Source organism: Gadus chalcogrammus, chromosome 3 (genome assembly GCF_026213295.1).
Source record: "Gadus chalcogrammus isolate NIFS_2021 chromosome 3, NIFS_Gcha_1.0, whole genome shotgun sequence".
NCBI classification, from domain to species: domain Eukaryota; kingdom Metazoa; phylum Chordata; class Actinopteri; order Gadiformes; family Gadidae; genus Gadus; species Gadus chalcogrammus.
The window spans coordinates 23,213,969-23,346,818 of record NC_079414.1 but is presented as its reverse complement, the minus strand read 5'-3'; the positions used below and the strand labels follow the sequence as shown (position 1 = coordinate 23,346,818).

Sequence of the window (132,850 nt, the reverse complement as noted above, 5' to 3'; positions counted from 1 at the left end):
GAAAGAGCAAGGGTAAGAGAGAGCGATGGACAGAGAGAGTGATATAATAACCCTTAAAAGGCTGAATATGTATCCATGAAAGATTTCACTTTATTAATATATTTGATTAAAATCAAAGTGCAGGCTATTGAAGCATTTCGTAAAGGAGGGGTAAAGCAATTTCAGGGAAACAGCAACTGAAAATAACAATTTAGCTGTAAAAGGATTAATTTCAGACCATTTCGCTGAACACGAATGAACACAATTTAGAAATACTATTTTTAAAATCCATATGGATGAAAAATTCCATTACGACACGCACACATTCCCGAAGAGATTATGACAGCAGGGATTTGACTCACATCATCTTAAATTAATCCCGGGCCGGAAAAAGCATTCACATTTTGTATTATTAATATTTCATCCGTCCATCTGCAGAGCGACGGTATACACTGCTTGCGTCCTGCACTCTCCAGCCTGCTAGATTATTAACAGTGTTAGTATTCATGACCACACCAGCAGCAAAGCATGCGGTTGGGCGCTTACTTTAGAATAGGAAATAAAGGGTATTTCAGGCAAGAAGTACGGTCACATAAACCACCAACCAAACAAGCTCTAAGCAGTAGTCAAACCTGCAATTTGGTTTGACTAAATAAAACCCCCACTGATTACAGGAGGAACATTTGCGCTGGGAATACCTTTCTACTAAACTTAATTACTGTTGGTCTAAATCATTTATATCTCAATTCATTAATTTCTCAATGGTAATAATGTCATCTGTTTTGGTTATCAAAAAATGACTTGACTAACCAGGCTAGTAAAGGAAACTATAAAAACATCCCCTGGAAATATGACCATGATCTGTCATAGCTTACATGGCTGAGGGTTTAACCCTAAACAGATGAATACAAAAAATGGGTTTCCGTGAGCATTTTAAAAAAACGATGCACATTAATCTTCCATAACTCTCCCTCTCCATCTCTCCCTCATCCTCTCTTCCTCCCCTCTCTCTCTCCCCATCCCTCTCCCTCCCTCTCTCTCTCTCTCTCTCTCTCCCCCGCAATCTCCTTCCCTCCCTCCCTCTCCATCCCCCTCTCCCCCGTCCTCTTTTCCTCCCCTCCCTCCCTCTCCCTCTTCCCCTCTCTCCATCCCTCTTCCCTTCTCTCTCCTCACTCCCTCCCTCCCTCCCTCCTCCATTCCCCTCCCTTGCTCAGAGGAAGTGCGCCCGGACCCATGGCGTGGGAGTGCCGGGTCCTTGGAGCGGAGAGGGACCAGCGAGACAAAAGCCCCTGGCGGGGGAGTCGCGGCGGGCCAGAGACTCTGTTAAACGTGTCAGTGGACATGAAACACCCTGGTGTGATGGCGCCGGAACGCTGGACGACAGAACGCTTCCTACTCCACTGAGGAGCGTGGGCAGACAGACACATACGGTCAGCCCGACACCGCGGATGGAGAAGCATGCGACGGGGAACCCGGTTCATATGCACAAGCCGTGCACATGAATACCGATCATACGTTGGGCGCGTGGAGTGCTTTTTATTTTGTGTCTCAAAGACGCTCTACGTTGGTGGAGAACGAAGAGGCTGAAAATAAAGGCATGAGTGGAGACGACCAGAGGATGTTAATGAACAATATGGTGACACACTGATGGATTCTTAGAAGATGGCTATTGGTTTGTGGACAACAGCTATGCCGTCGGTGTTCACTCAACATATTCAATTTTTCAATAGAGTGTTTTACCAGCAGCTGTCTTCACCCAGACCATTTAAATACAAGCATCATCATCATCTTATCCTGCAATCCGAGACCTTAGAGATTTACAGAGATCTTAAGGGAATCTATTTAGTCCTCTGTATCAGTCACATGCTGTCTAAATGGTCATCCTGGCTCACGCAACGAGCAGTGTCATCATCGAGCATCCTGTGAGGTCATGGTAACCACGGCTCCGCTGAGGTTACCTGGACAGGTAAGAACCCCCCGGCTGTTAATGAAAAGCGTGGGAACGAAAACAAGCACTTATGAACGAGGTCACCGATGCACGTCCGGTCTTGTCGAAAGCCACGGTGGATCCAGTGACATGACATCATCCAGGAAGTGTGTGTCTCTCTCTCTTATTGTGTGTGTGTGTGTCTCTCTCTCTTTATGTGTGTGTGTGTGTCTCTCTCTCTTTATGTGTGTGCGCGTGTCTCTCGCTCTCTATGTGTTGTGCGCGTGTCTCTCTCTCTATGTGTGTGTGCGCGTGTGTCTCTCTCTCTATGTGTGTGTGCGCGTGTCTCTCTCTCTCTCTATGTGTGTGTGCGCGTGTCTCTCTCTCTCTATGTGTGTGTGCGCGTGTCTCTCTCTCTCTATGTGTGTGTGCGCGTCTCTCTCTCTCTCTCTCTCCCTCTCTCTCCCTCCCTCCCTCTCCCTCTCCCTCTGCTCTCCTCCCCCCCCCCCCCCCCCCACCTGGTCACTCTCACACATCCTTACGTGACACTGCTATTGTCTAACCCCTGGTGTAAGCGTGTGTCTCTTCTGTCAGTGACTCAGTCCTGCATTACAGCTGCACTGCTGTCTCCCTCGACTCTGAACAAACTCCCTGCACTGCATTCCTTAAGTAATGCACTGGATCGCCCCAATAAAAGTTCCAACTGAAAGGGACAGAGTTTTGGCTCGGGATTTTGTTCAATAAAACAGGGCTTTAATCTGGAAAAAGGATCCACAACAAAGGAATTACATTCAGGCCTCATTATGGTGTCAATCCCATAGTAAAACATATGAGGCAACTCAAAAGTCTTAGGAAAGACAGCCTTCTTTTGTTGAGGGGCTGTCCTGGCTAAATGAGACACGTCAACACTAGATCCACACAGCTGAACGATTTCACTGACTGAAGCAACAAGGATATGTTGTGAAGAGAAACAAATGGCCCTGAAGGCCTTGAAAAAGAAACAGAAAGACTCTCTGGGATGGGATCAACCACCAAATGTTCCAAAACAAAACCAAATCTAGAGCATGGCTTTGGCCTCACGAGAACAAAGTGGTGGTTTAACACATAAAAACCGATACTCGTGTAAGTGACTTCAAAAAGTCAAAATAAAGAGAGACTTCATCTTTCAAAGGGTAAAGTGGATTGTAGAACAGGAACTAGACGTGAGATACAGATGTCAAACTACTGGGGGCTTTTGTACTTGGATAATGAGAGCAGTTTATTAGTTTGCAGCATTCATGAGGATTAAATTGCGCTGTGGCCCAGAGAGAACATAACAAAGTAAGAAATGTACTCTGCACGGACGTAGAACAATGAATCCTGGACAGGCAGACAAATTATGCACAAATGTCACTTCCAGTTGGTCCAGGCTTGATCTGCTTCTTGGTTTGGATCCCTTGATTCAATTCTGTTTTGTTTTTTTCTGAATGAGAACTGAATGTTTTGTTCTTGTAAGTGTGGTTGTTATGCAGGCTCATCCTGGTCTATTTGGGAAGGTATTTAAATTTGGCAGACTAAACATATGATCCTTCCTTCCCTCTGTCTCTGAGGTCTAACATTAATCCACTAATTACAAGAATGGAGCCAAGAATGGATCCATTAGGTTTATTCTATTATCTGAAAATACAGATCAACAATAAGTTCAATTGTGCAGCTGAAACATCCCACAAACGCTAAATAAGAAGTGAGCCAAGCGTCTAACAAATACGCTAACCCAGCTGTTTATGAAAATGTTCAAACGTTCAATTAGCTATAAAAGGACTGTTTGTCTTTTTGCGGATGAAACCACCCAGACTATTACCCTGTGTGGCAGACCGCTTTCCTGTCTGCCTCAGAAAAAAGGGCAACTGTGACCTTGGCAGTCGTAAAAATAAGTAAATGATTACATCAAACCCCAGAGCCCAGTGAGCACAGGCTTCGATCGCGTCATTCGGTGCGGCTCCCCTCTGTTCAGGCTTAAGAACAGCCTTCAACGAGAGCGCTGAATGACGCCCGGGTTAGCTAGCTAGCTCCCAAACACTGGAGGCAAAACAACAACAATCGAGAAGACGTCAAGGCGGGAGAAGATAGAGAGAGGGTTAAGGAGAGATTACATTCGAGAGGAGCGCACACACACAGTGTCACACTTGTTGTTACTGTGTCGGATTTGGGGGTAGTTGGCCCATTAGATAGGGCAGTTAGGTGAACAACGCTCCCTTGGGCAGTGTTGTCATGAAGTGGTTCAAATCAAGTGGGCTCCTTGGTCATCTTAAGGTCGCAAGCCGTTCTTCTTTCCATAAACCGGCGCTTTGCCTTTTCAATTTCCGTTGACCAATGCACCGAAGAGCAGACACAACAACAGAGCAACACAAGGGAATTTCTGATGTATGACGGCGGGGTCTGATGTCACGGTCAATAAGACCGCCACCCTGCGGATAGACCCAGCCGTCTGAGACGAGAACTGGCTGGCGTTCAAAGCACCACATCAACTAACCCACGCGTCATCAACCTGACAGGAGCGCATCGGCCTTCACTGACTGACTCATCCACGCGTGTACTATGCACACACACACACACACACACACACACACACACACGTCGTGCAGAGACACATACACACACACACACACACACGTGCAGACACATTCATTAAAACGGCAGGTGTATGTGATTATATCCCCTCATACACACACACACAAACACACACAAGTGGATGCACATCATTGCACCACACACCACTCCCGCGTCCTTAGACAGCTGGTAGTATATCGCGCCAAGGAAACCACACTGGGCATGGGCAGAATGTGGATCACATTTAAAGCTTTAAAAAGACCATGCCAAAACCGCCATGGCCACGGCACAGTATCAATCTCACACACACACACACACACACACACACACACACACACACCCACACACACACACACACACACACACACACACACACACACACACACACACACACACACACACACAGGCTTGTGTTACTGTGCCGGTGGGGAACACTCGCAGACTGTACAATATGTAATCCACTACCGCGCAGCTCAATCAACCACTCTCCTGCCGTGCCGTGTGTCCTAACACTAGCAACTCAGGTTGCTAGAACCGAATGCCCAACATACTTCTGTGAGTGCTGTCGGACCCACCCACTCGAGATTCACACAGAACCGCGGCAGGACGCAGCAGCAAACAGCTTCGCCTCTATAGACAGCCCGACCTTTCAAATCAGCGCCAATTTCGCCTTGGACCTTAAACAATCGTAAACAAAGAGCGCCTACCTGTGTCTACAGGTCAACGTAAGGTTCAATATACAAGTGTAGGAGGGACACACACCTTGGTAAACACCTCAGCCGCCCACTCGTAAAGCGTGCTGTAAACACGAATCTGACCCGTTCAGGTCGGACCTTGGGTCAACACTGCACAGCAAACAGTGCTACAGGGTGGAGGGTGAACCAAAGTGGCCCGCTGATAGCCACCAGGAAGACAATGCAACCCAGCCTTTACTGCTTGATTAAGTGTTGAGTCCAACAAATACATAAATCATTCTTCAGCAATGCTCCACATTTCCTTGCATTACTTTTGCTCCATTTCAGGTCATTCTTCGAGTCGTTATTCGTAACTTCTGGGCTGTTTGTTAGAATCCAAGACCGTTTTGTTTGCTACGCGATTTGATATTTTTTAATGACGGATTAATTAAAAGTGAACCTTAAATTGGTAACTTAATGCCACGGCTCAGAGGGCACCCCACCGACATTAATCACAGAGGGGCTGGAACCCCACCCGGTTAAGCTGGTGGTTCCTGCGACAGGGTACCAACACGGAGCCCCCAGTGTTACACCATGACCTTCTTCCAGCCGTGCTTGCCATTTGAAGCCTTAGCTTTCTAGCGTCTTTGGAAAGCCAAGCCGACGTCAGAGGCTGAATTAAATGTCAGCTGCAAATTTCTTTAACGTGTACTGGTGGCTTAAAGAGTTGTTTATTTCAGCAAAACCTGAACCGACCTGGTAAGCCAGCGCCTGAGGCGAACTTTGAGGCACGGGTGCGCCTGCTTTGGTTATATTGGGATTTTAGTAGACTTCGGACCGCTATGACCCTCTCTCTCTCTCTCTCTCTCCGCCACTGTGTACATGTCTCTCTCTCTCAGACTTTCAGACACAAACAAACACAAGCGGTTTATCCTTTACACAAACAAACACCAGTGGTAAATGATCCTGTACACAGGACATCCGCTGTGCTCATTGGAGGGCAACATTAACGGTTTCTCCTTCTGCACTAAATGACCAACCCATGCTACCATACTCTCTGGTATGCCATTTAGTACGTCCCAATACATATTATGGAAAGGGCAGTAGGCCAAAGATACAAGGTTGTACCACATCTGGTCACGTTTCGCAGGATGCAAGCCAGCATGCTTTTTTTGTCTATTCTGCCCTACAAACCTCTGCGTAGCAAAAGATATGTCCTATCGACTCTCAGTCTATGGGGCACTACAGGTGTCCTGATCAGTCAATGTCCCAATCGTACGCATACCGTGTGCAACAGTACATGCTTTGTAATGGTAGCTGCAGTACGGACTAGGAGTAAAAAGAAAAATCTATATAATTTGGAACGCAGCCCAGAATGGTTACACACGTGTGTATCGATGCCCCACACACACAGACAGACAGACGCACAACAAAAACAACACAACCTACCGGGCTCTGCAGGATCTGCGTGACGCGCTTCTTCTGCTCCAGGACGTTGAAGTCCTGCCTCAGGTCGGGGGACATGTTGCGGGCCCTGATGTACTCGGGGTCGTTGACGTCCACGCGGTCGAAGTAGCGCTCCTTGGGACCCCCGCTGGGCGGGGGGGGTGGTCACCACCCCCTGATGGCCGTCTGTGCTCATGCCTGGGCCGCGTCCGTCGCTCGACCGATTATCCGCTCGCACTCACGCTCGGCACGCTCGCTCTCTCTCTCTCTCCGATTCTCACCTGGGCGGCGGGGGGGGGGGGGGAAGGAGAGGGGCAGGGTTAGGATGGGTGGAGGAGGTTGAAGGAAGCACAGTGTTTGGACGGTGTTCAAACCAACGGCGCCAATATGGGTGTGGCGTAATGTGAGCTCATACGGCTCTCCAGTGCAAGGCCACTGGGCAAGCCTTAACAAACGGATACACGCGGCAATCCTCCGTGGCCCCGTAAGAAGCAGCGCTCCGGTCGGGTTGAAGTGAGGGGAATGAGAGCCGCTCTCAGTGGGCAATGCGACAACCGGGTGAGGTGCGGCACCCATTTGGATGAGGCAAGCTTGTAAACACTGGAAACAGACCACTGCTGTCCTGAGAGCAACACACACACGTACACGTATACACACACACAAAGTCACACACACAAGTATGCGTGTGCAAACACACAGAAAGATAGTCGGAAAGACAAACAGATAAACGACACACCACACACACACACACACACACACACACAACACCACCCACACACACCACACACACACACACACACACACACCACACACACACACACACACACACACACACACACACACACACACAGTAACCAGAAACCACTTTTTTAAACAAGGACAAAACAAAGTGTTTTTCATTTTCTTCTTTTAAAGGAACAGCCCTTTAGCTGTGTTTGACCGAGCAGGTCGCGGCTGGGTGGGACGGAGCTAGTTCGCTGTGTTCGCTTCGTTCATCACCCCGGCCGCTTGGCACGACCACAAAGGCTTTGGTGAAACTGCTGCAACAGCTCCAGTAGGTTTCCGTGGAAACCGTGCCGACAGACTGTACATAAACAGTGGCCTGCCCCAACTGACCAATAGGAGAACGGAGCATAAACAAGGTGGCTGGACGGGAAACTGTATCGCTAAACAATATTGTACGAATAAAACGGCTTGCGTGGAAGTATTGGATAGGAATTGACAGAACCATAAGAAAAAAGGCAAAAGGAGAAAGAGAGCGAGGGATACAGAAAAGAGAGTAATGTTGTAAACTGCACTCCCAGCGTTCATTGCGGCATCTCGATAGATAGAAAAGGGGGTTTGGCTTAAAACACCTGGCAGGTTACGAGTGCTTTCAGAGCAGAAAAGGGAAGAGTGGGAGAGACCGAGAGGGGGATGGGGTTATCACCATCAATGATTTAGTCTGCCTTATGCGTGACAAATCCTCTGCTTGTGTTTTATTTCTAATCCGATCCTGAAATTTCCTTTTGGTGTTTCACAGTGAGAGAAATGTGTGTTAGTGCAGGGGACACTAAGCTGTTGATATGGGTGAAGCCGCAACACACACACACACACACACACACACACACACACACACCACACACACACACACACACACCTTTTGCCTTTCATTTAGGACAGTGCTGGTGCGTAGATTGAATTCATATGGAGGGAACTGGATAAGCCAATAAACAAACAAAGCAAATGTGAGGTAACATGCTTGACCAATAAATTCCAAAGCCAGAGGATGTTTTGTTTACAACATTACATAACCTTCAGAGCATGACTAAGCTTTCCTTTACCTTCAAAATCATGTGCAAGATTTATTTTCTATTTTAGGTTTTTTACGTATTTTACAAAATGTACCCTACTTGATGCCCTGGTGTAAGCCTTTTCTCCTGATGCGCTTTACATTTATAAGTACTGTGGAACTGCTGTTCTATCCATCTAATTTCTATCTCATTTTATTACACATCGGTGAAAGAAATTGGCTCTAATTCAGACCAGACTAGACAAGGGTATGTGTCCCAGCAGGCCAAGGTCTGCTGACCAATGAGCTTTCTATTTGAATTTGGGGGAGGGTGCGGCCTATGAACGAGGCACTGGTAAAACTCAAAAAGTCCAACGTGAACTTCAGGTTTAGCTATCAGATGAATCGTTTCGAATTGTTCAACAGATTGTAATAATTGCTCTCACAATTGCACACCATTTGTGTCAGAAAATTTTCTGATGTCGTTTTACTGTAGGACCATTTACTTCACTATGTAATTAAATTGACCTATTTTGCCGTTTGGCTTGTTCCACTTTGAGTCCAAGATGCATACCTATATAGACACTGTTAGCGAAGACACTGTCAGCAAGACACTGTTAGCGAAGACAGCATTAGACAGCTAGCTAATGAAAGGGGACGGGGTTAGGAAGCAAGACTTGTGATTAGAGACAACTTAAAACATGTAAGAGGGGCAAAGGAGTTGCCAACGCAGTTGTATGAGGCAACGGAGGACAGGCTAAGACAATAGCTTCATAGCAGTAGGGTGTAGGGCCGGATCTGTGGCAGAAGACCAAGGTATCCCTTTCTTTTGTTTGTGTGTAAATATGAACAAAAAAAAGTCTGTAAACCGACAAGTAATATTATGACGAGAGGGTACTATGGTTGCATAGTGTTTGCATACCACCATAACCCAAAAAATCTCTAATTCTCTTTTAAATTCAAACTGTCCAAGCCACGGCACAAACGAAAACAAAAACATTGAGCTATACATAGCGATGGGGGAACAGGCCCTGCCAGGGAGGGGAGCGTGGGGGTTTGCAATGAATCACAGATTGCTGTTTGGCCCTCAGGCCCAAAGCGTAAGACATGACAGCTGCGGCCCCCTCCAATGTAAAGCATCAGCTCCCTGGAGCCCCAAGCCCCTCACACACACACACACACACACACACACACACACACACCACACACACACACACACACACACACACACACACACACACACACACACACACACACACACACACGCAAACACATTTACAAAACAGACACACACACGCACACACATTTACAAAACATACACACAGCACACAGTTTTGTTGCATGTACACACAACTCAAGTCAGGGCAACTGCTGTTGCATCCCCAATTGCAGCATGATGATACGTCTGAACAACACACACATACACACTCACACACTCCCACCCAGTCCTACCATCCTGTCTACAGCCATTCTCATTTCCCCAAGCCTTTTGCGCGGCTGGCATCAACAATACTCCCATCCTAGCCTGCCACCGCAAACCAATACATTACAAACCACTGAAGACACCACCCCCCCCCCCCCCCCCCCCCCCCCCCGTATTAAACCAGTCTACTCCAGAGAGACGACATCTGACTGCAGTTTTGTTGCAGCTCTCATGAGTTTGATACTGGTGTGAGTGTCTCGCATTCCCCTCCACTTCAGTTATAGTCCGAGTGTCTCCCTCTTGAAATAACATGAGATCAACGCATCGACGGAAACTCAATTAAAAAGGGATCCGAGCACATAGCAGTTCAGAAATGTGTGCGTACCGTCTGCCCTCCCTCTGTCTGATACCAGCGATGTCAGACTGCTGCGGGCACTGGGGTCTGTTGTCGCTAGACTGAGCAGTCTGCCGGCCCTGGAAAGATCGACAGCGAGGCAGCCCGGGGCGAGGTCACCGTCACCTTTCACTCTCACGACCTCTTTTAATCAACAGCCTCTTCCTCTTCCTCTCTCACTCCCTCTCTCCCTCCCAGCCCCCTTATTAGTATTGCCTAGGGATGCAGACATCAGAAGGACCTTTATGCACAGGCAGCTCCATCTCATGTGATGTTGTTTAAAAGGGCAAGCCATGGTCTGGTGGACACGTCTTTGTTTGGTCTGATTGTCAGTCCATCACAGGCGACTCCTCAACTAACTAACCTTCACGTTTAGTCACCGATTAAAACCTGATCAAAACGTCAAAAATCTTTGATCGAAGACTGTATAAAACAAGCTTCTATCCTCAAACGTGTTGAGAGAACCAGAAAAAACACTTGGGAAGGCAAGCGAGTAAACATGAAATATGGCTAGTATTAAAGTAGATCATATGGAAACACAAATAAATAACTGAAAAATAGAAACGACTGTGGATGTTTTGGGAGCTGTCTCTGCGGATGACAGAGCGTCTCAAGGCCTTGCTGTGGTGAAACATGCCGGAACGATTCCATGGTACAGGCGCTGCAACAATAGTCAACTATATCCTAACCACCATTGATGCTAGTCCTTCCAATGGGCATGTTGTTGTTGTTGTTGTTGTTGTTGTTTCAAAGGGTAATCCTCACCTCCGCCTCCACTGTAATGGCAGGTAATAAGGCAAAACGTTTACCCAGAATGCCCCAGGACAGGTGTGACATCGACCTGACTCAGAGCCAGCGACCCGGATAGCCATTCAATTAACTGCACACACACACACACACACACACACACACACACACACACACACACACACACCACACACACACACACACACACCACACACACACACACACACACACACACACACCACACACACACCACACACACACGCCTCATCGTGCAAGGAGCGAAGATCAGACAGTTCTGAGTGTCTCTTCCACTGCCAACTGCTTCCTGTCGTCTTCCAGTTTCTTAATTACACAAACACGCAGACACTCTAATCTCTCCCCCCCCCACACACACACACACACACACACACACAATTTCAATACACATGCATACATTTGAAACTGTGGCTGCCACGCCTAAAAATAGACCCGCCGCTTTTTGGGTCACCTTCCAACGCCCCACTGCAACAATACCAGGAAAGAATGGTATTATGGTAGCTAATAATATCCACCACACACACACAGACACGTGCATGCAGGCGAGCACACACCCATTCACACTGCAGCTGGCACGCCTGTTAAAAATACAACAACAAACCAGCGACACCAGCCAGTGAGACCGGGCCGTACGGGTGTGGGATCTGCCCGTCGACACACAAGGGGGGGGGGGGGTCTTTGTAAGATGGCAGTGAAACAGGAGAGAGTGTGTAAGCCCAACGCTCAGCGGCTTACAGGCCCTCCAGAGGATTTACTTTGAGACGTTGGGTGATGGGGGGGGGGGGACTCTCCTGAGTCTGACAACAAGGCGGGCAGCCCAGTGAACGCCATCTCCTCCCAGCCAGAGGTACAGCGGCCGGAGATCCCCCAGGAGTCCCGCTCCAATCCTTTCAGTTTGGATGCAAACAAGCGGCAACATGGAGGGAACCAAAAGCACGGTTCTTATTTCCTGTTTGGTTAAACCGCACGGTGCATAACGGGTGCACGAGAGCGACCGGGCCAGGGCTTCAAGGAGAGGGGAGACACCCTGAGGGGACCTTTCTCCCGGAGACAGAGGGTGTGGGGTGTGGGTTCAGGTTGAATGGAGGTGTGTGAGAGGGGAAGTGGTGGTGGTGTTGCACCTTCTGCCCCGCGGTGTCCTACCGTCACCGGCCCTAATAACCAGGGCTAATCTTCTTGTCTCTAGCTTAGGCGAGGGCTTACTGTGGTGCTACCGGCAATCATGTCCGGCACCTCAGTATAATAACATGGGATCCCTGTGTGTGTGTGTGTGTGTGTGTGTGTGTGTGTGTGTGTGTGTGTGTGTGTGTGTGTGTGTGTGTGTGTGTGTGTGTGTGTGTGTGTGTGTGTGTGTCAAGCTTCAAGTGTGTGTGTTTTCCAAGCTTCAAGTGTGTGTGTGTGTACCAAGACCCAATCATTTGTGTGAGTCAAAGCATGCAAACATGGAATTCCCCCCTCAAAGTCTTCACAAGAGATAATAATCTTGCGTTCACACGCAGTTGCCTCAGTTGCACAGAGACATAAACACACACACACACACAAGCAAAACATTAACAAGTTCAACCCAATTGATAACACTTCCATTAAACACACGTCCATAAGGAACACAGTGGAACCACCCAATCAGCCGAGCCAACAACCCAAAAGGAAAAATATGTAAACATCTCTTCAAAACGAGATTAAAAAGCAGGCGAGCGCCTCAACCCACCTGGGACTTCCTCCTGGGTCAGTGGACGAGACCGAACGCGAAGTGGTAGTCCCCCTCAACAGAGTCAAAACACATGTCTCCCTGTCTCTCTCTACTTCCTCCCTACTGCCGTCTTTTTCTCTCCCTATCTCCCCCTCTCTCTCTCTCTCTCTCTCTCACTCCCTTCCGATGCTCCGCACGCACAAATCCTTGGACAGCCTTCCCCGCGTGGAGCCGGCGACGGAGAGGTGGGGCGAACGAATCAAACGTAGAGCAGCGCCGAGAGGATGATCCAGGCAGCCCACGGCAGAACAGGTTAGTCCGCTTGTGTCCTCTCCCTCCCTCCCTCCCTCTCTCTGTCTCTGTCTCTCTCTCACTCTCTCTCCCTCTCTCTCCCCCCCCCCGAGAAATCTCAACAGCTGTGAGTGTGCGTGTGTGTGTGTGCGTGCGTGTGTTTGTGTGGTGGTGTGTTCATGCGTCTTTGCATGTATGTGCGTGAGTGCGCTCTCAGGCAAATGTGAGCAGTGTGCGGTTGTGTGGAAAAGAGGCTAAAGGGATCACGTGACGGTGGTTTAATCCCCCCGCCCACTGGCAAACGTGTACATACACAAACACACACACACACACACTAAAGCAGACCAATCAGGGCACAGCAGCTGCCCCTCCTCCTCCTCCCTCTTACGCACCGTGTCCTCCCTCCGTCGCACTCCCATTCTCTCTCTCTCTCCTCCCTCTCTCTCTTTATGTGTGTGTGTGTGTGTGTGTGAGCTGCTTCTCTCCTATGTCATTTGGATTTTCTTTTCCCCATAACAACTCTCAGGCCAGCCTCCACACACACACACATGCATGCATACATCCACACATGTTTCCACTACGTTGTGGCGTTTCCTGCGGACACAAACATCACCCGTGCCAACAGGTGGATCAACCTTTGGATGACGGTGTGATTAGGCTTGTTCCGCGAAGCACTGCCCCCCACGAATCCCGAGAAAAACATGTTGTTTAATGACGGTGTAATATGGAGAGAGCACACACACACACACACACACACACACACACACACACACACACACACACACACACACACACACACACACACACACACACACACACACACACACACACAGGGAGACAGACAGAGAGAGACACGGAGAGAGACAAGTAGAGAATAAGAGGAAAGGGAAGCTCAGTATTATAGTTGCAATAGTCGTAGTAATAACAGAAGAACTTCAAACAGTTGAAGGATAGAACAAAAAAACTGTTAATTGTTCTGCTCATGTTCTCTTAGGGTTAAGTGCAGAGCTCCTGGGAATATGAAAAGCAATAGATCATATTTCATAGCCAGGGCCTAATAGCCTAGAGGATCAGGAAGTGATCCAGTAAAACTCAACTGAAATTGCAATTCAAATGAAAGAGTCCGATTTCCCATCTTACACAATGCAGGGAAATAAGAGAGGTGTGTTTGTGCATGTGCGTGCTTGTTGCCTAGCATCACTGAGTTCTCAGTCCCAGTGATTATGGGGAACATATCTGCAGCTCGTCTACCCAAACTCAAAGAACAAGGCTATGGTCTACCGAAGCACATTTGACGAATCAATATTTGTCAGGAAGACGTTTTAAGATCTGAAGTCTCCCCTCCTATGACAACGCTACCTCTACGTTGTGGCAATAGGTGAGCGAGCAACAAACAAGCATTCATCTTTGCAATCCACTTCAATCGGTTCATTCAGTTCAAAAGGGGTTACGGTCAACGATTAGTTTAGCATTCCCGCAGGGCCTAATTATCACAGAGCGGCAAAACACACAAGTATAAACCAGCACGAGAGCAGACGAATGCACATCTCAGACGGAGCCAATGCCGCTGAACTTCTAAGGAGGGCCGCCTGCAGAAAGCAGCCGTCCTCCAAAACTAATCACAAAAGGCTTGCATTGTCCTGGGGGAACTCCTTAATCGGCACGGCTCCTTCACACAGATCAGCATTATCAACGTACCCATCGTCTTTCAGAAGGCCCGCGGAGAACCCGGGTCTGAAGCATTTGCTCCGGTGACACACTGCGCGCTCTCTCTCTCTCTCTCTCTCTCTGTCTTCAGTGCTTCTCCGCAGTGAAGAGAATAAATCCTGAGCTTAGAGTAAACTAGCGGTGCAGTCTAGGCGGCTGCCGCGTCACTCAGCAGCTCGGCTCAGCTCATCGCCTAGCTCGGCTGGCAGTGTGAGCCCTGACTCATGGTGCACAGTGACGGGCGTCGATGTGGCCGGCTCCCCAACTGAGGGGCAACGAGCAGCGGCAGATATATAAAGGTGTTGTTCTGTCTAGGTTCTGTTGGGCAACAGGATATCTTGTTAATTAGACGTTAGTGACAGGAGGAGCGGCTTGTTGTGACGATTGGGGTCATTGGATTGAACTAGACGTATGACGCAAGGCATGATGTCTTGTAAGATTAACCCCGATGAGCGTGTTGTTTACAGACGTTGGCCTCAAAGAAGCGTCCGCAAGGGCCCCGGCATCCCATCTGGCCAAGCAGCCTATTGAACTCCATACGTTGGAACTATTCCAGAGTATGGAGAAAAAGGGGCTCGCGTAATGACGAACGTCTCGGTTGATACCGAGGGACAGAGACAGGGTTTTGAGAGGCTGCGAGGAGGACACGGCGGTGGGGGACACGTACCATCGTCTCAACCTCCTCACAGCCATCGACCGTCGCACCGGGGGTACTCCTCCCACCTCTGGGGAACTCTGTCCCCGTCAGCAGGGACCCGGAGCGAGGCACGGAGTACCCGGCCGGGCACTGCCGACTGCCCGCAGCACCGCAGAGCGAGATCAGCCCTCTGGAGTCTGGCCCGCCCGCAGTGACCCACTGACGGCGGCCCGGCTGAGCTCATGGGCCCCGGCTGCCCCCCCCCCCCAACGGGGTGCTCTCTGAGCCGGGGCCTTCCCAAACACCGCTCAGAGGACTCAGCGCTGCTGCCTGCAGGGGACCGTTCTGCCTGCAGGGGGACCGTTCTGCCTGCAGGACCAGTTGAAGGACTGTTTTGAGTGTGTGTGAATTAAACGTAGAAGTTGCTCCCGGTGGGGTTTTCCAAACAGCCGAAAATATGATTGATTCTGAGGTCGCTTGAAAATATTGCAGATGTATATATAACATTATGTAAGATGTATGGCATTATGTATGATTTTTTTGTCTTGAGTTTTGGAGTATTGAAATATGTTATAATATGTTTGTCTCTCTGGAGTCATTTAAAGCATGTGGTGAATAGGCATTTCAATGTTTTACATGGAGTCATTGTATAAAAGATGACTAAATGAATGGACATCTTGAATGAAGGCAGGTATGGAGGTTTGAATATGAGGGCGAGCTCTTCTTGCTGCAGTGCCCCCATGGTGCACCATCAGAGCACTGCAGCAGAGAAAGGTCCCAAGATGCACTCAGACATTTAGGATTTTACTAATGTTACTGTTCTTCCTTCACTCACTCTTTCTTAGAACACGATGGCCAAAGAACGTAGACCTCCGCGGCAGCATACTGCGTGGTGGCAGGACTTGAAGGTTTAGCTTTGTACTACTTGGGGTTTGTTTATTTCAACAGTTTATGTACTTGGAAGGAAACTGTTTCAATGTCATCATTTCCCTTTGAAGACTGTAATTACAAGTTGCCCTAGGGCTCGACAAGGAGTTAACACTGAGACAGAAACACCATCAGCATTAGCTACAATCCCCACCCTATCCTACCCGGTTTCCCCGGAAAGCCTTAGCCTTAAGAATGTCAAAAGGTAGGGGAGTGCCTTGACTCACACCCTTAAGGAATGCCCAAAAGCCCTTGACCTCTCTATTAGGACCCATCCATCATCCTCAACACTAGAATACAACAATGGCCTCCGGCAACGCATCTTAGAGGGACGGGGTGGGGCGGAGGGGGAAGAGAGAGAGAGATCCCGTTGGTGCTTTTTAAGAAAACAACACGCTCCGTTGTGAACGGCTGTGAGGCCACCCCGAGGCGTGTGGTTGTTTCTTTATCGTTTTTTTTGCATAACATGTTAGGACTTCAAACCACTTCAAACGAGCCGATACCCGCAAGGCCAACAGAGGTCCTGTCCGTCCCTGGGAAGCCGTCAGATCAATCCCGGTGGCGGCCTAAATCAACCTCGGGTCTCAGTTCCTGAAGGACCGCGGTGTGGGAAATCTGCACAGGATTTTACGATGTGACCTTTTTGGGGAGAAGGATTTAGGCGGAACGGCCCAGGAGCCCCCCTGCTGATTGGACGGAGGATTTATTGGAAGTTCAGTCAGGGAACACGCTCCGTGCACAAGTGCTACAGTGGAAGATAAGCAGCTGCTATCGGAGCCGTATTAAAGATAACACTGGGAAGACGAAATGAATGGAAAAAAGAACAGACAAAGCTGTGTTAATTTGCCTTAACAAACGGAGAGGGGAAATAAGAGTAATAATCATCATAGAATGTGCTGTCTTAACCACAATGTGAAGAGCAAAAACACTGCAACATAGTTGCCTGCATTATCACAGCTCACAAGGCAATAAACGTAGCATGTGTCAGATCCTCTGCCAAGGATAATGCTTTTTTAATTCTGCTTGTCTGCAAGCACCATATTGTGTATACAAAGTTCACTCACACTCACACACACACACACACACACAGCTAACCCCGTATAAGCTGTCACGCCGCTGTCTCGGCGGCTCTTAGCGGCCTGTGGTTCTATGTTTGAAGGAGGAGCGCTCCTCAGTGGTGGCTAATCCCTGTTTGAGGGCAGAAGGCATTCAGAGAAACAGCTAATGTTTAACACACTGGGACGCGTTGAAGGTTCACTTCACGGAGACATTGTGAACAATGTTGTCACTGTCATCCTGGCTGAGCTGGCTGTTACCCAACTGAGAAAAAAACACGCAGATTCAAACACACACACACACACATTTTATGTGTCCTTGCACACGGACTGCAAAATACGTTTACGACCGCGGTTTGAGATACCGTGTGAATTTTGAAATGTCGGAATGACTCAACAGAAACACACAATAAAACACTGGGATCAGGGTGCACGTCACGACACACACACACACACACACACACACACACACACACACACACACACACACACACACACACACACACACTGGAAGAACCCCTTTATACTTCTAAAAATGAGGATAAAGCCATGCGGATAAATAAAGGACAGGAACTATTTTTGCAAACTCCACCCAACGTCCTGAAGCCCTAAAATGAGTTCAACATGGTGCTTGGACCAGCTGGGATGACGGGCCCTTGCGGACGCTTCTTTGAGGCCAACGTCTGTAAACAAACGATCATCGGGGGGCGTTTTACAAGGCGTGCGTCATATCGTATGTTTCCACCGTCTCAGCAGCCAGGGTATATGCCTAGCCGTGGCCTCTGTATCTGCCGTTTTACAAGACTTAAGAGGCAAAGCTTGTGAGAGAGTATGGTATAGAATCCCAGAGACACTAGTGGTTTCCCAAGGAGTCAGGGAAGGCCTGTGAGGCCTCATAGTCTTAATGGACCTGTAGTTAGACCGAATATAAAATCCTGGCTTAGGGGCTGACCTACCCTAAGGATCTAGGTTCTTTATCTTGGGATTCCTCATGTGCACCAGGGCAAAGCTGTCCCCCCCCCCCCCCCCCCCCCCCCCCGCTGTCGTCCCCCCCCCCCCCCCAAGACCAAAGAGATGATGTGGTCGTCGTATCTTTAGTACAGATACTTATCAGAGAATTCCACACAGCGTATCAGATCAACACACACTCCACGAAGACAAACGGATAGACACACACATGAAAATGGATACACATGTCGAAGGGTGTTTCCACTCTACACAAAAGCCCTTCCATTCCTTTAAAGGGGCTCATTCCAGGAATCAAGATCAGGGGAAGCCGTACAGAACCTACCAAAGTTCCCTTTGGGTACGTGTTTCCCCCAGCACTGTATGGTTAAGGCGGCCGCCTTGACAACAGTATTTGACTTTTTTTCTTTATAAATATATTTTTATTATTATGCAATAACAAAGTACAAAACTCTCAGCAGGGAAAGAAAACATACTTCCATCAGTACAAAAAATAAAAATAATAATGCATCGGTAACACTGTTCAAAAACAATATGTCCGTGCCACAAAAGCTATTTGAAATGGAATTGAAACGGTGGCATCAGGTGGGTTGTATATATTATTGCGAACTGAAACCCTCCACCGAAGACCTTCCCTTCAACCTCGAAGGAAAGTGAACGGGAAGCGCCAGATTTGAAAATAATTGATTCTAATTTGAACAAGAGTTCAAGTTTATCCATAGTCGACATCATCATATTGAAGTCTAGATTCTCAGCACAGATTGCCGTTGTTTCTTCCACATTAAGCTGCATTTCACTGATAAACCCTTGAACAACAACTGTTGTGTGTGTGTGTTGTGTGTGTTCTGTGTACTGTGTCTGTGTGTGAATATGGTCGCGAGCACCACAGGACAAATAAGGGCACCTAACGGCGTGATTGATCAATGACATAATGCAGGTCAACGACCGTGAACGCACCATACGCAGGTTCATAGTGATCGCGCCGTATCCCAACCTGGTAAAGACATAACGCTTGAACACGCAGCATTGCCGAGATAGATCGACACATCGAGGGGCAACATTTTGTAGGGGATTATTTTGAATGTCACAATTAATAGATCCGACGCAAACAATCTGATGCGATCAATGAACAAAGACAAACTATTAAAAATCACATGTCCTTTTTGTATGAATTGTTTTTTTTGTATGAATTGAGTTTCTCAATAAAAACGACTGTGATTGTCGTATCAATCAGGGAGCATTAGCATAATTATATACCTCTACGAAACCTCACACAATAAGCAGAACAGCAGCGTGTGGGCACATAAACCCACTCCTACTTCACAGAAACGCATACAACAGGACCCACTGCAGGTCATTAACGACCGTAATTATGGTTAATGACAGAGCCTGCGACTCAGTGTTTAACAAGTCCCTCGGCCTCCCCCCAAGTAAACATAAATAATCTCTTGCTCATGGGCCCACTGTCCACTAACGGCTAACCGCATGGGCTCGACCCAACACACACTGTTTCAGCAGTGCACGAAGCCAGGCTAACTGTGTAGCTGACCAGTATGGATATAATACAATCATTGAAATGACACGGATTCAAGAGAGAGGAAAGTTGCTAGCCATCCCAAAGCCTCTATTGGAGAGACAAAGACGTCACAGCACTTGATAGCCAGGTGGCTACAGACTTAGGTCTTGAGTGATGGTCAGAAATGAGAAGAAATCCAGTAGCAATAACTTTAGGGTTGCAATCTTCCTGAGAGAGCAAGAATTGTGTGCTTTGGGTGTTGAACTGTGACACACTGGGATTCTGTGCCCTGGTTCAGAGCAGGATTACAAGGCAAATACTCTCGGCGCCCATCTGTAGTCGTGATGTTGGATGGTTTGCATGTTGGGTGTATACATGCAAATGTAAAAAAATCTTTGGTATGTTATAGAGATATTGCAAATTGATCAAGTTATCATAGGTTTATGTTAGTAAAGAGTGAGGACTTAACGAGGAAATGTAGGTGTGCATTTTAATATGGAGCAAGTATCCACTGGATTGATTCATTGTATCACTTTACCATCAACTTGGACAAAATAGATTTACAGTGGTTGAATTTCAGTGGTTCGATAATCTGTTTAGGGACACAATCTCACCATCAAGTCAACCGAGCTACACTAACTCAATTAAAGCGCCCATTGACCAAGCATCCACCACTGCCTTGAGTTTAGTCTCCTCCGAGTTAAATTACTTTAAAAACAGCAAGAACGTATTTCATGCAAAACCTAGAAACCACATGGGACCTTCAGAAGGTCTTTATTTAAAACACTTGACGTCCCTGTTAACAAGCATTATTTAGGCCCGTAGGCCTCCGAGCGAGTGGCGCAACTCAAACCACGGCTTTAGGAACGTGGTGACGTATCTTATTCCTTGAAAAAGGCCCGTCAGCAACAGTTTTAAGCTGCGTGTCATGAAACTCTAGATGCTGCCATCTCCTCCTATTATCTCATGCTTAAAAACCCCTGCGCCAGGGGAGGAGAGTGGGGGGTCACTTAGGGAGTATATTTTGTAGGGATAGGTGGAAGTACGCTCAGCTTGAGAAAACACAGAGACCCAGGAGCATCACGAAGCGTTTCCACGCCAAAACAGCTCTTTTATCATATAGCCGAGTAAGCAGAATTTGAAATGAGATTATCACACGGTGCCCTTCATTGGGAGGGCCAATGTTTGCTATGTGGGGAGGGGGGCCTAACCAGACTCAATGATGTCCACTGGTGTGACCTCGTCACATGCGAGCTGCACATGCACGTGTCTTCTGCCACATACACATGCGCACACCACACACACAGCACACACACACACACACACCACACACACACAATCTGAGTTATCACCTCATGAAGGTATCCATGGTAACTCAAAACAACAAATCAAAACAGACCAGGCTCAGTGTGACCCCCACCCCAGGGCGAGAGAGACACGAGAGACAAAGGGAGATAAACAGAGAGACAGCAAACAAGTGAGAGATACAGATAGAGATAGAGAGAGAGAGAGAGAGATAGATCAAGAGAGATACAGAGAGATGCAGAGAGATACAGAGAGATACAGAGAGATACAGAGAGAGACAGAGAGAGAGAGAGATACAGAGACAGAGAACAGAGACAGAGACAGAGAGAGAGGAGATGAGAGGATACTGAGAGAGAGATATTACAGAGGAGATACAAGATAGAGAGAGAGAGATGGAGAGATGAGAGAGAGATAGAACAGAGAGAGAGAGAGAGACAGAGAGACAGAGGAGACAGAGAGAGAGAGAGAGAGAGAAAGAGAAAGAGAGAAAGAGAGAGAGCAGATCGAAAAATCCCAATTGATTTCCACAGCAGCATATGGTTCACTTTAAACACTCCGAGGACCCCATTCATGGCGAATCCTTTAGAAGGATAAAAAAGAGGACAGAGAAGAGAGAGAGCAAAGGAGATAACAAGTGTGGAAGTACCACATGCAGAACATTTACCAGGCGCCCATACCCCAACTGATTAGGGCCCCGAGCTGACGTGTAGCGTTGGTTGTTGCCATGGCGTTCACAATTACTCAATTCATTGGAAAATTAGGTCCGAAGGTAAGCATGAAGCCCCCCCCCCCAAGACCATCTCAATGCCTTTGTAGAACCCAGCCCTAAAAGAGCCCACCTGGCCCAATAGCTGGTGAACCTGACCAACCGTCCACAACTGGGGGGGCCCCACCTTGTAGAAGGTCAGACTTCTGAAGGAATTTGCTTCTTTCCTAAAGGAAGCGAGGGAAATGTGTGAAAGGACCCAGCTTGAACTGCCTACAGGAGGGGCCATCCCAGGGTGGTGCCGTGTTGTGTCACGAACTCCGACATGGGCGAAACCACACACGACACAACCAAGTGGCCAAAGGGGCCGCATCTAATTCTGGCTCAGCTCGGCCCCGGTGCCGACAAAAACAGAGCCAAAGGAGGCAGTTGCTTTTCGAGAGCGGGCACTTTGAAGTTAAAGCAAGGTTGAAGAACATCAGAAGGAATACCGCGGCGTTGACTGTTGTACTCGTTTCACTTTTCTTCTGGAAAGCATGCACTAGGCCGGTCAGTACAAAGACTTGCTGCCCCACAGACTCTACGATGTGATTTAGGGATTTTTTTTACATTAAAGAGCAAACTGCGTGGCAACAGTCTTTGACTAACCATCACTTCAACAGCGCTGATGGCACAACATTTCTAACCTTTTTTACTATTGCAACATGCTTGAGCTGCGGGGGTCTACTTTCTGGTGTTAGAACCCTGAGGGGGGACGACCGGAATCCTCGTACAGGAACACACAGCTATCAATGAAGGACCGTTCTGTGACCCCCTGTCCCAAACACATCCCACCCTGCGCACTTACTGGCTGTCCCAACGCCGGGGGAAAAAAAAAAAAAAAAACGGGGGGCCCTGTGTGTGTGTGCGTGTGCGTGTGTGTGTGTGTGTTTGCTAAAGAACATGCATTTGTGCGTGTGTGTGTGCTTCTTTGCGTGTGGGCGGGCACGCTTGTGTGTGGGCGAGCATATCCGGCTGTATCCATGCATGCCGGGGACACGCATCGTTACAGAGCATCCATCAGGAGAACGAGAGCAGCGGAAACAGCGCTGGTTTGATTGGCGAGGTCACCACGGCAACTCGCTGCGACGTTCCTGGGGGTCCGTCCGGCTTCGCCCCCCCCCCCCCCCCCCTCTCCCCCACCGTCAACCAATCACGTGCCGACGTGCTGGTGCTGTTCTGGAAGCTGACGCACGTCAGGGGGGAAAGTACGCAGGAAGAGACCCAGAGAGTCAGCTGTGTGAGAGCGACTGATAGGGCCGAGGCATTGGCTTGGGTGGGCTTCTCCCTCCGTGAGCCTCCCTCGTTGGGGCCACATGTGTGGAGAGTAGATGCGTTTTATTGATGAAAAGAGGACCAGCCACGCGACGTCTGCAACACCAGGACTGCGGTGAAATATATTTCACTAAAGGGTCCTTCCAATAAAAAACGATCATCTATTTATGTTTCCCATTTGGGACCACCAGGATCTTAGGATAAACACGACTGGGGGATAATGTTGTCTTAGGAAGAGCCTTGGTGGAACATCACTCTGACCACCAGTAATGCCACATTGTGTGCGCGTGTGTGTGTGCGTGTGTGTGAAAGCATGAGGACAAGCTTCCTGTCAGGATGTGGGGTCCTACGGGGGGACACAGGCACACAGCCAGATGTCAAGATTTCTGCTGAGGATGGTGTGAGTGAGTGAGTGAGTGAGTGAGTGAGTGAGTGAGTGAGTGAGTGAGTGAGTGAGTGAGTGAGTGAGTGAGTGAGTGAGTGAGTGAGTGAGTGAAAGAGAGAGAGCGCGTGTGTGTGTGCAAAGTGCATATGCGTGTGTGCAGCTTGCATGTGTTTATTTGCACTTTAGTAATCTTCCAAAACTTCTATTTGCATGCAGGTTGGTGACTTTGATCTCTAGTAACCAAGTGAACATTATCCATTGATTTAAAGTTATGGACAACAGGATCAGAAACATACAATAACCATAACATATCAGAGGGATGAATCGACTTCCCACCTACCGAACCTCTTGCCAGGGAAAAGGTCAAAAAGTGTATTCATATTAAGCTCAATCTTTGGGAGACTCATAGGGGCGTGATCCGATGTCGTTTGCGCTCCCTAAAAGCCAGAGCCACCGCAGCTTTGTTCAACTGCGAAAGCGCTGTAATTTGATAGAGCGATAATTGGTCAGTGCCTCGGCCACGTGAGTGGACAGTAATGGGCCCCTCGCCTGGCAAAGCAACGCTGGACCTCATAGGAACTGACAGAAGGGACAACCGGGAATGACTGACAAAGTCTGACATGCCAGGAGGGGAGAAAGACTCCATCCATTAAGTCCGGCCTGAAGTCGAAGAAGGAAATCAATAGAATGGAATAACATGAGATTTAATAAGATGAGATAAAAGAAGATAGCACTTTAGCTAACCCACAGCGGGGGAATGTGCAATGTTACAAAAGCAAAACAGGAGAGCCGGAAAAACACAATTTCCTGATGCACGAGTTGAAAACCTCTGATCTTGGCAAGACAAGAGAAGACATTTGTTACAATACTGACCCCTTCCTGATGAGGGTCAAGCTCCACTTTCATGGCCGCAGTATTAGATATTGGCAGAACCACACATAAAACCTGACTATTTGCTTCCTCCTTACCCTTCCTGTTCCTAATATCTCATCTGAGGGAGTTAGGAATGAAATGTCATTCATAAGGGGTGTGTGTGTGTGTGTGTGTGTGCGTGTGCGTGTGTGCATGCGTGCGTAACAATAGGTACCACACACACCATCCATTCTGATCAGGAAGAGCTTAGGAGGATGTCCAAAGGGAAGGAGAGAATCGCCGTGGCAACTCATTGTTCCTGAAGACCAATGTGTCATGTGACTCATTGAGTCACTTAGGGCATGACTGAGCACTTTAGTAAACAAACCCATGGCTGTGGTGACCCTACTCTGGGAAGAGACTTCTAGGTTTTTGGGCAAATCATGTAGCACTGAAGACTTATAGAGCATTTTCTCGTGTGTTTAAACTTCAACATGTTGCTCTATTCTGCAGCTGAATAATAATGTCCTGCATGATTTGCCATTATTTGCTTGGATAGCCTCCAGCAGATGATCGCCAATGGGAAGAAGACAAAGAAGTTATTGTAGAACATAATACAAGAATAATAACACAAAAAACAAATGATGTTCCAATACCCCTATAGACCCCTACTTGGGCTTACGTCCAGGATAAATGTGTAGGATAAGCCCGTATCTGGTTTCGGCCATTATCTGTCCCAAAATAGCTACAGCCCTCTTTCATCTGTCGGCGGCCTTGTCAAGAAGCTACTCTGATGTTGCATACTTGACTCACAGCATACCTTGTGTCACAGTCACACGTGCATTTGTCACCTCAAGGGTCATGGGAGGCACATAACCCAGGCCTTAAGGCCATGCATACCGTCGAACCAGGTTTAGCCAGAGAGGACAGAACTGACAGGGTTGGATCCCAAAGCACAAAAGGATTATCTTTTTACATGAAAGATTATACGTCTGATCTTTTGGTGAAATGTAGCTGTCATAAGGCGCTCCAGGATATGGATATGAGAAACTGAGTGTGTCTCTTTGCAATGGTGTTAAAATCCAGTTTGGTGTATTCTGACCTATATCTGGCATAAGAAATGGATAATATATATATAGTCATTAGAAAAAAAGAATGAGGGTATAACAATTTGCTCAAATGTTTGTGGTTATCGTAAGTATTTCATGTGATTGAAGTATTTAATGTCATAAAACTTGATCTAAATGATTGGGGAAGAAAATCCAATTTAAAAAGGATTCCAACTGTTAATCCAGTCCCTCCATGACCGAGTATAATTCATCCTTTGATGTAAACAGTCGGCTCTTAGAAGTGGGCAAACCAGACGAAAGCTACAGTCACCCGTGGGTTTCCAAGCGTTGAGGTTGCGGGAGTCAATTCACTTCCAAGCAAATCTCCCACTAATGTAACCGCCACATTGGAGCAAATCCAAAACCAGAGTTACTAATATCGCAACGCTTTTTGCAGACATTAAGCAAAATGGCTGGAATTGGCTGCAGAATGGCTTCATCCAATCCTTGGGTCTAGGTCAACATAGGCAGGAAAATCATGATTTGAATGAAGAGGAAATCGAAATCCTCGGGTTACATCTCAGCTCACTATGTGGGTTGGGGAGAAACAGGTGGACAGCTTTTCAGCAATAACTGTTCAAAATAATCAATCAAACATAGAGAAATGCAGCCATAAAAGTGAAGACAAATATAAGAATGGTTGACCCCAATAAAGAGGATAATGGACAAAATCTTTGTCACTTGTATATCGGTAGTGTCGAGAGCCTGAAATATCTCCTTAATTGATTTTTCAGCTGTGCAAGTTGATACCTTAACTATGTGGCAAGCAAATCAAAGACACTTCTGCATTGTTCCTCTGTGAATCTTTCCATACGTTCAGGAAAAGCAGAGAGGGAATATGAGGCCTGGGCAGAGAGCTAAAGGTTCAAAGGTCAGCATATCCCAGAAAACAAGTATTACAACCTCTGACGGTTTTAGCATTTTAGTGGCGACTGCCTGTGCGTCAAGCCAGAATAGACAGGCACTAGGCAATGCCAAGACAAACACATCGACACACTCTATCACACACTCACACACACGTGTGCGCTCAACTTCTGACTTTTTCAAGTCCATTTCTGTTTAACTAATCAACCATAAACGCCCACTATCACGGCATGGATGTCTGGGAACCGGTGTCTTCGAGAGGAGATATTTCCACATTTAACTGATTATGAGGACATTGTTTAAGCATTCAGTGGGCGATATAAAGTACAGCCTTGAACCGAGGTGCTCAATCCATCAGAGAAAGTGAGACTCTGTGAGAGAGGATTTCAATAAAAATCCCTCAACCCCTGTATGGCTTTAACAGATGATACAGGTGTTGAGTGATCAATCCAGGAGCAAGATTGCATCATGGACAAGATCACATCTGCAGAAGCACCTCCTTCTTCAGGGAATCATGCATCAAAAATGCAGGCCATGTTCTGATTTGTACAAAAGCCTGACGAATTTAGATCCCTCATGACCCAATCAAGGTCACTGCGAACCCAGTCTCGCACCATTTTATCTTCCTGCTTTCCCTCTGTCATTTTTTCCCTGACACTCTCATCCTTCTCCCCCTTTGCTCCCCATCAATGCGTTCCTCTGTTCATCGCCCTGCCCCTCCGGCTGGGCCTGGGCATGTGGGTGTGAATCCAGGCGTCCCTAATCCCGGTGCTGCACGCCTGGCTGCAACCCCAACGCTCATTTGTCCGCCCTCTCGGTGACTCTCGCTGCATCTCGGAGGGTGGGCTGGGGTTACCGGCTGGTTTGTGTTGAGAGGCTCATCTCTCCATGCACGTTTTTCTCTTCCAGGTTAATGGCCTCTTTACCCTTTCCTCTTTATCCAGTTTCTCTCTAGTTGTTGTTAATTTACTCCAAACTTTCCATAACTCCTTATCCATCCCCTCCCCATCCTATCTCAATCTGTCTCTCTCTCTTTATTAGATCCTCTCTCTGTCGGCCCAACGTGGACTCTTCTTTTGCTATTTACTCTGTTGATGTATTCAAAACTTGCTTGACAATCCTTTTCTCTACAATGATGGGTGAACAGCATCATATCTGGGGTGGTGTCCTTTCCTGTCAAATGTTAGTTCTGTTGGTTCTGCTGTCTTGCATTTAGAAATCCCCAGATGTTTGTTGTCTGGCAACTCTCTAACGCCTAGTATCGCCTGAGTAGTCAGGGTATGGCTTTCACTGTGGAGCAGCGCAACTCTCAAAAGCGGAAGTAGACATGTGCATTGTTTCTCGGAAAGAGGTGAAAACCTCAACGCCCACAGAAATCTGGTCGGTGTGAGGTTCATCAGATAAAGCATGCAAAGTGTTTAACCACAGTGGCAGTCTTTCACTGAAAAAAATGTGGTGTGCCAAATAAAAGGTCATTAGATAGACATGCTGTTCAGTAGAGGTAGTATTTCACAAACACCTCAGTTTCAGCATGATCATGCGGGGACAGAGACTCATCATTGTGAGCGCTAGGTTTCTGATGATCCGGCTCCTGATGTACTCGTAGCCTTGTAGTCATGTTGTACAAGTAGGGAAGCCCTAACAAAGTTGACGAGAGAGCCTTTTCATGCCCTCACCACCACAGGTTCTGCCCATGTGTCCTTCTTGAGGGGATCCATAGCGTTGAGGGAGGTAATGATTGAATGGAGATATTTTGCAGCTTGCTGGCTCCACCCCCAAGCCTTATATGGACTTCCTCCTTAAACGGGGTAAGCCTCAGGCTCGTTAAGCAGGCAGGGCTTGGGGTTAAAAGGGAGAGCAGGCTGCTCCATGGGGAGCTAGCAACTACAGACAGCATCTGGGTGATCTTCTTGGAGTACTGTACCGCGGGCTAGAGAGAGACCGAATAGCATTGATTACCCGTTGTGCCCTGGACCATCTGATAACCCCCACCGTGTACCGACCCGCTTTGGATGAGAACTCTTCCTGCAACGACCCCCGGATACTGGACTGACGGACTGATTAAGGCTTATGCTTTGGATGAGGTAGTTGGACCCCCCCCCCCCTGCCTGGATGTACACGCCCCTAATAAATTACTGTTGACTTTGAACAGAACTCTGTGTATATGTGTATGGTGGTTATTATTCAACCTTTTGGCATGGTTACTCCACACCCACGAGCTGGCTACAGTACATCTGCATTTTATATCAAACTGGACACAGTAGGAAAAAAAGACCCACAAAAAGTGAAGAGAAAAGTTTCGGAAGAAAATAAAAGACACGAACATCTGCTCTTGTGCGTCGTGCGCTCGCTGCCCTAGCCTGGCCTTTTTGTTTGACTGTCATGCGCCGGGACAGTGTAACAATGAGACACTGCGGTGGTATGTGCTGCATTATACAGATGTTCTCAATGGTGGGGAACACCCAGGCCTCTGGCGCAAACGCTGTATAGGTTTCCAAACTCCTTGAACTATACGGTTCATTCCCTCCGAGTCCTCAACCAGCTGCGGAGGAAATTATAAAATACAACAGAAATGAACAACTTTCTCCACAGCATGCCTGCTTCCTCCCCTTGATCCATCTCAAACTGGGCGTTTGTCGTATACCCTCCTGGTCTCTTACTCTATCTCACTGTCTTTCCGGTGCTCAATGTCATTTCCTGGCTTACTTTCCAATTTGACTTGTCCCCGTTTTGTTGACGACACAGTTCAACTTTTTCCTCCCTATTTTCCGATAAAGAGCCCCTTATCTCATGCTGATGGAATCCAGTGTTTTCAGAGTCCAAAATGAGATGCAGACATTGGGGTGTGGGGTTTGTGGAAGTCCCCCAAAACCCCTTCTACACGATGCTTTGATGCTAACGCAGAGAAGGCTCCACCCCATCAAGTGGCCCCAAAGCATGAGCACAGCCTGGCTCCGGTCCCGGTCCTTGTCTTGGTCCATTTCTTTCTGTTTGTCTTGGTAAAACGCTCCCAAATAATAAGAATAATCTGGCAACACTTTGTCCTTATCCATGGTTTTAATTGTCATAATAGTCTGACCAAAGTTGAACTGATTTGTTTCATGATGACTACCTCATCGTCATCTCTCTCTGAACCCGACATGATCCAATAGAAAATACTAGAAAATATTACAAGCCATCAGCTGGTCCATAAAGTGTTGTCATGTATGTATTTTCAATCCCTGCAACTACAGGTTCTGACAGTAGGGCCCACACTGTTAAGAAACAATACATATTGTTCTGGATAATATTTTTTATATCAATAGAAACACCTGGTCTCATATGACACGGTTTAGATTAATTGCTATCACGGCCGCGCCTCCTTTTCGCTGAATACCATGAAAAGCGAATAACTTCTTACCCATAACCAACCCACCCACCAAATTATCAGGTGGGCAGGTTGAGCTCAACTTTTGGAGATTATAGACCAATGTCACACCCACTGCCAAGCCCACTTTTGGCAGATTCACATGAAAGGTTAATTACCACCTCCTTTGCCAATTACCAAGCTACACAACAAATGTGCTGCAAATCCACGATCAACCTTTGAATGTATCAGGTCAGACGGACAGATAGACAGACACGTGTTGAGAACATAACCCTCCTGGGCAGTTGTAACAAAAAGCTAAGAAATAAAAGGCATAGGGAATTCGGTCATAAAAGAAAACATTTTAGGTTTCCATGGGTGGCATATGGTCTCAATGTTAGTGTCATGTACACATACAAGTTCAAGGATGAGAGAATGAATTTATTTTTGTTCTCCCACTCGTAATACCTTCACTTGCCAACATTTTCCGGGAAAACAAGAATCTGTTCCGCTCAACTTATTCAGGTGTTGGCATATGTGCCGGTTTGGTAAGTCCTTTAACAGTGCAACTCCATTATTGTGAAATGTCTTGATCAAAAAGCAAAATGGATCACAACAGACTGGCTGGTTAGGCAAGAGACAAAACCTGTGTTCTATAATGACCACAATATAACAGCAGGCGCATAAATAGCTACTGTTCACATTTCATCCTTATGTGGATGAAATGTGTAAGCTTACTAGTTAAACAACTTTTGCGAACGTCAAAGAGTCACTTTTCTGTAGACTGTTACAAACAAGTAAAACCAACTCCAGTCCAGTCTAAGCTCATGCTTCACATTCTACCCGTGTAACCAAACATTCTTACAGAAACAAGCTATAACCATCAACAAGGCAATAAACAAGGAGCTTAATAAAACGAGATCGGTCAACCTTCATTAATTGCCCAAAGTTATCCTTCAAAAACTTCCATAATCTCCATTTGTGCTGTGCCAATTATGGCGTCATGCAACCAAAGTAACCTTCATTTCCAGTGCTGAGAGATTTCGTTCCACTTGGTCTACATCCTCCTTCCCCAGAGAGCCACTGTTAACACCCACACTCGGAGCAAATGAACCTGAACGAACCAATTACAACCAGCTCTTAGCAAGGCAGGAAGGAATAACGGGAGTATAGAGGATAGTTAACCTAATCAACCCGACAACTTTAACATTCATCCTCCATCTACCTTCCTGTACATTTAGTAGGATATTATATACGCTGGTGTTATATACGCTACTACAGAAAGACAGCTGAGCATGAAAGCATGTAAACTGATATAGCCACTCGGAGCAGACCGCTTCATTAAATATTTTCCCATGAACTTTGACCAGGCCCGGAGGATCTATAAAGAGGGTTGAGGCAGGTGTAAACCTGTGTTCCGTTCACAGTGAGCTTCTGGTGTCACAACTAAGAGTCAAAGGCCAGGAGGAAGTCGACAGCCTGGGTCGGACTACAACCTGGGCAACCCAGCAACCGACAACTCTGTGCCGAAGTGATACACTCTGGTCCCCAGGGGTGGCAACAACCTGGCATGTTTGAGCAAATACTGAAACCGCATTGGTTATTCCACTGCACCAAGAGCTGACTAACATCATCTCACTCAAGAGCATGTTCCTCTTCTGCTCCCAACGACGAAGGTTCAGGAGTTCCAAGTCCGACGGCACCACAACCTGTTAGGGCAAGACTACCGTCTCCGCCCGGCCACGTCAACGCGGTACTAGATTTCAATCCAAGGCACAAGGAAATTGAGGATTAGTGCCTGTAGCCACTCCGTGGGAATAGCAAACTTTAGAGCGATTCAGCGTTAACCGAAAAGGAAGGAAAAAACCAACACTGTGTACGGTAGGAGAGGTGTTTGACACGTCCGGTGGGTGAGGTGGATGAAGAGGCATGTCCTCATTTCACTTTCCGAGCACTGCGATGCTGTTCTCCCCCAGATTAAGTGTCAGGTATCCGGCCTGGCTGCTAATCCAGGCCTGCACCTGCACTACAGCTGCGCGGGGTTCAGGGCCATTGTCCTAGCTCACTCTCGTAAGCCTCTTGTTTGGACCCCGGCCCGAATGCATTCAAGACAGCTTAACGTGGAGTGCCCTATTATATTAGAGAGGACAAAGCATGCAAATCTCGGGTTTACCTGAGATTGGCAGAATTCAGGAGTTTATAATTTTTATTTAGGACTGCGTCCTCATTGAGTGTTTTTTTATAAGTCCAAAGATTTCCCTGAAATGCCTTCATTTAATTATGAACAACACGCATAGAGCACCATGTTTAGGGCTCACTTTCTGGGGAGGACTTAATGAAGTGCAGCTGTACAGACAGCTGGAAACCACAGTATATGACATAATCACAAGCAGACTAGCCAAACCAATCAACACACACACACACACACTCACCAACAATCCTATTACGTAAGCCCTTGATTTACGCCACAAGCCAGCATAACAGAGTAACACCCCTTCTCTTGGACGGTAAGCCATCACCTTTTCCCTTCCCAAGCTTTCAAAACCATCACAGAGACGCACAGCCCGGTCTCTTGTGGGGTTACTGGCTAAATGAAAAGCAGAAGGCCTGGGACATGGGGAACCATTGGGTCATCGGTGTTGAGGAGCGGTTCAGCAGGATCCGGATCCAGCCTTTTGTTTCACCAGGCAGTCTTAAAGAACCCTGCTTTTGGCGGAATGTTATTCAGGCCGGTGCCTTAGAGGGACGATATTGTACACGCATTCCAATAAGTCTTTTCTGATTTACCACAAAAGACATTTTACCAACAGGTGACCCACGAGAGCAGAACAGCAATGTAATTCAACTGGACACACTGGGTGTCTCCAATACCAGGAGAGGAAATCTTGTCTGGTAAACCCGGCAATCATCTAGACTTAAGAATCAACGTCTCTGTTAAAGCGCCTTCCTCAAGCTTTGACAGCAACTAGGGATGGGGAACTTAGGAACATCAGATATTGCCAGTGAAAGTTTGTCTTTGGTCAATACCGGCCAGGACAGAAAAGGCTGATAACAACCCTGCCACACACACCGACCTGGCCTTCGTCTGTACTTATAGTTACAGCAAATCTTAGAGCATTTGTTTACACATTCACATCTAAATCCAATTAACAATTATTATAAGGAGTAGACTATTGTTCACTTTATGTTAAGTCTATTAGGTTGAATTGTGCGAGTTTAAAACTGTCAGGCAGTGTTTGGATACGTGGGGATTTAAAAGGATTTTAAATTCCTTGTGGAATATCACCACCGACACCCTGGAATCACCACAGAACTCTTTGGCCCCTGAAACACCCTTCCTCTCCCCGGTGTAATCCAATCAACTTCCCATTTCAGCATCAGCTTCTGGGGCAACATGCTGCGTCACAAACCAAGTCAACCACTTGTGATTGGTTTAAGGGCTTCTATTGGTTTTTGGTCTCCCCATGTGTTCAATCCTAATCAGCATCAATTCGATTTTGCAGTGTTTATAACATTTTCTTGAAAAACTGTGGGGGAACCCAACGGCCCCGTCATGAGAAAGTCCTCAAGCGCTAACTGATAAGCAGCTGACCAACCGCAGTGGGGGGGGGGAAACTAAAGAGCCAACAAACTCCAAAAAAAAAAAAGACAAGATGGCACCAGCCCAACCGCAAAGTTCCCCATCATCGGTCAGCGATCCAGCCATGAATGAACGCCATTCAAAGTCCCAAAAAAACAACACCCAGAAATAGAAACTCACGTCGCTCTAACCAACAGACTCGACCAAAACAGACTGAAACATTGCTCGGGCAACGCTGAGGAAACGGACACCCTTGAAACGGAGTCCGATCCACTTTACAGTACATCTCCTCCACCAACTCGACCCCCCCAGGGAGGGCACACAGAGTAGGAACAGAGCAACAGGAAATAAAGGAGCCTTTGGAACGGGTTCTTGGAGGGACTTTTCAGGGGAACTTTGTATTATATGAAACGCATGTGAAGGGAAGAACGCAGGGGGAACTGGCTGCAACCAATTTGGGCCCCCCCCTAAACGCAAAAAATGAGGACAACTCGAGAGGACGTCCCATTAGCCCCCCCCCCATCACTAGCAGGCTGACACATGAGAAGGCGGCACCTCTGTTAAGCACACACCACAGACCCATCGCAAACCCATTCACCGCTCAAAGCCCCATTCTTTACCCTTTAAAGAAGAGCCCCCCCCCCACTGCGAAAAGCAGGGGAAGAACAGGGTGATGGGGGGGTGGAGGGGGAGAGGGTGGCGATGTCATGTCACATAGCATGCAGCAAGACCCGCAGAACTCGCCAGAAAAGCTCCTAAACTAAAACACAATGACCTTCCGACAATAGACACAGAGAGAGAGCGTGTTCAGAACGGGCGAGAAGATATCCAAAATAAATGCACATTGCGCTTTGATTCCGGCAACCGAACACCCGGGCAATTATCCCCATTCACAGCGCAGCCAGCGTAGTCAGTTTGAGTCCATCTCAAACCCACGATATGCGCACACACTTGCACAGCTGAGCACACACACACACACACCAACACACACACACACTCTGTTGCAACAATCGTCTGCCAGCATGCAGCCGCACAACTAACCTGAGCAGGGTCTGAAGAAGAAGTGCGAAATCCGCCGTAGTCTCCCACACACTGCACACACCACCACAGATTCACCTTCGCTACAGAGATTCCACAGGCTCTCTCTCTAGTTCCCTTTCAGCTCGCTCGCTCCCTCTCTCAACACGCCTCTCCCATTGTGGTGAAGCACAGTGCAGTGTGAAGCCGTGCAGGAGGTGGCCCTCCCTCCCTCCCTCTCTCTCTCTCTCTCCCTCCCACCGCCCCTTCCCCTCCAGCGAGTTCCAGGCTCCTCCTCTCTGCCTCCTCCTATCTTAACAGCTCCCTCTGCGCGACCAGCCACCCCGCACAGAAACCAGAGGCGGCCTCTGCTTCAGACGCCCCAAGCCCTCCACCTATCTGCAGCGGAGGCTGCCGGGAAGGGACGCCGTGCCACCGAGGGGGGTTGGAATACTTAACGTGAGGAGAGGGAGAGGTGTCATGATGAGTGTGTGTGTGTGAGTATCCAGTGGTAGACTAATCAGTGACCCCCCCCCCCCCCCAAACACTCTCTCACCAACACACACCCACGCATGTCTTTGTGAATATTAGTCTGAGTGCATCATACTTTCCCATCAACCAGCTTTTAAAGATAGGAGTGGAAAATGTGAGATAAACTTTTCTCTCTCAACTTGTTATTCAGACTCTCGTCTCTTTACCGTTATGTTAACTTGCATCGTTCACTGACTCCGCCTCCCCGGTTGTCGTCTAAGACCAGTATGGGCTTGGCCCCTCCCTATTTCCCCTCGATCTATAGCGTTATTAACCCGTACAAACAATGGGGGTCGCCACAGAGGGCAAAAAGGCCACAGCTGCTTTGCAGCGGGGTCGGACAATCAAGGCAAGGGGCCAAACCCTGCCCCTCTCTTCCCCGTTCCCCCCTCCCCCCCTCCCCCCCTCCCCACCCCACAACATACCAGCCCAATGCCCAGCAGCATCTCCAAACTCACCCTGAAGAGAAGTCTCCCTCTGGTAGCACCTGACACAACAGGGATTTGACAAAACTTAGGATTGCGCTGAACATCTGGACAACACAAAAACTAGGAAAAAAATCAACAATGATTCAAAATTCATCAATTTCCTTGATCAAATGGCACTGCGTCTAAGAAATGGGCTGACTTGAATCAGATTGTGGATGTTGAGAGTCTGTTGGGGTTTGGAGTGCATGGCTGAGGACGATATGTTCGCTAAGGGTGTTTCAGTGTGGTCACATGGTTGTGGTTAGGTCAATTTGTTGTTTAAGAGAGGCCAGTGAAATGGCTAAATGAGCATGTGGATGTGCCGTTCACTTAAGTCACACTGGGCAACAGGTAATGCAATCTCATCTGTGAAAGCGACTCTTTCAATAATGTTCCATCTTTCTACACTTCCAAACCCACATCCTCCCTATTTTACGGGTTGGGTGAAGTCTCTGCAGCTGAACGAGGCGCTGGCTTGAGACGTTGTTTGAAATGCTTTATCGAAGTCGGCTTCACTCAAGTGATCTTCTGAGGCTATGCATTAAAGATGTAGATGAATCATTCAATCATTTAAAATAAAGTGATAATGGTTCTGCCTAAAGGGAAATGACAAGTATTCCAATGCTTGTAAATGTTTAACAATTCATAACTCCTTGAAACCACTCAAGCATAAACAAGCATCAAAACAGTTCCAGCCTGTAGTTCAAGGTCTTCCCCATCGTGGACGTCTGTATCGAGGGTGAGAGCTCGGCTTTGGCATGGCACGGAAGGAAGGCAGACGATGATTACAGGAAGCAGAAATAAATGCGTCTTGTGCAAGCGTCCAACATCAACCGTTTGCTGGGGGAAGGCAGTCGGACCAGGGTCTCTCAGAGAACCGGGCCTTGGGCGAATCAGAATCAATTATTCAGGATATGTACTTAAAGCGCCGCAGAATGCCTCAGGTCTGGCCCGCTGCTGGGCCGAAACGGCAGGGATTCCCTGCGAAGCTGCGGCTTTTCAGGCAGCGTCTGGAAGGAGAGGCTTGATCCCTCTTCAAGGCTGACGCAGACCTGCTCTCCCACACCACCGTAAACTATTTACCGACGGTGTCCTCAAGCTGACCCGGGGTTACAGTCCCCTCTCCGTCTGGCGGCGAATAAGGGGGAGGCAGAGGGAGAGGTATGTAGAGGTATGTAGAGGTAGAGAGGCAGAGTTAGAGAGACAGAGTGTCACAGAGACAGTGAGTGAGAGAAAGACAGAGAGAGAGCTAGAAAGGGAGAATGTGAGAGGTAGAGAGACAGAGCAAGAGAGAGAGAGGCAGAGTTAGAGAGACAGAGTGTAAGAGAGACAGAGTGTGAGAGAGACAAAGAGAGAGAGAGCTAGAGAGGGAGAGTGTGAGAGGTAGAGAGAGAGTGAGAGAGAAGAGAGAGAGAGGTAGAGGTAGAGTCAGAGCGAGAGCGAGAAAGAGAGAGAGGTAAAGGTAGAGAGACGGAGCGAGAGAGAGCGAGAGGTAGAGAGACTGAGTGAGAAATACAAAGACAGGTAGAGACAGAGAGGGTCAGAGATCATGTGCCGCATCACTAAATAATCGCTTACATGTTCACTAAACCCTTTTAGATTCCATTGGTGATACCTCTTTGATTTGCCTTCTCCCTCATACAAAAGACCCACTTCAAATCCAAACACACAGCGTCTTTTTACCAGAAACCCCATCTTCCAGGAATCAGGGTAGCTAGAGTAACCCATTTCCTCGGACAAATTGACATTGATGTATGTGGCTGACCAATGCAGACTGCTGAAGTGGAACCCAACGCCATACCCTCCCTGCACCTCTCACACGCTCACCGAGGCTGGGTTCCCAACTCCCCACATACCGGGCCCCCAGAATAAACCTCTGCTGAGGCTATGTGTCCCTCCACTGCAAGATCAGGGCCTGTGGGGGCCCCAGTTAACATTAGCACATATTTGTGGAGATGCTCCAGGCTCCTGGCATTCTCGCCCAGCTTAAAAACAGACGCACATGCAGAGAATTATTTACGAGGGGCATTTCTACCCAGGGCAGCGCAGCGTGCCTCAGAGCAGAGAGAGGAAAGGAATAGAGAGGTTTTCTTGTGTGTCTGTGTAGCTCCCACCAAGTTAACAAGCGACTAATTATATTTGGTAATAATAGTTTGGTTTAAACAAAGCAGTATAATCCCACATCTGCATGTGGTGCTGTAAATGCCCACGGTCTGCATGCTTATAAAATGCTTCAGTCACACAGGTTCAACAATTATTATCCTTTCTATCCCTATAAAGATGTCTCATCAAGCTGCTGTAGCTTTATAGACACAATTTGTTGCTGCTGAACTGCGTATTTGGCTGAGACACTTATGGTCTGTTCACCAATGACTTAGCCTCTCATTTACCATTTAGTCAATACAATTTGTGACCACACAGGAAAACCAACACTTCAGCCCTTGAGGCTGCCACATAAATATTGTGCATCTCTCAAAAGTAGCACAGGTATGAATGTGGTTGTATGTTTGTGTGCATGTTTTATGACATGTGCAATGCTTTAAGCCTGAAAGAGGCATGTGATCGTTTACAGAACTGTGAATAATGCAAAAACCTTGCTTAGCTGTCTCCTAACCAAGCCGTATGGAACATTGGGGTTTCTCTGAGCAATCACTTTCACTAAACCAAAGCAAAGGAAGTTATTGTTACTCCACTCGTCTTTTAGCATTGGGAAGAGAGGTGGCACAAATGTTCACCGGGAAGAGGCTCTTCTGCAAGTCACACCTTAAACTGCTGCATACTCTGTTTGGAGCATTATGCAGTTTGAGTGTTAATGAAGTTTTAGGCTCCTAACAACTGTCTATCTTTCATGAAGAAATGCCTTCAAAACATGGTTGGTGCACCCTCTCATTGCTAGCCCTACCTAGTACCCCCATCACTGCATCGCTATGCAGAGATGTTCCACAGGTCGTGTTTCAATTTTTAGCTCCGTACATTGCAGTGAATCAGGACTCATACCGAGATACCGCACTCAGCAAACAAGCAGAACCTACTTATTTGCTGACGAAGACTCAAGTTCCCATAGGAGCCCTTTCAAGAAGTGTTAGTTTTCACCTGCAGTGGCTTGCACAATCCTGCTGGCCATCATCCAGCGTTGGAAATATGGGTGTGGAGTAGCCTCTCTGTGTTTCTTTTTGTGTGTCTCTGTGTTAGTATGCACCATAGAGTGCCGATACGTCAAAGGATATAAATAATGCACAATGTGTGAGTGCCAGCACCACTGGAGAGAGAGAAAAGTTGAAGTGTCAGAGTGAGTAATGACATTGGGAGCAGCTGGTCCAAACGCATCACTAACGGACATTCTACCTGAGCAGGCCACGTCAAAAAACTGAAACCAGTAAGGAGGAATTTCTCTCTGACAAAGGCTTGAATAAATCATCAATCTATGCACAAACATGCGTTCAGGTTTCACAGACAATTGTCGTAAATCTGTAAAACATGTACACACAGAAGATGAACAGCTTACGTGAGATGACACATTTGCGATTATTAAAGTCAAGGCTTCTGGGTAACTCAGTCCCGTCTGCCGTCCAGATTGACTTCTTCTGCCTTTTGATTTGACCCCCCACCGCCTCCCCGCCGCGACCAGTGTCCTGAGGCTATATCTAACCCCCATGTCGTGCTTGGGATGTCATGGAGGGTGTGGAGACGAGGGCGGCCGGCCCCCAGGAGCTCAGGTCAAGGCGTCTGCCTCGGTCCACTGAGTGTAACATCATGTGACAGACGGTAAACAGCGTTGCAGCTAATGAGAGCATGTCTGGGACGGGGGACGGACGGAGAGGTGCTCATTATGGAGACATGCTCCGCAGGGCAGATATTTTGGGTTAGCTGGATGCTACAGTGTAATGTCACCGCTAGCAGGCAGACGGTAACCCACAATAGTGCTAGTCATATCTGGATCGGGCTCAAGAGACGGCGTAGAGAAAAATAATGTGGTACATTATCTGTAATTAACTTAACGAGCCACCGCAACTTAATCAGTGACGGCAAAGCCCTTATCAATGAGGGCCTTGTCTGCAGCCACAGCAGGCCCAGAGTAGTTCATGGTGTTACAGCAGAGGTCAAGAGAGAGGCCGTTGAAGACATTCCAATCATGAGGAGATGGATACGAGGCAGATCCTGAGGGAGGGACTGGGATCATCCCAGTATCCACTGGCACAAACAGTGCAGCACATTTCCACTGACAGCTGCCAGATCCCATAATGATATAAGATCACAACATGAACCGGCGCCGCACCCCACAGTGTAAATAAAGTAGACTTGAAACGAGGTACTTGGGAGGGAAGGCTTTTGTTGGATGAGTTCTATGTCATGAAGGCTAATTCAGTCAGGTGGCTCACCCCGGCCACAGACTAGAACTGTCTAAATAATATATAGATGCATGCTTATTTATAGAAGAAACTGGGCGTTTTGTCCCCATTCACGCAGAAATAAACAACAAATTGGTCAGGTCTGTTACAGGGGATCCAGCAGCAGTTACTTGGGTCAAATGACTCAAAATGATGTGAAGAGGTACTAATATTTATTTTGAGGCCTGAGGCAATTTGATCTACCGTGATACTGTGAGACTTTGCCCTGTGCACGGGCCCACAAATGTTTTTCAGAGCGTCAGCATTATACAGTCATGGCTGTGTGCCATTCACGCCAACATCACACACCTAGGCAACACATCTCCCAACTACGACAAACCAAACAAAAACAAACGCTCATATCTAAGCTGTGGGCTTGTATCGCTCATGTCGTTGTGATGTTTTAGCATCATGTTAGCGGTCTCATTGTGCAGCATCGGAAGTCTGATCCCCTTCCCTCCAATCTAGGCCACTCTCTGCTCTGGTGTCATGTGGAGGCCCTGATGAATCAGCCCATTGAGCGGAACAGGACCATGGACTGGCCTGGCACTGCAAAAGTGTCTGTATCAATGTGTGCGTGTGTCACACAGTGTGCATTTCAAAATGTGTGTATGCTCGCATGCGTGTGTGTTTACGAGCACGTGCGTGCTTGTGTGTGTGCCTCAGTGTGTGTTTGTGTGTGCACGTGCATGCACGAGCGTGTGCGTGTGTGAACCCTAATTTCCCAGCCTCCCTGGAGACAAAGCAGTCATTTGTGATCATTCAATACAGGCCACCGCCACTGAAGAAGACTGGTGCATTTGCACGTACGTGTGTGCAGATGCATGCATGTGTGTTCACAAACCCCCGTGTTCGCTGAGTGTTTGTGTGGTATGTGCGTATGTCAGAGCAGATGTTCTGGGGCACAAACTGAGGATTATGTCACCGTATTTACAGGCTTTTTGATCGTCACACATGTTTGAGTGCACTGCCCAAATGTAACGAGCAGCTAACCCATTAGCTGGGCGGGGCTTCACAGCTGCATCAGGCATGACATGGCCTGAGAGACTCCACCACAAAGCCCTTATCAACGAAAAGCGTCCACACGTGCGTGCGTGTGTGCGTGAATGTTTGTGAGAAGCAGGGTGAAAAATCTGCAACAGAAATTATTTTGGTACAGAATTCAGTGCCTCCAATCCCTCTTCAGGCTCACCCTCCTAATATACTTCTCATTCATCCATACTGAAATGATATACAGACACACACATCTCTAAGGTTTAGGACTTGAACTTCTGACCCTGCTTCCCTGAGAGGGTTGGAGGGGCCTTTACAGTGGTGAGTTTTAGCTGAGTTCCTCTGGGCCATTTTAACAATAACAATGTCTGCTGGGGAAGCATCAGCATGAAGCACATGACTGAAACTCTAGACTCATGCTGATGCCTCTCGACAAATTTCGGCCAAGCAAGTTAAAAGGACAAACCCACATGAAGTCGACTCCGGGCAAAGGGAGCATTTGTGAATAAACAATATTTCCTAGAAACAGCAAACAACAGCAAACAAACGAAAATGTTACAAAAAATACTTTTTTTTTTCTTCATAGACCAAACCACTCATGATAGTTAACCATATTTAACAACGTCATCGTGCAGGAATATCCCGGCCAAATTTCTGAAGCATGTCAACCGATGATCTCTCACACTGCACACAGTCCATCATATCGAGATGTATCAAAACCATATTGTTGGCCCGCTTCCCACAGTCTTATTTATTTCCCTGCTTCTTCCCTAACAATAGCGGCGTGTTCTCTGAACATTCTTTACAGATTTAACCTCCTAGGTCCGGTTGAGTCAATCTTCCAGATCAATCTTCCTGCTCTACTAGGGGAACTAAACTCGAAGCAGCCTTTCTATCCTGCATGTGTAAAACCTAAATCATCCCGATCACGGAAGCACATGCACGGGTCAATCTCCGGTCTGGCGCTGGTGAAATCCTCAACCAGTGCTTGCGGACGTGTTACCGCGGTGACAGGGGGTGGCACGCGGCTGGGGAGCATGCCCAGTGAGGGCCGACGCAGGGAGACACGAACAGCTGATGGCGATATCATGCCCTCGATTAGATTAGCAGACACACACCGGTGGCACAGCCGAGAGTTACTCCAGCAGGGACCCCGGGAACACGGGAGGCCCTTACTGCCGTTGATAGACATGGGGTTAGCCTGAGCCGCGGAAGGGCTGGGATAAACCACAAACGGTTATAGGATAAACCGGCGAAACAGCCAACAGAGGCACACAGTGAACGACGTAGGGTTGTCACAGCCAAATGCTCCTGGCATATGGCATGGTTTGGTTTGTAAGTAGATCTAAATGCAGTGCAGTTCAGTGAAATACCTGTGGTGTTTCGACTGTGAAGGCCCCCAGATTGAGGTTTGAGTCGTATTTCCGCTATCCTGCTCTTCTCCATCCTCCTCCACACATTAGTCACATTAGGCTAGCTCGCTGGAATGAAGTGCAGGACGCCCCGGGGAGGAGGGAAAGAGCGGCGCTTATGACAGCGCCCTTCAGCTAATAGAGGAAGGATTCGATTTAAACAGAGCCCAATGAAAACGCAGGCCAATGCGGTTACTGGGAAATCCATTGAAAAACAAAGCAAAGGAAAACAGTTTGTCCGATTTTATTTTCGATGAAAGCAATTCCAGAATCACATTTCTCTCCATCAGCACAGTGTGTATCTTATCTAATACTGCAGTACATGACATAAAAGGAAATTATTAACTGGATTAGCCAGATGTTAATCCACTTTCCGTGTGGTGTAATTCATCAATAGAGTATTAAGAGCTTAGCCTAATTCTCTAATCACCATTAAGTCTCAAGCAAATCCTGTCAGAGATTGATGGATACAAAGTGACATGAAATAACAATCACTGACCAGGCAATAATCAAGGGAAATACTCGACACACGATTCCAAGTAACGAATCATTCCAACAAATGGCAAACAGCAGTACCTAAACTAACACACAGTGAGGCTGGAGGTTAGATAGACCGTGACAGAAACCATGACAAACTATTTACCTGAAAAAGACAAGGTGTTTATGAAGTCGATGGAGCGAGCGACCAAACCGGCATGGTTAATGTTCTCTGAATTCCCGCAATGCAAGATGTCTCAGCAGCAGCACTTCACACCTTCAACATCATGTGGGTAATGTTCCCGGGTAGTGCTCCGTCTACACTGGGCGACATCGGTGTAACGAGACTGACGTTTTAGAGCTCAATAACTGCAATGCTGCCATTGTTGTGCCAGTTGTGGCAACACGCACCCGGGGAGACATGGAAAAGACAACCCGTGCCTTGTATACATACGACATAAGAAATGTCTAAATATCCAGGCTACAACGCCCGCCACACCACAACCCACAGCCCTAAATCACCGACACAAACCCGAGTTTGCCTTTCCATCTCTCAGACGCACGACCACATGTCTAGCCTCGGAGGGAACGCAGGGGCCCCACATGACAGGGTGGAGCAGAGCGCCCTGTGTAGCTGTCTACAGTAAAGCAGGGACACGTCAGCAGCAGGCATGACCGCATTGTTCCAGTTCCACCCCCCCCCCCCCAAACCACACAAACACACACACACACCACCCCACCCCACTACCACGACAGCCACCAGCCCCCAGCCCCAGACCCGGGCCGGCTGCCAAACTAGGTCTGAGATAACGAGAGAGCCGGTGAGAGAGAGCGAGAGAGAGACCAGAAGTAGCGGTGAGAGATAGTGAGGGAGAGGGTACACACAGAGTGACTGTTATAGATTGAGAGTTTGGGGGGGTATGCCCCAGCGAGGGGAGAGAGAGTAGAGAGAACAAATAAAGATGAGATATGAAGACAGATAAAAGACACGGAAAGGAAAAAGCAACCGGAATCTGTCCTGTGTTGGCCAAAGCTTGTGACAGGTACCACTGAATCACAGGCTGGATTAACCTCCAGAGAGGCAACGTGTTGTGTTCCTCCACAGAAACACGCAGGCTTGGGCGTAAAGTCATGAAGTAGAGTGGATGTCATGGCGGCCACGGTTCTGTGATACCCTGCTGTGCCAAAGCCTTTAAAATCCCATGTGTTGGGCCATGCGCTGACCTTGAAGGTAGCGGGTGCTTTCTCACCCAGTATGTAGCATGTGTGACGCTAGGTTGGACTTGTGCGGTCTCTTGCCTGCTGAAGCTTGGCGTGAATATATCTGTGAGACCGTTCGACAGTGGTTAGAGAACTCAAAGGAAGGAGTACAATGTTTACTCAAAAGAACAAGGCTAGGTTCTTTGCTTTTTATAGTGGTGGACACCAATACAATTATATTGTCTTTTCTCCCTCTATAATTTTTTAGGGAAACTAGAGTAAATTGAATTAGAAATGAGGATGTCTGGTTAAATGTAGACTAGGATCCTGCTGAACAAAACTGTCTGGTCAACTGAAGATGGCCAAAAACGTAGTGTACAATACAATAGCGGCTTATAACATAATAATACAGCACAAGGCCAGGCAGTAAATCCAATCCTAGAAAATAGAGTATACTGACAGATTGTTTTTACTATGCAGTAAACTCGTGGACGTCTCCATCCTGGTTCCCTTGGCTTGAGGAACGTGGCTGAGCCGAGAGAACGATGCAGATGTTTAAATCATCAAAGGACCATCTGCATCACATGATTCCAGCATCGGCGTCATACAACTTCACCATCCGCATGACGCAACAGCTTCATCAAATCTGGGGATTTCTCCCGACCGCAAGACGAGATGAAGAGGAGAAAAAAATAAAAAAATAAAGAGGGAAACACAGAGAAATCGGTACACCGACCACATTTCTACTTGTTTCCTTCCTGAATATCTCCTAGCCCTGGTAGCCGTCTAGCCAGTGCAGTCCTGTTAGCATTCCAACCACCGGCAGCCTGAGTCATTTGTGGAGGTTCTTCCAGAGAAGTCGTCACCAAGTCTCTCAATTTATTTTTTTATGCCCCTGCAGGAGAAGGTGGGCTGCCGGGAGAGGCGTATGGAAGACACAACTCAAACTTTCCACTCCGATCCAAAGCTAAGGTCCCAATACGACAGGCCCGGTGCTTTTTGTCGTTGAAATCGATTGCGTCATGAATGAAATACTACTTGAGTTGAGCAATGTGGCGTGACATTCAACAGGTGGTTTAAAACTTAGGAGACACGTCAGAAAGACCCGACGGATATCGTAGATAGTCTTACCTCAGAGACTTAAGCCGCTAGCTGGTTGGCAGTTGGCCCCGTCTGGAAACAAAAAAGGAGAAAGGCAGTAAAAACACGGCAACCAACATTATAAACAATTTCTGCAACAATGTGCATTGCGGTTACAACCCAGTAGACCTGCAGGTCTGTATTACTGTACAGGTCTGAAACAGGCCTTTGAAATCAGTGACTGATCCAAAACACAACTATACTAAGAAGAGCTGTAATGAGGGTAAGAATAGCCTATTCGTTATCCTGGACAAAAGTGGGATTACACAGAATAATCCAGACCCAACTCAAAAAAAAAAAAAAGGTTAATACAAATGTTGCATTGTGCTGTTGTCTAGTGGGACAGGGATGGTTGACTCCATTGCATGTGTTATATTTAGGTGGCTTCATCCCCGTGCGATGGATTGAGGCTCTTTATGCTATGTGGGCCAAAGCAAACCTACTGATGATGGTTTCCTCACAGAGGACATTTTAAATGCTGTTCTTTCCCTGCTCATTACACCCCTCATTTCCAGGGTTGGAGACTCTACCGGGACCACAGGAAATGTACATTTTGTTTTCATATTCCATCCTCAAGCCTATCCCCTTACACCCAAGGTCTCCGGTGTACGGGAACATACCATCTTTGGGTGTGTGAGCGGGTGTACACATGTGTTGAGTGTGTCTGCACATGTGCACATATGCCCTAGTCTATTTTGTTATCCCAGAGGTGGAGTGTCACATGTGCATATTTGGCCCCTCGCCTAGATGTGCAAGTTCAACCTGCGTTCAACCCCCATGCCACAGTTTCCACTATATGGAGAGGGGGTGTAGGGAGGCTGTACTTGGCTGTGGGTGTGGCCTGTACTGGGCCAGCGGTCAGAGACTGATTGTCGCTTGAGTCATCTGCACGAACACCAACTGTATCAACAACATCCAATTCAAAGGTGGGAAGAGAGGAACATGATAACTGACTATATAATCATACCATCACCTGTGACGTTGCCAAGGGCCCCGTTTCTAAATTCCCAAGGAGGATATTTTGGGGGATTCAAGCCTGTTTAAAGAACATTGTTGTTTTCTTTTCCATTAATTGCGCAATAATTAGTAGAGACACATAATAGCCGTGATTAGCCTTTTCTTGGCCTGCGGGGTTCATGTTGTGTCTGCCTGGTTGTTGCGTGTTTGAATGTGGCTGCAATGTTGTAGTGTTCATATGGCCAGCACATGTAAGAGTTGGTACCGGCAAATCACCATAAAGAGAAAAACACAAAGTAATTTGTGTTCTACATAAACCACAGAGACGTTAAGGGGAATATTTTAGTGTCGCCCCCCTTCCCCCCACTTCAAACTACTTTCACACAGTTCCCCTCTGGCTTAAGAAAGAGATATTATGAAAGTTGTGGTGCAACATTCGTATGAAACCGAATATAAAGTTTGCGGACATTTGAAAGGACACACAAAGAACATAGAGATGTAGGGCTACAGACATTCAGCTGAGACATTGGGCTGGTTCTGGAAAAAAATAAAGATACAGAAACACGAGCATTGCAGCGAGAATTTGGCTTCATTGTCGCCGGGGACAGCTTCAAAACTAATCCAACACCAACATGTTCCCAGTATTTCCCTAAAAGTGGCAAGCATCAAGTCGAAAGCCTCCCTGTTATTAGTGCCACGTTCAAGAGGACCACATTTCCAGTTCACCCAAGGGCAGTCGGGTCATGGAGGAAAAGGCATCATCAAACCTCACTGTGGTATGGCCCTTATCTCCAGAAAAAACAACAGGGGCAACCACTGAGGCAACAACAACTCGTTGGCAAGCTGGCCAGGACAGAGAGAGAACCCAGTGCACGAGTTCCGGTCTGCAGGACAATCCTCTGCTGATGCTTCCAGATCCTTCCCTCGCTTCAGACAGACAAGAGGAACACAGACATCTAAGTGAGAGCTTACGTAACCACTTGTGATGTGAGCGTAACCAGGCAGATTGATGGGCACGGAGACACACCATGCACTTCCTCATGGTTGCCTGCTTACATAACTTACATAACCCCACAAGTAACTTTTGAAGCCCTGGAGGGCATAGAGGGGTCATGGGTCATGAAGAACACAGTCTAGCAGACCACCCCTGTGTTGAAGGTTTGGCCCAGGATGCATTTCCTTTCCACGAAAAAAAGGCCAGAGGATGAAGTTACTGAATATTTTGTTGATCTGACCAGGGGTCATGAGCTCTTGTGTCTAGAGCTGGAAAGTCAAGACACGATTTGTGTTGTGGTTCTTCAAGGCTACATCACATTACGGGCCTGTGGATTCAAAGTAAAATACAGCGGTAAATACAAAAGGCACTGATTTGTTGAGCATAATGGGTCCGCTGAGAAGGTAATAGATGTGTGTGCGGGAGCGCATGCGAGCGTTAGATGACTGTCAAAGTAGAATTTCAATGAAACCCATAGGAGATTTTTTTTCTGGCTTCAAATACGATATCCAAAGTCAAGCCAGCTGTGTGGGTTTTTTTTGCATTGGGCATCGGTGCCAGGCAGAAATGTATTAAAGAAAAATGTTTAAAGAAAAGATACAGCGACAATCATCCCCAGAACAGATGTCTGGTAAATATGTCAGGACCTGTGGTGAATCAACAGCAAACAGTTGGGTCATCATCATTGAAAAAGGCAGGAAAAAATGTTTCCATCATTTCTCATCCTGTAGTGGCTAGCCAGGCCCAGTGTTTGCCTGGACACGAGTGAATAATACAAAGTCCTGTTGTCGTGGTTGCAGAACTGTGTGTTTGAGACTGGGTGTTTTTGTCTGTTCTGCAGGTCTTCCAAATTAACCGTAATCTGACTGAAGTTGAGTTTTTTTTACATTAGAAGATGATTGCATGTGCATGTGTGTGCGACATGCAGGCTTTAAGTTCTACTTGAATGAAGGCACCATCATTCTGAATGAAGTGATCCAGTTGTACACTTTTGCAACATGCAGAAATGATAAAGAAGTAATTTTTTAAGTAGACTTTGAATTTAGTTAAGTGGCTCCAAGAGAACTAATTTGATAACGACTTAAAACGTGTTATCATTCCTTGCTCTTCTCTTGTTGAGGAGGACAGCTATCTTCTCAGATCATTCCGGGAGAAGTCATCCAGAGCACATGATGAGCATGGATCTCGTCCCATGATTCTCTCCACATAAATGTTTCAAGTAAACTCGACCGACACAAATGTTTCAATTTCTTAAACGGTTCCCTGAAGACAAGGTCCACTTTCCTCCCTCTTCCAGTTATAGAAAATGATGGAATTCACCGAAGCCAATTGTCGTGCTGGCTTTGTTGACCACCAGGTCCCACATCTGGGTAACAGGGAGATAATGAGCCTTTGAGCTAGCATTGATTTCATTAGAGTTGATTAACGAGTGGGTAGTCCTTGTTGTGTCTGGGAGGCATAATTGTACAACAAAATACATTGGTCTTATTCAGTGAGTAACCGCTGAATTATAACAAATATACACAAATAATAATCAATAGAATTAATAGGAATTGCATTCTAAATTATACAAATGGAAAAAAATGATAATTGGTTCTAATCAGATCCCCATGTTCAAATGTTAAGATTGCCTGAGCCAACATAGCTGTAATATCCCTCCACAGTGGATTGTGAAATCTCTCCTCTTCCCCTGATGTATAGCACCAATCAGTCAGCTGTCATGTATAATTGTGTATAGGCTATATCGCTAAGTTTGTGCCAATAAAAATAGCGGATAACAATTCAAAACATGGATCGCAAGACGCCAGCGACATTGACTTATTGCTGAAACTGAATGCCGAGGGGATGACAAATGTCAATGTCAAGAATGAAACCAGAAATAATGGGTTTCGGTTGAGAGGTCATGTTGTGTCAGACAGACCCATCTTCAACGATCTTCATTGGCAGTTATTATTTATCGTTTTAAGTATGATAAAGAGTAGTCTCAGAACTCAATACCACTTTAGATAACTACCGCAAGTCTGATGGAAGACAAGCTCAAATGTTGTTGAACGTTGCCTTTCACTTTCGAATCGGTTTCGACCAATGTCGGGGATCTGGAAGCTCTCATTAGTGAACACATACTCAGCCAGCAGTAGTAAACTGATAAAAAGTAACTGGTTGTTTCTTATCAGACCGTCTGGACTGGCTACTGTAGAAATACAATAATTCAAGCACCCTTCCGAAAGCTTTATCTCATGCAAACAAGTTTTCCACAACGAAACAGAAACAAGGTGTAACTCTTCCAATCGCAGTCACTGGAATGCGGCACAGGCTCTGTGCCGTCTGTCCCAATTCTTTAATATACTATCTAAAATAACTGCTGGACCTGAGGATATACACAGAGTAGAATCTGAGGTCAACGGAGAACCAGTGCATCGCTAGTGGAAAAGATTCTTGCTTCAGCGCTTGCGAGCATGAACCATGGCATTACTTTCCACTTTAATCGTGAGGCCAACATGTCATCCTTTCCAGGCTATTGTCCCATCCTAGAGGCCAGGTCACAGATATTTCCTGGCCAGAGCGACCTCAGAGGGCCCCTGCATTGTGGACTTTGTCCTTGAAGGCCTGGCAGGACCTCCTGGGGCCGCCAGAGGAATGACACAATCGCACCACATCCACAAAACAGAAACACACTGGAGCCTAACCCTGCACTAGGATAGTGCAGGGCGGCTAAGGCTGTTGGACTGGCCCTCCAGCTGTAGTGCTGTGGGGTTGAGCCTGCAGCGTTGTACATGTATATGGAGGCTATATTATAACCATGTCTAGCTAGAGCCTTCCTAGAGCGAGATGCGAGATGAATCTAAAACCAAACTCACTGAGATGGATTTGGATAATACCTAATTACATTCAATATGAAGATAGATCTAACTATTGCCCATTATGAGTCATTTGTTTTAAAGCAAACTGTTCAGTAGCAGTGTACATCCTGTAAGACCAAACCAGTGATGTCCTCACTGGTCGCTTCCATACCTGAGGAAAAAGGAAACTCAGCCCCTTTCTTACTTCTGTCATGCGACAGAGGTCTTTCACATGTGACGCAACACCAGAAGTAAGTTTTCGGTCATTGACCGTAAAACTTACTTCTGGTGTTGCGTCACATGTGAAAGACCTCTGTCGCATGACAGGAAGTTAAGAAAGGGGCTGAGTTTCCTTTTTCCTCAGGTATGGAAGCGACCAGTGAGGACATCACTGGTTTGGTCTTACAGGATGTACACTGCTACTGAACAGTTTGCTTTAAAACAAATGACTCATAATGGGCAATAGTTAGATCTATCTTCATATATTGAATGTAATTAGGTATTATCCAAATCCATCTCAGTGAGTTTGGTTTTAGATTCATCTCGCATCTCGCTCTAGGAAGGCTCTAGCTAGACATGGTTATAATATAGCCTCCATATACATGTACAAACGCTGCAGGCTCAACCCCACAGCACTACAGCTGGAGGGCCAGTCCAACAGCCTTAGCCGCCCTGCACTATCCTAGTGCAGGGTTAGGCTCCAGTGTGTTTCTGTTTTTGTGGATGTGGTGCGATTGTGTCATTCCTCTGGCGGCCCCAGGAGGTCCTGCCAGGCCTTCAAGGACAAAGTCCACAATGCAGGGGCCCTCTGAGGTCGCTCTGGCCAGGAAATATCTGTGACCTGGCCTCTAGGATGGGACAATAGCCTGGAAAGGATGACATGTTGGCCTCACGATTAAAGTGGAAAGTAATGCCATGGTTCATGCTCGCAAGCGCTGAAGCAAGAATCTTTTCCACTAGCGATGCACTGGTTCTCCGTTGACCTCAGATTCTACTCTGTGTATATCCTCAGGTCCAGCAGTTATTTTAGATAGTATATATAAAGAATTGGGACAGACGGCACAGAGCCTGTGCCGCATTCCAGTGACTGCGATTGGGAAGAGTTACACCTTGTTTTCTGTTTCGTTGTGGAAAACTTGTTTGCATGAGATAAAGCTTTCGGAAGGGTGCTTGAATTATTGTATTTCTACAGTAGCCAGTCCAGACGGTCTGATAAGAAAACAACCAGTTACTTTTTATCAGTTTACTACTGCTGGCTGAGTATGTGTTCACTAATGAGAGCTTCCAGATCCCCGACATTGGTCGAAACCGATTCGAAAGTGAAAGGCAACGTTCAACAACATTTGAGCTTGTCTTCCATCAGACTTGCGGTAGTTATCTAAAGTGGTATTGAGTTCTGAGACTACTCTTTATCATACTTAAAACGATAAATAATAACTGCCAATGAAGATCGTTGAAGATGGGTCTGTCTGACACAACATGACCTCTCAACCGAAACCCATTATTTCTGGTTTCATTCTTGACATTGACATTTGTCATCCCCTCGGCATTCAGTTTCAGCAATAAGTCAATGTCGCTGGCGTCTTGCGATCCATGTTTTGAATTGTTATCCGCTATTTTTATTGGCACAAACTTAGCGATATAGCCTATACACAATTATACATGACAGCTGACTGATTGGTGCTATACATCAGGGGAAGAGGAGAGATTTCACAATCCACTGTGGAGGGATATTACAGCTATGTTGGCTCAGGCAATCTTAACATTTGAACATGGGGATCTGATTAGAACCAATTATCATTTTTTTCCATTTGTATAATTTAGAATGCAATTCCTATTAATTCTATTGATTATTATTTGTGTATATTTGTTATAATTCAGCGGTTACTCACTGAATAAGAACCAATGTATTTTGTTGTACAATTATGCCTCCCAGACACAACAAGGACTACCCACTCGTTAATCAACTCTAATGAAATCAATGCTAGCTCAAAGGCTCATTATCTCCCTGTTACCCAGATGTGGGACCTGGTGGTCAACAAAGCCAGCACGACAATTGGCTTCGGTGAATTCCATTCATTTTCTATAACTGGAAGAGGGAGGAAAGTGGACCTTGTCTTCAGGGAACCGTTTAAGAAATTGAAACATTTGTGTCGGTCGAGTTTACTTGAAACATTTATGTGGAGAGAATCATGGGACGAGATCCATGCTCATCATGTGCTCTGGATGACTTCTCCCGGAATGATCTGAGAAGATAGCTGTCCTCCTCAACAAGAGAAGAGCAAGGAATGATAAACACGTTTTAAGTCGTTATCAAATTAGTTCTCTTGGAGCCACTTAACTAAATTCAAAGTCTACTTAAAAAATTACTTCTTTATCATTTCTGCATGTTGCAAAAGTGTACAACTGGATCACTTCATTCAGAATGATGGTGCCTTCATTCAAGTAGAACTTAAAGCCTGCATGTCGCACACACATGCACATGCAATCAATCTTCTAATGTAAAAAAAACTCAACTTCAGTCAGATTACGGTTAATTTGGAAGACCCTGCAGAACAGACAAAAACACCCAGTCTCAAACACACAGTTCTGCAACCACGACAACAGGACTTTGTATTATTCACTCGTGTCCAGGCAAACACTGGGCCTGGCTAGCCACTACAGGATGAGAAATGATGGAAACATTTTTTCCTGCCTTTTTCAATGATGATGACCCAACTGTTTGCTGTTGATTCACCACAGGTCCTGACATATTTACCAGACATCTGTTCTGGGGATGATTGTCGCTGTATCTTTTCTTTAAAACATTTTTCTTTAATACATTTCTGCCTGGCACCGATGCCCAATGCAAAAAAAACCCACACAGCTGGCTTGACTTTGGATATCGTATTTGAAGCCAGAAAAAAAATCTCCTATGGGTTTCATTGAAATTCTACTTTGACAGTCATCTAACGCTCGCATATGCGCTCCCGCACACACATCTATTACCTTCTCAGCGGACCCATTATGCTCAACAAATCAGTGCCTTTTGTATTTACCGCTGTATTTTACTTTGAATCCACAGGCCCGTAATGTGATGTAGCCTTGAAGAACCACAACACAAATCGTGTCTTGACTTTCCAGCTCTAGACACAAGAGCTCATGACCCCTGGTCAGATCAACAAAATATTCAGTAACTTCATCCTCTGGCCTTTTTTCGTGGAAAGGAAATGCATCCTTGGGCCAAACCTTCAACACAGGGGTGGTCTGCTAGACTGTGTTCTTCATGACCCATGACCCCTCTATGCCCTCCAGGGCTTCAAAAGTTACTTGTGGGGTTATGTAAGTTATGTAAGCAGGCAACCATGAGGAAGTGCCATGGTGTGTCTCCGTGCCCATCAATCTGCCTGGTTACGCTCACATCACAAGTGGTTACGTAAGCTCTCACTTAGATGTCTGTGTTCCTCTTGTCTGTCTGAAGCGAGGGAAGGATCTGGAAGCATCAGCAGAGGATTGTCCTGCAGACCGGAACTCGTGCACTGGTGTTCTCTCTCTGTCCTGGCCAGCTTGCCAACGAGTTGTTGTTGCCTCAGTGGTTGCCCCTGTTGTTTTTTCTGGAGATAAGGGCCATACCACAGTGAGGTTTGATGATGCCTTTTCCTCCATGACCCGACTGCCCTTGGGTGAACTGGAAATGTGGTCCTCTTGAACGTGGCACTAATAACAGGGAGGCTTTCGACTTGATGCTTGCCACTTTTAGGGAAATACTGGGAACATGTTGGTGTTGGATTAGTTTTGAAGCTGTCCCCGGCGACAATGAAGCCAAATTCTCGCTGCAATGCTCGTGTTTCTGTATCTTTATTTTTTTCCAGAACCAGCCCAATGTCTCAGCTGAATGTCTGTAGCCCTACATCTCTATGTTCTTTGTGTGTCCTTTCAAATGTCCGCAAACTTTATATTCGGTTTCATACGAATGTTGCACCACAACTTTCATAATATCTCTTTCTTAAGCCAGAGGGGAACTGTGTGAAAGTAGTTTGAAGTGGGGGGAAGGGGGGCGACACTAAAATATTCCCCTTAACGTCTCTGTGGTTTATGTAGAACACAAATTACTTTGTGTTTTTCTCTTTATGGTGATTTGCCGGTACCAACTCTTACATGTGCTGGCCATATGAACACTACAACATTGCAGCCACATTCAAACACGCAACAACCAGGCAGACACAACATGAACCCCGCAGGCCAAGAAAAGGCTAATCACGGCTATTATGTGTCTCTACTAATTATTGCGCAATTAATGGAAAAGAAAAACACTGAATGTTCTTTAAACAAGGCTTGAATCCCCCCAAAAATATCCTCCTTGGGGAATTTAGAAACGGGGCCCTTGGCAACGTCACAGGTGATGGTATGATTATATAAGTCAGTTATCATGTTCCTCTCTTCCCACCTTTGAATTGGATGTTGTTGATACAGTTGGTGTTCGTGCAGATGACTCAAGCGACAATCAGTCTCTGACCGCTGGCCCAGTACAGGCCACACCCCACAGCCAAGTACAGCCTCCCTACACCCCCTCTCCATATAGTGGAAACTGTGGCATGGGGGTTGAACGCAGGTTGAACTTGCACATCTAGGCGAGGGGCCAAATATGCACATGTGACACTCCACCTCTGGGATAACAAAATAGACTAGGGCATATGTGCACATGTGCAGACACACTCAACACATGTGTACACCCGCTCACACACCCAAAGATGGTATGTTCCCGTACACCGGAGACCTTGGGTGTAAGGGGATAGGCTTGAGGATGGAATATGAAAACAAAATGTACATTTCCTGTGGTCCCGGTAGAGTCTCCAACCCTGGAAATGAGGGGTGTAATGAGCAGGGAAAGAACAGCATTTAAAATGTCCTCTGTGAGGAAACCATCATCAGTAGGTTTGCTTTGGCCCACATAGCATAAAGAGCCTCAATCCATCGCACGGGGATGAAGCCACCTAAATATAACACATGCAATGGAGTCAACCATCCCTGTCCCACTAGACAACAGCACAATGCAACATTTGTATTAACCTTTTTTTTTTTTTTTGAGTTGGGTCTGGATTATTCTGTGTAATCCCACTTTTGTCCAGGATAACGAATAGGCTATTCTTACCCTCATTACAGCTCTTCTTAGTATAGTTGTGTTTTTGGATCAGTCACTGATTTCAAAGGCCTGTTTCAGACCTGTACAGTAATACAGACCTGCAGGTCTACTGGGTTGTAACCGCAATGCACATTGTTGCAGAAATTGTTTATAATGTTGGTTGCCGTGTTTTTACTGCCTTTCTCCTTTTTTGTTTCCAGACGGGGCCAACTGCCAACCAGCTAGCGGCTTAAGTCTCTGAGGTAAGACTATCTACGATATCCGTCGGGTCTTTCTGACGTGTCTCCTAAGTTTTAAACCACCTGTTGAATGTCACGCCACATTGCTCAACTCAAGTAGTATTTCATTCATGACGCAATCGATTTCAACGACAAAAAGCACCGGGCCTGTCGTATTGGGACCTTAGCTTTGGATCCGGAGTGGAAAGTTTGAGTTGTGTCTTCCATACGCCTCTCCCGGCAGCCCACCTTCTCCTGCAGGGGCATAAAAAAATAAATTGAGAGACTTGGTGACGACTTCTCTGGAAGAACCTCCACAAATGACTCAGGCTGCCGGTGGTTGGAATGCTAACAGGACTGCACTGGCTAGACGGCTACCAGGGCTAGGAGATATTCAGGAAGGAAACAAGTAGAAATGTGGTCGGTGTACCGATTTCTCTGTGTTTCCCTCTTTATTTTTTTATTTTTTTCTCCTCTTCATCTCGTCTTGCGGTCGGGAGAAATCCCCAGATTTGATGAAGCTGTTGCGTCATGCGGATGGTGAAGTTGTATGACGCCGATGCTGGAATCATGTGATGCAGATGGTCCTTTGATGATTTAAACATCTGCATCGTTCTCTCGGCTCAGCCACGTTCCTCAAGCCAAGGGAACCAGGATGGAGACGTCCACGAGTTTACTGCATAGTAAAAACAATCTGTCAGTATACTCTATTTTCTAGGATTGGATTTACTGCCTGGCCTTGTGCTGTATTATTATGTTATAAGCCGCTATTGTATTGTACACTACGTTTTTGGCCATCTTCAGTTGACCAGACAGTTTTGTTCAGCAGGATCCTAGTCTACATTTAACCAGACATCCTCATTTCTAATTCAATTTACTCTAGTTTCCCTAAAAAATTATAGAGGGAGAAAAGACAATATAATTGTATTGGTGTCCACCACTATAAAAAGCAAAGAACCTAGCCTTGTTCTTTTGAGTAAACATTGTACTCCTTCCTTTGAGTTCTCTAACCACTGTCGAACGGTCTCACAGATATATTCACGCCAAGCTTCAGCAGGCAAGAGACCGCACAAGTCCAACCTAGCGTCACACATGCTACATACTGGGGTGAGAAAGCACCCGCTACCTTCAAGGTCAGCGCATGGCCCAACACATGGGATTTTAAAGGCTTTGGCACAGCAGGGTATCACAGAACCGTGGCCGCCATGACATCCACTCTACTTCATGACTTTACGCCCAAGCCTGCGTGTTTCTGTGGAGGAACACAACACGTTGCCTCTCTGGAGGTTAATCCAGCCTGTGATTCAGTGGTACCTGTCACAAGCTTTGGCCAACACAGGACAGATTCCGGTTGCTTTTTCCTTTCCGTGTCTTTTATCTGTCTTCATATCTCATCTTTATTTGTTCTCTCTACTCTCTCTCCCCTCGCTGGGGCATACCCCCCCAAACTCTCAATCTATAACAGTCACTCTGTGTGTACCTCTCTCCCTCACTATCTCTCACCGCTACTTCTGGTCTCTCTCTCGCTCTCTCTCACCGGCTCTCTCGTTATCTCAGACCTAGTTTGGCAGCCGGCCCGGGTCTGGGGGCTGGGGGCTGGTGGCTGTCGTGGTAGTGGGGTGGGGTGTGTGTGTGTGTGTGTTTGTGTGGTTTGGGGGGGGGGGGGGTGGAACTGGAACAATGCGGTCATGCCTGCTGCTGACGTGTCCCTGCTTTACTGTAGACAGCTACACAGGGCGCTCTGCTCCACCCTGTCATGTGGGGCCCCTGCGTTCCCTCCGAGGCTAGACATGTGGTCGTGCGTCTGAGAGATGGAAAGGCAAACTCGGGTTTGTGTCGGTGATTTAGGGCTGTGGGTTGTGGTGTGGCGGGCGTTGTAGCCTGGATATTTAGACATTTCTTATGTCGTATGTATACAAGGCACGGGTTGTCTTTTCCATGTCTCCCCGGGTGCGTGTTGCCACAACTGGCACAACAATGGCAGCATTGCAGTTATTGAGCTCTAAAACGTCAGTCTCGTTACACCGATGTCGCCCAGTGTAGACGGAGCACTACCCGGGAACATTACCCACATGATGTTGAAGGTGTGAAGTGCTGCTGCTGAGACATCTTGCATTGCGGGAATTCAGAGAACATTAACCATGCCGGTTTGGTCGCTCGCTCCATCGACTTCATAAACACCTTGTCTTTTTCAGGTAAATAGTTTGTCATGGTTTCTGTCACGGTCTATCTAACCTCCAGCCTCACTGTGTGTTAGTTTAGGTACTGCTGTTTGCCATTTGTTGGAATGATTCGTTACTTGGAATCGTGTGTCGAGTATTTCCCTTGATTATTGCCTGGTCAGTGATTGTTATTTCATGTCACTTTGTATCCATCAATCTCTGACAGGATTTGCTTGAGACTTAATGGTGATTAGAGAATTAGGCTAAGCTCTTAATACTCTATTGATGAATTACACCACAACGGAAAGTGGATTAACATCTGGCTAATCCAGTTAATAATTTCCTTTTATGTCATGTACTGCAGTATTAGATAAGATACACACTGTGCTGATGGAGAGAACATGTGATTCTGGAATTGCTTTCATCGAAAATAAAATCGGACAAACTGTTTTCCTTTGCTTTGTTTTTCAATGGATTTCCAGTAACCGCATTGGCCTGCGTTTTCATTGGGCTCTGTTTAAATCGAATCCTTCCTCTATTAGCTGAAGGGCGCTGTCATAAGCGCCGCTCTTTCCCTCCTCCCCGGGGCGTCCTGCACTTCATTCCAGCGAGCTAGCCTAATGTGACTAATGTGTGGAGGAGGATGGAGAAGAGCAGGATAGCGGAAATACGACTCAAACCTCAATCTGGGGGCCTTCACAGTCGAAACACCACAGGTATTTCACTGAACTGCACTGCATTTAGATCTACTTACAAACCAAACCATGCCATATGCCAGGAGCATTTGGCTGTGACAACCCTACGTCGTTCACTGTGTGCCTCTGTTGGCTGTTTCGCCCGGTTTATCCTATAACCGTTTGTGGTTTATCCCAGCCCTTCCGCGGCTCAGGCTAACCCCATGTCTATCAACGGCAGTAAGGGCCTCCCGTGTTCCCGGGGTCCCTGCTGGAGTAACTCTCGGCTGTGCCACCGGTGTGTGTCTGCTAATCTAATCGAGGGCATGATATCGCCATCAGCTGTTCGTGTCTCCCTGCGTCGGCCCTCACTGGGCATGCTCCCCAGCCGCGTGCCACCCCCTGTCACCGCGGTAACACGTCCGCAAGCACTGGTTGAGGATTTCACCAGCGCCAGACCGGAGATTGACCCGTGCATGTGCTTCCGTGATCGGGATGATTTAGGTTTTACACATGCAGGATAGAAAGGCTGCTTCGAGTTTAGTTCCCCTAGTAGAGCAGGAAGATTGATCTGGAAGATTGACTCAACCGGACCTAGGAGGTTAAATCTGTAAAGAATGTTCAGAGAACACGCCGCTATTGTTAGGGAAGAAGCAGGGAAATAAATAAGACTGTGGGAAGCGGGCCAACAATATGGTTTTGATACATCTCGATATGATGGACTGTGTGCAGTGTGAGAGATCATCGGTTGACATGCTTCAGAAATTTGGCCGGGATATTCCTGCACGATGACGTTGTTAAATATGGTTAACTATCATGAGTGGTTTGGTCTATGAAGAAAAAAAAAAGTATTTTTTGTAACATTTTCGTTTGTTTGCTGTTGTTTGCTGTTTCTAGGAAATATTGTTTATTCACAAATGCTCCCTTTGCCCGGAGTCGACTTCATGTGGGTTTGTCCTTTTAACTTGCTTGGCCGAAATTTGTCGAGAGGCATCAGCATGAGTCTAGAGTTTCAGTCATGTGCTTCATGCTGATGCTTCCCCAGCAGACATTGTTATTGTTAAAATGGCCCAGAGGAACTCAGCTAAAACTCACCACTGTAAAGGCCCCTCCAACCCTCTCAGGGAAGCAGGGTCAGAAGTTCAAGTCCTAAACCTTAGAGATGTGTGTGTCTGTATATCATTTCAGTATGGATGAATGAGAAGTATATTAGGAGGGTGAGCCTGAAGAGGGATTGGAGGCACTGAATTCTGTACCAAAATAATTTCTGTTGCAGATTTTTCACCCTGCTTCTCACAAACATTCACGCACACACGCACGCACGTGTGGACGCTTTTCGTTGATAAGGGCTTTGTGGTGGAGTCTCTCAGGCCATGTCATGCCTGATGCAGCTGTGAAGCCCCGCCCAGCTAATGGGTTAGCTGCTCGTTACATTTGGGCAGTGCACTCAAACATGTGTGACGATCAAAAAGCCTGTAAATACGGTGACATAATCCTCAGTTTGTGCCCCAGAACATCTGCTCTGACATACGCACATACCACACAAACACTCAGCGAACACGGGGGTTTGTGAACACACATGCATGCATCTGCACACACGTACGTGCAAATGCACCAGTCTTCTTCAGTGGCGGTGGCCTGTATTGAATGATCACAAATGACTGCTTTGTCTCCAGGGAGGCTGGGAAATTAGGGTTCACACACGCACACGCTCGTGCATGCACGTGCACACACAAACACACACTGAGGCACACACACAAGCACGCACGTGCTCGTAAACACACACGCATGCGAGCATACACACATTTTGAAATGCACACTGTGTGACACACGCACACATTGATACAGACACTTTTGCAGTGCCAGGCCAGTCCATGGTCCTGTTCCGCTCAATGGGCTGATTCATCAGGGCCTCCACATGACACCAGAGCAGAGAGTGGCCTAGATTGGAGGGAAGGGGATCAGACTTCCGATGCTGCACAATGAGACCGCTAACATGATGCTAAAACATCACAACGACATGAGCGATACAAGCCCACAGCTTAGATATGAGCGTTTGGTTTTTGTTTGGTTTGTCGTAGTTGGGAGATGTGTTGCCTAGGTGAGTGATGTTGGCGTGAATGGCACACAGCCATGACTGTATAATGCTGACGCTCTGAAAAACATTTGTGGGCCCGTGCACAGGGCAAAGTCTCACAGTATCACGGTAGATCAAATTGCCTCAGGCCTCAAAATAAATATTAGTACCTCTTCACATCATTTTGAGTCATTTGACCCAAGTAACTGCTGCTGGATCCCCTGTAACAGACCTGACCAATTTGTTGTTTATTTTCTGCGTGAATGGGGACAAAACGCCCAGTTTCTTCTATAAATAAGCATGCATCTATATATTATTTAGACAGTTCTAGTCTGTGGCCGGGGTGAGCCACCTGACTGAATTAGCCTTCATGACATAGAACTCATCCAACAAAAGCCTTCCCTCCCAAGTACCTCGTTTCAAGTCTACTTTATTTACACTGTGGGGTGCGGCGCCGGTTCATGTTGTGATCTTATATCATTATGGGATCTGGCAGCTGTCAGTGGAAATGTGCTGCACTGTTTGTGCCAGTGGATACTGGGATGATCCCAGTCCCTCCCTCAGGATCTGCCTCGTATCCATCTCCTCATGATTGGAATGTCTTCAACGGCCTCTCTCTTGACCTCTGCTGTAACACCATGAACTACTCTGGGCCTGCTGTGGCTGCAGACAAGGCCCTCATTGATAAGGGCTTTGCCGTCACTGATTAAGTTGCGGTGGCTCGTTAAGTTAATTACAGATAATGTACCACATTATTTTTCTCTACGCCGTCTCTTGAGCCCGATCCAGATATGACTAGCACTATTGTGGGTTACCGTCTGCCTGCTAGCGGTGACATTACACTGTAGCATCCAGCTAACCCAAAATATCTGCCCTGCGGAGCATGTCTCCATAATGAGCACCTCTCCGTCCGTCCCCCGTCCCAGACATGCTCTCATTAGCTGCAACGCTGTTTACCGTCTGTCACATGATGTTACACTCAGTGGACCGAGGCAGACGCCTTGACCTGAGCTCCTGGGGGCCGGCCGCCCTCGTCTCCACACCCTCCATGACATCCCAAGCACGACATGGGGGTTAGATATAGCCTCAGGACACTGGTCGCGGCGGGGAGGCGGTGGGGGGTCAAATCAAAAGGCAGAAGAAGTCAATCTGGACGGCAGACGGGACTGAGTTACCCAGAAGCCTTGACTTTAATAATCGCAAATGTGTCATCTCACGTAAGCTGTTCATCTTCTGTGTGTACATGTTTTACAGATTTACGACAATTGTCTGTGAAACCTGAACGCATGTTTGTGCATAGATTGATGATTTATTCAAGCCTTTGTCAGAGAGAAATTCCTCCTTACTGGTTTCAGTTTTTTGACGTGGCCTGCTCAGGTAGAATGTCCGTTAGTGATGCGTTTGGACCAGCTGCTCCCAATGTCATTACTCACTCTGACACTTCAACTTTTCTCTCTCTCCAGTGGTGCTGGCACTCACACATTGTGCATTATTTATATCCTTTGACGTATCGGCACTCTATGGTGCATACTAACACAGAGACACACAAAAAGAAACACAGAGAGGCTACTCCACACCCATATTTCCAACGCTGGATGATGGCCAGCAGGATTGTGCAAGCCACTGCAGGTGAAAACTAACACTTCTTGAAAGGGCTCCTATGGGAACTTGAGTCTTCGTCAGCAAATAAGTAGGTTCTGCTTGTTTGCTGAGTGCGGTATCTCGGTATGAGTCCTGATTCACTGCAATGTACGGAGCTAAAAATTGAAACACGACCTGTGGAACATCTCTGCATAGCGATGCAGTGATGGGGGTACTAGGTAGGGCTAGCAATGAGAGGGTGCACCAACCATGTTTTGAAGGCATTTCTTCATGAAAGATAGACAGTTGTTAGGAGCCTAAAACTTCATTAACACTCAAACTGCATAATGCTCCAAACAGAGTATGCAGCAGTTTAAGGTGTGACTTGCAGAAGAGCCTCTTCCCGGTGAACATTTGTGCCACCTCTCTTCCCAATGCTAAAAGACGAGTGGAGTAACAATAACTTCCTTTGCTTTGGTTTAGTGAAAGTGATTGCTCAGAGAAACCCCAATGTTCCATACGGCTTGGTTAGGAGACAGCTAAGCAAGGTTTTTGCATTATTCACAGTTCTGTAAACGATCACATGCCTCTTTCAGGCTTAAAGCATTGCACATGTCATAAAACATGCACACAAACATACAACCACATTCATACCTGTGCTACTTTTGAGAGATGCACAATATTTATGTGGCAGCCTCAAGGGCTGAAGTGTTGGTTTTCCTGTGTGGTCACAAATTGTATTGACTAAATGGTAAATGAGAGGCTAAGTCATTGGTGAACAGACCATAAGTGTCTCAGCCAAATACGCAGTTCAGCAGCAACAAATTGTGTCTATAAAGCTACAGCAGCTTGATGAGACATCTTTATAGGGATAGAAAGGATAATAATTGTTGAACCTGTGTGACTGAAGCATTTTATAAGCATGCAGACCGTGGGCATTTACAGCACCACATGCAGATGTGGGATTATACTGCTTTGTTTAAACCAAACTATTATTACCAAATATAATTAGTCGCTTGTTAACTTGGTGGGAGCTACACAGACACACAAGAAAACCTCTCTATTCCTTTCCTCTCTCTGCTCTGAGGCACGCTGCGCTGCCCTGGGTAGAAATGCCCCTCGTAAATAATTCTCTGCATGTGCGTCTGTTTTTAAGCTGGGCGAGAATGCCAGGAGCCTGGAGCATCTCCACAAATATGTGCTAATGTTAACTGGGGCCCCCACAGGCCCTGATCTTGCAGTGGAGGGACACATAGCCTCAGCAGAGGTTTATTCTGGGGGCCCGGTATGTGGGGAGTTGGGAACCCAGCCTCGGTGAGCGTGTGAGAGGTGCAGGGAGGGTATGGCGTTGGGTTCCACTTCAGCAGTCTGCATTGGTCAGCCACATACATCAATGTCAATTTGTCCGAGGAAATGGGTTACTCTAGCTACCCTGATTCCTGGAAGATGGGGTTTCTGGTAAAAAGACGCTGTGTGTTTGGATTTGAAGTGGGTCTTTTGTATGAGGGAGAAGGCAAATCAAAGAGGTATCACCAATGGAATCTAAAAGGGTTTAGTGAACATGTAAGCGATTATTTAGTGATGCGGCACATGATCTCTGACCCTCTCTGTCTCTACCTGTCTTTGTATTTCTCACTCAGTCTCTCTACCTCTCGCTCTCTCTCGCTCCGTCTCTCTACCTTTACCTCTCTCTCTTTCTCGCTCTCGCTCTGACTCTCTACCTCTACCTCTCTCTCTCTTCTCTCTCACTCTCTCTCTACCTCTCACACTCTCCCTCTCTAGCTCTCTCTCTCTTTGTCTCTCTCACACTCTGTCTCTCTTACACTCTGTCTCTCTAACTCTGCCTCTCTCTCTCTCTTGCTCTGTCTCTCTACCTCTCACATTCTCCCTTTCTAGCTCTCTCTCTGTCTTTCTCTCACTCACTGTCTCTGTGACACTCTGTCTCTCTAACTCTGCCTCTCTACCTCTACATACCTCTACATACCTCTCCCTCTGCCTCCCCCTTATTCGCCGCCAGACGGAGAGGGGACTGTAACCCCGGGTCAGCTTGAGGACACCGTCGGTAAATAGTTTACGGTGGTGTGGGAGAGCAGGTCTGCGTCAGCCTTGAAGAGGGATCAAGCCTCTCCTTCCAGACGCTGCCTGAAAAGCCGCAGCTTCGCAGGGAATCCCTGCCGTTTCGGCCCAGCAGCGGGCCAGACCTGAGGCATTCTGCGGCGCTTTAAGTACATATCCTGAATAATTGATTCTGATTCGCCCAAGGCCCGGTTCTCTGAGAGACCCTGGTCCGACTGCCTTCCCCCAGCAAACGGTTGATGTTGGACGCTTGCACAAGACGCATTTATTTCTGCTTCCTGTAATCATCGTCTGCCTTCCTTCCGTGCCATGCCAAAGCCGAGCTCTCACCCTCGATACAGACGTCCACGATGGGGAAGACCTTGAACTACAGGCTGGAACTGTTTTGATGCTTGTTTATGCTTGAGTGGTTTCAAGGAGTTATGAATTGTTAAACATTTACAAGCATTGGAATACTTGTCATTTCCCTTTAGGCAGAACCATTATCACTTTATTTTAAATGATTGAATGATTCATCTACATCTTTAATGCATAGCCTCAGAAGATCACTTGAGTGAAGCCGACTTCGATAAAGCATTTCAAACAACGTCTCAAGCCAGCGCCTCGTTCAGCTGCAGAGACTTCACCCAACCCGTAAAATAGGGAGGATGTGGGTTTGGAAGTGTAGAAAGATGGAACATTATTGAAAGAGTCGCTTTCACAGATGAGATTGCATTACCTGTTGCCCAGTGTGACTTAAGTGAACGGCACATCCACATGCTCATTTAGCCATTTCACTGGCCTCTCTTAAACAACAAATTGACCTAACCACAACCATGTGACCACACTGAAACACCCTTAGCGAACATATCGTCCTCAGCCATGCACTCCAAACCCCAACAGACTCTCAACATCCACAATCTGATTCAAGTCAGCCCATTTCTTAGACGCAGTGCCATTTGATCAAGGAAATTGATGAATTTTGAATCATTGTTGATTTTTTTTCCTAGTTTTTGTGTTGTCCAGATGTTCAGCGCAATCCTAAGTTTTGTCAAATCCCTGTTGTGTCAGGTGCTACCAGAGGGAGACTTCTCTTCAGGGTGAGTTTGGAGATGCTGCTGGGCATTGGGCTGGTATGTTGTGGGGTGGGGAGGGGGGGAGGGGGGGGAGGGGGGAACGGGGAAGAGAGGGGCAGGGTTTGGCCCCTTGCCTTGATTGTCCGACCCCGCTGCAAAGCAGCTGTGGCCTTTTTGCCCTCTGTGGCGACCCCCATTGTTTGTACGGGTTAATAACGCTATAGATCGAGGGGAAATAGGGAGGGGCCAAGCCCATACTGGTCTTAGACGACAACCGGGGAGGCGGAGTCAGTGAACGATGCAAGTTAACATAACGGTAAAGAGACGAGAGTCTGAATAACAAGTTGAGAGAGAAAAGTTTATCTCACATTTTCCACTCCTATCTTTAAAAGCTGGTTGATGGGAAAGTATGATGCACTCAGACTAATATTCACAAAGACATGCGTGGGTGTGTGTTGGTGAGAGAGTGTTTGGGGGGGGGGGGGGGGTCACTGATTAGTCTACCACTGGATACTCACACACACACACACTCATCATGACACCTCTCCCTCTCCTCACGTTAAGTATTCCAACCCCCCTCGGTGGCACGGCGTCCCTTCCCGGCAGCCTCCGCTGCAGATAGGTGGAGGGCTTGGGGCCGTCTGAAGCAGAGGCCGCCTCTGGTTTCTGTGCGGGGTGGCTGGTCGCGCAGAGGGAGCTGTTAAGATAGGAGGAGGCAGAGAGGAGGAGCCTGGAACTCGCTGGAGGGGAAGGGGCGGTGGGAGGGAGAGAGAGAGAGAGAGAGGGAGGGAGGGAGGGCCACCTCCTGCACGGCTTCACACTGCACTGTGCTTCACCACAATGGGAGAGGCGTGTTGAGAGAGGGAGCGAGCGAGCTGAAAGGGAACTAGAGAGAGAGCCTGTGGAATCTCTGTAGCGAAGGTGAATCTGTGGTGGTGTGTGCAGTGTGTGGGAGACTACGGCGGATTTCGCACTTCTTCTTCAGACCCTGCTCAGGTTAGTTGTGCGGCTGCATGCTGGCAGACGATTGTTGCAACAGAGTGTGTGTGTGTGTTGGTGTGTGTGTGTGTGTGCTCAGCTGTGCAAGTGTGTGCGCATATCGTGGGTTTGAGATGGACTCAAACTGACTACGCTGGCTGCGCTGTGAATGGGGATAATTGCCCGGGTGTTCGGTTGCCGGAATCAAAGCGCAATGTGCATTTATTTTGGATATCTTCTCGCCCGTTCTGAACACGCTCTCTCTCTGTGTCTCTATTGTCGGAAGGTCATTGTGTTTTAGTTTAGGAGCTTTTCTGGCGAGTTCTGCGGGTCTTGCTGCATGCTATGTGACATGACATCGCCACCCTCTCCCCCTCCACCCCCCCATCACCCTGTTCTTCCCCTGCTTTTCGCAGTGGGGGGGGGGCTCTTCTTTAAAGGGTAAAGAATGGGGCTTTGAGCGGTGAATGGGTTTGCGATGGGTCTGTGGTGTGTGCTTAACAGAGGTGCCGCCTTCTCATGTGTCAGCCTGCTAGTGATGGGGGGGGGGCTAATGGGACGTCCTCTCGAGTTGTCCTCATTTTTTGCGTTTAGGGGGGGGCCCAAATTGGTTGCAGCCAGTTCCCCCTGCGTTCTTCCCTTCACATGCGTTTCATATAATACAAAGTTCCCCTGAAAAGTCCCTCCAAGAACCCGTTCCAAAGGCTCCTTTATTTCCTGTTGCTCTGTTCCTACTCTGTGTGCCCTCCCTGGGGGGGTCGAGTTGGTGGAGGAGATGTACTGTAAAGTGGATCGGACTCCGTTTCAAGGGTGTCCGTTTCCTCAGCGTTGCCCGAGCAATGTTTCAGTCTGTTTTGGTCGAGTCTGTTGGTTAGAGCGACGTGAGTTTCTATTTCTGGGTGTTGTTTTTTTGGGACTTTGAATGGCGTTCATTCATGGCTGGATCGCTGACCGATGATGGGGAACTTTGCGGTTGGGCTGGTGCCATCTTGTCTTTTTCTTTTTTTTGGAGTTTGTTGGCTCTTTAGTTTCCCCCCCCCCACTGCGGTTGGTCAGCTGCTTATCAGTTAGCGCTTGAGGACTTTCTCATGACGGGGCCGTTGGGTTCCCCCACAGTTTTTCAAGAAAATGTTATAAACACTGCAAAATCGAATTGATGCTGATTAGGATTGAACACATGGGGAGACCAAAAACCAATAGAAGCCCTTAAACCAATCACAAGTGGTTGACTTGGTTTGTGACGCAGCATGTTGCCCCAGAAGCTGATGCTGAAATGGGAAGTTGATTGGATTACACCGGGGAGAGGAAGGGTGTTTCAGGGGCCAAAGAGTTCTGTGGTGATTCCAGGGTGTCGGTGGTGATATTCCACAAGGAATTTAAAATCCTTTTAAATCCCCACGTATCCAAACACTGCCTGACAGTTTTAAACTCGCACAATTCAACCTAATAGACTTAACATAAAGTGAACAATAGTCTACTCCTTATAATAATTGTTAATTGGATTTAGATGTGAATGTGTAAACAAATGCTCTAAGATTTGCTGTAACTATAAGTACAGACGAAGGCCAGGTCGGTGTGTGTGGCAGGGTTGTTATCAGCCTTTTCTGTCCTGGCCGGTATTGACCAAAGACAAACTTTCACTGGCAATATCTGATGTTCCTAAGTTCCCCATCCCTAGTTGCTGTCAAAGCTTGAGGAAGGCGCTTTAACAGAGACGTTGATTCTTAAGTCTAGATGATTGCCGGGTTTACCAGACAAGATTTCCTCTCCTGGTATTGGAGACACCCAGTGTGTCCAGTTGAATTACATTGCTGTTCTGCTCTCGTGGGTCACCTGTTGGTAAAATGTCTTTTGTGGTAAATCAGAAAAGACTTATTGGAATGCGTGTACAATATCGTCCCTCTAAGGCACCGGCCTGAATAACATTCCGCCAAAAGCAGGGTTCTTTAAGACTGCCTGGTGAAACAAAAGGCTGGATCCGGATCCTGCTGAACCGCTCCTCAACACCGATGACCCAATGGTTCCCCATGTCCCAGGCCTTCTGCTTTTCATTTAGCCAGTAACCCCACAAGAGACCGGGCTGTGCGTCTCTGTGATGGTTTTGAAAGCTTGGGAAGGGAAAAGGTGATGGCTTACCGTCCAAGAGAAGGGGTGTTACTCTGTTATGCTGGCTTGTGGCGTAAATCAAGGGCTTACGTAATAGGATTGTTGGTGAGTGTGTGTGTGTGTGTGTGTTGATTGGTTTGGCTAGTCTGCTTGTGATTATGTCATATACTGTGGTTTCCAGCTGTCTGTACAGCTGCACTTCATTAAGTCCTCCCCAGAAAGTGAGCCCTAAACATGGTGCTCTATGCGTGTTGTTCATAATTAAATGAAGGCATTTCAGGGAAATCTTTGGACTTATAAAAAAACACTCAATGAGGACGCAGTCCTAAATAAAAATTATAAACTCCTGAATTCTGCCAATCTCAGGTAAACCCGAGATTTGCATGCTTTGTCCTCTCTAATATAATAGGGCACTCCACGTTAAGCTGTCTTGAATGCATTCGGGCCGGGGTCCAAACAAGAGGCTTACGAGTGAGCTAGGACAATGGCCCTGAACCCCGCGCAGCTGTAGTGCAGGTGCAGGCCTGGATTAGCAGCCAGGCCGGATACCTGACACTTAATCTGGGGGAGAACAGCATCGCAGTGCTCGGAAAGTGAAATGAGGACATGCCTCTTCATCCACCTCACCCACCGGACGTGTCAAACACCTCTCCTACCGTACACAGTGTTGGTTTTTTCCTTCCTTTTCGGTTAACGCTGAATCGCTCTAAAGTTTGCTATTCCCACGGAGTGGCTACAGGCACTAATCCTCAATTTCCTTGTGCCTTGGATTGAAATCTAGTACCGCGTTGACGTGGCCGGGCGGAGACGGTAGTCTTGCCCTAACAGGTTGTGGTGCCGTCGGACTTGGAACTCCTGAACCTTCGTCGTTGGGAGCAGAAGAGGAACATGCTCTTGAGTGAGATGATGTTAGTCAGCTCTTGGTGCAGTGGAATAACCAATGCGGTTTCAGTATTTGCTCAAACATGCCAGGTTGTTGCCACCCCCTGGGGACCAGAGTGTATCACTTCGGCACAGAGTTGTCGGTTGCTGGGTTGCCCAGGTTGTAGTCCGACCCAGGCTGTCGACTTCCTCCTGGCCTTTGACTCTTAGTTGTGACACCAGAAGCTCACTGTGAACGGAACACAGGTTTACACCTGCCTCAACCCTCTTTATAGATCCTCCGGGCCTGGTCAAAGTTCATGGGAAAATATTTAATGAAGCGGTCTGCTCCGAGTGGCTATATCAGTTTACATGCTTTCATGCTCAGCTGTCTTTCTGTAGTAGCGTATATAACACCAGCGTATATAATATCCTACTAAATGTACAGGAAGGTAGATGGAGGATGAATGTTAAAGTTGTCGGGTTGATTAGGTTAACTATCCTCTATACTCCCGTTATTCCTTCCTGCCTTGCTAAGAGCTGGTTGTAATTGGTTCGTTCAGGTTCATTTGCTCCGAGTGTGGGTGTTAACAGTGGCTCTCTGGGGAAGGAGGATGTAGACCAAGTGGAACGAAATCTCTCAGCACTGGAAATGAAGGTTACTTTGGTTGCATGACGCCATAATTGGCACAGCACAAATGGAGATTATGGAAGTTTTTGAAGGATAACTTTGGGCAATTAATGAAGGTTGACCGATCTCGTTTTATTAAGCTCCTTGTTTATTGCCTTGTTGATGGTTATAGCTTGTTTCTGTAAGAATGTTTGGTTACACGGGTAGAATGTGAAGCATGAGCTTAGACTGGACTGGAGTTGGTTTTACTTGTTTGTAACAGTCTACAGAAAAGTGACTCTTTGACGTTCGCAAAAGTTGTTTAACTAGTAAGCTTACACATTTCATCCACATAAGGATGAAATGTGAACAGTAGCTATTTATGCGCCTGCTGTTATATTGTGGTCATTATAGAACACAGGTTTTGTCTCTTGCCTAACCAGCCAGTCTGTTGTGATCCATTTTGCTTTTTGATCAAGACATTTCACAATAATGGAGTTGCACTGTTAAAGGACTTACCAAACCGGCACATATGCCAACACCTGAATAAGTTGAGCGGAACAGATTCTTGTTTTCCCGGAAAATGTTGGCAAGTGAAGGTATTACGAGTGGGAGAACAAAAATAAATTCATTCTCTCATCCTTGAACTTGTATGTGTACATGACACTAACATTGAGACCATATGCCACCCATGGAAACCTAAAATGTTTTCTTTTATGACCGAATTCCCTATGCCTTTTATTTCTTAGCTTTTTGTTACAACTGCCCAGGAGGGTTATGTTCTCAACACGTGTCTGTCTATCTGTCCGTCTGACCTGATACATTCAAAGGTTGATCGTGGATTTGCAGCACATTTGTTGTGTAGCTTGGTAATTGGCAAAGGAGGTGGTAATTAACCTTTCATGTGAATCTGCCAAAAGTGGGCTTGGCAGTGGGTGTGACATTGGTCTATAATCTCCAAAAGTTGAGCTCAACCTGCCCACCTGATAATTTGGTGGGTGGGTTGGTTATGGGTAAGAAGTTATTCGCTTTTCATGGTATTCAGCGAAAAGGAGGCGCGGCCGTGATAGCAATTAATCTAAACCGTGTCATATGAGACCAGGTGTTTCTATTGATATAAAAAATATTATCCAGAACAATATGTATTGTTTCTTAACAGTGTGGGCCCTACTGTCAGAACCTGTAGTTGCAGGGATTGAAAATACATACATGACAACACTTTATGGACCAGCTGATGGCTTGTAATATTTTCTAGTATTTTCTATTGGATCATGTCGGGTTCAGAGAGAGATGACGATGAGGTAGTCATCATGAAACAAATCAGTTCAACTTTGGTCAGACTATTATGACAATTAAAACCATGGATAAGGACAAAGTGTTGCCAGATTATTCTTATTATTTGGGAGCGTTTTACCAAGACAAACAGAAAGAAATGGACCAAGACAAGGACCGGGACCGGAGCCAGGCTGTGCTCATGCTTTGGGGCCACTTGATGGGGTGGAGCCTTCTCTGCGTTAGCATCAAAGCATCGTGTAGAAGGGGTTTTGGGGGACTTCCACAAACCCCACACCCCAATGTCTGCATCTCATTTTGGACTCTGAAAACACTGGATTCCATCAGCATGAGATAAGGGGCTCTTTATCGGAAAATAGGGAGGAAAAAGTTGAACTGTGTCGTCAACAAAACGGGGACAAGTCAAATTGGAAAGTAAGCCAGGAAATGACATTGAGCACCGGAAAGACAGTGAGATAGAGTAAGAGACCAGGAGGGTATACGACAAACGCCCAGTTTGAGATGGATCAAGGGGAGGAAGCAGGCATGCTGTGGAGAAAGTTGTTCATTTCTGTTGTATTTTATAATTTCCTCCGCAGCTGGTTGAGGACTCGGAGGGAATGAACCGTATAGTTCAAGGAGTTTGGAAACCTATACAGCGTTTGCGCCAGAGGCCTGGGTGTTCCCCACCATTGAGAACATCTGTATAATGCAGCACATACCACCGCAGTGTCTCATTGTTACACTGTCCCGGCGCATGACAGTCAAACAAAAAGGCCAGGCTAGGGCAGCGAGCGCACGACGCACAAGAGCAGATGTTCGTGTCTTTTATTTTCTTCCGAAACTTTTCTCTTCACTTTTTGTGGGTCTTTTTTTCCTACTGTGTCCAGTTTGATATAAAATGCAGATGTACTGTAGCCAGCTCGTGGGTGTGGAGTAACCATGCCAAAAGGTTGAATAATAACCACCATACACATATACACAGAGTTCTGTTCAAAGTCAACAGTAATTTATTAGGGGCGTGTACATCCAGGCAGGGGGGGGGGGGGTCCAACTACCTCATCCAAAGCATAAGCCTTAATCAGTCCGTCAGTCCAGTATCCGGGGGTCGTTGCAGGAAGAGTTCTCATCCAAAGCGGGTCGGTACACGGTGGGGGTTATCAGATGGTCCAGGGCACAACGGGTAATCAATGCTATTCGGTCTCTCTCTAGCCCGCGGTACAGTACTCCAAGAAGATCACCCAGATGCTGTCTGTAGTTGCTAGCTCCCCATGGAGCAGCCTGCTCTCCCTTTTAACCCCAAGCCCTGCCTGCTTAACGAGCCTGAGGCTTACCCCGTTTAAGGAGGAAGTCCATATAAGGCTTGGGGGTGGAGCCAGCAAGCTGCAAAATATCTCCATTCAATCATTACCTCCCTCAACGCTATGGATCCCCTCAAGAAGGACACATGGGCAGAACCTGTGGTGGTGAGGGCATGAAAAGGCTCTCTCGTCAACTTTGTTAGGGCTTCCCTACTTGTACAACATGACTACAAGGCTACGAGTACATCAGGAGCCGGATCATCAGAAACCTAGCGCTCACAATGATGAGTCTCTGTCCCCGCATGATCATGCTGAAACTGAGGTGTTTGTGAAATACTACCTCTACTGAACAGCATGTCTATCTAATGACCTTTTATTTGGCACACCACATTTTTTTCAGTGAAAGACTGCCACTGTGGTTAAACACTTTGCATGCTTTATCTGATGAACCTCACACCGACCAGATTTCTGTGGGCGTTGAGGTTTTCACCTCTTTCCGAGAAACAATGCACATGTCTACTTCCGCTTTTGAGAGTTGCGCTGCTCCACAGTGAAAGCCATACCCTGACTACTCAGGCGATACTAGGCGTTAGAGAGTTGCCAGACAACAAACATCTGGGGATTTCTAAATGCAAGACAGCAGAACCAACAGAACTAACATTTGACAGGAAAGGACACCACCCCAGATATGATGCTGTTCACCCATCATTGTAGAGAAAAGGATTGTCAAGCAAGTTTTGAATACATCAACAGAGTAAATAGCAAAAGAAGAGTCCACGTTGGGCCGACAGAGAGAGGATCTAATAAAGAGAGAGAGACAGATTGAGATAGGATGGGGAGGGGATGGATAAGGAGTTATGGAAAGTTTGGAGTAAATTAAACAACAACTAGAGAGAAACTGGATAAAGAGGAAAGGGTAAAGAGGCCATTAACCTGGAAGAGAAAAACGTGCATGGAGAGATGAGCCTCTCAACACAAACCAGCCGGTAACCCCAGCCCACCCTCCGAGATGCAGCGAGAGTCACCGAGAGGGCGGACAAATGAGCGTTGGGGTTGCAGCCAGGCGTGCAGCACCGGGATTAGGGACGCCTGGATTCACACCCACATGCCCAGGCCCAGCCGGAGGGGCAGGGCGATGAACAGAGGAACGCATTGATGGGGAGCAAAGGGGGAGAAGGATGAGAGTGTCAGGGAAAAAATGACAGAGGGAAAGCAGGAAGATAAAATGGTGCGAGACTGGGTTCGCAGTGACCTTGATTGGGTCATGAGGGATCTAAATTCGTCAGGCTTTTGTACAAATCAGAACATGGCCTGCATTTTTGATGCATGATTCCCTGAAGAAGGAGGTGCTTCTGCAGATGTGATCTTGTCCATGATGCAATCTTGCTCCTGGATTGATCACTCAACACCTGTATCATCTGTTAAAGCCATACAGGGGTTGAGGGATTTTTATTGAAATCCTCTCTCACAGAGTCTCACTTTCTCTGATGGATTGAGCACCTCGGTTCAAGGCTGTACTTTATATCGCCCACTGAATGCTTAAACAATGTCCTCATAATCAGTTAAATGTGGAAATATCTCCTCTCGAAGACACCGGTTCCCAGACATCCATGCCGTGATAGTGGGCGTTTATGGTTGATTAGTTAAACAGAAATGGACTTGAAAAAGTCAGAAGTTGAGCGCACACGTGTGTGTGAGTGTGTGATAGAGTGTGTCGATGTGTTTGTCTTGGCATTGCCTAGTGCCTGTCTATTCTGGCTTGACGCACAGGCAGTCGCCACTAAAATGCTAAAACCGTCAGAGGTTGTAATACTTGTTTTCTGGGATATGCTGACCTTTGAACCTTTAGCTCTCTGCCCAGGCCTCATATTCCCTCTCTGCTTTTCCTGAACGTATGGAAAGATTCACAGAGGAACAATGCAGAAGTGTCTTTGATTTGCTTGCCACATAGTTAAGGTATCAACTTGCACAGCTGAAAAATCAATTAAGGAGATATTTCAGGCTCTCGACACTACCGATATACAAGTGACAAAGATTTTGTCCATTATCCTCTTTATTGGGGTCAACCATTCTTATATTTGTCTTCACTTTTATGGCTGCATTTCTCTATGTTTGATTGATTATTTTGAACAGTTATTGCTGAAAAGCTGTCCACCTGTTTCTCCCCAACCCACATAGTGAGCTGAGATGTAACCCGAGGATTTCGATTTCCTCTTCATTCAAATCATGATTTTCCTGCCTATGTTGACCTAGACCCAAGGATTGGATGAAGCCATTCTGCAGCCAATTCCAGCCATTTTGCTTAATGTCTGCAAAAAGCGTTGCGATATTAGTAACTCTGGTTTTGGATTTGCTCCAATGTGGCGGTTACATTAGTGGGAGATTTGCTTGGAAGTGAATTGACTCCCGCAACCTCAACGCTTGGAAACCCACGGGTGACTGTAGCTTTCGTCTGGTTTGCCCACTTCTAAGAGCCGACTGTTTACATCAAAGGATGAATTATACTCGGTCATGGAGGGACTGGATTAACAGTTGGAATCCTTTTTAAATTGGATTTTCTTCCCCAATCATTTAGATCAAGTTTTATGACATTAAATACTTCAATCACATGAAATACTTACGATAACCACAAACATTTGAGCAAATTGTTATACCCTCATTCTTTTTTTCTAATGACTATATATATATTATCCATTTCTTATGCCAGATATAGGTCAGAATACACCAAACTGGATTTTAACACCATTGCAAAGAGACACACTCAGTTTCTCATATCCATATCCTGGAGCGCCTTATGACAGCTACATTTCACCAAAAGATCAGACGTATAATCTTTCATGTAAAAAGATAATCCTTTTGTGCTTTGGGATCCAACCCTGTCAGTTCTGTCCTCTCTGGCTAAACCTGGTTCGACGGTATGCATGGCCTTAAGGCCTGGGTTATGTGCCTCCCATGACCCTTGAGGTGACAAATGCACGTGTGACTGTGACACAAGGTATGCTGTGAGTCAAGTATGCAACATCAGAGTAGCTTCTTGACAAGGCCGCCGACAGATGAAAGAGGGCTGTAGCTATTTTGGGACAGATAATGGCCGAAACCAGATACGGGCTTATCCTACACATTTATCCTGGACGTAAGCCCAAGTAGGGGTCTATAGGGGTATTGGAACATCATTTGTTTTTTGTGTTTATTATTCTTGTATTATGTTCTACAATAACTTCTTTGTCTTCTTCCCATTGGCGATCATCTGCTGGAGGCTATCCAAGCAAATAATGGCAAATCATGCAGGACATTATTATTCAGCTGCAGAATAGAGCAACATGTTGAAGTTTAAACACACGAGAAAATGCTCTATAAGTCTTCAGTGCTACATGATTTGCCCAAAAACCTAGAAGTCTCTTCCCAGAGTAGGGTCACCACAGCCATGGGTTTGTTTACTAAAGTGCTCAGTCATGCCCTAAGTGACTCAATGAGTCACATGACACATTGGTCTTCAGGAACAATGAGTTGCCACGGCGATTCTCTCCTTCCCTTTGGACATCCTCCTAAGCTCTTCCTGATCAGAATGGATGGTGTGTGTGGTACCTATTGTTACGCACGCATGCACACACGCACACGCACACACACACACACACACACACACCCCTTATGAATGACATTTCATTCCTAACTCCCTCAGATGAGATATTAGGAACAGGAAGGGTAAGGAGGAAGCAAATAGTCAGGTTTTATGTGTGGTTCTGCCAATATCTAATACTGCGGCCATGAAAGTGGAGCTTGACCCTCATCAGGAAGGGGTCAGTATTGTAACAAATGTCTTCTCTTGTCTTGCCAAGATCAGAGGTTTTCAACTCGTGCATCAGGAAATTGTGTTTTTCCGGCTCTCCTGTTTTGCTTTTGTAACATTGCACATTCCCCCGCTGTGGGTTAGCTAAAGTGCTATCTTCTTTTATCTCATCTTATTAAATCTCATGTTATTCCATTCTATTGATTTCCTTCTTCGACTTCAGGCCGGACTTAATGGATGGAGTCTTTCTCCCCTCCTGGCTCATGTCAGACTTTGTCAGTCATTCCCGGTTGTCCCTTCTGTCAGTTCCTATGAGGTCCAGCGTTGCTTTGCCAGGCGAGGGGCCCATTACTGTCCACTCACGTGGCCGAGGCACTGACCAATTATCGCTCTATCAAATTACAGCGCTTTCGCAGTTGAACAAAGCTGCGGTGGCTCTGGCTTTTAGGGAGCGCAAACGACATCGGATCACGCCCCTATGAGTCTCCCAAAGATTGAGCTTAATATGAATACACTTTTTGACCTTTTCCCTGGCAAGAGGTTCGGTAGGTGGGAAGTCGATTCATCCCTCTGATATGTTATGGTTATTGTATGTTTCTGATCCTGTTGTCCATAACTTTAAATCAATGGATAATGTTCACTTGGTTACTAGAGATCAAAGTCACCAACCTGCATGCAAATAGAAGTTTTGGAAGATTACTAAAGTGCAAATAAACACATGCAAGCTGCACACACACGCATATGCACTTTGCACACACACACGCGCTCTCTCTCTTTCACTCACTCACTCACTCACTCACTCACTCACTCACTCACTCACTCACTCACTCACTCACTCACTCACTCACTCACTCACTCACTCACTCACTCACTCACACCATCCTCAGCAGAAATCTTGACATCTGGCTGTGTGCCTGTGTCCCCCCGTAGGACCCCACATCCTGACAGGAAGCTTGTCCTCATGCTTTCACACACACGCACACACACACGCGCACACAATGTGGCATTACTGGTGGTCAGAGTGATGTTCCACCAAGGCTCTTCCTAAGACAACATTATCCCCCAGTCGTGTTTATCCTAAGATCCTGGTGGTCCCAAATGGGAAACATAAATAGATGATCGTTTTTTATTGGAAGGACCCTTTAGTGAAATATATTTCACCGCAGTCCTGGTGTTGCAGACGTCGCGTGGCTGGTCCTCTTTTCATCAATAAAACGCATCTACTCTCCACACATGTGGCCCCAACGAGGGAGGCTCACGGAGGGAGAAGCCCACCCAAGCCAATGCCTCGGCCCTATCAGTCGCTCTCACACAGCTGACTCTCTGGGTCTCTTCCTGCGTACTTTCCCCCCTGACGTGCGTCAGCTTCCAGAACAGCACCAGCACGTCGGCACGTGATTGGTTGACGGTGGGGGAGAGGGGGGGGGGGGGGGGGGGGGCGAAGCCGGACGGACCCCGAGGAACGTCGCAGCGAGTTGCCGTGGTGACCTCGCCAATCAAACCAGCGCCTGTTTCCGCTGCTCTCGTTCTCCTGATGGATGCTCTGTAACGATGCGTGTCCCCGGCATGCATGGATACAGCCGGATATGCTCGCCCACACACAAGCGTGCCCGCCCACACGCAAAGAAGCACACACACACGCACAAATGCATGTTCTTTAGCAAACACACACACACACACACGCACACGCACACACACACAGGGCCCCCCGTTTCCCCCGCGTTGGGACAGCCAGTAAGTGAGCAGTGTGGGATGTGTTTGGGACAGGGGGTCACAGAACGGTCCTTCATTGATAGCTGTGTGTTTCCTGTCGAGGTCCGGTCGTCCCCTCTCAGGGTTTCTAACACCAGAAAGAGACCCCCGCAGCTCAATGTCATTGTTGCAATAGTAAAAAAGGTTAGAATGTTGTGCCATCAGCGCTGTTGAAGTGATGGTTAGTCAAAGACTGTTGCCACGCAGTTTGCTCTTTTAATGTAAAAAAAATCCCTAAATCACATCGTAGGAGTCTGTGGAGGCAGCACAGTCTTTGTACTGTAACGGCTAGTTGCATTCTTTTACAGAAGAAAAGTGAACGAAGTACTAAAGTCCACGCCGCGGTCTTCCTTCTGATGTTCTTCAACCTTGATTTAACTTCAAAGTGCCTCGCTCTCGAAAAGCAACCTGCCTCCTTGGCTCTGTTTTTGTCGGCACCGGGGCCGAGCTGAGCAGAATAGATGGGCCCCTTTGGCCATGGTTGTGTGTGTGTGGTCGCCCATGTCGGAGTCTCTGACAAAAAGACACCCTGGGAGGCCCCTCCTGTAGCAGTTCAAGCTGGGTCCTTTCACACATTTCCTCGCTTCCTTAGGAAAGAAAGAAATTCCTTCAGAAGTTTGACTTCTACAAGTGGGGCCCCCCAGTTGTGACGGGGTCAGGTTCACCATATTGGGCCCGGTGGGCTCTTTTAGGCTGGGTTCTTCAAAAGGATGAGAATGTCTTGGGGGGGGGGGCTTATGCTTACCTTCGACTAATTTTCCAATGAATTGAGTAATGTGAACGCATGGCACAACCACGCTACACAGTTCAGCTCGGGGCCTAATCAGTTGGGGTATGGGCGCTGGTAAATGTTTGCATGTGGTACTCCAACACTTGTTATCTCCTTTGCTCTCTCTCTCTCTGTCTCTCTTTTTTATCCTTCTAAAGGATTCGCCATGAATGGGGTCCTCGGAGTGTTTAAAGTGAACCATATGCTGCTGTGGAATCCATTGGGATTTTTCGATCTGCTCTCTCTCTTTCTCTCTTTCTCTTTCTCTCTCTCTCTCTCTCTCTGTCTCTCTGTCTCTCTGTCTCTCTCTCTCTCTCTGTCTCTCTCTCTCTCTCTCTCTCTCTCTCTCTCTCTCTCTCTCTCTGTATCTCTCTGTATCTCTCTCTCTCTGTATCTCTCTCTCTCTCTCTCTCTCTCTGTCTCTGTCTCTGTCTCTGTCTCTGTCTCTCTCTCTCTCTCTCTCTCTCTCTCTCTCTCTCTGTATCTCTCTGTATCTCTCTGTATCTCTCTGTATCTCTCTGTATCTCTCTGTATCTCTCTCTCTCTCTCTCTCTCTCTCTCTCTCTCTGTATCTCTCACTTGTTTGCTGTCTCTCTGTTTATCTCCCTTTGTCTCTCGTGTCTCTCTCGCCCTGGGGTGGGGGTCACACTGAGCCTGGTCTGTTTTGATTTGTTGTTTTGAGTTACCATGGATACCTTCATGAGGTGATAACTCAGATTTGTGTGTGTGTGTGTGTGTGTGTGTGTGTGTGTGTGTGTGTGTGTGCGCATGTGTATGTGGCAGAAGACACGTGCATGTGCAGCTGCATGTGACCGAGTCACACAGTGGACATCATTGAGTCTGGTTTAGCCCCCCTCCCCACAAGACAACATTGGCCCCTTCCCAATGAAGGGAGTGTGATAATCTCATTTCAAATTCTGTTATCGGCATGAAAAAGAGCTTGTTTGGCGTGGAACGCTTCGTGATGCTCCTGGGTCTCTGTGTTTTCTCAAGCTGAGCGTATTTCCACATATCCCTACAAAATATACTCCCCTAAGTGACCCCCCACTCTCCTCCCCCTGGCGCAGGGGTTTTAAGCATGAGATAATGGAGGAGGATGGCAGCACAGAGTTCATGACACGCAGCTTAAAACTGTTGCTGACGGGCCTTTTCAAGACTAAGATACGTCACCACGTTTCCTAAAGCCCGTGGTTTGAGTTGAGCCACTCGCTCGGAGGCTACGGGCCTAAATAATGCTTTGTTTAACAGGGACGTCAAGTGTTTTAATAAAGACCTTCTGAAGGTCCCATGTGGTTCTAGGTTTTGCATGAAATACGTCTTGCTGTTTTTAAAGTAATTTAACTCGGAGGAGACTAAACTCAAGGCATGTGGTGGATGTTGGTCAATGGGCGCTTTAATTGAGTTAGTGTAGCTCGGTTGATTGATGGGAGATTGTGTCCCTAAACAGATTATCGAACCACTGAAATTCAACCACTGTAAATCTATTTGTCCAAGTTGAGGGTAAAGTGATACAATGAATCAATCCAGTGATACTATGCTCCATTAAAATGCACACCTACATTATCCTCGTTAAGTCCTCACTCTTTACTAAAAATAACTATGATAACTTGATCAATTTGCAATATCCTTTATAACCATACCAAAGATTTTTTTTACATTTGCATGTATACACCCAACATGCAAACCATCCAACATCACGAATACAGATGGGCGCCGAGAGTATTTGCCTTGTAAATCCTGCTCTGAACCAGGGCACAGAATCCCAGTGTGTCACAGTTCAACAACCAAAGCACACAATTCTTGCTCTCTCAGGAATGATTTGCAACCCTAAAGTTATTGCTACTGGATTTCTTCTCATTTTCTGACCATCACTCAAGACCTAAGGTCTGTAGCCACCTGGCTATCAAGTGCTGTGACGTCTTTGTCTCTCCAATAGAGGCTTTGGGATGGCTAGCAACTTCCTCTTCTTCTGAATCCGTGTCATTTCAATGATTTGATTATATCCATACTGGTCAGCTACACAGTTAGCCTGGCTTCCGTGCACTGCTGAAACAGTGTGTGTTGGGTCGAGCCCATGCGGTAGCAGTTAGTGACAGTGGGCCCATGAGCAAGAGATTATTTATGTTTACTTGGGGGGAGGCAGGAGGGACTTGTTAAACACTGAGTCGCAGGCTCTGTCATTAACCATAATTACGGTCGTTACTGACCTGCAGTGGGTCTGTGTATGCGTTTCTGTGAATGTAGGAGTGGGTTTTATGTGCCCACACGCTGCTGTTCTGCTTATTTGTGTGAGGTTTCGTAGAGGGTATATAATTATGCTAAATGCTCCTGATTGATACGACAATCACAGTCGTTTTATTGAGAAACTCAATTCATACAAAAAAAACAATTCATACAAAAAGGAAATGTGATTTAATAGTTTGTCTTGTTCATTGATCGCATCAGATTGTTTGCGTCGGATCTATTAATTGTGACATTCAAAATAATTCCCCTACAAAATGTTGCCCCCTCGATGTGTCGATCTATATCGGCAATGCTGCGTGTTCAAGCGTTATGTCTTTACCAGGTTGGGATACGGCGCGATCACATGAACCTGAGTATGGTGCGTTCACGGTCGTTGACCTGCATTATGTTCATTGATCAATCACGCCGTTTAGGTGCCCTTATTTGTCCTGTGGTGCTCGCGACCATATTCACACACAGACACAGACACAGACACACACAAACACACACACACACACAGTTGTTGTTCAGGGTTTTATCAGTGAAATGAAGCTTTAATGTGGAAGAAACAACGGCAATCTGTGCTGAGAATCTAGACTTCAATATGAGAGGTCGACTTATGGATAAACTTTGAACTCTTGTTCAAATTAGAATCAATTATTTTCAATCTGGCGCTTCCCGTTCACTTTCCTTCGAGGTTGAAGGGAAGGTCTTCGGTGAGGGTTTCAGTTCGCAATAATATATACAACCACCTGATGCCACCGTTTCAATTCCATTCAAATAGCTTTGTGGCACGACTATTGTTTTGAACAGTGTTACCGATGCATTATTTATTTTTATTTTTTGTACTTGATGGAAGTATGTTTTCTTTCCCTGCGAGAGTTTTGTACTTTGTTATTGCATAATAATAAAAATATATTTATAAAGAAAAAAAGTCAAATACTGTTGTCAAGGCGGCCGCCTTAACCATACAGTGCTGGGGGAAACACTGTACCCAAAGGGATACTTTGGTAGGTTCTGTACGGCTTCCCCTGATCTTGATTCCTGGAATGAGCCCCTTTTAAAGGAATGGAAGGGCTTTTGTGTAGAGTGGAAACACCCTTCGACATGTGTATCCATTTTCATGTGTGTGTCTATCCGTTTGTCTTCGTGAGTGTGTGTTGATCTGATACGCGTGTGGAATTCTCTGATAAGTATCTGTACTAAAGATACGACGACCCCATCATCTCTTTGGTCTTGGGGGGGGGGGGGGGACGACAGCGGGGGGGGGGGGGGGGGGGGGGGGGGGGGGGGGGACAGCTTTGCCCTGGTGCACATGAGGAATCCCAAGATAAAGAACCTAGATCCTTAGGGTAGGTCAGCCTAAGCCAGGATGTTATATTCGGTCTAACTACAGGTACATTAAGACTATGAGGCCTCACAGGCTTCCTGACTCCTTGGAACCACTTGCTCTGGGATTTATACATACTCTCTCACAAGCTTTGCCTCTTAAGTCTTGTAAAAAAGGCAGATACAGAGGCCAGGCAGGCATCTACCCTGGCTGCTGAGACGTGGAACATACGATATGACGCAAGCCTTGTAAAACGCCCCCCGATGATCGTTTGTTTACAGACGTTTGGCCTCAAAGAAGCGTCCGCAAGGGCCCCGTCATCCCAGCTGGTCCAAGCACCATGTTGAACTCATTTTAAGGGCTTCAGGACGTTGGGTGGAGTTTGCAAAAATAGTTCCTGTCCTTTATTTATCCGCATGGCTTTATCCTCATTTTTAGAAGTATAAAGGGGTTCTTCCAGTGTGTGTGTGTGTGTGTGTGTGTGTGTGTGTGTGTGTGTGTGTGTGTGTGTGTGTGTGTGTGTGTGTGTCGTGACGTGCACCCTGATCCCAGTGTTTATATTGTGTGTTCTGTTGAGTCATTCCGACATTTCAAAATTCAAACGTATCTCAAACCGCGGTCGTAAACGTATTTGCAGTCCGTGTGCAAGACACATAAAATGTGTGTGTGTGTGTGTTTTGAATTCTTGCGTGTTTTTTCTCAGTTGGGTAACAGCCAGCTCAGCCAGGAGACAGTGACAACATTGTTCACATGTCTCCGTGAAGTGAACCTCAACGCGTCCCAGTGTGTTAAACATTAGCTGTTCTCTGAATGCCTTCTGCCCTTCAAACAGGGATTAGCCACCACTGAGGAGCGCTCTCCTTCAAACATAGAACCACAGGCCGCTAAGAGCCGCCGAGACAGCGGAGTGACAGCTTATACGGGGTTAGCTGTGTGTGTGTGTGTGTGTGTGAGTGTGAGTGAACTTTGTATACACAATATGGTGCTTGCAGACAAGCAGAATTAAAAAGCATTATCTTGGCAGAGGATCTGACACATGTCTACGTTTATTGCCTTGTGAGCTGTGATAAGGCAGGCAAATATGTTGCAGTGTTTTGCTCTTCACATTGTGGTTAAGACAGCACATTTCTATGAGATTATTACTCTTTATTTCCCCTCTCCCGTTTTTAAGGCAAATTAACACAGCTTTGTCTGTTTTTTTTCCATTCATTTCGTCTTCCCAGTGTTATCTTTTTAATACGGCTCCGATAGCAGCTGCTTTATCTTCCACTGTAGCACTTGTTGCACGGAGCTGTGTTCCCGACTGAACTTCCAATAAATCCTCCCGTCCAATCAGCAGGGCTCCTGGGCCGTTCCGTCCTAAATCCTTCTCCCCAAGGTCACATCGTTAAATCCTGTGCAGATTCCCACACCGCGGTACTTCAGGAAACTGAGACCCGAGGTTGATTTAGGCGCCACCGGGATTGCTCTGGACGGCTCCCCAGGGACGGACAGGACCTCTGTTGCCTTGCGGTGTAGCGGCTGTTTGAAGTGGTTGAAGTCTAAATATGTTTTATGCAAAAAAAACGAAAGAAAAAACCCACGCCATCGGGGTGGCCTCACAGCCGTTAACACGGAGCGTGTTTTGTTTTCTTAAAAAGCACCAACGGGATCTCTCTCTCTCTTCCCCCTCCGCCCACCCCCGTCCCTCTAAGATGCGTTGCCGGAGGCCATGTTGTTATTCTAGGTGTGAGATGATGGAGGGTCCTAATAGAGAGGTCAAGGGCTTTGTGGCATTCCTTAAGGGTGTGAGTCAAGGCACTCCCACCTTTTGACATTTCTTAAGGTAAGGCTTTCCGGGGAAACCGGGTAGGATAGGGTGGGGATTGTAGCTAATGCTGATGGTGTTCTTCTCAGTGTTAATCTTGTCGAGCTCTAGGGCAACTTGTAATTACAGTCTTCAAAGGGAAATGATGACATTGAACAGTTTTCCTTTCCAAGTACATAAACGTTGAAATAAACAAACCCAAGTAGTACAAAGCTAAACCTTCAAGTCCTGAACCACGCAGTACTGCTGCCGCGGAGTCTACGTTCTTTGGCACATCGTGTTCTAAGAAAGAGTGAGTGAAGAAGAACAGTAACATTAGTAAAATCCTAAAATGTCTGAGTGCATCTTGGGACCTTTCTCTGCTGCAGTGCTCTGATGGTTGCACCATGGGGGCACTGCAGCAAGAAGAGCTCGCCTCATATTCAAACATCCATACCTGCCTTCATTCAAGATGTCCATTCATTTAGTTCATATTTATACAAATGACTACATGTAAAACATTGAAATGACTATTCACCACATGCTTTAAATGACTCCAGAGAGACAAACATATTATAACATATTTCAATACTCCAAAATCAAGACAAAAAAATCATACATAATGCAATACATCTTACATAATGTATAATAATTACATCTGCATATATTTTCAAGCGACTCAGAATCAATCATATTTTCGGCTGTTTGGAAAACCCCACGGGAGCAACCTTCTACGTTTAATTCACACACACTCAAAACAGTCCTTTCAACGGTCCCTGCAGGCAGAACGGTCCCTGCAGGCAGAACGGTCCCTGCAGGCAGCAGCTCTGAGTCCTCTGAGCGGTGTTCTGGGAAGGCCCCGGCTCAGAGAGCACCCCGTTGGGGGGGGGGGGCAGGCCGGGGCCATGAGCTCAGCCGGGCCGGTCAGTGGGTCACTGCGGGCGGGCCAGACTCCAGAGGGCTGATCTCGCTCTGCGGTGCTGCGGGCGTCGGCAGTGCCCGGCCGGTACTCCGTGCCTCGCTCCGGGTCCCTGCTGACGGGGACAGAGTTCCCCAGAGGTGGGAGGAGTACCCCCGGTGCGCCGGTCGATGGCTGTGAGGAGGTTGAGACGATGGTACGTGTCCCCCCACCGCCGTGTCCTCCTCGCAGCCTCTCACAACCCTGTCTGTCCTCGGTATCAACCGAGACGTTCGTCATTAGCGAGCCCCTTTTTCTCCATACTCTGGAATAGTTCCAACGTATGGAGTTCAATAGGCTGCTTGGCCCAGCTGGGATGACGGGGCCCTTGCGGACGCTTCTTTGAGGCCAAACGTCTGTAAACAAACGCTCATCGGGGTTCATCTTACAAGACATCATGCCTTGCGTCATACGTCTAGTTCAATCCAATGACCCCAATCGTCAACAACAAGCCGCTCCTCCTGTCACCTAACGTCTAATTAACAAGATATCCTGTTGCCCAACAGAACCTAGACAGAACAACACCTTTATATATCTGCCGCTGCTCGTTGCCCCTCAGTTGGGGAGCCGGCCACATCGACGCCCGTCACTGTGCACCATGAGTCAGGGCTCACACTGCCAGCCGAGCTAGGCGATGAGCTGAGCCGAGCTGCTGAGTGACGCGGCAGCCGCCTAGACTGCACCGCTAGTTTACTCTAAGCTCAGGATTTATTCTCTTCACTGCGGAGAAGCACTGAAGACAGAGAGAGAGAGAGAGAGAGAGAGAGCGCGCAGTGTGTCACCGGAGCAAATGCTTCAGACCCGGGTTCTCCGCGGGCCTTCTGAAAGACGATGGGTACGTTGATAATGCTGATCTGTGTGAAGGAGCCGTGCCGATTAAGGAGTTCCCCCAGGACAATGCAAGCCTTTTGTGATTAGTTTTGGAGGACGGCTGCTTTCTGCAGGCGGCCCTCCTTAGAAGTTCAGCGGCATTGGCTCCGTCTGAGATGTGCATTCGTCTGCTCTCGTGCTGGTTTATACTTGTGTGTGTTTTGCCGCTCTGTGATAATTAGGCCCTGCGGGAATGCTAAACTAATCGTTGACCGTAACCCCTTTTGAACTGAATGAACCGATTGAAGTGGATTGCAAAGATGAATGCTTGTTTGTTGCTCGCTCACCTATTGCCACAACGTAGAGGTAGCGTTGTCATAGGAGGGGAGACTTCAGATCTTAAAACGTCTTCCTGACAAATATTGATTCGTCAAATGTGCTTCGGTAGACCATAGCCTTGTTCTTTGAGTTTGGGTAGACGAGCTGCAGATATGTTCCCCATAATCACTGGGACTGAGAACTCAGTGATGCTAGGCAACAAGCACGCACATGCACAAACACACTCTCTCTTATTTCCCTGCATTGTGTAAGATGGGAAATCGGACTCTTTCATTTGAATTGCAATTTCAGTTGAGTTTTACTGGATCACTTCCTGATCCTCTAGGCTATTAGGCCCTGGCTATGAAATATGATCTATTGCTTTTCATATTCCCAGGAGCTCTGCACTTAACCCTAAGAGAACATGAGCAGAACAATTAACAGTTTTTTTGTTCTATCCTTCAACTGTTTGAAGTTCTTCTGTTATTACTACGACTATTGCAACTATAATACTGAGCTTCCCTTTCCTCTTATTCTCTACTTGTCTCTCTCCGTGTCTCTCTCTGTCTGTCTCCCTGTGTGTGTGTGTGTGTGTGTGTGTGTGTGTGTGTGTGTGTGTGTGTGTGTGTGTGTGTGTGTGTGTGTGTGTGTGTGTGTGTGTGTGTGTGTGTGTGTGTCTCTCTCCATATTACACCGTCATTAAACAACATGTTTTTCTCGGGATTCGTGGGGGGCAGTGCTTCGCGGAACAAGCCTAATCACACCGTCATCCAAAGGTTGATCCACCTGTTGGCACGGGTGATGTTTGTGTCCGCAGGAAACGCCACAACGTAGTGGAAACATGTGTGGATGTATGCATGCATGTGTGTGTGTGTGTGGAGGCTGGCCTGAGAGTTGTTATGGGGAAAAGAAAATCCAAATGACATAGGAGAGAAGCAGCTCACACACACACACACACACACATAAAGAGAGAGAGGGAGAGAGAGAGAGAGAGAATGGGAGTGCGACGGAGGGAGGACACGGTGCGTAAGAGGGAGGAGGAGGAGGGGCAGCTGCTGTGCCCTGATTGGTCTGCTTTAGTGTGTGTGTGTGTGTGTGTTTGTGTATGTACACGTTTGCCAGTGGGCGGGGGGATTAAACCACCGTCACGTGATCCCTTTAGCCTCTTTTCCACACAACCGCACACTGCTCACATTTGCCTGAGAGCGCACTCACGCACATACATGCAAAGACGCATGAACACACCACCACACAAACACACGCACGCACACACACACACGCACACTCACAGCTGTTGAGATTTCTCGGGGGGGGGGAGAGAGAGGGAGAGAGAGTGAGAGAGAGACAGAGACAGAGAGAGGGAGGGAGGGAGGGAGAGGACACAAGCGGACTAACCTGTTCTGCCGTGGGCTGCCTGGATCATCCTCTCGGCGCTGCTCTACGTTTGATTCGTTCGCCCCACCTCTCCGTCGCCGGCTCCACGCGGGGAAGGCTGTCCAAGGATTTGTGCGTGCGGAGCATCGGAAGGAGAGTGAGAGAGAGAGAGAGAGAGAGAGGGGGAGATAGGGAGAGAAAAAGACGGCAGTAGGGAGGAAGTAGAGAGAGACAGGGAGACATGTGTTTTGACTCTGTTGAGGGCGACTACCACTTCGCGTTCGGTCTCGTCCACTGACCCAGGAGGAAGTCCCAGGTGGGTTGAGGCGCTCGCCTGCTTTTTAATCTCGTTTTGAAGAGATGTTTACATATTTTTCCTTTTGGGTTGTTGGCTCGGCTGATTGGGTGGTTCCACTGTGTTCCTTATGGACGTGTGTTTAATGGAAGTGTTATCAATTGGGTTGAACTTGTTAATGTTTTGCTTGTGTGTGTGTGTGTGTTTATGTCTCTGTGCAACTGAGGCAACTGCGTGTGAACGCAAGATTATTATCTCTTGTGAAGACTTTGAGGGGGGAATTCCATGTTGCATGCTTTGACTCACACAAATGATTGGGTCTTGGTACACACACACACACTTGAAGCTTGGAAAAACACACACACTTGAAGCTTGACACACACACACACACACACACACACACACACACACACACACACACACACACACACACACACACACACACACACACACACACACACACACACACACACACACACACAGGGATCCCATGTTATTATACTGAGGTGCCGGACATGATTGCCGGTAGCACCACAGTAAGCCCTCGCCTAAGCTAGAGACAAGAAGATTAGCCCTGGTTATTAGGGCCGGTGACGGTAGGACACCGCGGGGCAGAAGGTGCAACACCACCACCACTTCCCCTCTCACACAACCTCCATTCAACCTGAACCCACCACCCACCACCCTCTGTCTCCGGGAGAAAGGTCCCCTCAGGGTGTCTCCCCTCTCCTTGAAGCCCTGGCCCGGTCGCTCTCGTGCACCCGTTATGCACCGTGCGGTTTAACCAAACAGGAAATAAGAACCGTGCTTTTGGTTCCCTCCATGTTGCCGCTTGTTTGCATCCAAACTGAAAGGATTGGAGCGGGACTCCTGGGGGATCTCCGGCCGCTGTACCTCTGGCTGGGAGGAGATGGCGTTCACTGGGCTGCCCGCCTTGTTGTCAGACTCAGGAGAGTCCCCCCCCCCCCCATCACCCAACGTCTCAAAGTAAATCCTCTGGAGGGCCTGTAAGCCGCTGAGCGTTGGGCTTACACACTCTCTCCTGTTTCACTGCCATCTTACAAAGACCCCCCCCCCCCCCTTGTGTGTCGACGGGCAGATCCCACACCCGTACGGCCCGGTCTCACTGGCTGGTGTCGCTGGTTTGTTGTTGTATTTTTAACAGGCGTGCCAGCTGCAGTGTGAATGGGTGTGTGCTCGCCTGCATGCACGTGTCTGTGTGTGTGTGTGTGGATATTATTAGCTACCATAATACCATTCTTTCCTGGTATTGTTGCAGTGGGGCGTTGGAAGGTGACCCAAAAAGCGGCGGGTCTATTTTTAGGCGTGGCAGCCACAGTTTCAAATGTATGCATGTGTATTGAAATTGTGTGTGTGTGTGTGTGTGTGTGTGTGTGGGGGGGGGAGAGATTAGAGTGTCTGCGTGTTTGTGTAATTAAGAAACTGGAAGACGACAGGAAGCAGTTGGCAGTGGAAGAGACACTCAGAACTGTCTGATCTTCGCTCCTTGCACGATGAGGCGTGTGTGTGTGTGTGTGTGTGTGTGTGTGTGTGTGTGTGTGTGTGTGTGTGTGTGTGTGTGTGTGTGTGTGTGTGTGTGTGTGTGTGTGTGTGTGTGTGTGTGTGTGTGTGTGTGTGTGTGTGTGTGTGCAGTTAATTGAATGGCTATCCGGGTCTCTGGCTCTGAGTCAGGTCGATGTCACACCTGTCCTGGGGCATTCTGGGTAAACGTTTTGCCTTATTACCTGCCATTACAGTGGAGGCGGAGGTGAGGATTACCCTTTGAAACAACAACAACAACAACAACAACAACATGCCCATTGGAAGGACTAGCATCAATGGTGGTTAGGATATAGTTGACTATTGTTGCAGCGCCTGTACCATGGAATCGTTCCGGCATGTTTCACCACAGCAAGGCCTTGAGACGCTCTGTCATCCGCAGAGACAGCTCCCAAAACATCCACAGTCGTTTCTATTTTTCAGTTATTTATTTGTGTTTCCATATGATCTACTTTTAATACTAGCCATATTTCATGTTTACTCGCTTGCCTTCCCAAGTGTTTTTTCTGGTTCTCTCAACACGTTTGAGGATAGAAGCTTGTTTTATACAGTCTTCGATCAAAGATTTTTGACGTTTTGATCAGGTTTTAATCGGTGACTAAACGTGAAGGTTAGTTAGTTGAGGAGTCGCCTGTGATGGACTGACAATCAGACCAAACAAAGACGTGTCCACCAGACCATGGCTTGCCCTTTTAAACAACATCACATGAGATGGAGCTGCCTGTGCATAAAGGTCCTTCTGATGTCTGCATCCCTAGGCAATACTAATAAGGGGGCTGGGAGGGAGAGAGGGAGTGAGAGAGGAAGAGGAAGAGGCTGTTGATTAAAAGAGGTCGTGAGAGTGAAAGGTGACGGTGACCTCGCCCCGGGCTGCCTCGCTGTCGATCTTTCCAGGGCCGGCAGACTGCTCAGTCTAGCGACAACAGACCCCAGTGCCCGCAGCAGTCTGACATCGCTGGTATCAGACAGAGGGAGGGCAGACGGTACGCACACATTTCTGAACTGCTATGTGCTCGGATCCCTTTTTAATTGAGTTTCCGTCGATGCGTTGATCTCATGTTATTTCAAGAGGGAGGACACTCGGACTATAACTGAAGTGGAGGGGAATGCGAGACACTCACACCAGTATCAAACTCATGAGAGCTGCAACAAAACTGCAGTCAGATGTCGTCTCTCTGGAGTAGACTGGTTTAATACGGGGGGGGGGGGGGGGGGGGGGGGGGGGTGGTGTCTTCAGTGGTTTGTAATGTATTGGTTTGCGGTGGCAGGCTAGGATGGGAGTATTGTTGATGCCAGCCGCAAAAAGGCTTGGGGAAATGAGAATGGCTGTAGACAGGATGGTAGGACTGGGTGGGAGTGTGTGAGTGTGTATGTGTGTGTTGTTCAGACGTATCATCATGCTGCAATTGGGGATGCAACAGCAGTTGCCCTGACTTGAGTTGTGTGTACATGCAACAAAACTGTGTGCGTGTGTGTATGTTTTGTAAATGTGTGTGCGTGTGTGTGTCTGTTTTGTAAATGTGTTTGCGTGTGTGTGTGTGTGTGTGTGTGTGTGTGTGTGTGTGTGTGTGTGTGTGTGTGTGTGTGTGTGTGTGTGTGTGTGTGTGTGTGTGTGTGTGTGTGTGTGTGTGAGGGGCTTGGGGCTCCAGGGAGCTGATGCTTTACATTGGAGGGGGCCGCAGCTGTCATGTCTTACGCTTTGGGCCTGAGGGCCAAACAGCAATCTGTGATTCATTGCAAACCCCCACGCTCCCCTCCCTGGCAGGGCCTGTTCCCCCATCGCTATGTATAGCTCAATGTTTTTGTTTTCGTTTGTGCCGTGGCTTGGACAGTTTGAATTTAAAAGAGAATTAGAGATTTTTTTGGGTTATGGTGGTATGCAAACACTATGCAACCATAGTACCCTCTCGTCATAATATTACTTGTCGGTTTACAGACTTTTTTTTGTTCATATTTACACACAAACAAAAGAAAGGGATACCTTGGTCTTCTGCCACAGATCCGGCCCTACACCCTACTGCTATGAAGCTATTGTCTTAGCCTGTCCTCCGTTGCCTCATACAACTGCGTTGGCAACTCCTTTGCCCCTCTTACATGTTTTAAGTTGTCTCTAATCACAAGTCTTGCTTCCTAACCCCGTCCCCTTTCATTAGCTAGCTGTCTAATGCTGTCTTCGCTAACAGTGTCTTGCTGACAGTGTCTTCGCTAACAGTGTCTATATAGGTATGCATCTTGGACTCAAAGTGGAACAAGCCAAACGGCAAAATAGGTCAATTTAATTACATAGTGAAGTAAATGGTCCTACAGTAAAACGACATCAGAAAATTTTCTGACACAAATGGTGTGCAATTGTGAGAGCAATTATTACAATCTGTTGAACAATTCGAAACGATTCATCTGATAGCTAAACCTGAAGTTCACGTTGGACTTTTTGAGTTTTACCAGTGCCTCGTTCATAGGCCGCACCCTCCCCCAAATTCAAATAGAAAGCTCATTGGTCAGCAGACCTTGGCCTGCTGGGACACATACCCTTGTCTAGTCTGGTCTGAATTAGAGCCAATTTCTTTCACCGATGTGTAATAAAATGAGATAGAAATTAGATGGATAGAACAGCAGTTCCACAGTACTTATAAATGTAAAGCGCATCAGGAGAAAAGGCTTACACCAGGGCATCAAGTAGGGTACATTTTGTAAAATACGTAAAAAACCTAAAATAGAAAATAAATCTTGCACATGATTTTGAAGGTAAAGGAAAGCTTAGTCATGCTCTGAAGGTTATGTAATGTTGTAAACAAAACATCCTCTGGCTTTGGAATTTATTGGTCAAGCATGTTACCTCACATTTGCTTTGTTTGTTTATTGGCTTATCCAGTTCCCTCCATATGAATTCAATCTACGCACCAGCACTGTCCTAAATGAAAGGCAAAAGGTGTGTGTGTGTGTGTGTGTGTGTGTGTGTGTGTGTGTGTGTGTGTGTGTGTGTGTGTGTGTTGCGGCTTCACCCATATCAACAGCTTAGTGTCCCCTGCACTAACACACACATTTCTCTCACTGTGAAACACCAAAAGGAAATTTCAGGATCGGATTAGAAATAAAACACAAGCAGAGGATTTGTCACGCATAAGGCAGACTAAATCATTGATGGTGATAACCCCATCCCCCTCTCGGTCTCTCCCACTCTCTTCCCTTTTCTGCTCTGAAAGCACTCGTAACCTGCCAGGTGTTTTAAGCCAAACCCCCTTTTCTATCTATCGAGATGCCGCAATGAACGCTGGGAGTGCAGTTTACAACATTACTCTCTTTTTCTGTATCCCTCGCTCTCTTTCTCCTTTTGCCTTTTTTCTTATGGTTCTGTCAATTCCTATCCAATACTTCCACGCAAGCCGTTTTTATTCGTACAATATTGTTTAGCGATACAGTTTCCCGTCCAGCCACCTTGTTTATGCTCCGTTCTCCTATTGGTCAGTTGGGGCAGGCCACTGTTTATGTACAGTCTGTCGGCACGGTTTCCACGGAAACCTACTGGAGCTGTTGCAGCAGTTTCACCAAAGCCTTTGTGGTCGTGCCAAGCGGCCGGGGTGATGAACGAAGCGAACACAGCGAACTAGCTCCGTCCCACCCAGCCGCGACCTGCTCGGTCAAACACAGCTAAAGGGCTGTTCCTTTAAAAGAAGAAAATGAAAAACACTTTGTTTTGTCCTTGTTTAAAAAAGTGGTTTCTGGTTACTGTGTGTGTGTGTGTGTGTGTGTGTGTGTGTGTGTGTGTGTGTGTGTGTGTGTGTGTGTGTGTGTGTGTGTGTGTGTGTGTGTGTGTGTGTGTGTGTGTGTGTGTGTGTGTGTGTGTGTGTGTGTGTCGTTTATCTGTGTTTGTCTTTCCGACTATCTTTCTGTGTGTTTGCACACGCATACTTGTGTGTGTGACTTTGTGTGTGTGTATACGTGTACGTGTGTGTGTTGCTCTCAGGACAGCAGTGGTCTGTTTCCAGTGTTTACAAGCTTGCCTCATCCAAATGGGTGCCGCACCTCACCCGGTTGTCGCATTGCCCACTGAGAGCGGCTCTCATTCCCCTCACTTCAACCCGACCGGAGCGCTGCTTCTTACGGGGCCACGGAGGATTGCCGCGTGTATCCGTTTGTTAAGGCTTGCCCAGTGGCCTTGCACTGGAGAGCCGTATGAGCTCACATTACGCCACACCCATATTGGCGCCGTTGGTTTGAACACCGTCCAAACACTGTGCTTCCTTCAACCTCCTCCACCCATCCTAACCCCTGCCCCTCTCCTTCCCCCCCCCCCCCCCCGCCGCCCAGGTGAGAATCGGAGAGAGAGAGAGAGCGAGCGTGCCGAGCGTGAGTGCGAGCGGATAATCGGTCGAGCGACGGACGCGGCCCAGGCATGAGCACAGACGGCCATCAGGGGGTGGTGACCACCCCTCCCCCGCCCAGCGGGGGTCCCAAGGAGCGCTACTTCGACCGCGTGGACGTCAACGACCCCGAGTACATCAGGGCCCGCAACATGTCCCCCGACCTGAGGCAGGACTTCAACGTCCTGGAGCAGAAGAAGCGCGTCACGCAGATCCTGCAGAGCCCGGTAGGTTGTGTTGTTTTTGTTGTGCGTCTGTCTGTCTGTGTGTGTGGGGCATCGATACACACGTGTGTAACCATTCTGGGCTGCGTTCCAAATTATATAGATTTTTCTTTTTACTCCTAGTCCGTACTGCAGCTACCATTACAAAGCATGTACTGTTGCACACGGTATGCGTACGATTGGGACATTGACTGATCAGGACACCTGTAGTGCCCCATAGACTGAGAGTCGATAGGACATATCTTTTGCTACGCAGAGGTTTGTAGGGCAGAATAGACAAAAAAAGCATGCTGGCTTGCATCCTGCGAAACGTGACCAGATGTGGTACAACCTTGTATCTTTGGCCTACTGCCCTTTCCATAATATGTATTGGGACGTACTAAATGGCATACCAGAGAGTATGGTAGCATGGGTTGGTCATTTAGTGCAGAAGGAGAAACCGTTAATGTTGCCCTCCAATGAGCACAGCGGATGTCCTGTGTACAGGATCATTTACCACTGGTGTTTGTTTGTGTAAAGGATAAACCGCTTGTGTTTGTTTGTGTCTGAAAGTCTGAGAGAGAGAGACATGTACACAGTGGCGGAGAGAGAGAGAGAGAGAGAGGGTCATAGCGGTCCGAAGTCTACTAAAATCCCAATATAACCAAAGCAGGCGCACCCGTGCCTCAAAGTTCGCCTCAGGCGCTGGCTTACCAGGTCGGTTCAGGTTTTGCTGAAATAAACAACTCTTTAAGCCACCAGTACACGTTAAAGAAATTTGCAGCTGACATTTAATTCAGCCTCTGACGTCGGCTTGGCTTTCCAAAGACGCTAGAAAGCTAAGGCTTCAAATGGCAAGCACGGCTGGAAGAAGGTCATGGTGTAACACTGGGGGCTCCGTGTTGGTACCCTGTCGCAGGAACCACCAGCTTAACCGGGTGGGGTTCCAGCCCCTCTGTGATTAATGTCGGTGGGGTGCCCTCTGAGCCGTGGCATTAAGTTACCAATTTAAGGTTCACTTTTAATTAATCCGTCATTAAAAAATATCAAATCGCGTAGCAAACAAAACGGTCTTGGATTCTAACAAACAGCCCAGAAGTTACGAATAACGACTCGAAGAATGACCTGAAATGGAGCAAAAGTAATGCAAGGAAATGTGGAGCATTGCTGAAGAATGATTTATGTATTTGTTGGACTCAACACTTAATCAAGCAGTAAAGGCTGGGTTGCATTGTCTTCCTGGTGGCTATCAGCGGGCCACTTTGGTTCACCCTCCACCCTGTAGCACTGTTTGCTGTGCAGTGTTGACCCAAGGTCCGACCTGAACGGGTCAGATTCGTGTTTACAGCACGCTTTACGAGTGGGCGGCTGAGGTGTTTACCAAGGTGTGTGTCCCTCCTACACTTGTATATTGAACCTTACGTTGACCTGTAGACACAGGTAGGCGCTTCTTTGTTTACCGATTGTTTAAGGTCCAAGGCGAAATTGGCGCTGATTTGAAAGGTCGGGCTGTCTATAGAGGCGAAGCTGTTTGCTGCTGCGTCCTGCCGCGGTTCTGTGTGAATCTCGAGTGGGTGGGTCCGACAGCACTCACAGAAGTATGTTGGGCATTCGGTTCTAGCAACCTGAGTTGCTAGTGTTAGGACACACGGCACGGCAGGAGAGTGGTTGATTGAGCTGCGCGGTAGTGGATTACATATTGTACAGTCTGCGAGTGTTCCCCACCGGCACAGTAACACAAGCCTGTGTGTGTGTGTGTGTGTGTGTGTGTGTGTGTGTGTGTGTGTGTGTGTGTGTGTGTGTGTGTGTGTGTGTGTGTGTGTGTGTGTGTGTGTGTGTGTGTGTGTGTGTGTGTGAGATTGATACTGTGCCGTGGCCATGGCGGTTTTGGCATGGTCTTTTTAAAGCTTTAAATGTGATCCACATTCTGCCCATGCCCAGTGTGGTTTCCTTGGCGCGATATACTACCAGCTGTCTAAGGACGCGGGAGTGGTGTGTGGTGCAATGATGTGCATCCACTTGTGTGTGTTTGTGTGTGTGTGTATGAGGGGATATAATCACATACACCTGCCGTTTTAATGAATGTGTCTGCACGTGTGTGTGTGTGTGTGTGTATGTGTCTCTGCACGACGTGTGTGTGTGTGTGTGTGTGTGTGTGTGTGTGTGTGCATAGTACACGCGTGGATGAGTCAGTCAGTGAAGGCCGATGCGCTCCTGTCAGGTTGATGACGCGTGGGTTAGTTGATGTGGTGCTTTGAACGCCAGCCAGTTCTCGTCTCAGACGGCTGGGTCTATCCGCAGGGTGGCGGTCTTATTGACCGTGACATCAGACCCCGCCGTCATACATCAGAAATTCCCTTGTGTTGCTCTGTTGTTGTGTCTGCTCTTCGGTGCATTGGTCAACGGAAATTGAAAAGGCAAAGCGCCGGTTTATGGAAAGAAGAACGGCTTGCGACCTTAAGATGACCAAGGAGCCCACTTGATTTGAACCACTTCATGACAACACTGCCCAAGGGAGCGTTGTTCACCTAACTGCCCTATCTAATGGGCCAACTACCCCCAAATCCGACACAGTAACAACAAGTGTGACACTGTGTGTGTGCGCTCCTCTCGAATGTAATCTCTCCTTAACCCTCTCTCTATCTTCTCCCGCCTTGACGTCTTCTCGATTGTTGTTGTTTTGCCTCCAGTGTTTGGGAGCTAGCTAGCTAACCCGGGCGTCATTCAGCGCTCTCGTTGAAGGCTGTTCTTAAGCCTGAACAGAGGGGAGCCGCACCGAATGACGCGATCGAAGCCTGTGCTCACTGGGCTCTGGGGTTTGATGTAATCATTTACTTATTTTTACGACTGCCAAGGTCACAGTTGCCCTTTTTTCTGAGGCAGACAGGAAAGCGGTCTGCCACACAGGGTAATAGTCTGGGTGGTTTTCATCCGCAAAAAGACAAACAGTCCTTTTATAGCTAATTGAACGTTTGAACATTTTCATAAACAGCTGGGTTAGCGTATTTGTTAGACGCTTGGCTCACTTCTTATTTAGCGTTTGTGGGATGTTTCAGCTGCACAATTGAACTTATTGTTGATCTGTATTTTCAGATAATAGAATAAACCTAATGGATCCATTCTTGGCTCCATTCTTGTAATTAGTGGATTAATGTTAGACCTCAGAGACAGAGGGAAGGAAGGATCATATGTTTAGTCTGCCAAATTTAAATACCTTCCCAAATAGACCAGGATGAGCCTGCATAACAACCACACTTACAAGAACAAAACATTCAGTTCTCATTCAGAAAAAAACAAAACAGAATTGAATCAAGGGATCCAAACCAAGAAGCAGATCAAGCCTGGACCAACTGGAAGTGACATTTGTGCATAATTTGTCTGCCTGTCCAGGATTCATTGTTCTACGTCCGTGCAGAGTACATTTCTTACTTTGTTATGTTCTCTCTGGGCCACAGCGCAATTTAATCCTCATGAATGCTGCAAACTAATAAACTGCTCTCATTATCCAAGTACAAAAGCCCCCAGTAGTTTGACATCTGTATCTCACGTCTAGTTCCTGTTCTACAATCCACTTTACCCTTTGAAAGATGAAGTCTCTCTTTATTTTGACTTTTTGAAGTCACTTACACGAGTATCGGTTTTTATGTGTTAAACCACCACTTTGTTCTCGTGAGGCCAAAGCCATGCTCTAGATTTGGTTTTGTTTTGGAACATTTGGTGGTTGATCCCATCCCAGAGAGTCTTTCTGTTTCTTTTTCAAGGCCTTCAGGGCCATTTTGTTTCTCTTCACAACATATCCTTGTTGCTTCAGTCAGTGAAATCGTTCAGCTGTGTGGATCTAGTGTTGACGTGTCTCATTTAGCCAGGACAGCCCCTCAACAAAAGAAGGCTGTCTTTCCTAAGACTTTTGAGTTGCCTCATATGTTTTACTATGGGATTGACACCATAATGAGGCCTGAATGTAATTCCTTTGTTGTGGATCCTTTTTCCAGATTAAAGCCCTGTTTTATTGAACAAAATCCCGAGCCAAAACTCTGTCCCTTTCAGTTGGAACTTTTATTGGGGCGATCCAGTGCATTACTTAAGGAATGCAGTGCAGGGAGTTTGTTCAGAGTCGAGGGAGACAGCAGTGCAGCTGTAATGCAGGACTGAGTCACTGACAGAAGAGACACACGCTTACACCAGGGGTTAGACAATAGCAGTGTCACGTAAGGATGTGTGAGAGCTGACCAGGTGGGGGGGGGGGGGGGGGGGGAGGAGAGGAGAGGGAGAGGGAGAGGGAGGGAGGGAGAGAGAGGGAGAGAGAGAGAGAGAGAGACGCGCACACACACATAGAGAGAGAGAGACACGCGCACACACACATAGAGAGAGAGAGACACGCGCACACACACATAGAGAGAGAGAGAGACACGCGCACACACACATAGAGAGAGAGACACACGCGCACACACACATAGAGAGAGAGAGACACGCGCACACACACATAGAGAGCGAGAGACACGCGCACACACACATAAAGAGAGAGAGACACACACACACACATAAAGAGAGAGAGACACACACACACACACATAAAGAGAGAGAGACACACACTTCCTGGATGATGTCATGTCACTGGATCCACCGTGGCTTTCGACAAGACCGGACGTGCATCGGTGACCTCGTTCATAAGTGCTTGTTTTCGTTCCCACGCTCTTTCATTAACAGCCGGGGGGTTCTTACCTGTCCAGGTAACCTCAGCGGAGCCGTGGTTACCATGACCTCACAGGATGCTCGATGATGACACCTGCTCGTTGCGTGAGCCAGGATGACCATTTAGACAGCATGTGACTGATACAGAGGACTAAATAGATTCTTCCCTTAAGATCTCTGTAAATCTCTAAGGTCTCGGATTGCAGGATAAGATGATTGATGATGCTTGTATTTAAATGGTCTGGGTGAAGACAGCTGCTGGTAAACACTCTATTGAAATAATTGAATATGTTGAGTGAACACCGACGGCATAGCTGTTGTCCACAAACCAATAGCCATCTTCTAAGAATCCATCAGTGTGTCACCATATTGTTCATTAACATCCTCTGGTCGTCCTCCACTCATGCCTTTATTTTCAGCCTCTTCGTTCTCCACCAACGTAGAGCGTCTTTGAGACACAAAATAAAAAGCACTCCACGCGCCCAACGTATGATCGGTATTCATGTGCACGGCTTGTGCATATGAACCGGGTTCCCCGTCGCACTGCTTCTCCATCCGCGGTGTCGGGCTGACCGTATGTGTCTGTCTGCCCACGCTCCTCAGTGGAGTAGGAAGCGTTCTGTCGTCCAGCGTTCCGGCGCCATCACACCAGGGTGTTTCATGTCCACTGACACGTTTAACAGAGTCTCTGGCCCGCCGCGACTCACCCCCGCCAGGGGCTTTTGTCTCGCTGGTCCCTCTCCGCTCCAAGGACCCGGCACTCCCACGCCATGGGTCCGGGCGCACTTCCTCTGAGCAAGGGAGGGGAATGGAGGAGGGAGGGAGGGAGGGAGTGAGGAGAGAGAGAAGGGAAGAGGGATGGAGAGAGGGGAAGAGGGAGAGGGAGGGAGGGGAGGAAAAGAGGACGGGGGAGAGGGGGATGGAGAGGGAGGGAGGGAAGGAGATTGCGGGGGAGAGAGAGAGAGAGAGAGAGAGGGAGGGAGAGGGATGGGGAGAGAGAGAGGGGAGGAAGAGAGGATGAGGGAGAGATGGAGAGGGAGAGTTATGGAAGATTAATGTGCATCGTTTTTTTAAAATGCTCACGGAAACCCATTTTTTGTATTCATCTGTTTAGGGTTAAACCCTCAGCCATGTAAGCTATGACAGATCATGGTCATATTTCCAGGGGATGTTTTTATAGTTTCCTTTACTAGCCTTGGTTAGTCAAGTCATTTTTTTGATAACCAAAACAGATGACATTATTACCATTGAGAAATTAATGAATTGAGATATAAATGATTTAGACCAACAGTAATTAAGTTTAGTAGAAAGGTATTCCCAGCGCAAATGTTCCCTCCTGTAATCAGTGGGGGTTTTATTTAGTCAAACCAAATTGCAGGTTTGACTACCTGCTTAGAGCTTGTTTGGTTGGTGGTTTATGTGACCGTACTTCTTGCCCTGAAATACCCTTTATTTCCTATTCTAAAGTAAGCGCCCAACCGCATGCTTTGCTGCTGGTGTGGTCATGAATACTAACACTGTTAATAATCTAGCAGGCTGGAGAGTGCAGGACGCAAGCAGTGTATACCGTCGCTCTGCAGATGGACGGATGAAATATTAATAATACAAAATGTGAATGCTTTTTCCGGCCCGGGATTAATTTAAGATGATGTGAGTCAAATCCCTGCTGTCATAATCTCTTCGGGAATGTGTGCGTGTCGTAATGGAATATTTTCATCCATATGGATTTTAAAAATAGTATTTCTAAATTGTGTTCATTCGTGTTCAGCGAAATGGTCTGAAATTAATCCTTTTACAGCTAAATTGTTATTTTCAGTTGCTATGTTTCCCTGAAATTGCTTTACCCCTCCTTTACGAAATGCTTCAATAGCCTGCACTTTGATTTTTAATCAAATATATTAATAAAGTGAAATCTTTCATGGATACATATTCAGCCTTTTAAGGGTCTATTATATCACTCTCTCTCTGTCCATCGCTCTCTCTTACCCTTGCTCTTTCTCACTCTCTCTCTCTCTCTCTATTCACACTCACAATGACGCAGGAAGTCCTGTGGCGCGTCTCCCACCGCCACATTGACTGAGTACAGTACGGTAGTCGAGCCCCCCCAGGGGGGGCCGCTATTAAGGAAGAACCGCGGGCCGCACATCCGCAGAGCGGCAGAGAGCTGGGTCGGTTACCGTGGCGACCCCGCCACTCGGGGCGGAGGAATGTCTGGCAGGGCTTCAGAACTCCCAGATAGAGCCTGTATGCATTCTCATTTAATTGCTCACTGTTTCAGGGAGGGGAGGGGGGGGGGGGGGGGGGGCGGTGCTGCACTCTCCAATAGGCCCCACCATACCACCCCACACCCCATTGCCTCAAATCAATGGCCCTGGTTCCATCCTGAGGCCACACAGGTCGGATGAATGGGACATTCAATGTGCACACGCATGGGGGAGTGGTGGAGCGACAACGAGTGTGGCGGTGGTTTGGGTGCAACCTGAGGAGACTGGCTACTGCAGAGTGGAGTCTAGGGTTACCCGAAAGAGCGAAGAGGGTCTTCAGTTGTCCAGCTTTAGAAACTAGAGAAACTAGAGATTCCACCTCGGTAAAGTGTAACGGTGACCTTTCACTGACTTCAGACCGCTGACATTTCTCATTTAGATAAGCTAAATATTTCGATTGTCTCATCTGTTGACACTCTCTCCACTGGCACACGGCCCCCACACGAGAGTCCAGTTCACCGAGTAACAAAAACAAACTCTCTCTTCCTATCAAACCCCCAGAGGCCCTTCAGCCTCGCGCTGTCATTAGTCCGACTCGTGTACCAGCGAATCACAGCTGGGCATCTCAGTCAGTCGCTATCCGGTAAGTCAGGGATCCGTCAAGATGCAAATCGACCCACCCGAGAGCACCCCGGGGCCTAATCTGTGATTACCTCGTCTTCCTGTCTCTCTGTTTCCCTGCCCCGCGTTAGCTTGTGTTAGCCTTTGCAGTCTTGTATCCCGCTTTGAGTCCTGCCTTCTGTCTTTTCTCTCCGTCACCTTGATGTTCATTTTTGTATCCTGGCTCAATCAGTGGTCACATCACTCCCTATTCCAAGGGCACTCTGGCGGTTCAGATGGGAGGCAGCTGCGTGGTTTTCCCGGTAGAATAATTTGTAACGGGTGCGCCTTCAAACTTCATATAACCTGTTGACTACGATGACATCATTTTCCATATCAATTGTCCAACTGACCATCAGAGTCTCTGGATAAACAAAGATTCATCCAGTTTGATTCTACCACTTATTCATTTATTAATAAAAATGTTCAATGCTCCTTGTAATGCAACTTGATATATTAGATGCAATCTTTTCATTTGAATCAGAAAACCAGTTTACTAATTGTTGGTGTTATCTTAACTGGGACTCACATTATTAATAATGGCTAATGAAAAAGTCACACATCTTCTGGATGTGTGTTTGTATCTGTTTGGATCAGCTGTAACTAAGTCTTTCTCTCTTTCTCTTTCTCTTTCTCTTTCTGTCTGTCTCTCTCTCTCTCTCTCTGTCTCTCTGTCTCTCTGTCTCTCTGTCTCTCTCTCTTTCTGGCCCAGGCCTTTAAGGATGAGTTGGAGGGGCTGATCCAGGAACAGATGAACAAAGGCAACAACCCCAAAGGCCTGCTGGCCCTCAAACAGATCGCTGACTTCTTCATGGCCAGCTCAGTGGCTGGCTTCAACAGCTCCCCCCTCAGTGAGTACTCGCAGTGGTACATCCCGTCGCCCCCGACGACCGCTTGAGTTTTTAAACTCAGCCCCCCTATTTCCTGCTGTGTTGTTGGCCCACAGTAAATGCTAATATGCCCTGAATGCGTGTGTACTACAATGCATTTGCATGTTTCCATGTGAAAAAAAGGAATATTGAAATGAGAAATATATTAATATATTAGCAACCTGAAAGGACATTATGACAAGTTTACGCATGCACGCTATGTGTGACACACACACACATTTTGATATCCACACTGTGTGACACACACACACAGACACACACATAAAGACAGAAATGCAGGGCAGACAGGGCGCTCTCAGACTCCGGAAGGGTCGTGCATATTTCCCGGGCTTTTTGATCCCCGGTTCTGGGTCTAGTGTTCCATATGCACGGTCTGCTTCCAATCAGGGCCCAAGAATGCGGAACTGATGATGAATTACCACGTCAAGGCCAGAACATCAGGTCCATTTAACTTCTCCATGCGCCCTGTGCGAAGGAAAAGACCCCTCTGTGATAGATGTAGGTTTTCAAACACGCCCAAAGAGCCTTTTAGGGGAACAGATAAAGTCAGCCATTAGGTCATTTTGCTTATTGTGAATAAGTTGTATTGTGGTGATGTTATCGAATCACTGAAAGCCTTGGGTCCGTTTGTAATGCGATGTTGCAAGGTTCTGGAACGTTCCATCAGGCAATGGGATGCAGTGATGGTGCCATTGGCATTGGAAACCATCTAATCAATTAAAGCCATCTCATATTGATCTAAATGTCCTTTCCGTCCTCTAATCTAAATGAGATCAATGCTGTTTGCCTTCCCCCCCCTTTTCAGGTCAGGGAATGGTCTCTCCCATCAACGACCTCTACACAATGGACCCTGCCACTACCGTGAAGGGGGAGAAGCATGCACGTTGCAAACTGGCCAGCCTCTACAGACTGGTGGACCTGTTCAGCTGGGCTCACTTCTCCAACTCATACATCACAGTAAGGACAACGTGACGGAGATCTGGGGGTCAAGTAGTCTAGCTACATGGGGCTCTGTGGTCTTGAGAGTTCATGGTTACCAACCAAGCATTTCCATATCAGAACCAAACTGACTTTGGTGGACGATGCTACTTTTATTGGCTTTAGCAACTGGTTCTAAAGAAGTTGTAGGTTCATAAGAAGGAGTATATACTCTTTACTTCTGCTTTGTGTTTGAGGATTGGATAAAAGCCATTACATCCCCATTATAATTCAATTAAAATGAAAGTGCATTTTTTTGACTTTGCTCAGAATACTTGGTACGATTTTTCCAATGACTGTGTGTGTGTAGAGCCACATCTTTCCAAACTACATTCGAGACAAGCTACTTGAACTTCATATTTCTCACACAACCATTGTTACGCTCATATTTCATTTAAAGTCAGAGAAACCTCGGTTGAAAGGTTACTGGCTGCTGCTGTAAAAGGAGGATTACGGGTTCAACACTGTAATTTTTGGTTTGCTTTAAAAGTTCCTTCCGTCTAAATAGAGTCAATTAAGTCATTCCGATCATTCTTTTTCCTCTGTTGAGTCCTTCATGGCTTTGGAAAAGTTTGGAAGTATGATGATAATAAAAAGTTTATTGTTTTTCTTTTGTCCCTCAAAGTGCCGGATCAGCAAAGAGCAGGACCACATCCTCATCATCCCCCGAGGGCTGGCCTTCGCTGAGGCCTCTGCTTCCAACCTGGTAAGCCCCGCCTCCAGCACGCACCGCCGCTCGTCTGCTCCCTGTCAATCACGGGGACCTCCCGTATGCAGCCCGGCCATTTTGACAATTTAGTTTAGTTTAGCTTTTTTATTTAGCTTTTTTATAACAAAAAAGCTAAATTAAAACTGACAAACAAACAAAACCAATGAGAATAGTCAAAACAACAATAACAATAGTCTAAACAAAAGTAATAATGTGAACCAAAGATTTCCGAAAAGGAGTAGGATGAAGCATAGCTTATTTAAACCTACCCCTTCTCCACTACTCAATTAACTAACTAACTTATCTTTCTCCCTAAACTTACATAATACATATTTACAAAAAAATAGAAAATAAATAGATTAAAGGTTGTAGAAAGGCCAGTGCTACACTCTACTTGGGTGGTTGCAACACATTTACCTTTACATTTAGCAGATGCTTTTATCCAAAGCGACTTACAATAAGTACATTTGTAGATTTGTAAGAAGGTGAAACAATATATTGCTGTCGGTACAGTAAGGTGACTTGAGCTGGGCTCCTCTAGACAAACGACACAGATGGGGTTGGAAAACCGGTTTATTGTAGGGTTGGCAGATAAACATCCATAATCTTGAGTAACATGTTGCCATGCAGGAGATCTGAGCGCATGTGTTGATGGCTGGTTTAACCTGTGCACGTTGCTTGCTGAATGCACAACAGGTGTGCAGCCTCACCAGGCCCCAGAGTCCAATCTGTCTGACTCGGGCCAGGTGAGGCTGTGTAGATCCGCCAACATCCACGCACATTCCACATAGGTCTATGGACTTAGGCCCCGTTTACACGAAGGAAAACCGCAGATATTTCCACGCGGTTTGGCCTCTCCTTTACACGAAAACGCTGTTTTTATCACAGAAAACGATCATTTCTAAAAACTCCGGCCAAAGTGGAGATTTCTGAAAACGCCGGTTATGTGTTGTCGTGTCAACGGGGAGGAACAGGGTTTTAGGTTCTGAAGCGTCACATTATGCGCCAGGAAATGCTTAACGTCATATGAGCGCCCTATGTTTACAGTTTGTTTGTAACAGGAAGACGCTCGTGTTGTTCGTTGATGTTGATTCTGAAGATTCTGATTGGCTTTCATGGCTTTATCCTTCTCCCTACACTGCTGCCCATAGGTTTGGCATAGTTATAATGGCACTCGACGGCGTATTTATGCGTTTTGATGTCAACGACAACTTTTTTGAAAACGATGTTGTGTGCACAATGTTATTTTGGAAAACGGAGGGGGGGAAATATTCGTTTCTATAAATACCCTGCTACGTATAAACGTGGCCTTAAAGGCACAGTGTGTCGGATTGAGCCCCTTGCAACTTTTTCAGAGTTAAAAAAAGTCAGTAACTCTGTTCTTTCCACTCTAACTGGTACAGGCTGGACAGTTTATTTTATTTGTAGAAAATATCATTGATATTGGATGTGATTTTAGTGATACCATTATTGAAATCCCTTTCAATCAGCGTTGACTACAGATATATCCAGGAAGTTTAAGCTACGATAGACTTTAAATGTTACACATTGCTTCTTTCTATAGATGAATAGATGAAGTACAACTGACCATTTTGGTCTAAGAGAGGATGTATTTTGTTTAAAAGCAATTGGTGTGGTAAGGTTTGTGAGTTGCTTTTTTTTGCCCTGCAAAATATATGAGGCAAGATGGTCTCTGAATATTTTCCAAGCCATTCCAAGGAGGTAAAAGGTGCCATCAGAGTGACTTTGGAAAGGGAAGTAATCCTTCACTTCCCGTACAAACGCATGAAGCGAGCTGGTAAACAGGTTAGCAGAACAGAGACTAGGCCTCTGTCTGGAGCCAATTAGGGTTCTGTTTGTTTGGTTGTCGTTTATTTCCATTACGTTTTTAATCAGATGTTCACTCTGTTTGCTCTACCTTGTCAGATTACTACCGGGAGGAAATAATCCATGTTACACTATCCACTGCATCAAATCTTGTGACCCTCATGGCTGTGATATCTTGTTTAGAAGTGTAGCCAGCCCAGTGCAGCATTTTTTACTCTCCAGGTGTTTTGAGGCAGACATACTTTATAGATACTGCAGAAACATTTAAAGCTGATATGTTTGATATGTTTATGTGCTACATGACAGCCCCTTCTCCTCGTTTATGTAGCTGGTGTATGTGTGGTTATGTTATCCTCAGTGAAAGTGAAATGTGACATGCAGGTATTCTTTGTTGATTGCACACAACAGAATTGGGTGTGGCTTCCAGGGTAGAAATAACGTTAACTAATTATGCCTGAGGACTTCTTTGCTAAAGTCAGGCTGTTCAGCCTAATCCACTCTGTCAGCATTTTCTGTGTGTGTGTGTGTGTGTGTGTGTGTGTGTGTGTGTGTGTGTGTGTGTGTGTGTGTGTGTGTGTGTGTGTGTGCAGCCTTCCTTCTGCCTCCCTGTCTGTTTCAATACACTGTAATCCACTTCTCCTTGACATGGTTTCTGTGCAGGTGTATCACGAATCAGGAATTTTGTTTTTAGCAACCCCCCCCCCCCCCTATTCAGTGTCCATTTTAATTGGTCACTGATTCCTAATAAATCTATTGCTGGCCCTGAACACAAAACCTGGATTTCTACACAAGGCAAAGTTTATCACAAGGAATAGGTTGACGATTTTAATTAACAAAAATAAGTTTGTGTGTGTGTGTGTGTGTGCGCGTGCGTACGTGTGTGTGTGTCCGTGGGGATTGGGGTGAGCTATTTTGATGCAGTGGTGTAGCATTGAGCCTGGTGGAACCTGACTCTGCAGACAGTATGCCGTGAGAGGGGCTGAGTTGATCCGCGTATTCACTGCTACGCGTGTTTTCACCACCCTGTGCATTCACTACTCTGTGTTTACTATTGTGGGGTTTCACTGCTAGTGTGTGTACTCACTATAAGTGTGTATTCTCCACTAATGTGTATCATAATCTGTTTATTCAATACTCTGTTTATTCACTACTAGTGTGTGTATTCACTACTATTATGTGTGTATTCACTGCTCTACTGGTATAGTCATATATAGTCATTATGTCCTCCGTGATCTTGCAGTGAAACCGGGGCCGGAGCGAGGAAGTTGTTCTCTTCAATACTTACTGTTGAGTGAAGGCAGATTGGGTAGATCGCAGTGTGGGTTAAAAGGTGATTATGTGGACTGGTTGTCGTAGCGACACCGTACCTGAAGTTCAGGTTGAGTATTGATTTAATGTGACATGCGTGCTCTGTGTTGTTCTCGTTGCTCTGTGAGCCTCCCGCAATATCCTCGGGGACTCCTTTGTGCACACACACGGGAACGCATGCCCAGGGCAACGGCACTGGCTCACTGCACGAGGACCAATGATACACACACACACACACACACACACACACACACACACACACACACACACACACACACACACACACACACACACACACACACACACACACACACACACACACACACACACACACACACACACACACACACCAAAGTCTTGCTCGGGGCCATCTTGATCAGATTCACATGAGCCATGTCTACTGATAGGGTTAGGGTCGCAGTACGGCTGTCTGATTGGCCGGTTTCTCAGATGGGGTCCTCAGTGGAATTCTGGGATATTGAGTTTCCGTCGGCCACTCCTTCTCGGCCGATCTAAGTAAAGACGCTGTCGCTGAGCTCTCGATGTCATCGGCCCCTTAACCAGCACTCGCTTCACCTCTCCCAGGCCCACAGTCACTGACCCCCCCCAAGTGACATGCTGGGATATATTTAGAGCCAGATTGGAGAATGGATGGAGGAGGGGCCCATTGAGTTTGATGTTGTGATTGGCCAGGACATTCCTCTTGGGGGGGGGGGGGGGGGGGGGGGCTTGTTACAGTTACAGTTATAGTTTAACTTGATGGAATGATGGAGCCATTGGCACCATGTGATGTTTCCCTGAGACCCCATCTGACCAGCTGGTATTGCAAGTCGATACCAGTAGAGTGTGTGTGTGTGTGTGTGTGTGTGCGTGTGCGTGCGTGCAACGATGCATGAACTGAGTGGGTTGGACATAGCAAGGTGTGTGTGTGTGTGTGTGTGTGTGTGTGTGTGTGTGTGTGTGTGTGTGTGTGTGTGTGTGTGTGTGTGTGTGTGTGTGTGTGTGTGTGTGTGTGTGTGTGTGTGTGTGTGTGTGTGTCAGTTTCATAACACTTGAGCAGTGCCATTCACTTTGCTGCGCAGCCTGAGCGATCGATAGCCGGCCTCTATCAATCTGTCCCGTCTCGCTCTCCCATCTGGCTATCAGTGGGCTGAACGCGCCCCCAGGGATCTGGTTCACCCGGAAAAAACCACCCAGCCCTGCTGTGCACCCCCCCCTTTTCTTGCTTTGTATAAAGAGACCACTTAGTTTAACCATTTACAATCAGTGAGCACATTTCATTGTTCCAGCCATTATAATTCGGCAAACTGCTTTGTGTAAAAGAATATGAAGAATGTTTGTCTAATGGAGTCTCTGGCATCCCAGTCCTATTCCCGACCCCACTCACCTTTTTACTTAACAGTAATGTTTAGCGTTGGCCCCAGCAGATGTATCTTAATCTTGTGAGCCTTTAGCCTGTAGCCCTGGCTTGTATCACAAGACCCTACGTCGTTATACGGTTATGGGAAACATGCTCCACCGGGTCCTAATTAGATCAAGCTCCGTTTTGCGGTCAATGTTTAATGACTGTTTTCTCTCCTGCTGACAGAACTTTCTTCTTCTTCTCTAATTGGGTCTCCAGCCTGTCTCTGGCTCTTATCTCCCTCGGGCTCCGCCCCTCCTCCCGGCCTCTGTCTTCCCGTGCCTCGACGTGATAACCTCCTGATCCTCCTCATGTTAATGAGGCCTGCCGTGAGACGAGGCCGGGTCACTTCCTGTGTTCTCCCGCCTGCTTCCCCCACCACCTTAGTTCCTCCACGTTTGTTTGTTGTTTTCTTGGGGAGTTGGTAGACCTAGCTCTGGAGACAGATCTGGACGGTCGTCTCTCAACGTGAGATGGGCTCTTTCGATCCCTGGTTCCTCTTAGCTAGGTGTACAGCAGTCCCTGAGCAAGGCACGTCAAACTAGATTTGATATGCCGTGGATAATACTGCCCTCTATGGGTGATTGTGTGTATGAACGGATGGGTGCGAGGCATGGATTGTAAAGCACATTAAGAGGCCACTGAGACAAGTGGTGCTTGAATCAATCCGTTGTGACTTTGTTTGCCGGTGGTGGCCATGTTGCCGTGATGTTCTGATGACAATTTGCCCTTTAAACAGCACAAAGTGAACCCACACTATGCTAGTTTTTCTCCTTAGCAGCGTCTAGTGGCTTGAGTTGCAGTTACAGGGGAAAGATATATGATTTCAGAGTGTCTGACATTTTCAGACACTCCTGGTCTTGCGGGGATGAGGAAGCGGACCTAGTCCAAGTTGAGGAGGAACCTCATTTTGCCGTATCGAACCGAACCGTACCGTACCGTGCCATGCCGTGCAATAAAAGCCGTGTGAGGGTTGTTCTGTCTTCAACTCAAGACCAGTGTGTCATCCGTTAATGACCCACCGTCCAGTGTGAAGCCCGGTCATAATAGAAAGGCAAAATGGGCTGCCACACCGTACCGAGCCGAGCCGTGCCGAGCCGAGCCAGTGTAGTACAGTGGAGAAACGCAAATAGGTGCAGCCAGGGTTTCCCGCAGTAAATGTGTTAGTTAAGGTGGTGGGGTTGAGACGGCATTATTTTCATGCAGGCTGTCAGACAGTCGCCCTGCAGCCTGAGAGCGCATACAGAGAGTGAATGAAGTTTAGATTATTTGATATTTTTGTATACTATTTACAATTCAAAAATATATGCATATTTTTAGGTGCTGTGGGAAACCCTGAGCTCTAGCCTTTCCCTGCGTGGTGTTCCCCCCCCCAATGACGGTCTCTCTCTCTTTCTCTTTCTCCCTCTTTCTCTTTCTTTCATTCTTTCTCTTACTCTCTTTCTCTTTCTCTTTCTCTTTCTCTTTCTTTCATTCTTTCTCTTACTCTCTCTCTCTCTCTTTCTCTTTCTCCCTCTTTCTCATTCTTTCTCTTACTCTCTCTTTCTCTTTCTCTTTCTTTCATTCTTTCTCTTTCTCGCTCCCCCTCTCTCTCTCTTTCTCTTTCTCTTTCTTTCATTCTCTCTCTCTCTCTCTCTCTCTCTCTCTCTCTCTCTCTCTCTCTCTCTCTCTCTCTCTCTCTCTCTCTCTCTCTCTCTCTCTCTCTCTCTCTCTCTCTCTCTCTCTCTCTCTCTCTCTCTCTTCCCCCCCCCCCCCAGGTGAAGGTCAACATCCTGGGGGCCGTGATGGACCAGGGCTCCACCAACCTGAGGATCGACCCGGCGGGCTTCAGCCCCCACGCCGCCATCTACTCCATGCGGCCTGACGTGCGCTGTGCCATCCACGTGCACACTCCCGCCACCGCCGCCGTGAGTCACCGCTCGACAACAACACAAAGTAGTTGGGGGCGCTAAAGAGATTTCGCTAGGCTTTGTGTGTGTGTGTGTGTGTGGAGGTCTAGGTGTGTGTATGGGTGTTATGTTTACTGCTGACAGTGCATCACACACCTTTTGGACCTACATTTTTAATGAGAGTAAACAGTGTGAAAGTACTAATCCTAAAAAGCTTCCTCATTACTACTATTAAGACGGCTTTAAGCGCTAGAGAGCCGTCGTACGTAAGCGCTTCAAAAGCCTTCCGTTCCCCTCAGTGCCTTCCTCGTTATGAACGTCACGAATGAACGGCTCTTCAGAGAGATCTAGAGCAGGCCGGACTCCCCGGAACCCCTCTCTCTCCGTCCCATTAGATTTACATTCACATTTACATTTAGGGCATTTAGCAGACGCTTTTATCCAAAGCGACTTACAACAAGTACATTTGTCAGAAGAAGGAGAAACAATATATCCCTGTCGGTGCCAAGCACTAACAAATCCCATCCGTGTGTACAACAAAGCTAGCTAGGATAAGATGCTACACAACTCGGTACCATTTCTAAGTGCCAGGATGTGGAACATACAATAAGTGCGTACTTTAAGTGCCATGACAGCACAGGACGTGGGCTAGACCCCGCCCTATCTACTGCACGCCCCCCCAAGCCCTAGCTCAGTGCTGAGCGCGGGTTCAGCACTAACGGGTCGCCTCTCTCTCTGCCCCCCCCCACCCCCAGGTGTCGTCTATGAAGTGTGGCATCCTGCCCATCTCCCAGGAGTCCCTGCTGCTGGGGGACATCGCCTACTACAACTACCAGGGCAGCCTGGACGACCCCGAGGAGCGCAGGGAGCTGCAGAAGGCCCTGGGGCCCTCCGCCAAGGTGTGTGTGTGTGTGTGTGTGTGTGTGTGTGTGTGTGTGTGTGTGTGTGTGTGTGTGTGTGTGTGTGTGTGTGTGTGTGTGTGTGTGTGTGTGTGTGTGTGTGTGTGTCCATATCTGACTCCTGCTCTCGACAAAGAAAACGTGTCTCAGATACGTTTTAAAACTTTAAGGGAAGCTAAGTAGTTTCATTTCTGGTGTAACTAGTCGCTAAGTAAGTGTGTGTGTGTGTGTGTGTGTGTGTGTGTGTGTGTGCTTGTGTGCGCTTCCACAGGTGCTAGTGCTCAGGAACCACGGTGTGGTGGCTCTCGGGGAGACCATCGAAGAGGCCTTTAACTTCATCTACAATGTCGTCTACGCCTGTGAGATCCAGGTACCCATACACTCACACACACACACACACACACGCAGACAACACACGCAGGCACAGACACAAACGCATGCACACACACATCCCTCTCCGTAGGTGCTCTTGGTACACCCATTGCTTTGAATCACACTTTTCCCCGATGAAACAGCCGAGCGGGATAGACAGACATTTTCCCCCTAATCTGTTGTGGTTCCCACTGCCAGATGCTCTGCTAAGCCATTTCCTCTAATGCCCCCCCCCCCCCCCCCACACCTCCCTCCCCTTCTTTGCTCTGTTTCAACAACAAAAACTTGACCACATCTCAACCTGCTTCATTTAGAGGAAGCTTATCGCTGCACTAGGACGGTTGGTAGCCATTATGGATGAAGCCATTTGTCCTGCAAAGGCTGTGGCCTCAACGATGCAATTAACGCAGACTTTTGATGCCAAGTAGTATGACAATGCAGTGGTGAGAACCAGAACCGCACATGGTTTCAAAAGTCAGATCAGGTCATGCTACATCTGGGGGGGCCTCCATTGGCCCCTGTGTGGCTGGGCGGAAGGAAAAAGGAGAGGATGTACCATACCTCTGCCTTGTATCTACGCCCGTACGCAGGCTTGTATCTACACCCAGTGCCGTAAGAAGGGCCCTTTATTTGGAGCCTGGTCCGGCAATTATTGAGGTTCACTTTACTTCTCCTTCCTGTTAACCAAAGCTTCTATCGACTCATACAAACAGACCTTGTCTATCTCTCACTCACTCGCTCCAGGGCTTTTCCTCTCTCTCTCTCACCACTAAATTTGCATTGGTGTTGTATTGCAGCATGGCCAAAGCAGTTCAGTGCTGTGTTCCGATATCCATACTTCCATGAGTACACTTAAAGGTAGTACACTATCCGCACTCTCTAAGTGCGCAGATTTCCAGATGTCAGTGCTTTTCCAAATCGAATAGTCCGTGGTGCACTGACCGGAAAATACGATCGCGACTGCCGCCGCAGTTCGTCCCCCGCATTAAACATCCCGATTTGAGCGGTGAACTCTTACGCCTTGCAGCTCTAAAAAAAGCGAAAAGTTGCGCCGGTGTAGGCTCAGCCTGGCTCTGCCTCTTCCGCTACGTAGTACGAAAACTGTACATCTATCCACGTTTTGACCGTTGTGAGTACAGCATCCAGGTTTTCCTTTCCGCACACTTCTTTTCGCCCAGATCATAATTAGAACATCCTACGTATTCAAACTAAGTTTATTAAGTACGGGAAGTATGGATATCGGAACACAGCACAGGTGTATTATTTTAACGAAATCTATCTATCTTGTGCTCTTTGTCTCCATCTTGTGGTCGTGCAGGTGAATGCCATCTCATGTGCCGGCAGTATAGAGAACCTGAATATTCTTGACAGAGAGGCGTACAAGGCACGAACGTTCGACGTTGGAAGCTCCGCCGACGTAGCGATGGGGGCTGAGTTCAAGTACAAGCGCGGTGAGCTGGAGTTCGAGTCCCTGATGAGGATGTTGGACAACCTGGTAAGCCACACGCACACACACACACACACACACACACACACACACACACACACACACACACACACACACACACACACACACACACACACACACACACACACACACACACACACACACACACACACACACACACACAGACACACAGACACACACACCCCTTTCTTTCTCTCTCTATCTAGCTATCTTTGGCTCGCTCTCTCTCTAACTCTAACTCAATTCAATTCAAGAGCTTTATTGGCATGGAAAATAAACATTTACATTGCCAAAGTAGTTAGTTGTATAAAGGCAAATGCAAAAAAGGACTATAAAATGGTAAACAACTTAAAATGAGGTGATGTACAAAAGATGAGCTCATGGTCAGGAATGAGCAAACTATTTCCAGGAACTGGGCAACAGACAACAGGGTATTTACCTTACTATCGCGTAGCCATTATATATATATATATATATATATATATATATATATATGAAAAGTGATGTACTCTAGAGAGGCATGAGATGAATGAATGACAGATAAAGGGGGAGAGGAGTGGATAGAAAGGAGAGCCCTAACTGTTAGTGTTTGCTTTCTCATCCTCCTCCTGCCCCTTTCTCCTCCCCCCCTCCTCCTCACTCTCCCCCTCTCCTCCCTCCTCCTGCCACCTGCCTCTTTGTGATCCTCTTCCTCCTCCTGTTTCTTCCTCTGCCTCACCCTCCTCCTCCTCACTCCTCTCCCTCCCTCCTCTTCCTCCCCCTCTTCCACCTCCTCCTCCTCACCCTCCTCCACCTCCTTCTCCTCCTCACCCTCCTCTCCTCCTCCTCCTCCCCCTCCCTCCTCTTCCTCACCCTCTTCCACCTCCTCCCCCTCCCCCTCCTCCCCCTTCTTCCTGACCCTCTTCCACCTCCCCCCTCCTCACCCTCCTCCTCCCCTTCCTCCTCATCCCCCTCGTCCTCACCCTCAATCCCCCCCCCCCCCTCCTCCTCCTCCTCCCCCCCTCCTCTTCCTCACCCCCTTCCTCCCCCTCCCTCCTCCTCCTGCAGGGCTACCGGACGGGCCACGCCTACCGCCACCCCATCGTGCGAGACAAGCCGCGGCACAAGAGCGAGGTGGAGATCCCCGCCACGGTGTCGGCCTTCCAGTTCGAGGAGGAGGAGGAGGGCGAGGGGGGCGGGGCCACGCGGCTGCCCTTCAAGTTCCTGCAGCAGCGGCAGCAGCGTGAGAAGACGCGCTGGCTCAACTCGCCCAACAGCTACACCAAGGTGCAGGTGGAGGGCGGAGACGACCGCCACTACAGCCGCACCACCACGGTGGGTGGAGGGGACGGGGGCTGCTGTGTGTATGATTGTTTTTTATGTGTTTATGTGTGCATGTATTTTGATGTTTTATGGGTGTGTTTTTAGTTTAGTTTGAGTGTGTGTGTGTGTGTGTGTGTGTGTGTGTGTGTGTGTGTGTGTGTGTGTGTGTGTGTGTGTGTGTGTGTGTGTGTGTGTGTGTGTGTGTGTGTGTGTGTGTGTGTGTGTGAGAAGAAAAGCGTTCCGACCCAACGCCATGCCTTGAGTGCCCTCCTGTGGCTGAATAGTGTAATTCATTCTAACACAATGTTTTCTTACCGGCATTATGCTAACCTTCTGGATCTTCATTCAAACATTATCACGTTGGTTCATAATTGTCAACGAGGGAAGAGATTATTGATCAATTTTGATGTTACAAAAAATACACCTATTTTACCCTAATTGCTGAGAAATTGTAGTACATTTAATACAATCGCCAATCAAACTGCTTGACTGTAATTTAACCAAGGCTTCTGTGCTAGGGTAGACTTGAACTCTGCAATGGGAGTTAGTTTTAGTTAGGACTTAGTTTTTTTTTCCAAAATAAGATCAACAGTCTTGTACCGATGATTTATTTTCTATTGATTTTCGTCGTTTTCATATTCGTAATCTGATTAAATGAAAATGAGCTATGCCCTTCTTAAACATCAGACAGACTGGATGAGTAGAACCATTTGAACCAAAAAAAACACCACTTCCAGAAACCACACGGTCTGAGTGACCACGTCGCCACTAGGTCTATCGGACAGGGCACTCAGTTGTGCTTCCTGCTACACTCACCCCTAACGAAGAGATGAACCAATCAAAGACATGCGCTCACCACTAACGAGGACAGATTAACCAATCCCAGGCCTGCACTCGCCACTAACGAGGACAGATTAACCAATACAAGGACTGCACTTGCCGCTAACGAGGACAGACAAACCAATCATAGGCCTGCACTCACCACTAACGAGGACAGACAAACCAATCAAAGGCCTGCACTCACCACTAATGAGGACATATGAACCAATCCCAGACCTGCAATAGCCACTAACGAGGACAGACAAACCAATCACAGGCCTGCACTCACCACTAACGAGGACAGATGAATCAATCACAGGCCTGCACTCACCACTAACGAGGACATATGAACCAACCCCAGACTTGCACTCGCCACTAATGAGGACAGACAAACCAATCACAGGCTTGCACTCACCATTAACGAGGACAGATGAACTAATCACAGTCCTGCACTCACCACTAACGAGGACAGATGAACCAATCCCATGCCCCCTCTTACTGATTGCTGTCTGTCATTCTGTGCGTTTCCTGTGCAGTGGATGAAGGCTGAGGAGACGGGCACGCCCATCCGGATCGAGGACGCCAACCAGTTTGTGCCCCTCAACACGGACCCCAGCGAGGTGCAGCAGAAGAGGAACAAGGTGAGGGACACACTCCATCACTCCCTCTTTTTTTCTAAGTGAGGGGGGCCAAGCGCAAAGTGCGAGGCCACCTGTTGTATTTGTTAGTGTTTTTATTAATATTCCGCTAGATTGACCTACACAGCAAAAAACTGCTGTGTTGCTTTTTAGGAAACTTTCTACAGCTGCAGAGGCTAAATATTAACAGAGAAGAAAGATTACACTGGTTGGCCCAAAGGTGGCGCTAAAGCAATCGCCCAAGAACGCAAAATTTGAACAAGCATATCTCGTTATACCTGCCTACGTTAACCAGTGTATGACAGGTAGAAATTCACGCACACACATGAACTAGATGCCATCTCTACGCTATTTAATTCAACCACAATATAGTTGGTGTGTGTTTCATGGTTTTGTTGTACTTTTTGGTCCTATCACAGATCAGGGACCAGAACCGGATGGACATGATGTCATCAGGCCCACGTTCTCAGCACCTGGCAGGCATCCCTGTTGATGCGCCAAGACAGGTGGGTTTCAATGGAACACGTTCTGCCCACTTAGCGCACACTTCCGTTTTTGACCACTAGGTGGAGCCAGTATAACGTGTTCTGTATTGTTAGAAGAAATGTATGTCTGCTTAGTTTATTAATAACTTAAACGTTGTCCTCTAAATTAAAACCTAGTTGATGGTTAATATATGTCATTAAGTTGAGGATGAAAGAATAATTATATAGACTTATTAAAAAAAAGAAATTATACATATATTTACTGTTCGGTGTCTTTTTTTAAAGGACCATGTTCGGGTAAAAGTTCTGGTAAATATCCCCACTTGTGTCGAATGCCTTCATCTGTAGTGGTGTCGTGATGCCTGGTTGTGTCCTCCATAGTGAGTCGTAAAGAGCATGCCTTTATGTATCCAACGTAATGTGTACATCAAGATGTGCTTGGTAGCGCTAGTCTTTTAGCCCCGCTGTTTAGCTTCACTGTGCAGAAACCTGAAGGAAAGGTTCATTAATTGACTAGTGTGTTTCGTGTTTCGCACAGTTAATTGGCACCCCCCCCCCCCCCCCGCCGACCCCCTGGTATAAAGTGTCATAAAATACGTGTGGTTGTCTGAGTAGATAGTGGAGTGTCTGGCTGTTTTACGACGGCGTCTGGTGTCTCCGTGGTGGCGTGGTGTCACAGTGTCGTACGCAGCGGTATAAAAGGCATGCAGGACTTATTGGGTGTGAATTGCAGCGCGGAATGTGTCGTACACTGCTATTATCCCCGATGTGGTCCACACTTATCTTTTGTATGAGCACACTTCTTTTTTCTTTTTTTTTTTTGGCACTGTGATTAAGTGTGTGTCACTGCATAATACTGTTCTGGTGTGTGTGTGTGTGTGTGTGTGTGTGTGTGTGTGTGTGTGTGTGTGTGTGTGTGTGTGTGTGTGTGTGTGTGTGTGTGTGTGTGTGTGTGTGTGTGTGTGTGTGTGTGTGTGTGTGTGTGTGTGTGTGTGAGAGTGGGTGTTTTATTAGGAATCCGTCTTTGTCTGTACGTGTGTGTGTGTGTGTGTGTGTGTGTGTAGTTGTGTGGGTGTTTTATTAGGAATCCGTCTTTGTATGTACGTGTGTGTGTGTGTGCAAGGTGTCTGTCGGTTATCTGTGTTTGCCTTTATGGGTGTGTCTGTGCGTGTATGTACACTTTGTAACTATGATTATTTGTGGTTGTGGCATTGTGATTACAACCTTATTTTCATAAGTGTGTTCATGTGTGCGAGCACTTGTAAAGACATACGTGTGAACGTGCGGCACTACAGAGCTAATTCTCTCCGTTTCCGGCCCCCTCTCTCTGTGTGTGTGTGTGTGTGTGTGTGTGTGTGTGTGTGTGTGTGTGTGTGTGTGTGTGTGTGTGTGTGTGTGTGTGTGTGTGTGTGTGTGTGTGTGTGTGTGTGTGTGTGTGTGTACTGACTCTGTGTTCACGGCCCCCTCACCAGGTGTGTGTGTGAGTACTGACTCTCTGTGTTTCCGGCCCCCTCTCCAGGTGTGTGTGTGTGTGTGTGAGTACTGACTCTGTGTTCCCGGACCCCTCTCCAGCCCTACGTGCCCTCAGTGGAGGAGCAGATGGTTCAGCTGCCCCCCAACCCGTTCAGCGAGCTGTCGGAGGACTACCTCAAGACCGGGGAGAGGAGAGGCCTCAGTGGTACGACGACACACACACACACACACACACACGCATGTGCGTACGTACACACACGGGTATTCACACATGCACACGTGCGCGCACACAACTACTCGCGCGCACATACGTACACACACACACACACATACAACTACACGCGCGCATATACGTACACGCACGCCCCAACCTACACACACACACACACACACACACACACACACACACACACACACACACACACACACACACACACACACACACACACACACACACACACACACACACACACACACACACACACACACACACAAAGAGACTGTACCCAAGCACATACGAATCCGTTCTCACACTGTGTACGAGCCAGAAGGATCCACAAGCATCTGAATACACATTTCCCCTTTTTCTGTTTATGCCTCAATCAAGAATCATGCAATCCGACTCCACACATGGCTGCAACGCACTGGATAGAACTAGTGGGTTAGAATGAGACCAGGACTAGTGGGTTAGAATGAGACCAGGACTAGTGGGTTAGAGTGAGACCAGGACTAGTGGGTTAGAGTGAGACCAGGACTAGTGGGTTAGAGTGAGACCAGGACTATTGGGTTAGAGTGAGACCAGGACTAGTGGGTTAGAGTGAGACCAGGACTAGTGGGTTAGAGTGAGACCAGGACTAGTGGGTTAGAGTGAGACCAGGACTAGTGGGTTAGAGTGAGACCAGGACTAGTGGGTTAGAGTGAGACCAGGACTAGTGGGTTAGGATGAGACCAGGGGGTTAGAGTGAGACCAGGTGGACCGGTCCCATGCAGCTCTCATTATCAGAGTCTAGGCGGTATATCTCAGATGAAACACCAATCAGAGGGGAAATCTACACGGGATGAATAGTAAGGGGTCATCCACACAGGTTAGTGTGTGTGTGTGTGTGTGTGTGTGTGTGTGTGTGTGTGTGTGTGTGTGTGTGTGTGTGTGTGTGTGTGTGTGTGTGTGTGTGTGTGTGTGTGTGTGTGTGTGTGTGTGTGTGTGTGTGTGTGCTTGCTTGTGTGAGGCGCGTGTGTGGGTGTGTTAGACGTGTGTGTGTGTGTGTGGGTGTGTGAGCAGACAGGCGGACCAGACAGCAGGCCTTCACACCCGCCCCATGAGCCTGGGCCGGTTGCTATGACACCGTTGCCCCCTCAGTCCGATGACTCCCTGGTGGCCAATCTGCATACCAGCTGGAATCCAGCTGGAACACACACATAAGCACATAAACACACGCATAAGCACACAAACACACGTATAAGCACACAAACACGCGCATGAGCACACAAACATGCGCATAAGCAGCACACAAACGCGAGTATAAGCAAACAAACAACCACATAAGCACCCACCCACATACACTAACCCATTCTTATATACAGTCAGTGTAGACAGATAGACGGTCGTGTGCGTTTGAACCTGTCACATCATCTAGGAGTGTGCCCGATGTTACGACACACAACGTCGCCACATGACGCAAGAATACAAACCATTTCACATGAATGCCGTGTGATTCACATGTGACAACCCGGGGCATTCACAGATTGAGAATTGAAAGACTCAGCGTGCTACTACATTTGACATTCAATGCATTTAGCGGACGCTTCATCCTAAGTGACTTACCATAATTACATTTGTCAGAGGAAAGAGAAACAACCATATATCACTGTCGGAACAGTAAGGCTGTCCATAGAACATGCCATTTACAATTGCAATGGTTAACCCATTCCACGTATACAACAAGGATAGCTAGGAGGATAAGATGCAGCTGCACGACACTAAGTACTGTTTTTAAGTGCCAGGGCATACACCATACACAGACGCATCAGTGGACAGACTTCATACGGACAATAAAAGTCAGTCAACAGGAGCGTTTTACTGCATGCACTTGTAACGTTGGTTAGCTTCCAATAGTGTGAACGACCTGTTCGATCCATTTGAAACGCAGAAACGTCTCAAACGTGCACGCTTTGCTTTCGGACCCAAAGAACGCACAGAGATCTGATTGGCTTAATGGTGCCACTGAGCCATCAACCCTGTGTGGGTCCGTGGGCGAGGAGGAGAGGGGGATGGTGATACTAATAAGGTCGAGTAACTGCCGCTCTTAATGCTCTAAAGATTGACGATGAATGCATCCAAACGTCCAACTTCCTGCACCTCCGGTTTTTGGGATGCATCCCATCCAGTTCACACACCCTGCCCTGGCATTGTGTGGGCAACTGCCGCAGCCTGTCGGCCTGGGGCATGTTGTGGTCTGACCGGTTGTTTAGGCCCGACTTCACCACCTCCGATGCCAGGTATGTACGGCTGGCCCATCCAGACCACGCCTGCCTCAGACATTGTCGGGATCCGTGCTGCCGCGGCGATCATCTCTGCTCCTCAAATTCAGGTTCCGTGCTTCATGATGAACCGGGAGCTTGGTTAAGACGGAGCCCTTTGAGGTCAAATCACCACGTACTGGTTTTGTCAAAGCTCTTGAGAACATGAAATGATACCACCAGGTTGGCCTATAGACACTTTCTATGCAGTGGAATGTTAGAATATTGCAGAAATCCTTCATGCGTCATCACAACTGATCAGATGCAAGATCAAGATGCAAGTGTCACACACAAGGCGTCAGCGGTGGCGTCTTTTCATCCCAGAATGAATTATTCCACTGATTCAAACGGTTCGGGGGCCACTGAGATGTCCACGCATTTGGCGGACGATGAGGCTGGGACTATGTATCCGCATCTCGCTGTTCGCTGAAGGGACCGTCGCCCCCCTGTGACACCCCTGATCACAGCCTGGGAGCCACACCCACTGCCTGCACCATCTGACCCGGAGAGCAGCCAAGACGTCTGTGCATGTTTTGCATGCCTGCTCCCCGGGGAGATCTGAGGAAGGCCCGGTCGCACTGGTGGCCTGCCACCAACACACACAAAACACAACGCACAACGCACACACACACACACAGCCTAACAGATCTTTTTGGTCTTCTGTGAATGCAGCTGTGCATGATGGCATGTTCCTAACATTTGTGTGCTACCACTAATCTGTTAACCCTCCCTTCCCCGCTGCCCCTGCCTCCCTCCCTCCCCCGCCCTGCCTCACCCTGGCCACACATGCACCAACCAACACACACACACACACACACACACACACACACACACCAACACGTCACCTCCACCCCCCGCTCTCTGCCACCATACCACTCACCCACCCGCAAACACATTCACACACAATGTGAAAATCCACACTGATCCAAACTCTTGTACCACATTCTGATTCACCCGCCCACATACACATCAACACCCTGCCCCCCCCCCCACACACACACACACACACACACAACTTGCTACCCATACGCACACACACACACCCTTCCTCCCCCCCCCCCCCCCTCCCCCCCAACCGTACCTCCCTGCAGATGGCGAGCACGAGCTAACATCCGACGACGGTTCCACTCTCTCTCAGTCTCTCTCAGTGTCTCTCAACCAGACGCCGCAAGGCACACCGGCCAAGCAAGGTATCAGAACGAGAGGGGCGGCCGCTCTCCCGCCATGTCCTCGCTCCTCTGTGTGCGGGTGCACGTGTGCGGGGGTGCACGTGTGCGTGCATGTGTGTGGTGTGCTTTCTAGAAAAGCGCGCGGTGTGTGTATGTGAGTGTATGAGCGAGCGGGCCCCGGTGAGGGGATTGAATTGCCGCGAGCGCGCTTCAGTGCGATGTCGAGACTGATGTTACACTACTAAGACCCGGCCCGCGCGGGCCCAGCCGGGCTCCCTGTTTCCCCACTGTGGGCCATTCATTGTGCGGCTGACATTTGAGGACGGTAGCGGAAGGCAGCGGAGGGCTGGGAAGGAGGCTAGTGTGTGTTTCCCTTTGAGCTGCTCTGCACGACATTTCTGGTTGTATCGACCGACCCACGGCGTGTTTTTCTGTTCGAGTCTTGAGTCCCAGCACGCATCACAGCGAGGCGTCTATCAAGAGAAACGCCGCAGAGATAAAGGCTTAGTTATGGTTTCACGTCGACACAACACAAGAGGGGTTTACGGCCCCGTCACGTAAACCCCGACGCAGAACCATAACAGGTTTGAGACTGCGTCGAAGCGTCTTCGTGGTCATTGCGTTGCGTCAACGTGGAAGCATAACTAAGCCTTTAGACACTGCAATGCTGCAGGGGGTCAGGGGAGCTGTCCTTTACTCTGATACGCTGGTTCGAGGGACTGATCTCAGTATTCCACCTTTACACCAAAAAACCAGGGCGATTGTTTGTCGCGAATCCCTCCCTTCGACCCCTTGACCTCCCCCCTCCCCACATCTTGGTTTGACCTCAGCGTCGGGGCATTGTGCTCCAGAAGGCCCCTCAGCATTCCTGGTGAGGGGAACTGTGCCACGCAGTAACAGGACGCTCGGGGCCCCTTCTCTGTGTTGTTCTACCGCCGCCGCAACATGCTTGCGTCAACAGAGAAGGGCGCCCGTCATACAAAGATGAGAGGGGAAGTGGGTGCATTGCGGTCGTGCTCACATGACCTAGTTTCTTCCCCGGGGGGGTGACTGGAGGACAGTGTGTGAGCAGGGTCAACAGGGTTCAGAGCCCCTCCCTTGTCCTGTGACTCACCGTCCTTCAACGGGACTGTGTAGTTTACTGCAGGTTGTCCTGAGCAATGGGTGTCCAGTATACATATTGTTATTATTAGTAGTAGTATTTATATGGCCAGCAAGCATCCTTATTTCACCGTTATTATCTGAATTGGGAGTCCTGTGCTAGATGCACCACATTTAGAGCAAGGGATTGTGGGGGATTATTCTGAGCAATGGGTGTTAAGTATAAAGTTCAGTTTACATATAATTATTATTATTATTATTTGTAATATTTATATGATCAACAAGCATCCTTATTTCACCCTTATTATCTGTATCGGAGTCCTGTACTAGAGGCACCACATGTGGAGCAAGGCATTGTGGGGGAAGCTCAGCGCTGCTAGCAGAGAGTGGACTTCCTACCGGGCTCTCTGGGCGCCACCAAGATGGCTTGTTCCCACCGTATGCTAGTCGCTACAATTCTGCCGCCGTTCTTTGTAAAACCTGCAGCATTTGGCACCGAGTTATGATGAACGCCTCTTTACTCGACTATTTTTAAGGGAGTTAATATATATTTTTTGCCAAACGGCAGGGGTTTCAAAATTAATTACAAAGTGTTGGGCTTTCAGATTTGATTGTTGGATCAGCGCCACTGATTAACCCTCCAACTAACTAGCGGCGCCCAGGGAGTTGCAGTGTTTTAGACATTCACCGTTTCAATTAGCTAACCAACCAATCCACGGGTCCATCGATCCGTTTTTGATATTCCATTGTTCAGCATTGTAACGACCATCGAAAAGAACAAATGAACCATTGGATAGTCGTGGTTAGGAGGAAGACACAAAGGAGGACAAAACCTACTGGGCTTAATTCCCATGTGTACGATGCTTGACCCCTACCCACCCCCTTAACAAGAGTATCTGAATTCCCTGCATTTCACCGGATAAAGAACCTCAGAGGATTTACATTTACATTAAGGGCAATTACCAGACGCTTTTATCCAAAGCGACTAAAATATGTACATTTGTCATAAGATAGGTACACGAAGGATGTTCATAGAACCAAGTGCAACGCACAAACAATCGCTAGGTTAACCATTACCCCGTGTTCAACATAGATAGCTAGGATAAGATGCTACATAACTAAGCATTAGAACTAAATGCGACACACAATAAGTACGTACATTAAGTGCCAGGATTTACAACATACATACAAGTACTGCAAAGAGCACTGCTGTCTGACACCTCTAACCATCTCCCTTCTCTTCCCCCCCCCCCTCCCCCCCCAGAGCACCACGGCAGCGGCCTGCTCAACGGCAACGGGCGCAACGGCGGCGGCGGCGGCGCGGACGAGGAGCTGTCCCGGCGCGTCAGTCAGCTGACCACCAGCGTGGAGAGCGTGACGCTGACGCTGCGGCCCGGCGACAAGATCGAGGAGCTGGCGCTCTCCCCGGAGAGCTCGCCCTCCAAGTCGCCCAACGGCAAGAAGAAGAAGAAGTTCCGCACGCCGTCCTTCCTGAAGAAGAACAAGAAGAAGGACAAGCTGGAGGCCTGAGGAGGCCCCGCCCCTTCCTCCTTGTCCCGCAGCAAGGAGCGTGGCCCGCTGAGGCCCCGCCCCCTCGCCAGAGAGGAAGAGGAAGGAGTAGTAGTAGTAGTAGTGGCGGCGGCGAAGGGGTATTCCCTATCTGTTTGTTTTGGTTTTGTTTCCGTATGGTTTTGTTCATGTTTGTTTTCACTGTCGATATCGTTGTTTTGCTTTTCTTTCGTCCATTTTCTGATTTTAATAGATTATCTTTTTTTTATTTTCTAACAAAACATGACCGTACTATATGGTTGGCCGAGGAAGATATATATAATTGGATAAATACCAAAAAATAATAGAAAACCCCGCGTTGACGGTGCAGAGTTGTGCCGGAGGGGTTGGGTACAACCTGACGGCGGTGAGATGTCTCTGGTCCGCTGCACACTGCACGCTGGTGCAGAGTTGTGTCAGCTGATACCACTCCGTGCAGATCCTGAATTACTGGCTCGCCCTGTGCTGCGCTTCCCCCTTGGCTAGGGATGGCATTCAAAACAGCCCCCGTGTGTCTCTGGCGCCATGACAACCCCGAGTCGAGGCCGACGTTTGGGCTCCGCTTATGCAGTCGCGCGTGTGTAGGTAAACTGGAACGAGGCGCACGGAAATGATCCTCACACTGGAAAGAGAAATGTGTTTTTTTCTGTTAAGGTTTTTGTTTTGTTGGCAGTTCAGCTCTGGCGGAGTTTGCGTTGCGTTTTTTTATCTCTAGAAAGATCTTTTTTTTTTATTATCTTTCAACCCACTTCTCTCACTCTTTCCCCTCGCTCTCTTCAAAGAGCCTCATTGCTGTCTAATTGCAGTCCAGAAGGCACTGGCAGAAGCCCTGGGCTAATTGTGGACTAAATCCAATGCTGCAGTTTCAGTTGTCGTGCTTCTGTTCTTCGTATTCTTAGCTAGGCCAGGAATGCTCGCTCCTTTCCTTGCCAGAAAACGATACAAAAAAAGACAGAAATGTTTCGGTGAGTGGAGGTTCTGACCCTTGGAAGAGAGGCTTACCTCCTTACTTCTATGTAGCATTCAATGTATTCTTTTGTAACTTGCTTTTTTTGCCAAACTAAAAAACAGAGTAAGGAAAAAACAAACACACAATCACGTTTTAGTGAAGCCTCACTTGTTCATGTCATACCTTTTAGCCGGGCGAGAACGCAAACGTCATCTCTGGAAAAACTTGCATCTCGGTTTGTTTTGCTTTGACTTTTTAAAATTGGACGTGGAACTCCTGAGTTGGTCATCTCTATTTTCTACTCATTTCTATACTTTTACAGAGAATACAAATATTAAGCATGTTTTCTTTTGTGCAAGAATTCGTTTTTTTATTTACTTAATACATTCTGTAGTGTTGCCTGGTTTCTCAAATTATACGAGTCTTCATATTACTAAAAAAACTGCTATATAACACAACTATATGAAAACTGGATATGTTGGCTATAGATTTGTACCTATATATTTTATTGTGCTGCACTTTTTGTAATATTTAACACATAGTAGTTGGTTTTACCAAGAGAGTAGGGTCTAGAGTCTTGTCGACGCTTGTGCAAAAGACAGACGAGTGAGGCGTTGGGTATTCGAACAACTCGAGAAGGAAGGTGTGTTTAATCGAGGGGGAGAGAGAGAGAAAACAGGGACTCAGAGTCACACACAGGTTATTACTGCTCTTCCAAACAGGGGATACGAATGGCACCCCTCTCATCACGCCCTGTTGCATCAGGGTCTTCCCCAGGCATTTGGTATGCTTGTGTTGCTTCTAAAGCCATATTGTCATCGTTTTCTCCCTCAGACGTTTTAACCATGAGACAAGGCGGGCTATTATGGTCTGCTTGATCAGCGACAAGTATGAAGTTTCCTTTCCTCCCTCCTTTCCCCCCTCTCCCCCCCCAAACATGAACACGCAGCAGATACACTCATGGCCGTGTGCATTTCTGTATTGTGCTGAGTTCTCCACTTTTAAACTGGAAGTGAGCGCGGGATCTAGGGCACACTATGTTGTCATCGATATCCTAACACGACGAAAAAGAGAACAAAATACCCTACATACCTTGAAGCAATTGCATTGTGACCCAGTTTATCCCCCAAAGCCAAAGTGTAACAGTTTACCACACGTTCCCTCTCCAACCGATCCACACGTCCCAGCTAGCGATGTGAATCCTGTTGGTTTATTGCGAGGTGTGTGTGTGTACCTCTAAAACCTACAACTGGAAGGGCTGATCTCAGTACACCTAAAGGAAGGAGATGACGGTTAAAGGGAAGTGATTTTGGGAGTGTAGTGTTGCGGTGGTTAGTGGCACATTTAGGCACCAATGTTTTAATCCTTCAAACTCCTTTAATTTCATTTCTCCTTTTGGAAAAAGGAGAAATTGTTTTGTAATGCAGTTCAGCTTTCTTTATTTGAGCTTCTTAAGACTTTTTAACATCTCAATTTGTGACCCTGATGAACTGAATCTGAATCACATTGTTTGTATTTGTTTCTGCTTTCTGACCATTTGCACCTTGTTTTATTCATGCCTCCCATCCACATTTTTTTTTTTTTTCATTTTAAGAGGATTAATGAGTTTGGCTTTGGCGTACCGAATGAGCCAAGTTATTTCAAGACCTGTGAAAATTAACGGTATTCTAATGGAGTTGCTTTTAGGTGTACTGCTAATCAGTGTAAATTCACAAATAAAACTATTTTATGAAAACCGAAGCTCAATTTCAGTGTTTGTCAAAGAAAAACACAAACGAAATCCCACCGCAAGATATTCCACAATCCGCATTCATAAACATCAACCTCATTCCCAAACTCTTAATTTGAGCATAACCCGTTCACATTCATTTATAATTTTTGCTTCACAGACATAACCTACCACAAACAGAGTTGCAACATATGTTTCTAGTTGATTGTTAATTCCCATTCAAGTGGTAATGTAATGACTAGATAGACAGACTAAAGTACAGTTCCCATGGGGTATAATCAAAACCACGGGGACAGTAGTGCATGTGCTGCGGTGTGGAGAAATCCACCACAGCACTCATTTCAAACAATGGCTGCACCCTGACCTGTCTATCAGCCCTAATGGTTAATCTTTAAGAATTTTGCTGACTGTAATATGAGTATCAGTGCGCCTACAAGTTCAAAATCTGGATAAAAGCCAACGAGGTGTAGAGTTGAGTGCTAATGGTGACTGTGAGTTTGGTAGACGCAAACCAAAGCAGAGAAGAGCCGCAAAGAAATTGAATATGTAAATGTCTTTTACATCTGTCGTTTAAGGAAGTGTTGTCAGACGGCCTGTGAAATTTTGACCGACAATGACACCCAGTCATGCCCTGATACGATTTGCATCGCGAGGCAGGGGGGTGCGTGCAGAGAGGTTGAACACACAGTTAAAACCATGTTGAGTGACACTTAGTACAATAAGGGTACATAAATGACCATTCATTTACGTTAGTTAATAGTTAACTATTGGTCTAGTAATCATTTACTAATGGTGTTCATGTCAACTAAGGTAATGGTGCTACTTAAGGTAATGACTCGTAACATATTTGATAGCCCAACCCCAACCCCTATGCTAATGCTTCCATTTAATGCTTATACTGCATTAACTGACGTTAATTAATGGTTAAGTAATGTACACTTATACTGTAGTGTTACCAACTGTTGACCTTATCGTGTCAAGATGTCGACCAAACCGATTCCTCCACTCTGCGGTGCAGTTTGTGGTGCAGAGTGTATAGTTTAGCATCAGAGTACCAACGTAAGTTTATCTATAATTTTGACATGATAGGGATGGTTCCGTTTGCTGCTGCCGAAGTTGTAACACTTGGTGTTATCTGCCCGGATCACGTGGAGCCTCTTATGGTAAATGATGATGATGATGTAATTCTGTCCCCATCTGGGGAGAAACCAATTATAGACCTCGAGCAAAGACGGTGCTGCCTCTGTTCCAGGGAGGACATTGCCTGTTCTAGTGAAGATTCAGGCCACTGGGGAAATATATGCGCACGGTGTGTTTGTAAGTGTATTAATGTGTGCAACCACTGTGCCTTGTCTGCATTTATCCTCGCAAAAAAAATATGCAAGTGCTATATTGTGATACGTAAGTAGGCTAATCTGGTGTGTGTGTGTGTGTGTGTGTGTGTCTGTGTGTTTCTCTGAAATGTCATCAAATCACCACTATTATCTCTTTACGCCCCACCTTTGCATTTAAAGTATCACGACTGGATTTCCAATCTTTATTTTATAACAAAGTATGAGTTAGCAGTTTGACAACCAAATCCACATTTTCACCATTGTTTATATGCAACAGAGCTGTGTGTGTGTGTGTGTGTGTGTGTGTGTGTGTGTGTGTGTGTGTGTGTGTGTGTGTGTGTGTGTGTGTGTGTGTGTGTGTGTGTGTGTGTGTGTGTGTGTGTGTGTGTGTGTGTGTGTGTGTGTGTGTGTTGTCTTTCCAAAACACAGTTTCCAGCACACCTGGGAACCTTAGTGTTTATGAATACGTTTCCATTGATTTTTGAACTAACTTGAGTGCCAAATAAATAGATTTTTCAAAATGCTTAGACAATCAAAAGCATTTTGATCTGTTCATTATATTAACCTGGTACAGAATAGTCTTCTCTATAATCCCACTGTAGACATCAGCCATCTATTTTCCAGTCAGGTTAAATGTAACACTATATAAATAAATATATATATATACATATATATACTTGCAAATGATATCGAGCCCTAAGTAACATGATTATGCAAATGTGAATAAATAATAGTTTCCTCTCTTTGTTGTCAACACTTCTCCTGTTCATTAATCATCTATTCCTCCTGTCCTGATGTTCATGTTGATACAAAGCACTTTTTATTAGATGTTTTACTGATATGAACAATAAAATCCTCAAATGAAACTATAAATGTTGGCTTTATTTGCCCCCTAAATATGAAGGCCACAGGTTCGCCTTGGATACCAAACTAATAAAGTATGAGAAGGTAAATTCTTCTGTGAATTAGTTTCAGCAGAAGCAGCCTGTCGATGAACAGTATTGAAGACTTCCTGTTCCAGTATCAGGTGGAACTGAGACAGGAAGTCATGTGTGTCTGTGGAAGACTCACTCGCTTCAAACCTTTTCATTCTCTTTCGACTCTTTATCTCTTGTTTCTTCTTCTCTCCTCTCAAGTCGTTTCCTCTTCTCTCCTCTCCTCACTTCCCTTCCTTCCTCGCCTCCTCTCCTCTCTCTCCTTCATCCTCTCTCCCCCTCTTTTCCTTTCTTATCTCATGACCTCCCTTCCTCTCCCCTCCCTTCCTCTCCCCTTTCTCCTCCTCTCCCTTCCCATCTCCTCCTTTCCTTTTCCCCTTCCCCTCCCCTCTTCTTTCGTCTCCTCCCTCCCCTCCTCTGTCCTCTCCCTTCTGCTCCCCCCTCTCCTCCTCCCTCTCCTCCTCCCTCTCCTCCTCTCCTCTGCTCCTCTCTCCCCTCTCCTCCTCCCTCCCCTCCTCTCCTCTCTCCCCTCCCCTCCTCTGTCCTCCCTCCCCTCCTCTGTCCTCTCCCTTCTGCTCCCCCCTCTCCTCCCCCCTCTCCTCCTCCCTCCCCTCCTCTCCTCTGCTCCTCTCTCCCCTCTCCTCCTCCCTCCCCTCCTCTCCTCTGCTCCTCTCTCCCCTCTCCTCCTCCCTCCCCTCCTCTCCTCTGCTCCTCTCTCCCCTCCCCTCCTCTGTCCTCCCTCCCCTCTTCTTTAGTCTCCTCCATCCCCTCCTCTATCCTTCTCTCTGCTCCTCCCTCCCCCTCCCCCCTCCTCTCCTCCCCCTCCCCTGCCCTCCTCTCCTCCCCCTCCCCCCTCCTCCCCCCTTCCCTCCCCTCCTCCTCTCTCCAGACGGAACCATGCTGGGACTGTCACAACAGTGGGCTTCCCTGTGTCCAGATGGATGATTCCATGGGCTGGGCGTGATAGGGACTCATGGTCTGTTCCAGCATGGCAGGGAGGGGGGGGGTGTGGTGGCCAAACCCCTGTGCCCCATATGCACCCACACATTGTACCGGTGGGAGGCCTAATGCCCACCATTTAGCTGGCTAATGGTGTGCCCAGATGCCCTGGAGTGTGAACGGGGAGAGAGGGGCGAATAAGGGACGTGTAAACCACTCCCGGTGGGTTTGAAAATACCCCCAACAAAACCCCCCATGGGACTGTCGACACACACACCCACAGAAGGAGACAAACAAGCATGCACACACGCACATGCACTTACACACGTGTGTGCACACACCTACACACACACACACACACATGTGCACACACATGCACATACGCGCATGTGCGCAAACACACACACACACACACACACACACACACACACACACACACACACACAGTAGGCACACTTAAGTCATTGCATTGGGGTGGGGCAATACTCTCATCCATTTCCAGAAGATGAGTGCAAGCCAGCATGAACGTATGAGCTCCGACAACACGCCGTAAATACAATGCCCAGATCCCACACAACACCACACCCAACGTTTTTTATAGCATTCGACTGTCAGTTCGAGGCTTGGGAGCTAAAATGAGTGATATGGAGGAATGCTCTTCCAGCGGCCGGTATGTTGATACCAACTGGCACATCCATTCAACTGAATGGCAGTTACCTTTTATAAAGAGGGGAAAAACACAATATTATAAAAAAAAAAAATTTAAATAATAATTACTCCCAAATTCTGCTTGCTTTTGATTGGTCCCTCTTCCACATTATTGTATCTTTGCTGAAATAAGATCTTCCAGCACCTCAAACACACGTTCAGTAGTACCGTAGTTACTTTTTAATAAAAGTTCGTTTTCACTGCACTTTATACTTGAATCAACGAGACAAAACCCAATCAGTGTCTGAATGAGAAATACGGCTGTAGTATTTACTCACAATCATTCTATGACATGCTCTGATTCATCGGAAAGCGTGGGGAGTTTTCCGTCGGGAATTGAAATGAACCTTATTATTCCTTTCGGATTCATCTTCACAGAAACAATGTGAAGGAATGTTGATCGGCCACACCTGGCTTAGCCAACACCCAGAAACCAACGCCCAGTAGTGAGTCCAAGAACAAACCTGCTTCGCTGTTTGCCATTCAATCAGCTAAATCAGCGTATAAACAGCAAACACAAATGATCCTTCCGTCAAATTAAACATAATGATGTTGAAAAGCATTGACCGGGAGATTATGAATGAAACAGACGAAGGGTGAAGGGAATCGCCGTGGAATACGCCCGGTGTAGAAACTCTGTTCCCTCACAGAACTGCACTCAGGGCTTGGATCGCATTTAGAGGTGGGACACCTCGCTACGCTGCCATATGGAGGAAACAGGAAACCATGTTTTCGGGGCCAAGTTGTGGCTGCAAAAACACAAGGGGGTGGTCAGTGTTTTGTGTGTATCGGAAGCCAGGGCCATGCGGAGTTGGTCACAAGAGGAAGCACATATTGACAAATATCTAGAAAATGTGTCAAATTGAAGTGCATGAGTTTCCGCCACTGTAGTTCTGTGTGGGCGCATAAGGTATCGGGCCTTTGTAGTTGTGGGTTTGAGTTCACATGCGGTTAGAAGCTCCTCTGTAAAACAGACGCGGTAAAATGAAGAGCTTCTGCATAACAAAGCTAAAGCAAGCTTCTGAATGGATTCCAATTTGCCGTAAAAAATCACACATCGGTTACGAGTGAACTCCGACGACACCCCTTCCTCGACCTACAAGGTCATGGGTTTACGTTTGCTCTTGACTCCCCCCGGCCGCGGCCAGGCCCCGGGTTATTTATAGGGTCACATTGTCACAAACTCCGCCCACATTACAAGGAAAATAATTGTCCCCTATACTTTCGTTGTCAGAAATCCAATCTCCCATCCGAGATCAATAGCGTTCTATTTCCTCTCCGCAGGACTCCATTGAATTCTTGCTATACAGTAATGAAAGGATTTGGGTGAAGTAAAACAGGGATCTGATAATCCAACTGTTATGTTCAAGGTAAAAAAAATCCCTGTTAAGGAGACCATCTATTTACTGCATACTGAGGAGATCATCCACCATGAGGTGAAGGGTCAATGGGAGGATCAAGCCACCGTGCCCTATAAAGTTATCCACAATGCTCCAAATCTCGCCGCGGCATATGCTGACGTTCCATAAAGGGATATAATCAGGTCAGTGCTTATCGCCGTCTCAGGATCAATGGTATTGGAGACTCGGCGAGACAGATGGTGTTTGTGCATTATCAGCAGCGACAGCCAAGCAGGAACTCAAAGTGGTCTTTGGTTCCCTTCGACCTCTGACCTTCCATTTATCTCCAGGAGCCGAGATCCAGAAGACGTGGAGCCAGGGAGGAACTTGTGAATGTGCTGACCTCATGGGGTCTGAGCTGGGAGGACGTTGCCAGACTTGGCGGGTTCCGTTGTGGTGGACGGACGGGTCGGACTGGCTCTGTCTCGCATTGATTGGGCTGGGCTGGGCTAAAACTATACTCTATGGAATTGGATTGAATCAAATCAATTCTTGAGCCATAGGGCGTAAACTGTCCTTCTCTTTAACATAAGACTGGTATTAAAACAACAACATTGGTATAAAAGCCTTTTTCGCCGATTCTCAACGTAATATGCTATAGTTTGGGGGATTTTGCGATGCCAAAAGACCCATTACTAGCACTAGTTATAAGCCTCTTATATTAACCCCACTAAATCTATGCCACTGAAACGTAGCTTTGACACAGGCCCTGTGTGAAGATGATGCACCAGAGGATACACAGGATCCACTAAGGCTGTGGAGTTCAAAGACGACTACTCTACCGAAAGTGTTTTTGGTAGTATCAGTGTGACATTTTCATTAAGAAGGTCAGACCTGGCGACAAAGCTCTTCCTGAATCTGCGTTTAAAAACGCATTACTACTCTCTGCCTGGATCTTACTGAAGTTTTGGGGAAAAACTTTGAGGGGGACTAACCTTTACATCAGAAGGGTTTAGAGAGGGTGGACAGGTGTCGGCCTAGCCAGTGTGACTGAGGTAATGTTTAATTAGGACTTAGGCTTATATTGTACATTAGACATGATTGCCTTGAACCTTTGAGCAGGGCGAGTCGGCAGCAGCCAAGTCGTTTGGGGACTACAATAGGACACACTGGGACAGGGACAAGGCCTACAGGGTTTGGATCCGGGATTGCCAGCGTTACTCTTGGCCTTCAAGGGCCATTCATGTTCGCCTGAACAGCAACGCAACCCTTGGGGGAACTTTGGCTCCCGGCTC

General features: G+C 47.3%; 1 protein-coding gene across 4 annotated transcripts; it reads left to right on the top strand.

Moving 5' to 3' along the window:
- Window positions 1-65,439: 65,439 nt before the first annotated feature.
- Window positions 65,440-126,880, top strand: add3a (adducin 3 (gamma) a). Of its 4 annotated transcripts, none has more exons than XM_056586791.1 (16): window positions 65,440-65,613; window positions 93,016-93,295; window positions 101,540-101,678; window positions 102,523-102,674; window positions 103,321-103,401; window positions 109,699-109,848; window positions 110,586-110,729; window positions 111,001-111,099; window positions 112,420-112,596; window positions 113,617-113,883; window positions 115,227-115,331; window positions 115,748-115,834; window positions 116,099-116,122; window positions 117,386-117,491; window positions 120,895-120,993; window positions 123,338-126,880. In XM_056586791.1, exons 2-16 carry the CDS (start codon window positions 93,101-93,103, stop codon window positions 123,601-123,603), a joined length of 2,091 nt encoding a protein of 696 aa, XP_056442766.1. In that variant the 5' UTR covers window positions 65,440-65,613; window positions 93,016-93,100; the 3' UTR covers window positions 123,604-126,880. The 4 variants fall into 4 exon arrangements, with proteins under 4 accessions (XP_056442766.1, XP_056442768.1, XP_056442769.1 ...); XM_056586792.1 differs by lacking the exon at window positions 65,440-65,613 and adding an exon at window positions 86,841-87,168; XM_056586793.1 differs by lacking the exon at window positions 116,099-116,122.
- Window positions 126,881-132,850: the final 5,970 nt, after the last annotated feature.

Excerpts from the sequence above, each read along its gene's own strand:
- add3a (XM_056586791.1), top strand. The coding sequence starts at position 93,101 with ATGAGCACAGACGGCCATCAGGGGGTGGTGACCACCCCTCCCCCGCCC. Across the intron at positions 103,402-109,698 it reads AGGCCTCTGCTTCCAACCTG|GTGAAGGTCAACATCCTGGG; the intron begins GTAAGCCCCGCC and ends CCCCCCCCCCAG. Across the intron at positions 113,884-115,226 it reads ACTACAGCCGCACCACCACG|TGGATGAAGGCTGAGGAGAC; the intron begins GTGGGTGGAGGG and ends TTTCCTGTGCAG.